Source organism: Callospermophilus lateralis, chromosome 14, assembly GCF_048772815.1.
Source record: "Callospermophilus lateralis isolate mCalLat2 chromosome 14, mCalLat2.hap1, whole genome shotgun sequence".
Taxonomy (NCBI): domain Eukaryota; kingdom Metazoa; phylum Chordata; class Mammalia; order Rodentia; family Sciuridae; genus Callospermophilus; species Callospermophilus lateralis.
The window spans coordinates 104847951-104969846 of record NC_135318.1 but is presented as its reverse complement, the minus strand read 5'-3'; the positions used below and the strand labels follow the sequence as shown (position 1 = coordinate 104969846).

Below are 121896 nucleotides of genomic sequence, written 5' to 3'. Positions count from 1 at the left end.
ATAATTAACACACACACACACACACAAATATTATTATTTAGCCATATGAAAAATGAAATCCTTAATGATTGAGGAGAAGAGAGAGCCTATGGTATGGGAGCAAATTTTTACCACACACATACATCAGATAGAGCACTAATCTCTAGGATATATAAAGAACTCAAAAGACTTAATACAAAACAAACAAACAAACAAAAAAAAAACGCACTCACTAAATGGGCTAACTGAACATACACTTCTCAGAAGATATACAAATGATCAATAAATATATGAAAAAGTGTTCAACATCTTTAGTAATTAGAGAAATGTAAATGAAAACTATTCTAAGATTTCAACTCATCTCAGTCAGAATGGCAGTTATCAAGAATACAAGCAGTAGTAAGTGTTGGAGAGGATGTGGGGAAAAAGGTATACTCACACATTGCTGGTGGGACTGCAAATTGGTGCAACACTTTGAAAAGCAGTGTGGAGATTCTTCAGAAAACTTGGAATGGAACCAACATTTGACTCAGCTACCCCACTCCTCGGTCTATACCCAAAGGATTTAAAATCAGCATACGACAGTGACATAGCCATACCAATGTTTACAGCAGTTGAATTCACAATAGCTAAACTGTGGAACCAACCTACATGCCCATCAACAGATGAATGGATAAAGAAACTGTGGTATATATAACAAAGGAATATTACTCATCATTAAAAGAGAATAAAATTATGGCATTTGCGGGTAAATGAATGGAGTGGGAGAATATTATGCTAAGCAAAGTAAACCAATCCTAAAAAACTAAAGGTCCAATGTTTTCTCTGATAAGTGGATGCTGATCTATGATGGAGGTGGGGGGAGGGAATGGGAAGAATGGAGGAACTTTGGATTGGGCAAATGGGAAGGTAAGGGAGGAGTTATGGGAGTAGGAAAGATGGGGGAATGAGATGGTCATCAATACCCTAGGCACATGTATGACTGCATGAATGGTGTGTCTCTACACCATGTACAACCAGAGAATTGAAATGTTGTGCTCCATTAGTGTACGATGAATTGAAATGCATTCTGCTGTCATGTACAACTAAGTAAAACAAATAATAATAATAATAATAATAGAAATCCTGTCACTTTGCAGCAACATGGATAACTAGAGAAAATTAAGTTCAGTAAAGTCAGGCCCAGAAATATGTGTAGAAACTAAAACCGATGCTCCTCAGGAACAAAATATAGAGTTATCAGAGGTTGAGAAGTACGTGGGGGAAAGATGGAGAGAGAATGGTTAATGGGTAGAGGGGTACAGCTGGATAGGAGGAATAATTTCTATGGCACAGTAGGTAACTATGGTTAAAAGAAAGTACGTAAATATTTTAAAATTTTGAATGTACCCAACATTAAAAAAAAGATTACATATGAGGTAATGAATATATGCTAGTTACTTTGATCTGATCATTACACATTGTATACAAGTAGTGAAATATCACTATCACCCATAAAAATCATAAGCCAGGTGTGGTGGCGCACACCCATAATCCCAACGGCTTTGGTTGCTGAGGACGGAGGATTGCAAGTTCAAAGCCAGCCTCAGCAACAGTGAGGGCTAAGCAACTCAGTAAGACATTGTGACTAAATAAAATACAAAATGTGGCTCAGTAGTTGAGTGCCCCTGAGTTTAATCCCCAGTATGCTCCCCCAAATAAAATAAATAAATAAATAAATAAAGCAAGCAAGCACATTTTTAGCAAATATGTAGATATATATATTTTCAAGAATATTGGTTTTATTTAGAATATTGAAATACAAAAACAAAAATTTACATACTATAACCATTGTGAAAATGTTAGAACCACTAAAATGTGAAAATACTAAGGCACTATTCCTTGAAATAATGTATTTAATATTCAGAAGTTCATAAAGAAATATTTTTAATAAAATTGATTCAATCTTCTTATATTTTGTCCTGAAAGACAACCTTAAACAAGTAGTAAATATCCTAATGAAAATTATATGATATACCCAGGTTCAGGAATATCACTAGGTAAAAGGGTTATACCTGGTTAGCTTTTCAACATATTTTGTTTCATCACAGCAATACATCAACCACAACAAGGCACAAATCAGGCATAAAGTCATTCTGTTACATAATTTGACACAAAAGGTAGAAATATTACCAATGGGATAATGAAAAAAAACCTTTAAAGTTCTAAAAAACTATTGAGAAGTTAGAGTTTGAGCTATGTAATACATTCTGAAACATTCCTCACTTTTGTGTATTTGTTTGTTTAGTATATATGAAAAAAGTTCATCCTGGAATATAAATGTAATCAGCCATAGTATGAAGGAGTTCTGTATTTCTGATGGCGCTGAGTCTTTGCTCTTTGGCATAATATGTGACAAAATAACTTGGCAGCAGGAGACGATATCTACATTCATTGCAAAACAGAAACTTGAGATTTCTACAGTGAATATCTAAGTAATATCATCTACTCTGGCTTATGTATCGACCTTATACTTGAAATATTTTTCCATAAATGTCAGTAACAGTGGACATGTGACAAACACATATAGTGATAAAAGCAAATAAAAACAACAAGAAAATCAAAGCATACTTATAACTTTTTACTTTTGCTTGTGATGACCTTCTGTGCTCTGGAACTCCTGTGTTACATAAAATTGGAACTGGAAAGAGAAAAAAAACTTTTGATTGGTACAACACAAAACAATACAGGAAGTAAAAATTACCAGAGTCATTAGTTTTACAAAGATTTTACAAAGAAAATATATTACAGGATATTTAGCTACAGCGTTTTGAAAAAGAAAACAAAAAACAAACACCAAACCATAATTTCTTGAGGATAAATTCTCAGCTCTATGAATGTAGTTCTGATTTTGCAAACTGCATGGTTCTCAAGTGTAGTAGGGTGACAATTTTTACAATGTAAATGTAAGCAGTCTTTAATTTGAAAGGAAAATTAATTTTAGTAATATCTGAGATACAAGGATAAAGCAAAATATTATTTAGCTTTATAATTTTAAAAAAGTATATTGGAAAGCAGTACTATTATAATATTATAAAATCTACAGTCTATCTTTTGAAATCCAATGCTTGAATCAAATATCACTATTATACTATCACATTCATTATTTCAACAAAAAATTGCAAGAAACACAGGCATTGAGAAAATTTAAGTCTTGTTCTGGGTCTATCATAGGAAGACATGACTTTGCCAGGGCACAGGTGGCTGGAGTAAACTGAGGCAAAGACCACAAAGGAGCATTCTGAACAGAACAAATCATGAATTTCACTGTAGTCAAATAGGTAAACTGATAAGGACATTTTAAGTGGAAGAAATAAAATGAAGGACACAAAGTACAGAAGGAGATCAAAAAGGGGGAAAAAAAAAACTTATTTTCTAAAACTTTGGTAACTTTGATTTTAACACATACCAAAACCTACAAGCTTGAGATTATCATCCAATTGCTACTCATGGCCGCCCCCTTGTACTGTGGCCCTCTCTACCTTCCTCTGCATCTTTACGTCCATCATTGGTTTCACATGTTCTGACATCAAAGCACAGGAGTTCGAATCGATAGCCTGGGTCCCTTATTAAAATAAAAATTCTCACAAAATCAATAATCAAAAGGATTGGTTAAAAGAAAAGTGAGCCTAAGAATTAGGGTTTTTTCCCCCAACAAAGTATAAAATTTCAATTTAGACACAAAACTCAAAATAACTTATGGTAGGTCAGCAGTCATTACCTGTATACTAAGGGTACAGCTGGGCTGTGAAATAGCTAATTTTTTCCCAGCTAATTGACCCTTTTCTACTATGATGTATATTTTTATCTTATTCATTCAGTTGCCAAATATTTACAAAGCCCCTAGTATGTGCCAGGTACTGTTCTAGCTTTGGGAAAAGAGAAGTAAATGAGAGGGATAAGGTCTGTGCTTGGGCTCTTAAGGAGCAGCAATTTGAGTTTCAGGAGGCAGGCAGAGAGTAAGTAAATAGGAACTAGAATTAGGAAGATCAAGTAGAACCAGGAGGATTGTGGGTGTGGCCCAGTATTAGAATGCTTACCTAGCACTGCATAAAGCCCTGGAGGTTTGATCCCCAGTATGGAATTTTGGGGGTGGGCGGGGGGCAGGGAGCAGAGCCAGGAGACAGTAGAGGAGGGAAGGGCTACAGATGCAGAGTAATGGGGGCTCTTACTTCTTACGGTCCTTGTCCTTCTTTATGTTACTACCCGATGCCATATAGGATTGGTTCAGGAATATGTCACAGCTAGATTTCCTTTTAGAAAAATGGATCCTTTCTTCTTCCAAAGCTCTTCTCCTTTCTTCAAGTTTTAGTCTTTCTTCTTGGTGAATTCTTTTAAGGTGCTCAAATTTGGCATGCAGCTGTGAAATAAAAATGTAATTTCCATTACTGACACAGTGTGGCAGCACATGCACAACAATGCTCTCTGGCTCAGCAACTAGATAACCCCAACTTCTTCTTATGGTCATCATTTTCCTAATGCTAAGTTCATGCTTCAAGTAAAAGTTTACATATAGAATTGCTTTGATAATTTTAATAATGATTTCCCATGTAAAAAAAATGCTTGAACCATATGAAATACAAACCATAGCCTCATTAACAAAACTGACCTTTTTCTGGGTTTTTTATTTTATTGCTTTACAAGATTCTCTTCAAAGCCTCTTTAATAAAGTTTCTCAAGTCCATGCTCAAAAAAAATAAGGGCCATGAAAGAGCAGAAGGAAATTATCATAAAGAAAATAGCCACTTATTTTCCTAATAAAGCTAATGTGAAGTTATATTGGCAAACCCTACTAGAAAGCAAATGTTAGCTGTCAGTTTGTCAAGAACCTTACAAATATACTGCATATTTACAGTCATTCAGTAACTCCTTGAAATATAAACAAAGAAATCCTGAATTCGAAAAAGCTTGAAAAAATATTTTAGTAGAATTTACACTATAATGGGAAAAAAATAGATTACATATCCAACAGAGACAGTAAAAAAGAAATAAATTTAGGCTAAATACATTCAATGCAGCTGTGGGAGACCTGAATTTGCCACTCTAAAATATGAATTTGCCTACTTAGCTGAAGACAATTAAGAAACAGATGTACAAGAGATCTCTGTTCTCCTTATAATGCCTAAAAGCAGGGCAGAGATTTACAAAGAGTACCCTGCATCTCCCTCACAAGGAGAACAAAAGTTTTACCAGCAGCCTAGAGAAAGCCTCAGAAGACCTTTTATTCACAAGCCTTACTAACTAGCCTTCATCTGCCTTTTCTTTTCTCTTGTTAATTCTTTAAAAATTCACTGTTCTTTGTTGAAGATTCTATAGTATCTTAAATTCAAAAGCACCTCTCTGAGAATTACTCATTGACTGGATATCTCTCATGTATATGTGAAGTATAGATGTTAGTAAGCTCCAATTTTTCTCGTGTTAATCTGAAAACAAGAAGTCTGTTCTAACTAAGAATCTAAGGGGGTTCTTCTTTCCCTATTCATAAAAAAGCAGAAATGTAGAAAGAAAAATAAAGACCATAAGCCAGTAAACTTTTATTTCCTTGGGGCTGAAAATCACTTTGATAAATCATATGAAGGGAACACTGTCAACTTAAAGGCAGGCCTGTGTTTAACTTTATTCTGCTCCCCAATTTAAGGAATTCCTTATTCGAACAACAGAAGGCATATTTCTCAAATGGCATAAAACTCTGAGAAACAAGTAGCATTTTTATTAAAAAGGAAGCTTTGAAAAAATTGAGGGGCGGTACTTAACATTTTTAAAGTATGATGTATGATGTCTGGCAGAATAAGCACTCAAGAAATACTAGTCATAAACAAAACAAACAAGGAATCGCAGCTCTCTCCACCCTTCTATTACAGCCATCAAAGAAACCTTTAGCACTCCATATTATAATTAATTGTATGAGCAACTTCTTCCTGAGGATTGCTTAGGAGCTCTGCTTTTTTCATCTTTCTACTCCTAGCACCCAGCAAAACATAATGGAAGAACTAGTAATGAAAGGACATACAGATAAAATGTATGGGAAGTGCTGCAAATAAGCTTACTGGAGTACACAAGGAATGAAGGTGTGAAATGGGGGTCAACTTCATGCTTTGAGTATGAACCCAGCTGCTTGGCCTCTGGTAGCTTATTTTAAAACTAACATGTACTGCCCCCAACCCTTCCTCCTCTCCTTCTTCACTCCCCAAAACCTCAAGGATTCAAATTAATGTTTTTTCCCATTTCAGGCCATGCACTTCAGCTCACTGATCAAAAGAAGAAAGGTATCTGTGCCAAGTCTGAGCAGTCGGCTATCTGAAGGCCACTGCTATGATTTGGATAACGGCTGTCCCCCAAAGCTCCAGTGTTAATGCAGGAATATTTGCAGGTCAAGTGAATGGACTGTGAGAGCTATAACATAAGCAGTCCATCCTAGTTTGAATGCACTGACTGAATGGTAACCAGGCTGGCAGGGCATGGCTGGATTAGGTGGGTCACTGGGTGTGTACCCCGCAAGGGTGGTTTTTACCTGAGGCCCCTTCCTTGCTTCCTACTCTGCTTCCTAACCCCTCCATGAGCTAAGCAGCTTTCCTCTGCTGGGCCCTTCCACCATGATGTGTGCTTCAACTTGGGTCCAGAACGAGGAGTGAGCCAGCTATGGACTGAGACTTCTGAAATTGTGAGCCCCAAATAAATCTTTCCCCCTTTACATTGTTCTTTTTGGGTATTTGGCCACAACAACGCAAAGCTGACTAAAATAGCCACCATCTGAATAGGAATCATATCTTCTGATAGGCACATCCTGAGCTTGGTCCCCTGAGCCTGGTCCCTGAATTTCCTCTTAAAACTCCTTTGTTTCCCCCTTGTAAGGGGAACAATAGTTCTTGAGATACTAGTCTACTACTCTTCTCATTTTCAAGCAAATCAATAAATGTCTTTCCCATTTTTTTCAAAACCTTGTCTTCATTATTTGGATCAGCACTGAATATAAGGACAAAGATTTTTGTAACACGTAAAGCTACTTTAATTGTAGTTTAACTTAAAAATAACAATCTGGGGACTTGAGCAGACTCCACATGAATCAGCTATGTGCATGCCTACCAACATCAAAGTGCAAAATTTAAAATCTAAAAGATAAACTTGTTTTTTGTCCTATAGTCTGATTAGATACTGAGATTAATATTGTCAGCTCTGTGTAGCACTTGAGAATTCATGCAAATTAATAAAAAGCAACTTCCTGATAAGCCCTTTTCTGCATCCTGAAGCTCTTTTCTGCATCCTGAACTTCCTCAAGCTGAGATTGAAAACTGAAAAATACCCCCTGTCCCTTTCTGTACCAAGGAAGACAGAAAGTTTTCAACTGACACATTCACTGTCTTACATAGCCAAGTTAAATTTACACATATTTCTATAAATTATAACCATTATCTTAGGAGCTGGGAAAAAACAATCTATCTGCTTTTCCCCAGTTTGATCAAACTGCATAAAATTCATTTTATCTTTTTACATCATTTGCTTATTTCTGATACAGGCAGGCAGATGAATCCAACCAGTCAGGATCCAGGTAGGTACCTGGTTTGGGCGATAGTTGGACTTGGTATTTGGAAAAGATGGTATATAATCATAGTTGGGTTTCAAGATGGAGAAATAGAAGAGGTCACTTTCCTGGCTGCTTCATGATGTGAAACCAAGAAAGCAAATAGGCAGCTTCTCAGCAGGTGGGTGGGAAAAATAAGTGACTTTGCTGGAAATTAATACTGGTCATTCAAAGCCTATGGAGAACTCAGGAAGCTGAATATTATAAAATAAAGAAGAAATCCCAAGCACCACCGTCATGGCAAGCTAAAACACCCCCCTGCACCACCAAGCTTAAGCAAAGTGGATGGATAAAGGAATTAAAGAACCCACATTTTTAGGAGGCCTGTGGTTAAGACAATGATGAACTAACCTGAAAGGCATGCTGCACAAGATCACTGTGCAGGAAAGAAGGTGCATCTCTCCCAGCTGTCCATGGAAGACAGAGGAAGGAGCCATTTTGCACCCAAGCTGCTAGCCCCCAACAGCTGGGTGAGCAGAACCTGGTGAACCCAAGCTGGACCCAAAATATAGGCCTGGCAAACACACACTGCATGACATAGAGTGTGCCTAAGTGACTAGGAGAAAAATCAAACACAGAAAGGGGTTTATACAGGGGAATAGAGGTCATGGATACCCACCTGGCCAAAAGCCCTCCCCCTCCAATCTAGCTGCTTGCAATACCAGCAGGGAGAGGAGACCAGCCAGAAATTCAAAAGGGTCAGGCACCTACCTGAATGAACATGAAACGCGGGGGTCCAGGGGTAATGGAGGGGACTGGCTCTTCTACTGCCCATCTGGTCTAGGGGAGATTCCTAGAGTGTAGTCTCCTAGCGTGGACAGGCAACTACTGGGCCCTGGAGGTGTGCCGATTTAAAATCTTCAAATCAATTGCTATTCAACAAAGAACCCAGAACCTATCTAGGCCTAAACTTCACATCCAGAAGCTCCACCTATAGGATCTACTTTCATACTCTAACAACCACACTCTGAGGGTGGAGCAGACATCACACTTTATCCCACTACACCTAACACTGAGGAGAAGGGAAGTTGAGAATTTTTTGAACTCCAAAGGAAACAATTCTTTAACTTTTCATGGGGAAATTTTTCTTCTTTTTTTTCATTAATTGTGATGTAAATGCATACATAGTTGTCAATTTTTTCTAACTTCAAGCATTTTTTAAAGGCAGTTATTTTTTATGACTAAGTACTGAGGACTGGGATATTTGATTAGTACATTTCAGTTTTGTTTTGTATTCTTTTATTTTTTAAATTTTTTGTTTTACAATTTCTTCTCTCACTTATCTGTTTCCTTTGATTCTTTCTCTCCTCTGCTAACAAACTCTATTTTTCTTTTACTCTTCCTTTAGTTTTTAACTTATATTTCTCTCCTCTCCCTCATAATCATCACATCTTAGATCTCTTCTGTGCTCTTCCTATTCAGCATTTGAAATTGTAAACCTTTTTAACAATTATAACTGATTAGATCATTTCTGTTTATTGTAACAATTAGCATTGTAGATGTCACAGAAAGGTTGTTGTTATTTATTTACCTATCCCTAAATTTTGAGTTACTGGAAATCTCCAGGGACACTATAAGCCAAAAAGTAGAAACTCTACCAATACTGTTACATGGGTAGACACACAAACAATATGCAAAAGCAAGGAAACACAAACAATATGAAAAAGCAAGGAAACAAACTGCCCCAACAAACCAGAATACTTCAATAACAGAATCCATCAACACCACAGTGGAAGAAAATGTCAGTTTAGAAAGTTCATGGTATAGGATGAGGTAAAGAGTAAAATTAGAAAATACAATAAGTAAAAGATCAATAAAGAGATTCTATAAAAAAGCAAGCAGAAATCCTCAAAATAAATGAATCAATAAAACAAATAAAAATTCAATGGAAAGCATTACCAGCAGACTAGACCACTTGGAAGATAGTTTTAACCAACAACAACAACAAAAATAGGATCTTGAAAATAAAGTTGACCATGGAGAAAAGATGAAAAGAGACAATACACAGAACTTCTAAGAAATATGGTTCACCATGAAGGACCAAATGTAAGATTTATTGGGATAGATGAAGACTCAGACATACAAACCAAAGTAATGTACAATCTTTTCAATGAAGTAATATTAGAGAAAAACCAATCATTGAAAGAAAATGGATGCTAACCATGAATACTATACCAGCAAAATTAAGCCTTGACCATGAAATAAAAACCTTCCATGATAAACAAAAGTTAAAAGAATTCACAACTAGAAAGCCTGCACTACAAAATATACTCAAAATATTTTATGAAAAATAAATCTGAAACCAAGAAAGGGAAGAACTACACTAGAATAATAGTCAAAGGAGAAATTAATTCAAATTAAAAATTAGAAATAAATCAAAATGACAGGGATCAAAAATCATTTGTTAATAATAACACTGAATGTAAATGGCCTAAACCCATCAATCAAAAGACAGGAACTAGTAGACTGAATTAAAAACCAAGACCCAACAATGCTGTCTCCAAGAGAATTACCTCATAGGCAAAAATATCAACAGACTAAAGGTAAAAGGATGGGAAAAAACATATTATTCATAAGGATCTCGTAAACAAGCAGAGGTTTCTATCCTCATATCAAACAAAGTGGATTTCAAGCCAAAGTTAATTAGAAGGGACAAAGAAGGCCATTTCATACTGCTTAAGGGAATTATACATCAACAAGATATATCAATCATAAGTATGCCTCAAACAATGCAGCATCTTTGTATATCAAGCAAAGGCTTCTCAATTTCAATAACCAAATAGAACACAATACACCTCTCTTTAACACACCTCTTTCATGACTGGACAGATCTTCCAAAAACTAAATAAAACTAAATAAAGAAGTTACAGAACTAAATACAAAAGGATTAACAGACATACATACAATATTTCATCGATCAATGACTGAATGACTGAATCCACTTTCCTCTCAGCAGCAACCAAATCCTGTTCTAGAACAGACCATTCTTAGGCCACAAAACAAATCTTAGAAAATACAAAAATAAATAATAATAAAAAATTAAGATAATACCTTGCTTGTATTCCATCAGATAATAATGGAATGAAATTAGAAATAAACAATAAAATTTTAAAAAGAAGCTATTTTAACACCTGGAGACTAAATATTACACTATTATATATATGGCCAATGGATGGCAGAATAAATCAGAGGTGAAATAAAAAAATAAAAAAATATGTTGAGAATAACAACAACATATCAAAACCTCTGAGACACTATGGAGGTGGTTCTAAGAGGAAAGTTCATTGTACTGAGCTAATTCACTAAAAGAATAGAAAGTCACCAAATACATAACCTAGCGTTACATCTCAAAACCCTAGATAAAGAAGAACAAGTCAACACCAAAAGCAGAAGACAGAAAGCTGAAATCAATGAAATTGAAGAACCAAATAAAATAAATTTTTAAAAAATCAATGAAACAAAAAGCTCATTCTCTAAAAAAATAAAAAATTGATAAACCCTTAGCCAAGCTAATCAAGAGAAAGAGGGCAAAATCTCAAATTACTAAAATCGATGATTAAAAAAAAAAGGAAATACCACCATGGACACTACTGAAATAAAGACGATAATCAGAAACTATTTTGAAAATTTATACTCCAATATGACAGAAAATCTTGAAGACATCTACAAATTTCTAGGACAACCTACCAAAATTGAATCAAGAGGACATAGAAAAACTTAAACAGATGAATTTCAGGCAATGAAATTAAAAATGCCATCCAAAGCCTACCAACTAAGACATGCCCAAGACCAGATAGAGGCCCAGAATAGCCAAAGTAATCCTTAGTGAGAAAAGCGAAGCAAGAAGCATTACAATACCAGACCTTAAATTATAACAGGGCTCTAGTAACAAAAATGGCATGATATTGACACCAAAACAGGAAGACCAACAGAACAGAAAAGAAGATAAGAGAAAAACTCACATAAATACAGTTATCTAAAAGTGCCATAAACATACACTAGAGAAAAGCCTCTTCAACAAATGGTGCTGGGAAAACTGGGAATCCATATGTAACAAAATAAAATTAAGCCCCCATCTCTCATCCTGCACAAAACTCAACTCAAAGTGGACAGATGCATTAGACCAGAGACCATGCACCTAATAGCAAAAAAATGTAGCCCCGATACTCTATCATGTTGGCTTAGGAACTGACTTCCTCAACAAGACTCCTAAAGCACAAGAAATAAAATCAAGAATCAACAAATGGGAGAGTATCAAATTAAAAAGCTTCTTTTCAAAAAAGGAAACAATCAAGAACGTGAAGAGAGAGCCTACAGAATGGGAGAAAATCTTTGCCACTTGCACCTCAGAACATTAATCTCCAGGATATAAAGAACTCAAAAAACTTAGCACCAAAAAAAAAAAAAAAACAAAAACAACAACAACAAAAAAAACCCAGTCAATAAATGGGCAAAGGAACTGAACAGGCACTTCACAGAAGAAATACAAATGGTCAACAAATATATGAAAAAAATGTTCAACGTCTCTAGCAATTAGAGAAATGCAAATTAAAACTACAGTTAGATTATATCTCACTCTAGTCAATATGGCAATCATCAAAAATACAAGTAACACAATAAACAGTGGCAAAGATGTGGAAGAAAAGGTACGTTCATGGGGCTGTTAATTGGTGCAACCACTGGAAAACAGTATGAAGAGTCCTCCAAAAACTTTGAATGGAACCACCATTGGATCTAGTTATCTCACTCCTGGGTATATACTTAAAATAACTTAAAATGTGATGACTTAAAATCAGCACACAGCCACATCAATGTTTAAAGCAGCTCAATTCACAATAGCTAAGCTATGGAACCAACCTACATGTCCTTCTACCGATGAATGGATAAAGAAAATGAAATATTATTCAGCCATAAGAAACAATGACTTCAAGACTTCTGCTGGTAAATGGATGCATCTAGACATTATCACTAATAAGTGAAATAAGTGAATCTCAAAAAACCAAAGGTAAAATGTTCTGTTATACAGATGCTAACACACGACAGGGGGGATTAGACAAAGGGGAATGAAGGGAAGAGCCGGGTAGAAATAGGAAAGACAGTAGAATGAATTGGACACAACTTTCCTATGTTTATATATGAATACACCACCAGTGAAACTCCACATCATACAACCATTAAGAATGGGATCCTAATTAGAATAAGTCATATTCCATGAATGCGTAATATGTAAAAATATACTCTATGGTCATGTATATCTAAAAAAAGAAATACAATTAAAATTTTTTAAAAAAATCAATCTATGGCTTTGAAATGCCTGCTATAATGCCAACAACAACAATAACAAAACAGTTGGGGAAATAATTCATTAAGTCAGAGAATGAGGGTAGAAACAATAGATGGCTAAATTCTACCTAATAAAAATTTCATGTTCCATACATGGAACAAGTAAATGGTCCTGAGGGCCACTGAGCCCCTGACAGAAGTATTGAAAATGAGACAAGGTTGAAACATGACTAAGTAAGGCCCTTCTAACCTATAATTCCTTCATTCCAGAGGATGCCTTTTCTGAGAAGTATCAGCTCCTTAGTATTTGCTTATTTAAGTAGTTTCTGCTTTTCAAAACAAGAGATGTAGGGGCTGGGGTTGTGGCTCAGAGGTAGAGCACTCGCCCAGCATGCATGAGGCCCTGGGTTCAATCCACATAAAAAAATAAAGATGTTGTGCCCACCTATAACTAAAAAATAAATATTAAAAAAAAAATGTAATAAATAGATCACTTGGATCAGCTCAGAGGTTGAAAACACTTGTCCAGTATGCACAAGGCCCTGGGTTCTGTCTCCAGAACTACAAAATACAAACAAAAAGCAGGTCAATAGTGTAAGAGTCACAACTCTCTGAGCATGGTGCACCCCTATCATATGGGAGGCGAGCAGAGTAGAAGCTCAGGAAGGGAGCCTATACAGGCAGATTGGTTTTATGTAAACAGAGACGAATCTCTGATTACTTAAATCGAAGTGACATACTTTATTTGCATAATAAAATATCTTGAAAGGTTACAGAGTACTTTTAAGTTGCTAAGGCTGGCCTCAAACTTCAGATCCTTTTGCTTCAGCCTCCTGAGTTACTGGGATTACAGGTGTGCACTATCACGCCCAGCTAAAATAGCTACTTTAAAATATAGCCTTTAAAAGTTGAGGGGCAGGATCCATTGGAACAAACTAGAAAGATGGAGCAGAGGAGCAAGATCCATAGGAATAAACTTGTCTCCTGAGCAGACCTGCTGAGAGAGGGAGTTTTGGTTTTAAGCTTTTAAGGCTTTTTATCCCAAAGTATACATCACATGGTTACTACTGACTTCATCAGAAATAACTCATACAGACATAGTTTCCATTTTATTATGGCCCTATTGATTTACCCAAGGCAGCTAAATGTTACCCTTCTTCATCACACACTATCTGCATTCTGGACCTGACCCATTTTGCTGACCCTGGGTCTTCTGGGGAGAAGGAGAGTGGGAAAAACTTGGTCTATGGAAAAAAACTTTGTTAAGACTGAGAGATTGTGGTCCAGGTTCAATCTCAGGTTGGCAATGCCTTGGACCTCTACAACCATCACTTCTCTCTAGCCCTTCAGACAGCAGGAATCAACGAGCTCTCATGAAAGAACTTCCTAGCAAATATCAATGTTTGGCCAACTATTCCCACTGGTTTCCCATGTGTCCGCATCCTAACAACTCATGAGGGAGGCAATATTCTCAATTCAGGGTAGAATGAGGAGCACCAGATATTAGGAGATTCATGTTCTCAACTTTTATGCCACCTCAGAACAACTACTGCCAAAATGTATCAATATCACTATGTGGGAACACATTATAAAAGAAAAATTCAAAAAGTCAAATGGTTTAAAGAGTGTTGCACCCAGAACTAAGACTAACAGGCCCCAGTGTCATCATCCTACTCCTGGCTCCATATTTTATCATAATTTAGTTTTTCCAAGCATGAAAGAAGACCAACAATGTAATTCACAGTAATACTTTTAAAAATTAGGTACAATAAGAAATGGTCATGAACTAAAACTTTCACATAAAAATATTTTTATTATCATCATGCAAGATGATAACTCATATGGCCAAACCTAGGTGAGGTCTGAAATCAGTGTATGAGATTTAGTCATTATCTCACAATACCAGCAGAAATGAGTTGTTTTTAGCCCTACTCATGACACAATAGGATTCTTGTAAACTGGTTACCTGTTGGCATTAAGTACTTTCCTTTTTACTCAATGACAAAAAGAAAGTAGAAACCTAGAAATGTCAACGAAACATGAGTATGTGTTTCCAACACTTGAGCATTCTCACTTATACATCCATTACACAATTTGAGTAAACAAAGCAGCTCAAACAACAGTCTTGGTAAAGCTGTGTACTCCTTTTCCATTGTGATGCATTCTGGACAGCAGCACAGCATTGTGACAGCCCACAACCAATGCTTATTTCCACTTCTGTACCCTAAGCCCTCTGCTAATTCCTGCTTATCAGGCTTTTATTGGTGCAGACTTAATGCCTATGAGAGCTGATAAGATTTCCTTTTCTGGATTGGCTGCAAGGAAGCTCAGAGAAAAATTTGTGTACAAGTTATTGCAGTATTATTACTGTCTAATCCCTGCCTATTTTATGATCCTATCCTGGTTTTTCTTTTTTTTTTCTTTTATCCTAATTTGAATGTATGCTCTCCAAACGGATATTAGGACTTGTTTTTCTTAAAGACAGAATTCATAAAATTTTAAAAAAAGCAAAAAGTGTCTCAACTACATTGTGTCCAAAGAAATAGGACACTGAAAAAAATCACATCAAACTTGCCTCTCTTTCGGCTTCTTTCAAAATGGCTTCTTTCTCCTTTACTCGCTGCACAAACATCTGCTTCATTTCTTCTTCTTTTCTCTGACGCTCACCATGCAATTCATGTCTTTTGGCTTCGTAGGTCTCTTGAACACTAAAAAAAGTTATTTGTGTTATTCTCATGTTCAAAAGATGATGTAATAAATTTGATAAATCTCATATACCTCAAAGTAGACCTCAGATATATAATAGGATGTACCAGATATATAATAGATATATAATAGGATGTCAGCTGCTGACGTACAGAATCTGAAACATGCCATGACCTATAGCATTTGATAAAAGGCCTCCAGTGCTACAGCTAATGTAGCTACTAGAATTAATTAAAAAAAAAAAAAAATGTCCTTCACAAGAAGTACCCTCCCAAACATTTTCCTTTTTTAGTCTCTGTTAACTGGTATAACTCCAGAAACATTGAAGAAATAAAGTCACCTGGGATATATCTCTTATACTCTTCTCTATCTGATATTTAAAGTCTATATTCTTTCCATTTCTACAGATATCCTATTACAGCCCAACTTCATCTTTGCATTTTCTGTCTTTACTATTGAAATAATCTCCTAAATCATCTCTAGACTTCTAGGTCCTCTTTTTTTTCACTTTGTTCCTGCCACTCCTTAGATTTTCCACCAAAACCACAGACCTCCTTAACTTTTCTCCCAATTAGTTATGCTCTCTATAAAATAAGGTCCCACCTCCTTCAATTCTACTTTTCCAGATTCATTTCCCAACAAACAAATCCATTTCCCTTAATGTTCCAGCCACACAAACCTATTTACTGTTCTTAAAATATACCTCACATTTCAAGCTGTATTGTACCTTCTTTGTTTCTGATGCTGCCTACTCCCCACCCTCCTTCTGCCCTCATAGTCTTCTATCCGTCAAGGCCAAATGCAGATGCAACTTTCTCTAGAAGGCTTCTCCACTTTCTTAGTTAGAATCAATTGTTCCTTCCAAGCCACTTCTTGTCATTTATATCTTGGCTGACTCTCTCTCCTAACAGATCACAAATCCTGAGAACAGGAATGGAATCTCCATTTGTCATCTTCACTTGGCTATCTAGAAAAGCTCTTTATAAATGTTTGTTCAGTAACAGAAACTTCTGGTTAGTAGAGGCAGATAAAATCAAGCAGAGCAAAGATTGTCCTGGAATTCTATGGACAACTACCCTTTCTTACTAGTGATATTCCAGAGGCATAATAAACCTACTTATATGTCAGAAATGCTGATCTCTTCCATTTTAGCTCTCTGAGAGAATACCCTGAAGATCTGACAGGTAATATAAATTCACTTTCCTCCTGTGTCGGTTAGAAATTTCTACTACTTATGAAAATACATAAAAACAGATTTCAAAATGTGATGAAATTAAGGAATTTGACTAATCTTAAACATTATAACTAGAAAAAGTTCAAGGAAAAACAGTAAAAAATGTTGTACAATCGCTATTGTGGCTGATAGTTAAATTTATGATATGTGTAGTAGATAATACCAGGAACAGAAGCTAAACATCTGTAAGAACATTCTCATAAGGAACAAAGCTTAAGGGGCTGGGGCTGTAGCTCAGTGCAGAGAGCTTGCCTAGCATTGTGAGGCACTACATTCGATCCTTAGCACCACATAAAAATAGATGAATAAAATAAAGGCATTCTGTCAATCTACAACTACAAACAACAACAACAACAAAGCTTACTCTGGGTATGTAGCTTAGTGGTAGTGTTTTCCTACCATGCATGAGCAAAACTTATAAATGTATAAAATGTCTTAGGTACCACATAAACTGCCTCAGATCCTAAAGAGGCATTTTACTTTGTACTATTTTTTTTTTTTTTGTCTTTCCTGTTTGAGTCTCATTTTTTAAAAGCCCCTACATTTATCAGCTACCTTCACAAATTTAAACCTCACTACGTGTTATTGGTATCACACTGGACTGACACCCTTTAAGAACAAATTCAATTGACATAATATCTTGATGTCATATAAAAAATGTAACTTAAAAAAATGCCTCACTACTTTGTACAAGTACTGGAGTTGCTTAGGAAGAAAATAAATCTACAGGATAAAGAAAACAGACCTAACATTTGTTGAATATCTGCCACAAGCAATGAACACTTTTGAACTCATGTTCAATATTTAATTTCCACAGTAACATACAAAAACAAGCATTGGTATTATATTATGGGTAAGAAAATGAAAAATAATTTGTCCTAAGTAACACACTTTAAAGTAATAAGCTGGGATGTGAACCAGATCATACTTGTTCTAAAGCCCCTATTCCCAAACATCATAAATCAGACTGCTTCAAGCAAGGCATTCTCTGAAGGGAGAGTAAAGTGCTTGCTTCTGAATATTTTCCATCATATCATACCACTTTTCAACTTTGCACAACACACACTTATGAGGGCAATTTTAATTAAAGAAAACTGCACTATCATTCAAAAGGTGGTAAAGAAACTCTTAGGGGATCTGAAGTGACTAGTTTGTAGGGTTAGTTTTGTGAAATGACTGCAACCACTATTTACTATATCATAGACTTATTAAATGAAAAAGCTTTCTTGCTATACTATTTCTTTCCTTAGTATAAAAGTAGCTTTGTTATGAACATTTAATGACCACATGCTATAGCTGCAGATCTTACTGACAAAGTTGAAAACTAAAGAAGAAAAAAACATTCTCAGATGCTCATGCCATCAAGGAAAGTCCCTACCCTCTTCTCTAGGTGACCTGTTTGGGTGTTTCATGTATAGTTTGAATATGACTGATGAACTTTTTTCTAAGTCTACTCTTGACTAAACACAGAAAGTGAGTTATTTATCTCTTGAGGGCTCCAAAGACAAAAAATGTTAATATAATAAGCAACTCTAAAATATTACATAAATCTTCCTTTCAAAACTATAGGTCCTACAACACTTAAATGACAGTGATTTTGTACTGAAATATTAAAGGTGATTAACTGTGAAAAGACTAGTATGCTAATCTGAAATTCTTAAACTTGGGGATTCAAAATTTTATAAAAGCATGTTTCATATAGTTTAAATAACCAATATAAAACATTAAAATCAAGTTTTTAAAACCAGTAAGAGTATAATGCCATGTATCTGGATATACATGATCACTGTGGGCAGCTTAGGATACCAACTATGACTCAGCATAAGTAGAAATGGAAAACCAATGAAGAGGGCTGATAAAGACAAAGAGAAATAAAGGTCATCCTAATAAGTGCATCTAAGTTCTTTTAAAAATTGCTAGATTAATATACATTTTACATGACAACCAAATTATAGAGACTACCAAATTAAATATGAAAGATTCACCTGAAAATAAAATGTAAATTCTTGAAAACTCTAAAAAATGAAAGTTTCCAATATATCAGGCTACAGAAGCCTTATCACATCATTTAGTAACAAATAAGAAAGCACTGGTAGAAATATTTTGCCTCAGCTTAAACCAAAGAAATTTCCCCTGTTAAGGGGAACAAGTAAAAGCTATTCTCACACTGGGATCCAGTTCCCCTCCTAACTGCTCCCACCCTATTTGGACACATTGGAGGTGGGGAGTGGTAGAGCTGAGTACATAGCATGCATGCCCCAGCAACTCAACAACAACAAAAAAGCAGACACTTCAAAACCACTCATGATTTTATCCAGTATCTAGTATTTTTCACTAGTGACTCCCAAATTACTATCTCATCCCTACTTTTTCAAATTCCAAATTTTCAATTTTTTAAATTTATGTAATAATCTACTCAAGCACATTAACTGAATTTTAAAATTATAATTATCATTATTTTTATTGTTATTATTTTTGTACAGCGATTGAATACAGGAGTGCTTTACCACTGAGCTTGCCAAGTTGCTTAGGGCCTAGCTAAGTTGCAGAGGCTGGCCTTGCACTTAAGATCCTCTTGCCTGTCCTGAGTTGCTGGGATTACAGGCATATGCCACCACAGCCAGCTATGAATATTTAATAAGCATCTTAAATTTAATATTTTAAAAACCTCTCAATTAACAATGCCAATGCTAAATTCTCCCTGTCCCACCTTGTTCATGTGGGAATAAACACGACATCTATTCACCCTGTTTTTAAGATAAAAATGGTGACTGAGGGCTCAGGATGTAGCTCAGTAGTAGAGTACTTGCCTAGCATTCATGAGGCCTTGGGATTGATACCAAGTGGTTCAAATAAATAAAAAGAGTCACTGAAGTAATCCTTGATTCTCTTTCCTTTGCATCCCCCATTCAAACCAATCCACCACTGAATTCTTAAAATTATATATCTTAAAAATGCTTCTCATTCCTGTATCACTACCAACCTTTTTTAAGTCTCTACGAACTTGTACCTGGTCTCCTAACTTGGTCTCCCAATTCCAGTACTGACTACCACCCATCCTCTCTTGCTCACACAGGGCAGAGTGTCCTCCTTCCACACCCACCCCAGAATGTCCATCTGACCCACTGTGCATACGTACCCAAAGTCTAGCATGCTGAGCAGACGGTAGACAAATAGTAATTATTGGCTGCAAGACTGAATGAGCATTTTAAAATGTAGATTTCTAGACTCCATCCCTGGAAATTCTGACCCTGTATTTCTTAATCATCTACAGGTGACTATGATGAGTCCACCAGGCAACCTGGATCCCTCTTCTTAGAGAGTACTACTCCAAAGCTGTCCCGCTTGCTCTCTCAGGGTATCTGCCTCCTTAGTGCACACAGAGACCTTTGCACTGACCCTGAGGCTTGGAAGAAACGAGAAGCGAAGCCTCCTTTGGGAAACACTAGGGAAGCCAACTTGAGATGATTAATCTTTAGTAAAGATATAATACAATAAAATAAGAAAATCATTAGTTTATCACAATTATTGGTCCATGACCAGAATACAGCATACCCAAATTTGGTGAGGAAAGATCAAGTACATATAATTCTTAATTTATCATGCTACAATATTATATACTAATAAAATTTAACTTCATCTAAGATTTAATCTTCCACAAGATCAAGGGCAATTACAACACTGATTGGACTTTCCTGTTCTTTACTGTTGTGTTTACTCTGGGGCACATGCTAACAGGCAGGAAAATGGAATATAAATAGTAGAATGAAAAAGGAATCCTCAGTCTCAAAACAGAGTTTAAAACAGTGTTTGCCCTAAGGATCTCATGCTTTATTCTAAGCAAAACTGGACAAAAAATGCTATAATCAGATTTGATATAAAAGGATTAAGATTTCTAGTGTACGTCTCAACCAAAAAAGAAAAAAAGGGCAAGGATATAGTACCATATAAAATTTCCAAAGACACTTATAGAAACATTGAATTCTCTATGCTTTAATCATTGAAGCAAGAAGGTCTTCAGGTTCTAAAAAATTCTTATAACTATGTTGTAATAATGTAAGAAACAACTTAATCTCGAACTCCCTAGAAGTAGTTGCATTCTTTCCTTACAAAATGCTTTGCTAAGTAACAGTCATCATAAAACATTCTTCAGGATAAAAACCGAATGATCAAGTTTTAGGTTACTTAATATGATTTGTAGCCCAACTTTTTGTGTGATAATTATTCAATATATTTTCATCTGTTTCAGATAAATACAAAAATAAAACCAAATAATGAGTGTTTTTCCTTCACTTATTCATTCCAGTGTATTCTGAAATCATGGGCTTTGATTCAGACAAGGAGTTAAAGACCCATCAGAAGCAAGAAGGATTCAAGTGATTCAAAAAGCACACTAAATGTTCATTGTTAAATGATTCAATTTCCTGGGTTTGGAAATTTTTAAAAAACATATTCCCATTATACTGGTATATAAATATATGCATAAAAAGGTATAATCCTTTCTAACTTCCTCTTTTGACTGGCTTCTCAAGAAAGACTCCTTACCTGACTGGCTTGTTCTCTGGGCCCACATCTGTAAAGCCCATTTCCTCCAGTTTGCAACGCCTATAGAGCTCATAGTGCCTAGTATGAGTCTGCTCCTGTAGGTCCTCCATGTTTGTACAAATGAGCATTTCTCGCAACTTTACAAAGTCACAGTGGTTTTCATTTTCCACTAATCATAAAAAAAAAGAAAAAGCAACATTAGCTTTTAATTCCTGGCATACACATTAGTGTTTGTCGAATGAATAAATAACACATGTGAAAAACATCAAAATGATTGATATGGTTAATAGCTACAATTATTTTATACAAGTAATCAAAGTCTTACCTTATACACACTGTATTATAGGCAATGTTAATTAACAGATTGGGAGATTGACTTTAAATTTAATAGCCAACAGAAAATGGTAAAGAAATATATTATCACATGCTCAAGATATTTCACGAATGTTTTTAATATTTACAAATAATATAACATTTCACATAGTACTCTTAAAGTAGAAAACTGTGCAAACTTAAGAATATCATTTATACATAATTATCAAATTCTTTTTCTATAATACATTTATGAAATCAAAATTAGTGAATATACTAATATGGCCTTTGTGTAACTTTATGGTGACCAATGACTATAAATAAACATGCTACTGTGACTAACAATCTTACATTACATATATTTATTTTTGAGACAGAATCTCACTTTGTTGTTCAGGCTGGCCATAAACTCATAATTCTCCTGCTTTAGCCTCCTGTAGCTGGCATTAGAAGCATTCACCACCATGCCTGGTCCTTCTATATTTTTAGTAAATTAAAAGTATTAAAAATAAAAATTTAAAAAGTTGTCAATTTTTAAAAAGCAGTATTTGGAAGGCCAGTAAATGGATAGGGGTATTCTATTCCCCATTAATATCACAAATAAATGAAACAGATAGTACTAAATACTAAATGCCAGATAACCTAAATGTCAAGTGGATTTAACTTTTTCAATTTGGTTCAATGATTTATTTGTTTGATCAGAAAAAAAAGATATAAATTTACAAGATCATAATTTATTGTTCCCTATTTTGATCAGAAAAAAATATATAAATTTATAAGAACATAATTTATTGTTCCCTATTGTTAAGTGGTAATTAGTTTATATATCATGGTTAAATACCACTTTACACATTTAAATTTTGATCAAGAGCTGGTGTATGTAGCTCAGTGAGGCTCTGGGTTCAATCCCAAGCACCCATTAAAAAAAAAAAATCCAAAGTTTGATTAAAATACCCAACCAGTGCTTCTCACCTTCTGCATGCCTTCAGGGGAGATAAAATGGGAGTGGTACAGTGAGAATGAGGTTACTCTGCCTTACCACTACAGACTGGCCAAAAATTTACACAGTTAAGACCTTTGACAACCAATCATAATTCAAAATAAGCATTACCTCAAAAGAATATATTAAATACATCAGATTATGAGGCAACACAGATAATTTATTTTCTTTTTCTTTTATTTTTTTGTTGTTTTATTTTTGTAGTACTGGGGATTGTACCCAGGGGCACTTTACCACTGAGCTACATCTCCAGCCCTTTCTATTATTTATTTTGAGATAGAGTCTCCCCCTAAGTTGTCAATCTCATTTCAAACTTGAAATCCTCTTGCCTCAGTCTCCAGACTTGCCAGGATTACAGTTATGTGCCACCATAATTCGTGCAATATATATATTTTTAAAGTCACTGTTTATCTCATTTACCTTGTACAATACCCCAAGGGTACTGACGAGCTTTGACCATCTTATTTCCAACTTTTACCTCATCCATACTTCCTACAACAGCAAATGGTAAATGCTCCTGTAAAAGAACCATAACATCAATCTCTTCTTCTCATACCAACATGACAACTGATAAGCTATAAAAATTATGAAAATAATAGAGAATAACTTATTAAGCAACAAATCTATAAAAATCTAATGACCAGCTATGCCTCAGATTTAAAACTTGGCTTTGAATATGTACTGACTATACTATATAAAACAATTTGGGGCCCTAAGAAGAAAATTCTTTCCTGAGCATCTCCCAATGCAAGGCATTATGCTGTTGGGAATACAGGAAGAAAAAAAAAAAAAAGAAAGAATTTTTAGTGTGCTTTTTTTTTTTTTTTTTTTGATCAGTATTACCTTATCCCTAAGAGAGTCCTAAAATACAGTGTTGAAGAAATTATACATATATCACTATATAGATAATAAAACTATGTATCTGTATTTAGGGTAGATTCAGAATATACGGCACTAATACAAATTAATATATAAAGTTCCAAATTATGCTAGTATAGTAAATGCTACAGAAATTGAGAGAAGCCAGAGATTACTGGGAGCAGGAAGATACAAACCAAGCTATATTTGGAAGGATGGGATTTAGACAGATCAAGCAGAGTGGCAACAACTAGCAGAAGAAAAGAGATTGTGAACAAAAAACTTGATTCAGGGGCTGAAAGTAAACAAGTTTATCTGAAGTTGAGGATTAATATAGAGGAAAACTCTAATGCAAGAAGTATTGAGTACTATTTAGTTTAATACTAAGGAACTGACATTATTTAGTTTCTTAATTGTTCCTTTCTGAAAAATTATTCTAGACTAGCACAAGAAGTAAAATTAAATATAATCTATATTTAATATATAAATTATAAATAGAAGTTGTAAATATATATTTTTCTGATAAATGAAGATCATTTACATTAGATTTTTATAGAATTAATTTAGATTTCTTAATAAAAATGGTATATAAAAAAGTATGAGGGCTGGGGACATAGCTCAGTTGGTAAGAGTGCTTGCCTTGTATGCCAAAGTCCCTGAGTTCAATCCCCAGCACCACCAAATAAATAAATAAATAAATAGGTCAGAAAATAAAAGGTAAGAAAGAGAATCAACAGTTAAAGATTATCAAAAGCCCAGGACTGGACGGATATACAGCAGAGTTTTACAAAACCTTTAAAGAAGAACTAATACCAATACTCTTCCATCTATTTCAGGAAATAGAAAAAGAGGAAGTACTTCTAAATTTATTCTACGAGGCCAACATCACCCCAATTCCAAAACCAGACAAAGACACTTCAAAGAAAGAAAATTTCAGACCAATATCTCTAATGAATATAGATGCAAAAATCCTCAATAAAATTCTGGCAAATCGGATGCAAAAACATATCAAAAAGATCATGCACCATGATCAAGTGGGATTCATCCCTGGGATGCAAGGCTGGTTCAATATACAGAAATCAATAAATGTAATTCACCACATCAATAGACTTAAAGATAAGAAACATATGATCATCTCGATAGACGCAGAAAAAGCATTCGACAAAATACAGCATCCCTTTATGTTCATAACACTAGAAAAACTAGGGATAACAGGAACTTACCTCAACATTGTAAAAGCTATCTATGCTAAGTTCTCAGGCCAGCATCATTCTAAATGGAAAAAAATTGAAGGCATTCCCTCTAAAACCTGTAACAAGACAGGGATGCCCTCTCTTACCATTTCTATTCAACATAGTTCCAGAAGCACTAGCCAGAGCAATTAGATGAAAGAAATTAAAGGTATAATTTTAGGAAAAGAAGAACTTAAACTAGCACTATTTGCTGATGACATGATCCTATACTAGCAGACCCTAAAGAGAGAAACAGAAGAAGACCTTAGAAGATGGAAAGATATACCTTGCTCATGGAAAGGCAGAATTAATATTATTAAAATGGCCATATTACCAAAAGCACTTTACAGATTCAATGCGATTCCGATCAAAATCCCAATGGCATTCCTCACAGAAATAGAAAAAGCAATCATGAAATTCATCTGGAAAAATAAGAGACCCAGAATAGCTAAAGCAATCCTAAGCAGGAAGAGTGAAACAGGTGGTATCACTCACTATACCAGATCTTAAATTATACTACAGAGCAACAGTAACAAAAACAGCATGGTACTGGCACCAAAACAGAGAAATTACTTTTACAATGTTGAGGTAAGTTCCAACCCACAAAATTACAACTACTTTATATTAGACAAAGATGCTAAAAGCATGTAATAGAGAAAGGATAGCATTTTCAACAAATGGTGCTGGGAGAACTGGAAATCCATATGCAACAAAATGAAACTGAATCCCTATCTCTCACCATGCACAAAAGTTAACTCAAAATGGATCAAGGATCTAGGAATCAAACCAGAGATTCTGCGTCTAATAGAAGAAAAAGTTGACCCTAATCTCCATCACATGGGGTCAGGCCCCAAATTCCTTAATAAGACACCTATAGCACAAGAGTTAAAACCAACAATCAACAAATGGGATGAATTCAAACTAAAAAGTTTTTTCTCAGCAAGAGAAATAATATGAGGTAAATAGGGAGCCTATATCCTGGGAACAAATTTTTACCCCTCACACATCAGATAGAGCTCTAATCTCTAGAGTATACAAAGAACTCAAAAAGTTAAACAATAAAAAAACAAATAACCCAATCAACAAATGGGCCAAGGACCTGAACAGATTCTTCTCAAAAGAGGATATACAATCAATCAACAAATACTCGAAAAAATGCTCACCATCTCTAGAAATCAGAGAAATGAAAATTAAAACTACTCTAAGATACCATCTCACTCCAGTAACAATGGCAGCCATCATGAAGTCAAACAACAACAAATGCTGGCAGGATGGGGTGGGGTGGGGGGGGAAGCACACTTATACATTGCTGCAAATTGGTGCAGCCAATTTGGAAAGCAGTATGGAGATGCCTTGGAAAGCTGGGAATGGAACCGCCATTTGACCCAGCTATTTCCCTTCTTGGACTATATCCAAAAGACCTAAAAACAGCATACTACAGAGACACAGCCACATCAATGTTTATAGCAGCACAATTCACAATAGCTAGACTGTGGAACTAACCTAGATGCCCTTCAATGGGTGAATGGATAAAAAAAATGTGGCATATAAAAACAATGGAATATTACTCAGCACTAAAAAATAACAAGATCATGGCATTTGCAGGGAAATGGATGGCATTAGAGCAGATTATGCTAAGTGAAGTTAGCCAATCCCTAAAAAACAAAGGCCGAATGTCTTCTCTGATATAAGGGGGGGTGACTCAAAATGGGGTAGGGAGGAAGAGTATGAGAAGAAGATTACCACTAAATAGGGAAGAGAAGTGGGAGGGAAAGGGAGGAGAAGGGGAATTGCATGGAAGATGGAAGGAGACCCTCATCGTTATACAGAATACATGTATGACGATGTGAGGGGAAAAAAAAAGGGTGTCACATTAGATTGTGTAGAAAGAAGTGATGGGAGGGGAGGGGAGGGCAAGGGGGGAAAGGAAGTACAGCAGAATAAAATAGACATTATTATTGCTGTGGGTATAATATGTGACTGCATGACCAATGTGATTCTGCAACCTGTATACTCAGAAAAATGAGAAATTAGACCCCATCTGATTCAAGTTGAGATCATTGTACTGTCATGTGTAACTAATTAAAACAAATTAAAAAAAGAAGTACCTGGAACAAGAAACATTTGTTGTTTTAATGAACTAATGAAACACAAACAATATGTGAATGACCCCTAAGGGCCAGAATGGAGTTGGATGTCTCAAGAATCCCATGTGTCATAAAGTGTTTTTGTGTGATAGGTGACTCCTACTCTAAATCAAACTATTATTTTTACTTTGTATAATAAATTTTTACTTTCATTTTCTAAAAAAATAAAACAAAACAAAAAACCAGTTAAAGATTATCACTGTTAGGTACTTAACTAGGAGTGTATCATTTAATCCTTGTGACAACTCTTAAAATAGGTACTATTAACCTAATTTTATAGATTAGTTAACAGTCTTGGGGAGGTCCATGACTCTTATACAGCATATGATTAAATCTGTCTTAGTCCCAATCCCACAATCCTTCAAAATAACACCAGATATTTAAGAAATGTGATAGTTTAAAGAAAGTAAAAAGAATTTAGTCATCCTTGATTAGTCAATGTTTCGGATGTATGTATGGGTACTATAAAGGAGGGTGTACATGAATACCAGCTTGAAGAGATCTCCCTGAAGACTTAGACTCTAAAACATTCCAAGGGAGGTTGTAGAGTATGCTCACATTTGTTTAAAACGGGACAGAAACACAATCTTTCTTAGACAAATTAAATAGAGCTCCACAAATTAAACAGAGCTCACAATTGCATAGCTTTATTCAGATGAAAGCAGGGAGGAAGGAAAAAATGCTTAGAAATATATTCTCATTATCTTTTAACAGTTTTAAAAATGCTTATTTCTTCTTGTGCTTTTTAAAAATTTCACTTTGTTTGAACTATTTTCGGAAAACACAAGGGAAAATACACCACAATGATCCCCACTTATCCAGACAGAATACATTTCAAGATCCTCACTGGATAATTGAAACTGCAGATAGTACCAAACCCTATATTTACTATTTTTTCCCCACACATAAAATATGTATGATAGATTTATTTATAAATTAGGCACATAGAGAAATTAACAATAACTAATAATAAGATAAGAAAACTTTAACAATATATTGCTAATAAAAATTACATGAATGAGGACACTCTCTCTTAAAATACATGATGCTATGCCCATCCTTCCTTTTATAATGTAAGTTGACACAATGCCTGTGATGAGATTTCATCAATCAGAATGGTACACAATGAATTAGAACTTAGAAATTATTTATTTCTAGAATTTGCTAATTAATATTTTCAATATTTTAGTTAATATTGACCATGGGTAACTAAAACTTCAAAAAGCAAAACTTCAGATAAGGGAGACTACTATAGCAATGACATGAATCACAAGTTATTTTCACATGTAAAACAGCCTTGACATTCCTTTAGGAGCTTACATTCATTGCAGCATTGATTTTTGCAATAGTATCATCATCTGTTGGGAACTGGTATATCTGGACACCATTGCAGACCAATTCACTCATGAGCTTGATCTTAAATTTCTGTAATTCAGATTTAGAAATTGTATCTGCTTTGGCAATCACTGGAATAATGTTCACCTATTAGGTAGAAAGAAATACAAAATCATATAATTGAGGATTCATTTTTAATCTTGTAATTATTTGTTCACACAAAACCATTCAGTCTCTGTAAATAAAATTCCTTACCCCAGACCAGAATGATAAACTATGTTCCAGCTTATATAAATAGACTTATTGGAACATCACCATGTTCATTCACCGGCTACTTTCTTATTACAACAGCTGAGACTAGTAGATGCCACAGAAACCATGTGGCCTGGAAGCCTAATTTATTATCTGGCCCTCTACAGAAAAAATAAGTAGACCTCTGACTCAGATAATCATTGGCTTTCACTTTACACACACACACACACACACACACACACATTTTCTGTCTCTCTCAAAAACACAAACATATCCCTTACATAGTCATCCCTATAGATACTGGCCTCATAGTAACTGCTTTTAAAACGCAGACCCAATGAGTTGGGGGTATAGCTCAGTGGTAAAGCACTTACCTAGTATGTGTAGTATATGCAAGGTCCCAACACCATAAACACACACTAACAACAATAACAATAATAATAATAATTCAAAGAAAGCAGAGCTCTTGTTGAGATTAACCTTTCAGGCCAGGCGTGATGGCACATGTGTGTAATTATAGCAGCTCGGGAGGCTGAGACAAGAGGAACAAGAGTTCAAAGCCAGCCTCAGAAATCATGAGGCACTAAGCAACTCAGTGAGATCCTGTCTCTACAGAAAATACAAAATAGGGCTAGGGATGTGGCTCGAGTGGTTCAGTGTCCCTGAGTTCAATCCCGGTTTAGAAATCTCATTTTCTTCTCTCTCCCTTGAAGTATCTTACAATTCCATCACACAGAAAATATGTAAAATACAATAAAGAGTAAACTGAAAATGCCTGCTTAATTCACTAACAACTTTTATTTCTTAATAATCTAAGCACTAAGTAATTAGTGACTGGTCCCTCAGCAAAATGAAAAAACAAGTGACATTTCTCTTTCTGCCTCCCATTTTAGCCCTGATTTTTTCCCTACCAGTGTCCCAGTCATGAAAGACTTCTACCTATATGGTACAGAAAGGAAACTGCACCAATACCAGCTACAAGTCTTCATGACACAAAGAAATAACTTCATTAGCATTATTCAAAGTCCTATCACTGCCAGGGAGAAAGAGATGTGGGATCCTGAAGATCAACTAACACATAAATAAATCTAGTCCTTTAAGAGTTAGATGGCATTGTTAATTTCAAAATAATAAAAGTAAAAATAAAATCACTGAGCTACAGCCCCAGCCCACATTCTTAAACTTTTATCTTCTCCAATTTCACAATGATTCAGTATATATACTTGGATATTTCAGTCTTCTATATGATCCAAGGAGACAGATGTTCTTCCAGCTAAACTCAAATCAATGGTAGAAAACTTTACAATTGTTAGTAAACAGGTTTCATGTTAAACTACCTAAAAAATTGAATACTGCTGGGCACCATGACACACACCTGTAATCCCAGCAACTTTTCAGGAGGTCTGAGGAAGGTCTGAGAAGGTTCCAGGTCAGCCTCAGTAAAGACCTAAGTAATTTAATAAGACCCTGAATCAAACTAAAAAAAGCTGAGAATGTGGATCAGTAGCAAAGCATCTCTGAGTTCCATCCCCAGCACCAAGGGGGGAGGGGGGAGTTGGATAACAAGTTCTTGGTTTCAGTATTCTATACTTACATATTCAATAAATTATGCCAGGTCAATAACTTCTGATTACTTCCACAATAAAATGCAGAAGTGAACTGAATGCTAAACATTAACATTTACATGCCTATCAAAGGGAGAGAAAAAAATACATACTGCCAAAGATGGACACTTTTCACCCTCTACAAAAGATAAAAATAACTTTCTTAAAAAGTAGTCAAGTGTTTGGCTTATAGGAACAATAGAGAATTATGTTAAGAAAGGCTGGAGGGGGCTGGGGACGTGGCTCAAGTGGTAGCACGCTCGCCTGGCATGCGTGCGGCTGGGGTTCGATCCTCAGCACCACATACAAACAAAGATGTTGTGTCCGCTGAAACCTAAAAAATAAATATTAAAAAATTCTCTCTCTCTCTCTCTCACTCTCTCTTTAAAAAAAAAAAGAAAAAAAAAGAAAGGCTGGAGGTCTGAGGAACTAAGATCATTGCTCATTTTTATCTAGTACTCGTGTGTAAATTAGGCTCTAGGCCTGCCAGGTGTCTTGTGGGTAATGGTTGCTACTATAAAAATATTGCATATCCATATATGTTAAGTACCAAGTGACATAATTGAAGCATGCCTCTTCAATTATGTTTTCTCTTTAAACATGTACAAAAATTTAGTTATAACATTCCTGTCTGGTTTATACAATAGAAAACTAAAGGCAGGATTTTGATAAAGAAGACCCAAGTTTAGCATTTTTCTCCCATCAACTGAATAAAGCAGAAGAGAGCAACAACAATCTTCAACAGGGTAATGACAATCTTCAATGAGTGCATGATGAAGATTTTCTTTTATATTACCATAAAATGTTTCATTTTGTTTGAATGAAATACAGTATTATTTAAAAGATAACACTCGGACAAGGATGTAGCTTAGCGGTAGAGTGCTTGCCTAAAATGCTTGAGGCCCTGAGTTCGATCCCTAGCACTGCAAATAACAAAACAAGATTATGATGCTTTCCAAAGTCTTTGGCAGTACATGATATGCATCTAGAGCTAGTTTTCTAAGAGTTTGCAGACTGGACTGCTGAACAAGTAAGTGATCATTATCTTTCCTGTTTATTCCTGAAAATCCACTAAGGGATCATATTAATATAGATTATTCCCTGCTAACTCTTCTCTAAGACTTGAAGGCTAAAGGTGGACATCAGGTTAGTAAGGACCTCTAATACCAAAATATGAATATTCTGAACAAGATTGTGCCTGCTAATTAAAAGTATTTTCAAGTAACAGAATAATAAGTAACATAGGTGTCTCCTATGTGCCAGGCACTGTGATAAATGTTTAAAGTTATCTCGAGTAATTTTTTTGTTTGCATTCTAATTTCAAGACTATTCTTTGCAGCATGTATACAAAACAACTGACCAGAAAGTACAGAGTATTCCCATATACCTCCATCCCTCACGCAGTTTTCCTATTAATAATATCTTCCATTTTTTGATACATTTATTTTTGGGTTTTTGTTTTGATTTGTTTTCTTGAATTTTTTATTTGTTCTTTTTAGTTATACATGACAGTAGAATGTATTTTGACATATTATACATACATGGAGTGTAACTTCCCATTCTTGTGGTTGTATATGATATGGAGTTATACTGGTCGTACATCCATACATGAACACAGGAAATTTATAATTTATTCTACTGTCTTTCCTATTCCCATTCTCCCTTCCTTCCCTCTTCATTCCCCTTTGTCTAATCTAGTGAAATTCTATTCTTCCCTCCTCTCCCACCTTATTGTGTGTTAGCATCTGCATATCATAAAAAAATTCAGATTTTGGTTTTTTGGGATTGGATTATTTCACTTAGCATATTCTCCAGTTCCATCCATTTACCAATAAATGCCACAATTTCACCCTTCTTTATGGCTTAGTAATATTCCATTGTGTATATATACCATATTTTCTTTATCCATTCATCTGCTGAAGGATATCAGGTAATCTTTATAACAAGCATGAGCATGTACTCCTATTTTACAAATGTAAAAGCTAAAGCCTAGCTAGTTTGCCCCAAGAGGCAACAGCTGGTATGTGGTTGGACTGAAGTTGAACCAGTGAGTGGCCTATTTTATATTACTTTATATTTTATATATATTTAACTTCTTGTTTTGTTTTGTATTGCAAGGGATTGAACCAAGGGCCTTGTATGCTAAGCTATAGTCCTATCTTTTTAATGAGATGGGTCTCACTCTGCTGAGGAGGTCAGCCTCAAAATCTTGGTGTAGAGGGATCGTCCTGCCTAAACTTCTGAAGCAGGTGGGACTACAGGTGTGCACTACCATACCCGACTCCTACTATCTATTTTATACTAGTGTATTAAGCCTGTAGACCTCAGCTAACTCTGAAACAGCATTTTTATACAAATAACAGAAGCAGGTGCTTGTTTTTTATAGGTAGTTTATAGTTTATCATAAAAAGTAAAGAACATCTTTAAATCATCAAAGCTGGAGATTATATAATATATATTTATACACTGTACTAAAAAAACTTTATGAAATATAGTCTATATTCTGACCACTGAGAAATGTGAACCAACATATTTGCATGCCTATACATTTTGTATTTCATGTGCACAATATAACAGGGACTTTGTAATACATTATCTCATTTAATTCTCACAAAGTAATGATAGCTGTCTTACTAAGATTGTCTATTTGTTAAACCCTCTATTTACATGGATTAATTTAGTTAATTTTCATACCTGGGCCTTAAGTAGGGCTTCTTGCTGGTTTGTACATAAGTATGAAAACTGAGACTCAGAAGGCTAAAAGCACTTGCCCAAGATCAAATAAGTAATAGGTGACAGATCCAACATTTGAAACCAGACTCCATAGGCACCAAATTATACTACTGTCTTTGGGCAGGAAGATGGGGGTGTGTGGACTGAACCCAGGGGTGCTTAACCACTGTGCTACACCCCCAGCCCTTTTTTGTATTTTATTTAGAAAAGTTGCAAAGTGCCTCCCTAATCTACTGAGGTTGGCTTTGAACCCGTGATCTCCTGCCTCAGCCTCCCAAAATTACAGGCATGTGCCACTGTACTAGTCTTTATTGACACTTTATACTACTGTCACATTTCTTCTCTCCAGCTTATGTTGCATGCTTTTTTTTTTAACCTTTTATTTTTGTTTTATTTATTTATATTTTATGTGGTGCTGAGGATCAAATCCAGGACCTTACATGTGCTAGATGAGCGCTCTACCGCTAAGCCACAACCCCACTCCCATGCTCTTGGTTTTATGTTCCTTTCACAAATATGAATTCCCACATAAGGCTCTACTATGAAGATAACTGGTTAAATGATTAAGTCTATCACATCTCTTCACATGATAAGTCTATTAACCTTCACCAAGTTTTTGCTAAAGCCTAGGGACTATGCCAAAAGTAAATCAACCTATGCACAAAGGTTTCACTAGTAGTCTTCATGCTTTCCACATCAATTATTGTATTACTATACAGAGGAAAGCAGAACAACCAGAATGCCCTTATATTTTTAAACCATACCTTATAAAATTAGTATCCAGGATTCTGAAAGCTGCCTTTCTCACTACTTGGGATTGAATTTTCTTTTGGTATAAGACAGTAAGTAGTTTTAACTTATAAAGTAATATATTTAGTTTTAAATAAAAGTTAAACTTGAGTTGATTTACAGTCTTTTTAAAGCTCCCTAAATTTATATTGGCTCATACCAACTTAGCTTGGTAGGGCTCAAATTAAAACACATTTCACTAAATATGTGATAAAACATTGTACTTTAATCTTTGTCAATGAAGTTCTTCCTCTTGCTTAATAGTGTTGTAACCTAAAACTAGTGTTACATAATTTCTATATTAAAAATAATGACACTGAACTTTTATTTTAATGTTTTGTATTTGCATCTCATCTTCCAAACTGAATTTCTCCAGAAAATAAGCTGACAGAAATGTATTAGATGTTTTAAAGATCCACAGATAAAAGTCACAATACATCACTATCTATCCATAAATATATTTACGCAGTCCACACACATTTAATGTCTAATTTATTGATTACTTTCCTAACCCACCTTGCTGTCCAGATTCTTCATGGTTAAGAGGTCAAGTGTTTTCAGAGAGTGGCCCGTTGGAGCGATGAAGTAGAGGCACACATGGATGCGAGAATCATGGTAGTTGAAGAGAGAGCGCTTGATCTTCAGTTCTTCTTGGAGATAGGCTTCAAACTGAGCATTTATGTAGTCAACTATTGGTAAGTAGCTGAAAATATAATTATTTAAATATTTAATACAACATATCCATGCTACCTTGATAAGACACTTGTAAGACTCTCAAGTTTGAGGTCTGTATTTTTACCAATTAATAAAGAGTTTATACGCTAACCTAAACACATAACTTTACTGAAAAAAAAATGTGTATAACATATACACAAAGGTAATATTCAAACCATCAGAACAAACTGTGTTTGATACAGTAATGAATCACAATGATTCATTTCCATATCCGTTCACATGTTGTGTCCCATTATAATAAAGGTTCCCATACTTATCAGACTGCTCAAGAAAGCTAAGAATCTAGTTTGTAACCATGACATGTTATTTAACTAACTGAAAAAAGGCTTGGGGTATCAACTAAAAATATATTTCAATCAAAGTCCAGGACTTTCTCTAAATCAGATTTGTAAAGGCATGAACATAGTAAAGAGGAAAAGCAAACATAAGCTGAAAGTATCTAGGAATACTGATTGGCATGGTTTTATTTTTCGCTAATTATGAACAAAGAAATGGCCAATCATGTTCTCTGCTCCAAGTTCTTACTCAGATAACTCCCCCTTAGAATGTTGCCTTCCCTCTGGTTGTCTCAGTCTATTCATCCTTTAGGATGCAAATCAAATCACAAGGCACATGCAGGCCAGTGTGCTAACAGCAATTCAAGAGTAGTTTGTGAACATCCTACTTCATTATGATATGTTAAATCACTGTCTATTCAACTTACCTTTCTACCCTTAACTATCTTCCTTAAACAAATCCAAGTGAAAATAAATAGCAAATAATTCCTACCTCAAATTCCCTGGTCACCTTTGCAATCATCTTTGCAGACCAAAAAGAGCAGTACCTTGTGCAGCTAAAGAACTTGATAAATGTGGATAGAACTGAATTCTTCTATAAAGTTGCCTGACAATTCTAGTTCTTGAGGATCATCACCTCTTTTAAACCCACAGAATACCTTTTCTCCCTGTCCAGATGGTAAACAATGTGAAGACAAAGATCATATAATTCTGTTTGCTATAAGAACTAGAATAATAAAGAATTTACTTCATTATCAGAATGATTATTATGAACATCAGTAAGTAATTCTAGGAAACTGGTTTAAATGTAACCTAACAGGATTCCCTTCCCAAAATAATAGTAAAATTGGTTTCAATTACATATTTGATATAAAAATTCCAAAGAAGCTTTTATTCATGACTTAAAATATGACCTACTGTGTGACCTACATGTGAATGTTCCTCTATCAAATGCCTTGCTTATGATTTTTGAAAATGAAATCCATAAATTATTTTTTGCTAAATAAACAGAATATAAGAAATAGAAATAGTGAAATAGGAAAAAAAAAAAAGGATAAAATTGAGAACAAGAAAGTCAAAACTTGGTGTTTGAAGAGACCAAATAAATTGGCAATGCTCTGTTGAGACTCATCAAACAGAAAAAGAAAACAAGATGCTGGGGTTGTGGCTCAGTAGTATTTCCTTGCATGCATGAGGCACTGAGTTTGATCTTCAGCACCACATAAAAATAAATAAAATAAAGATATTGTGTTCATCTATAACTAAAAAAAATATTTAAAAAAAAATGAAAACTAGTACAAATAACCAATATCTGAAAAGTAAAATAGGTATCATTACAGATGATATAGACAATACAAAGATAGTAGGAGTGTATTACCAATATTTTTAGGCTAATAATTTGAAAATTTACACAAAACAGATTCCTGGAAAAGTATAACACCAAAACATTTTCAAAAAATAAAAAAGATCAACTCTAGAATAGTCCTATAAACACTAAGTAAAGTTAAGTAACTCCAAATTAGCTTTCTTGGTTGGTTTTAGCAAACATCTCAGGGAAAACTAATTCTAATCCATAAAAATAGAAAAAGAATTAAAATTCTTCAATCTCATTTCAGAAAGCTAACAATACCTATTTATTTATTTATTTATGCTGGACTATACTAGGGAGGATTTGTGTATTTTGTGGAATAGTAAGGCATGATATAGCTCAGTGGTAGAACACTTTCCTAGTATGTGTAAGGCTCTGGGTTGAATTCCTAGCATAGCAAATAAATAAATAAATGAACAATTACAAAAACACTAAAAGAAAAATACCGAATAGAACACAATATGAAAAAGTGATCCCAAAGTGGTATCCAAGATTATAAGTTTAATTTAAAAAGGGCTGGGTACATAGCTCAGAGATAAAGAGCCCCTGAGTTCAATTCCCCAACATCAAAAAACAAACAAACACCAACATTGTCTATTCACATTTTTAAAAAATTTACTACTAAAATAAACTTTCTTATTCTATCTAAAACAAACTCAAAGTCAACAAACCAAAACTAGAACCAAAACCAAAACAAAACAAAACAAAACAAACCCTAACACATGTAAAAAATACAGCTTTACCTCTAGGATGAGGATAAGGTGAAGATGCCCTCAATCACTCCTTACTGTTCAACAAAATACACAAATCCTCCCTAGTACAGTCCAGAATTTTAAAAATAAATAAAGAAAAGAAAAGAAAAATAAACTGTCTCTACTCATTATGGGAATAACTGGGACTGAATTTACCTTTCCACCTAAAACCTAAAAACTAAGACAACATATATGAGAAAAGGGGTTTTGGATGTTGGACAACAGGCAGTATAAAACTATGATCATTGAAAAAGGAATAAATGAGGGGAACACTAAGATTTTTTCAGCTTCCAGCATGGAAACAGGTTTACTGGGCAGAACACTGAAAGACAGCAAGTAGCCTGATATATTCACCAAGATGCAAAGACTAACACAGAAGTTTAGGGAGACCAAAATGACTGAAATCTGTGGGGCAGAACACTAGACGGAGAAGAGCTGCAGACAAAAAGCTCTGTACATCTGAAGAGCATACTCCTAAAGTCTGTGGCTAAGGACTGAGTGGCAAATGCCAAGCCCAAAGTCATTTCCTATATTAAAGAAATGATGGTGGTTACAAAACTACAAGTTTTGTCAAAACTAATTTTGAATTGTATATTTGATAGCAATGAAATCTATTCTATTTAAATTATGCATCAATAAATCTTTGTTAAAATAAAAGAAACTTAAAAACTGAAAAATATTTGGGAAAACACCTAATTCACAGCAGTAGTTTTTCTGGGGAGAGAAATGGGACAGGGCCTGAGGAGATGACCAAAGCGGGTTCCAACTGATATGTAGTGAAAACGTATCTACATATTATTTTGGTAATTGCCAAAAAACAATCCAACAAATAAATTAATGAAGAAAGGCAAATTAAAACTCAAGGATAAATTTACATAGAAAGTTAAATCTATTGGGAATTTATTTCATCCTACAAAGAAATTTAGTTAGCAGGCTAATTATAATGACACTATGTTTAAGGGGAATTAAAAATACTTTCATTAGTTCTAAGTTGCTATCCATCTTACAAATATTAATAACATTTAAAACAAGGTACCAAAGGCTTTTATACCTGCCACTAATCCACATAAATAATTTCTTCATATTTAAAACACAATGCAGTATCAAAAAGGCTATATGCAAATATATATCAGGTCAATTTGTACAAAATATTTTCCCTCTAAAAAATTGCCTATAATAAAGAAAATATATACATTTCAAAAAACAACAAAAAGTAATTAATTTCACCCAATCTATTTACCCCTTTCTTTCATAGCTTAAAGTTGATATAGAATCTATCATTAATCTTCATAATACTATAGGAAAATATAGAAAATATATACTAAAGTAAAATATAAATTAAAATTTCACTATTAAAACTTTCCTACAATGCTTACTAATATAACTATTTTAGTTGGCATATTGCAAAAATAACTCATGTACCATGTATTTGCCCATTGTATATATTTGCCCTTGTATATATTTTATTTTCAACAATAATCATCCTTGGTCTGAAAACTAATACCAATCACTGAATATACACCAAATATCAGGAAATAATTAAAACTATTTTTGCTGAAATACACATTTTAGTAATTTGATTCAAATTACTCTAAAGAAAATAGAAAAGTTGGCAGAAAAATGTCAATTTCTTAATAAGAACAAAACATTGCATAATTGCTAAAAAAAAAAAATAATAATAATGTATGGGAGGAAAGGTATGGATTGCCATAGAGGAAAATCAAACCAAAGCTCACAAGGCAAAAGGCAAATGTCTTGATCCTGATATAAGAAAACTTGTTTTAATACATAAAGAAAACACATACCTCTCTTCTTTATTTATTTGGTCACCAAATCCCACTGTATTCACAATGGTCAGTTTCAACCGAACATTACTTTCCTGGAGTTCATATGTCTGAGCTTTAAGTCTAACATTTGGGCAAAAATGTGAGGCTTCATGTTCTTCAAAATTAGTATTAAACAATGTGTTAATCAGTGTGGATTTTCCAATGCCAGTTTCCCCTGAAAGAAAGAAAGGTACATCTTCATAGACACATAGAATGGGTGAGAAGAAACAGCTGCGAATTCCCAGAGTAGTTTCAAGGATTGCAAATATTTTAAAGATAGAGTTGTCCATGAAAGACATAACATAATGCTGGTTCTAAGTCATCAGCAGAGAAATTAATGTGTATACTAAGTTACTCAGAATTCCGAAAAGAGCACTAAAATGTTTATGGAACAACAAAAGGTTTAAAGCTAAGAAAAACAAAACTGAAATAATTTAGATAAGTAAGAAAATCCCTGGGCTCATGATCTCAAACTGATAACATGAGCTTCATACTGCTTATACTAACAAGGGAATGAGCACAAGGAACATGAGGAAGAATTCAGAGGAAGAGTTAGTGGCACTCACCAACACAGAGAATATTAAAACAGAAGCCTTGCTGAATGGATCTATTGACTAGCTGATCAGGCAAACTCTCAAACCCAACATGGCCACACATAGTCAAGGATCGGATATTTTCTCTTTTCTGAAGAAAACAAAAACAACAGCCACAGTTAAAATGACCTTGACTGAACAGGAAAAAGGCACACTTGAAAGGATGAATTTATCAAAGAAAGTAAAGATTTTACAATTATTACTATTCACCTAAGACAATGATCAAGTACATTGTGAGGAAAAAAAAAAAAATCAGTGTCCAGATCCTCAAAACACAAATTTCTTATTCCCTTCAATACCAAAAGTCCAGCACAAATTTTAACAGTAAAACATTTCATTTCTAAAAACATTCAAATAAAATATGTCATATTCACTCACAAAATGGAGAATTTAAAGTCCTTGAATGTTTCCGATAAATTTTTAATGACTTGGAAAAATCCTTCATTAAGATATGAAGTGAAAAAAAAGTACAATACAAAATTATAGTTTCAGCTCCAGTAGTGACAGTATAACTCACGTCAAACTTACCTCCCTGGAGAGGGGAAGATGGCGGCGAAGGGAGTGCATCACCCCCGTGTACCGCGTCACTGTGCGGGAGAATGATGAGTTAGCACGGCTAAAAGCTAGCTTGTTAGGAATTTCCAGCAAAATTGGGGTGCTCCAAAACCTAGAGGAAGGATTTCCATCGCCTGAGGATCAGTTACTGGGGCTCAAACGCGAGCGATTTGTCCGCACGGAGCGTCAAGCTGCTTATTCAGCAAATCGCCCCGCTGCTAGAGACTGAGGCACGCACCGGAAAACAACGAGCTAGCAACGCAAAGATAAGGCGCTGCGGATTCTGCGGGCTCCTGCCAGCTGTGCCCTCACTGTGCTCAGTGCTGAATTCTGGGTTTGAGACGGGGAAAGGAAGTGGTCCAGTTCGGTTCTCCACACTGGTCAGACCACCGAGGAAGGCAGCGGCCACCATCTTGGAGAGCTGACGTCACCGTCGCCTGTTTTCGACTGATCGCAACTCATTCAGCTATAGAACAGGTAATTTCAGGCTGCCATTCGCCTGTGTCTCGCAGGCATACTGCTCAGGCTCAGTGCTAAAGAACCCAAGGAAACTGCTTCTCGGAGCCTGCTCCTATCAGAACACACACCGAGCGCGGAGCGGCCGAATTCCGGCTCCCATTCGCCTGCGTCTCGCAGACAAACTGCTCTGGCCCAGGGCTAAAGAACCCATGGAAACTGCTTCTCAGTCCGGGTCCTGCTGAATACTGTGGAGGTAAATACCAACCGAGCCTTCATAGGCAGTGGCAAGAGGATTGAGACGGGGCTTGAGAGGGCCGGTCAGGACCCACCTGTTGCTTTGGTCACCCGGCAAAGGGAACGAAATGAAATGCTGCCATTCGCATGGGATACCAACATGGCAGAGATCTGACATCAACAGAAAGCAGCAGAGGAGATAACTTCATTGATACCAGCGGCGACAGGTGTGTAATCCCCTAGCCACCCCCTCCACACAGCAGGAAATCTCAAGGGCCCCTCCCAGCTCTCCCATGAGAGTGATAGTCAGACAGAGGGATCCAGGTGTGGCGCAGGTCCCACGCCCCGGGCTACCACTCCCACCAGCGCAGACAACTGAGGTCTCTTGCACCAGCTCCTGGGGGCGTGGCTACCAGAGGGCAAGCAAAATACACCGAGGGATCTCAGCCCCAATCTCCACAACCTTAGGGGCTGAGGGATTGGCAAGCAGGGATAGGGTGCCCAGTTGTTCAAGAAGATAGGGCTCCCGTGAGCAGCAGACCTGGCATGTAGCCAGTACTGTGGACACAGAAACGGCCGGAGACACTCAGGAGTGGAGACCCACCCAGTTGGGCAGCAGGAGCTGCTGCACAGTGATTGGTTCCCGCACACTGAGAGGAGAAGCTTGGCCCGGTGGGCACAGCTCCACCTACTGGAAGAGAAGTTAATCGAACTCCAAGACTGCATATTTTAATTTTTTTTAATTTTTAATTTTAATTTTTAAAAATATTTTTTGTATTATGTATTTATTTTTTACTACCACTTTTTTGATTATTTTTTTTAATTTTTTCTTTTTTTATTCTCTATTTTTTTTCTTTTGTCTTTTCATTTCTTATCAATTTCCTTATTCCCCTTTCCTTGAATTCTATCTGTTTACTCTCATTCTCTTTAGTGACTTCTTCCCTTCCCTTCTAACACCTTTCCTCCCAAGCAATACGACACTGTTTATGTGTAATTTACTAAATATGTATAGGTCAATGTTCTGAGGCGTTATATAGTGCTACCAAGACCTTAACTTCCCCCAGATACTCCAGACCGTTCTCCTGCTAATATCCCTCGTCAGTAGAGCAACAGTCCAAGGTTGCCAAAAGATACTAACCTCAATACCATCACATCATTCGACCTAAATATAAGTCCCAAGACCAAACCGCAGACCACTATACTATATGCCATCAGAATCCGTACACAGTTTAGGAAACGAATGACTCTACATTAAAGTGCAACAAAACTCATCATCTCTAGTCATAGTCTCCAATCACAAGAGAGAGACCCCAGAGACACACAAAACCAAATAAATTTATAGGAGTAAACAGTAACTTAGCAGTCAAACAGAGCAAGAAGTAACATAAGCAGCATGAAAAAGCAAGGAAGAAAAGGAGTACAAACAATGCAGGACAGCCTAAATATACAGGAGGACCCAGAGGCATCAGAAAAATGGCCAAATGAAGAACTCAAAGAATACCTTAGACAGATGGAATGGAATCTTAGAGAGGATATGAAACAGCAAATTCAAACAATGAAAGAACTCATTGAAAATGAAATACACAAGCAAATAAAAGAAGCAAATAAGCATCTTTATCAGGAGATAGAGATTATAAAAAAAATCAAACAATAATTTTAGAAATCAAAGAAACTATAACCCAAATTAAAAACTCAATTGACAGTATCACCAACAGAGTGGAGCAATTAGAAGCCAGAACGTCAGATAATGAAGACAAAATATATCATCTTGAAAAGAGTCTAGCCAACTCAGGAAGGCTGGTAAAAAAAATCATGAGAAAAACATCCAAGAGATATGGGATAACATAAAAAAACCAAACCTAAGAGTCATTGGGATAGAGAAAGGCATAGAGGTTCAAACCAAGGGAATGGACAACCTGTTGAATGAAATAATTACAGAAAACTTTCCAGACATAAAAAAGGAAATGGATGTACAAATTGTAGATGCATACAGGACACTGAGCATACAAAATCACAGTAGACCAATGCCAAGACACATTGTTATAAAGATATCCAATATACAGAACAAAGAGAAAATATTAAAAGCTTCAAGAGAAAGGAGGCAGATTACATTCAGGGGTAAACCAATAAGGTTATCATCAGATTTTTCATCACAGATGCTAAAAAGCGAGAAGATCCTGGAACAACATATTTCAAACTCTGAAAGACAATGGATGCCAACCAAGAATTTTGTACCCAGCAAGATTAAGCTTCAGGTATGACAACAAAATAAAAATCTTTCATGATAAACAAAAGTTAAAAGGATTTGCAGCCAGAAAACCAGCACTGCAAAGCATCTTGAGCAAAACACTACATGAGGAAGAAATGAAAAACAATAACCAAAACCAACAGTGGGAAGTACCTCAGTAAGCCAGAGAGCAGGGGGAAAGCTAATCATGGAGAAACAAACCAAATTAAAAAAAAAAAGATAAATATTCAAACATGGCTGGAAATACAAATCATATATCAATAGTAACTCTAAATGTAAATGGCTTAAACTCACAAATAAAGCGACATAGGCTAGTAACATGGATTAAAGAAACAAATCCAACAATATGCTGCCTCCAGGAGACACATTTGATTGGAAAAGACATACACAGGCTGAAGGTGAAAGGTTGGGAAAACACATACCACACACATGGTCCTCGTAAGCAAGCAGGGGTGGCCATCCTCATATCGAATAAAATTGACTTGAAGATTAAGTTAATCAAAAGGGATAAGGAAGGACATTATATACTGTTAAAAGGAACCATTCACCAACAAGACATAACAATTATCAATATTTATGCACCAAATAATGGTGCTGCGACATAAAACAAACTCTCCTCAAGTTCAAGAATCAAATAAACCACAACACAATAATTATGGGTGACTTCAACACTCCTCTCTCACCATTGGACAGATCCTCCAAACAAAAGTTGAATAAAGAAACTATAGAACTCAATATCACAATTAATAACCTAGACTTAACCGACATATATAGAACATATCAACCATCATCAAGTGGATATACTTTTTCTCAGTAGCACATGGATCCTTCTCAAAAATAGACCATATATTATGCCATAGGGCAACCCTCGGTAAATATAAAGGGGTGGAGATAATACCATGCATTCTATCTGATCATAATGGAATGAAACTGGAAATCAACGATAAAAGAAGGAAGGAAAAATCATACATCTCATGGAAAATGAACAATATGTTACTGAATGATCAATGGGTTACAGAAGACATAAAGGAGGAAATCAAAAAATTCTTAGAGACAAATGAAAATACAGACAAAACATATCGGAATCTATGGGACACAATGAAAGCAGTTTTAAGAGGGAAATTCATTGCCTGGAGGTCATTTCTCAAAAAAAGAAAAAACCAACAAATAAATGAGCTCACACTTCATCTCAAAGCCCTAGAAAAGGAAGAACAAAACAACAGCAAATATAGCAGAAGGCAAGAAAAATTAAAATCAGAGTGGAAATCAACGAAATTGAAACAAAAGAAACTATTGAAAAAATTGACAAAACTAAAAGTTGGTTCTTTGAAAAAATAAATAAGATCGACAGACCCTTAGCCATGCTAACAAAGAGAAGAAGAGAGAGAACTCAAATTACTAGCATATGGGATGAAAAAGGCAATATCACAACAGATGCTACAGAAATACAGAAGACAATTAGAAATTATTTTGAAACCCTATACTCCAATAAAATAGAAGATAGTGAAGACATCGATAAATTAAGTCATATGATTTGCCCAGACTGAATCAGAAGGATACACACAATTTGAACAGACCAATTTCAATGGATGAAATGGAAGAAGCAATCAAAGGACTACCAACCAAGAAAAGCCCAAGACCGATGGGTATACAGCGGAGTTTTACAAAACCTTTAAACAAGAATTAAAATCAATACTTTTCAAGTTATTTCAGGAAATAGAAAAAGAGGGAGTCCTTCCAAATTCATTCTATGAGGCCAACATCACCCTGATTCCGAAACCAGACAAAGACACCTCAAAGAAAGAAAACTACAGACCAATATCTCTAATGAACCTAGATGCAAAAATCCTCAATAAAATTCTGGCGAATCAGATACAAAAACACATCAAAAAAATTGTGCACCATGATCAAGTAGGATTCATCCCTGGGATGCAAGGATGGTTCAATATACGGAAATCAATAAATGTTATTCACCACATCAATAGACTCAAAGATAAGAACCATATGATCATCTCAATAGAGGAAGAAAAAGCATTCGACAAAGTTCAGCATCCCTTTATGTTCAAAACACAAGAAAAACTAGGGATAACAGGAACTTACCTCAACATTGTAAAAGCTATCTATGCTAATCCTCAGGCTAGCATCATTCTGAATGGAGAAAAATTGAAGGCATTCCCTCTAAAATCTGGAACAAGACAGGGATGCCCCCTATCACCACTTCTATTCAATATAGTCCTTGAAACACTGGCCAGAGCAATTAGACAGACGAAAGAAATTAAAGGCATAAAAATAGGAAAAGAAGAACTTAAATTATCACTATTTTCAGATGACATGATTCTATACCTAGAAGACCCAAAAGGGTCTACAAAGAAACTACTAGAATTAATAAATGAATTCAGCAAAGTAGCAGGATATAAAATCAGCACGCATAAATCAAAGCATTCCTGTATATCAGCAACAAAACTTCTGAAATGGAAATGAGGAAAAACACCCCATTCACAATATCCTCAAAAAAAATAAAATACTTGGTCAACCTAACAAAAGAGGTGAAAGACTTATACAATGAAAACTACAAAACCCTAAAGAGAGAAATAGAAGAAGATCTTACAAGATGGAAAAATATACCCTGTTCATGGATAGGCAGAACTAACATCATCAAAATGGCGATATTACCAAAAGTTCTCTATAGGTTCAATGCAATGCTAATCAAAATCCCAATGACATTTCTTGTAGAAATAGATAAAGCAATCATGAAATTCATATGGAAAAATAAAAGACCCAGAATAGCAAAAGCAACTCTAAGCAGGAAGTGTGAATCAGGCAGTATGGCGATACTAGATTTCAAATTATACTACAGAGCAATAGTAACAAAAACAGCATGGTACTGGTACCAAAACAGGCGGGTGGACCAATGGTACAGAATAGAAGACACAGAGACTAATCCACAAAGTTACAACTATCTTATATTTGATAAAGGGGCTAAAAGCATGCAATGGAGGAAGGATAGCATCTTCAACAAATGGTGCTGGGAAAACTGGAAATCCATATGCAACAAAATGAAACTGAATCCCTTTCTCTCACCATGCACAAAAGTTAACTCAAAATGGATCAAGGAGATTGATATCAAATCAGAGACTCTGTGTCTGATAGAAGAAAAAGTTGGCTCCGACCTTCAGACTGTGGGATCGGGCTCCAAATTTCTTAATAGGACACCCATAGCACAAGAGTTAATAACAAGAATAAACAAATGGGACTTACTCAAACTAAAAAGTTTTTTCTCAGCAAGAAAACAATAAGAGAGGTATAGGGAGCCTACATCATGGGAACAAATTTTTACTCCTCATACTTCAGATAGAGCCCTAATATCCAGAGTATACAAAGAACTCAAAAAATTAAACAATAAGATAACAAATAACCCAATCAACAAATGGGCCAAGGACCTGAACAGACACTTCTCAGAGGAGGACATACAATTTATCAACAAGTACATGAAAAAATGCTCACCATCTCTAGCAGTCAGAGAAATGCAAATCAAAACCACCCTAAGATACCACCTCACTCCAGTGAGATTGGCAGCCATTATGAAGTCAAACAACAACAAGTGCTGGCGAGGATGTGGGGAAAAGGGTACACTTGTACATTGCTGGTGGGACTGCAAATTGGTGCGGCCAATTTGGAAAGCAGTATGGAGATTCCTTGGAAAGCTGGGAATGGAACCACCATTTGACCCAGCTATTCCCCTTCTTGAACTATTCCCTAAAGACCTTAAAAAAGTGTGCTATAGGGACACTGCTACAACAATGTTCATAGCAGCACAATTCACAATAGCAAGACTGTGGAACCAACCTAGATGCCCTTCAATAGATGAATTGATTAAAAAAAATGTGGCATTTTTACACAATGGATTATTAGTCTGCACTAAAAAAATGACAAAATCATGGAATCTGCAGGGAAATGGATGGCACTAGAGCAGATTATGCTAAGTGAAGCTGGCCAATCCCTAAAAAATAAATGCCAAATATCTTCTTTGATATAAGGAGAGCAACTAAGAACAGAATAGAGAGGAAGAGCATGAGAAGATCACCACTAAACAGGGATGAGAGGGGGGAGGGAAAGAGAGAGAGAAGGGAAATTGCATAGTAAAGGAAGGAGACCCTCATTGTTACACAAAATTACATATAAGAGGAACTGAGGGGAAAGGGGAAAAAAAACAAGAGAGAGAAATGAATCACAGTAGATGGGGTAGGGAAAGAAGATGGGAAGGGAGGGGAGGGGAGGGAAGGGGAGGGGAGTGGGGATAGTAGAGGTTAGGAAAGGCAGCAGAATACAACATACACTAGTATGGCAGTAGGTAAAAAAGTGGATGTGTAACCGATGTGAATCTGCATTATGTATATAGAGTAAAAATGGGAGTTCATAATCCGCTTGAATCAAATGTATGAAATATGATATGTCAAGAACTTTGTAATGTTTTGAACAACTAATAATTAAAAAAAAAAAAAAACTTACCTCCCTGCTGATAACAATTATAAGCAACTCAAGTCAGGGACACAGACTCTGGAAAGAATGAAAACTCTAGAGGGAAGGGAATCTACTCTGTGAGATACACATTCATATAGCAAATCCTTCAGGACACCCCTAACCACTTGTACTCTCCCTTGAGGGTACAAAGATGGAGCTCAGGAAGAACTGAAATAGTCTTACTGGGTTAAGAAGTCATTTGAAAATTGGGGCAGGAACACTGGCTAGAAATTGAGGGGGGGTGGGGGAATTCCGGAATGGAAGAAGTCCAAAATATGCAAACACATTCCCCTCAAATACATGGTTGACTGCCAAACTGCACAAGGACAAAAGGAATACTGAGACTCTGTCATGCAGCTCTAGGAGCTGAGCATTTTTAAAGAGTACCATCCTGGAGAGAAAGGAGGTTCTTAAATTTTAAGTCTGTAAGTTAAAGAGGCCTCAGAAACACCTCAATCTTAGATAGCCCACATTTCAGGATTAAGGACTATTTCCCAAGAATTAGAAAAGTTCCCTAGTATAAAGGCATGACTGAAATAGACTGGCCCTAACCAAGCCGATAACCAAGTCTCAAAGTGATCAATGTGATAAGACAGCAATTTATCAGCCAATTAGAACAAAGTGAAAGAAGAATCTAGCACCTCCATGACACATACTATATAATAAAAAAGAAAAATTATATTATATATACTATGGTATTATTTGAAGGTAAAATGTGATAAATTAAAGCTTAGATCAACATTTTTAAAAAGAAAAAATAGAGTGGAGATAAAATGGAACCAATCATAAAAATACTCATTAATCCAAAAAAGGCATAAGATATCATTGGATGCACATAAAATAACTAAAATTTACAAGACTGATGATGTCAAGTGTTGAAGAGAAGAACAAATGGGATGCTGAGAATGTGCTGGTGCAAATACAAAATAGTACAGTGAATTTGGAAAAATGTTAGATAAAAACAAAAATCCAACCTGGAGGTTAAAACATACATCCAAACAAGGACACACATTCATAGCAGTTTTATTCCTAATAGTCAAACAGTAGAAACAACTCAAATGTATAAATAGATATACAAATTGAAGCATATACTGATACATGCCATGACATGTATGACTCTTTTAAACTAAGTATCCAAACAGTGATTTATTCACTGTGATTTGTGTGAAAATAAACTTTTTTATGTATGTATATATTCTTATATCTATATGAATATGGAAGGAAATATCTCAAAAGGTAGTGACAGACTAACCACTAGGGAGGAGACATAGGTCAGGTGAGAAAGGATTGCTTTTTACCATGTGCAGTGGGCAGAATAATGAAATAGCCTCTGGTATGCATACATCTTCTCTCAGTTATTTAATAAAACTAATCTAGGTTCAGTTGAGAAAACTTGCATATGTGATATAGGTGCCAACTCAGGTAGCTCTAGAAAAAGGACAATCATAGGTATGCCCTGACCTAATGAGGCAAGCCCTTAACAGGGTCTGGGCATTCCTGGCTAAAAAGATCTGGGGGTGGGGGGAATGGATGTGGCTAAAAAAATCTGAAACACAAAGATGATAAGACCTGCCAGAAGTTCTGCCTGGTTGGCTTTTAGAATAGAAGAGGCCATGTGGCAAGGAAAAGAAAATGGTCTCTGGGAGCGAATGGAAGGCCAGTCAGCAAGGAACTGCATTCTGCCAGTAACTTGAAAGAGCTTGAAGGGGAGCTCTGCATAAAAACCCAGCCATCTGAAACCATCTTGAAAACAAGAGGGGACTCTAGCTATGGGAGCCCAGAACTAAAGGAAATTATTTCATCTCATTGAATTACCATGCTTTACTTGCAATTTTCTGTTTTTAACAGCATAGCTCTTTCATCAAGTTAAATTTACCCCTCTTTTTAAATATAACTTCTAATATGCATTACCAAACCATTCCTACTGTACAGGCACACTCAGAAAGACCTTGGAAACATCAGGTCTAATCTTGCAGCAGAAAAGCATCTGGCGAGGCCACCCAGTTGGTCTCCACATTCTGTCACCCAAAGTTGTCTGCCCCTACCATGCTCTGCAATGTGCCCACCCAAAGCAGTGCTAGTCTTTATTTCTTCCCCTCCCAGAATTGTGCTGGAATCCAACCGTGCTAGTCTTTTTATGGAATGTTGTTGTTGAAGCACCTGGAGTTTTAATCTGCTTAAAACCAGAAACAAAAGAACTGAAAAATAAATAACAAGTGAAAAAATAAATAGAAAACAATTTAATAGGAACATTATGCATACTCAACAATTAATTATTCAATCTATTACTGATATTTCACTTGAATCACTGATATTTCACTTGAATTTCACTTGAGTTAATTCATAAATACAAACAAGCCTTTACATAAGAGTCTACAAATTCTATAAGTAGTTATTTTTAAAACATAAAAGTATTTAGGGACAATATATAATATATTAAAAAAAGACTCACTCTCTCTTCAGCTTCACATAATGGGGAAGGCATAGAAGCTGTTCTGAATGCCATGTGAGAATGAAAGAACTGGAAAAGAAAAAAAAAAGACTTTAAAAATAAAACAAACACATTACATTATAAACATTTACCTAAATAATGTATTTACACTAGGAATGGGATCTAATATTGCCATCATCACTGAGTTTTAACTGCAAGTCTATACTATGGACTCATGTTTAAATTTTTTTGGCTTACTAAATAAGCAAAAAATAAATAATATTCACCATATACAAGAATACATACTCAAAAATTATAAGAAACCAGTAAACTCCCACTTACAAAGAGAAGGGCAAAGACTGCTGCTTTTATTTAAAAGACTCTGCAGGATTAAAACAGAAAGTAAGTTATTTCACTTAAAAAATACTCCATGAGGGGCCAGAGCTGTAGTTCAGTGGTAGAGAGCTTGCCTAGCATGGATGAAGCACTGGGTTTCATCCTTAGCACCACATAAAAAGTAAATAAATAAAATAAAGTTATAAAAATATATATAATTAATAAAATACTCTACAAGCCAAGGTGGTACTCAAAACTAGTTATGGTCCACTGCGGCATGCCAGGGAAACAGAAATGTTAAGAATGATCCAAGGGCTGGGAAAGTATGGATTTTAAAATTTGGACAAGTCCCTTAGTCATCCAATTAAAATAAAAATAAATTTTGGGTATAGATCGAGGAGGAAAGGGATAACTGGGTCAAATGGTAATTACATTCCCAGTTTTCCAAGGAATCTCCATACTGCTTTCCATATTGGCTGCACCAATTTGCAGTTCCACCAGCAGTGTATGATTGTACTTTTTTCCCCACATCCTCGCCAACACTCATTGTTGTTTGTTCATAATACCTGTCATTCTGACTGGAATGGGATGATATCTTAGAGTAGTTTTGGTTTGCATTTCTCTAAAATGATTAACATTTTATCATATATTTGTTGATTGATTGTATATCCTCGTCTGAGAATTGTTTGTTCAGGTCCTTGGCCCATTTATTGATTGGGTTATTTGGTTTTCTTTTTGGTGTTTTACTTTTTGAGTTCTTTATATACCTTAGAGATTAGTGCTCTATCTGATGTGTGAGGGGTAAAAACTTGCTCCCAAGATGTAGGCTCTCTATTCACCTCACAGATTGTTTCTTTTGTTGAGAAGAAACTTTGTAGTTTGAATCCATCATCCCATTTATTGATTCTTGGATTTAATTCTTGCGCTGTAGGAAGTCTTAGTAATGATGAAGATTAGGGCCTACTTTTCCTTCTATTTAGATAGTCTCTGGTTTAATTCTTAGGTCCTTGATCCACTTTGAGTTGAGTTTTGTGCATTGCTTATAGCAGCACAATTCACAATAGCAAAACTGTGGAACCAACCTAGATGTACTTCAGTAGATGAATGGATAAAAAAATGTGGCATATAACAATGGAATATTACTCAGCAATAAAAGATAATAAAATCATAGCATTTGCAGGTAAATGGATGGCCCTAGAGAAGATAATACTAAGTGAAATTAGCCAGTACCAAAAAAACAAATGCCAAATGTTTTTCTCTGATATAAGGTGACTGACTCATAGTGGGGTAGGGAGAGGGAGCATGGGAGAAAGAGGGGAAGGGAGGGGGCAGAGAGTTAGCAAGGATGGTAGAATGTGATGAACATCATTATCTAAAGTACATGTATGAAGACACGAGTTGGTGTGAACATACTTTATATACAATCAGAGATATGAAAAATTGTGCTCTATATGTGTAATAAGAATTATAATGCATTCTGCAATTGCTTATTTAAAAAATAAATTAAAATAAAATAAAAACAACTATTATTTACAGAACTCCCGCGCCCATCATTGTGTTAGCTCATAAAGTACAATTTCTTGTCTTTTTTTTGTGTGTGTGTACTAGGGATTAAATCCAGGGCATCACACATGCTAGGCAAGTGCCCTACCAATGAACCACATTACCAGGCCCTCCCCACCCTACCACCCCTTTTGTACCAGGGATTGAACCCAGGGGTGCTTAAACACTCTGCCACATCCCTGGTCCCTTAAATTGCTTAGGGCCTTTATATTGCTGAGGCTGGCTTTGAACTTGTGATCCTCCTGCCTCAGCCTCCGGAGCCACTGGGATTACAGGTGTACACCACTGTGCCCAGTTTCCCAATCCTTTTTATTTTGAAACAGGGTCTCACTAAATTCCCAGGCTGGCCTCAAACCTGTAATCACCCTGCCTCAGCCTCCCAAGTAGCTTGGATTACAGGCATGTGCCATTGTCCCTGACTTAATACAATTTCTTATTTCATCTTTATAACACCCTGAGCTATACTTACTACCATTTTCACAGCTTAGAAGAGAAGATTAGGAATCAGAAAGGCTGGATAATCATACAATCTAGTAGCTGTATACACAGGTCTGATCCAACTGCAAAGTTGGTGCTCCTTCTAAATAGCCCAAGTTGCAAACCAAATACCAAATGTCACTTTTTGCAACAATAGAAAATGATGGATGAGAAGTATTATGATATAGATATGAGGAGTCCCTTAAAACTCATGTGTGAGGCATTGCTTTTAGAGGTGAAATGATTACATTATGACAGCTCTTGCCCAATCCGTGGACTAACACACTGATATGAATTAACTGGGTGGTAACTGAAGGCAGGTAGGGTGTGGATGGAGGAAGTAGGTCACTGGATATACCTTTGGAGGTTATATTTTGACCCTGGTGAGTGGTATATTCTGCTTCCTCATTGCCACGTCCTGAGTTGCCTTCCTCCAGCAACCCTTCTGCCATAACATTACCATAGGCCCAGAGCTACAGAGTTGGCTAACCATGAACTGAATCTCTGAAACTGTGGGCCAAAATAAACTTCTTCTCCTCTAAATTGTTCTTGTCAGATATTTTGGTCACAATGACAAAAAGCCAACTAAGACACGAGGTTTCAGTGAAGCTCTGTTCATTTCAAGGTACTTGCTAACCTAGTGCAGCATAAAATACAATGAAATGCAACATTTTAAAAAGTAATACTAAGCTGGGCCTAGTAGTGCACACCTGTAATCCCAAAGACTCAGGAGGCTGAGACAGGAGGATTGCAAGTTTGAGGGCAACCTCAGCAAGTTGGTGAGACCCTCTTCTCAAAAAAAAAAAAAAAAAAGGCTGAAGATGTAACTCAGTGGTAAAGCACTGCTAGGTTAAAATCCCAGTACCAAAATAAATAAATAAATAATAATAATAAAATGAAAAGGAATATTAAAAGGCCAAGGATATAGCTCAGTGGTAGAGCACTTGCTTAATATGTGCTACAAGACCCTGAGTTCAAGCCCCAGAACTGGAGAAAAAGAATGTACCTGTATATCTTTATATATATATACACACACACACACACACACACACATACATATATACACATATATTTAACTGTATGTGAATGAACGTAGTAAAATAAACTATATAAACAGTACCAATAAGAACAATGCAAAATGAATTCCCTTCTCATCCCTGATTCCCTAGAACTCAGATCTTTTGCTGGGATACTACCAGCCTTTTATGTATCCTTCCAAAGAGACTATACAAATATAAGCACACATGCTGGTACAGGGCTCTTTCCTATATATAATGGTAGCATCTGATACTCTGCACTAGGGTTTTTTGTTTACTCTCCCATTCTATGGTATAGTGTCCTATTCTCCACACCACTATACAGTACACATGGACACTCTCTCTTTACTGTGACTTAACAATACAAAAATGAGCGTTTTTCAAATCTTTATTAACTAGATGAATGCATTCTTCCAATATGAAATGATTCTTACAGGATGAAAATTGCTCCTATATAGAAGTACACAACAAAATTTTTGTTACGAACATACAGATACTCTTGTGTCTTCATGAGTTGAAAAATAACACTAGAAGAGAGGGGGAATTTCATATTTGGAGGAAGTAAACTATGAATATAAGAATTTAGTGGGAGAAAAGGGTTCATTTTCATTAGTCATAAGCTGCAAAGTATGAATGAGGTTGGAAGGGACAAATGAGGGGAAACTGGAAGTGTCCACTTAAGAGTCCATTTGGTGCCAAAGAGAATACCTAGTTAGGGGCCCCGTTATCTAATGATAACTGAGTTAGACAGAACATTCAATGCTTGTGGTCACTTCTTGATACAACTTACCAACTGCTCATACCTTAATGTGTGAATGTGTTTACTGTAAGTGTTGTGCCACACATCTTATTTACCTGTCAACCATACAACTTTAAAAACACGAATGATAAGAAAGTGGCATTACTTTTTGTTAAATATATATGTATATATATATTATATATATATATACATATATATATGTATTTAAATATTTTTTAGTTGTAGAGGGACACAATAGCTTTATTTAGTTTTTATGTGGTACTAAGTTGAGAACTGAACCCAGTGTCTCACACATGGAAGGTGAGAGCACTTTACCACTGAGCCACAACCCCAGTCCCCCTACACACACTGCTTTTAATCTGATAGCATAGGATTAAATTCTGTAAAATGTAGTTTAGTAGGCAATTGGGTTGGTAAATATAATAATTTGCTTAGAAAAGGATGATAGGTTTTATACTCATTCGTTCATTAAACTTTAACAAAATCTAGGCTAAATATCTATTATTATGTAGATAAGGATTCTGTCCCTAGAAGTTCATTGTTTTATCCAAGGAAACGCCATAAGTCATTTGCAGAATGTTTCCCAGTAAGGGAAGGAAAGTTGTTATCAAGATGGTATCAATTTGGTTGGGAAGAACCAAACATTTCCCCACAGCTAGCTGGCAGGAAAAGGCCAGTCTCCCAAGGGCCCTGGGACAAAACATGTGCTTCTGTTTGTATTGCTCTCCCTGTTCCAAACTGAGATTTTAAAGAATGTAGAGAATCTGATCCTTCTCCAATTAGCCCAATGTTCTGGCACTTCTTGCTGTGATTCATTAAATACTACAACTTTTTATAAAAGTATTTGTTAGACTTTGTAGGAGTTAAATTACTGATATCTGGGTTTTTAAAAATATGTATTTGTGTGCTCTATACTTATACACACATAAATACACACACACATATGAAATATAAACTACAAAAAAGGCAAATTGGGGGCTGGGGTTGTAGCTCAGTGATAGAGCACTTGCCTAGCATATGTGAAGCACTGGGTTCGATCCTCAGCACCTCAAATAAATAGATAGATAGATAGGCAGATAGACAGACAGATAGATAGATAGATAGATAGATAGATAAATGTCCACCAACAAGTTAATATATATATATATATATATATATATATATATATATATATATATATATATATTTTTTTTTTTTTTTTTTTTTTAAGTCAAGGGTAGGTTGTGATTTTGTTAGTGCCTTACTTTTGTACTTTGGAAAGAGATTGTCACTGGCTGTTACAAATAGGAAGAAGATCACTGGATCATTGACATTATGAGACTCATAAGGTCAAGGGTCATGTCTTACTCCTTCAGAAACTCCAAGCGGCTAGCACTGTGATTTATTCAAAATAAGTAGAATGGTGAATGGCCTAGCAGATTGGAATTCCATTTGCAGGATTTTTTTTTTTAAATGTAGGGTTTCTTAGGAATATATCAAGCTCTTTGTATGCCAACTGAGGCATTCACTCAATTATCATTCTCTTTGTTATTTTACCTTCAGTGATGTCCTGCTAACTTCTAAAAACTGCTTCTAAAGTAAAACTTGTTTTGGAAATTTGAGTTGTCAAAGTAGTACCAGTGGAAAATATTAAAAACAATTATTCATATTACTTTTATTTTTTAGTTGTAGTTGGACACAATACCTTTGTTTTATTTATTTTTATGTGGCGCTGAGGACTGAACCCCAGGGCCTCACATGTGCTAGGTGAGCACTATACCACTGAGCTACAACCCCAGCTCCTCCTACTACTCTTATATGACTTATTCATGCTTCCTGGTCAGAACATTTACACACTAAGATTTTATGTAGGTTTTGGCAGACGTTCAAAACTACAGAAAATGGGGCCGGGGTTGTGGCTCAGTGGTAAAGCACTTGCCTGGCATGTGTGAGGCACTGGGTTCAATTCTCAGTACCACATATAAGTAGATAAAATAATAAAAAGGTCCATCAACAACTAAAAAATATTTTTAAAAAATACAGTAAATAAGCTGGGTACAGTGGCACACAACTGTAATCCCAACAGCTTGGGAGGCTGAGACAGGAGGATCTCAAGTTCAAAGCCAGCCTCAGCAAAAGTGAGGCACTAAGAAATTCAGTGAGACCTGCCTCCAAATAAAATGCAAAATAGGGCTAGGGATGTGGCTCAGTGATTGAGTGACCACTGTAAATAAATCAACAAAAGCAAATACCTGATATGAACCTAGATAAATTAAACCTAGGTGTTATTAGTCAAAGTTTAATGACGAATGAATATAAAACCTATCTTCTTTTTGTTTGTTTTTCCCTGTTAAAAAAACATGTTTTATTGGTACATTATAATTGTACATAATAGCGGCATTCTAAACCTTTTTTTTAAAGCAACTTTACTTAACAACCCAACTACATTTCACAAAATCCAATCAAACTATCATTAGGTTAAAAACTGAAAGCCACTTTCTTACAGTAATTTTTAAGAACTTAATTGTTACTAAAATTTTATAATTGACCAGTGAATACAATATAGCTTCAGGGACTCAGGTGTGTGGCATATTGCTTACAATAGGCATACACATTCAAGTGTGAACAGATGGTAAATTATGTCAAGAAGTGACACTGAGCATAGAATGTTCTACTGCTTTACTCAGTTTATATAATGCAAAGGTGTGAACAAGTACCCTAACCCGATATTTTCTGTGGCACTAAGTGGAGTCTTTGTGGAGTCCAGATAATTTCTTCACTCAGCCACTCACGAATTACACTAATCAATTCCTCTAACGTCACTCATATCTTCACAGCCTAAGACCGGTGAACCCCTTTCTTCTACCAAATACATTGTTTAATTTCTCCAAATATGAAATTCTGTCTCCCTGCTGGTGCTCAGGAAGAATGCCACACTGGTGTGACTACACTGCTGCTTAACCTTCCAGGGTCTGAGCTTGTGCTCCCCACAAGCAGGCCACTCTCCTCATTAGACAGCTCTTGCCCTCAGTAATTTCCTTTCACTGTGTCAAATTCTGCCTCTCTAGTCCATTAAGGTCCTGGTTTTTCCTTGGGGAGTTTTCTTTCCTCAAGGTAGATCACAGATATTTGAATACACTTTGCTGCCCCTTGATCCTCTGATGGTGCAACAAGCTAATAATGTTGGGGGGAAATCAAGTTTCTTTGACATGCACAGTACTAGAAAGTATTTTCCAGAACTTTAAAAAATTTAGGTGTAATACGTGAAAACATAAAAGAACTTGGACAAAATCTAGAAGCATTTTGGTTACCTCATAGTGTGAAAAGATATTCTGAACTTCACAGAGAACCAAGGGGCAGTCCTGCGCTGAGTAGGAAGCAAAGTTAAAGATCTTCTAAGGTTCCCACCTTAGTGCTCTAACACTGAGCTACACTCCAGCCCCTCCCAGTGAATGAATGAAACTACAGCATGGAGAGTAATGCCTTTTCTGTCTTAACTTACAAAAAAAAAAATGCCTGTAAGTTTTGCATTTTGAGGTATAAAATAAATCTCTGCAATCTCAGCATATGACTTTTCCCCTCCCCTATGAAAACTGGAACAACTCAAGATTGTATGATGTCGCGTTGCATGCGACTAAAACACTCAGGGGTCACGCCAGGGGAACTGGGCTGTGAGAAATAACCACACAAAAGACAGAAATACCTTTTTCTTTGGGAGTGCTGTGACAGCTCCTCTGACCTTAAGGGTCCTCAGAAAGAGAGAGTGAGAGCGTGCTGACCCCTTTTATTAAGGAAAAGCCATTCAAATGAGACAAGGGGTCAGGTTTCAAGGGGCTGAGTCTAGCTTCATGATGTCTGCTGTCAGCAGGCTGACTGACATCTAGGAAGGCCACACCCAAGGGCACAGTAAGAGAAGGGGACACCCAAAGGGCGTTTCCATGGAACATTCTGTCCCAAACAAGGCAAGGGGTTATATCACAAAGGAACAGGTGAGCATAGCTTGATCCTTGGGGATGTAGAAAGGCACGCTCATGCATGAAGACACATTTGGCTGCATTTTACATTACTTAAAAAAGAAGCCAGATCATGGGGTGGGAGGGGATGACCAACAGTGCCTCAAACCAATCAGGAGAGGAAAAACGCTGGTCACACAATGTGACCGCCTCCCACAGTATGACTCACTTTTAACAAGAAATCATAAGAATGTGATATGGTGAAGAATGAAGAATAAGTCATGGAAAATGCATGTATAGACAGGACGGATTAAGGAAAAAGACACAATAAAAGTATATCTCCTTGTGTGTGATAACCTTGAAACTAAATCTGAAGGCTTATTTAAATGAAAAGTAGATGGCTTGAATTTGGGGAGAAGGTGATAGAAAAAAATCAAATTTGAGAAGTAGTAGGCATAGCGGCATATTCAAAATAAAAAAATTAAGAAAGGGTGAGGATGTAGCTCAGTGGTAAAAACGCCCCTGAGTTCAATCTCCAGTACCAAAAAACGGTTGTCAGAGTCATTCTTCTGTTCTTCCCTTATCCTGTCCCTTCTCCCTCAATCCCCTTTAACTACTCCACTGATTTTTCTTGTATTTTGACTGACCTTCCCCTCCTCTTCTTCTTCCTCTTACCCCTCCCTCCTCTCCCCACCCCTGCCATTATGGGCTACATTCCAAATATCAGAGAAAATATCCAATCTTTGACATTATGGGTCTAGCTTGTTTCACTTAGCTATAACAGTCTCCAGTTCCATCCATTTACTGACAAATGCCATTATTCCATTCTTCTTTATGGCTGAGTAATACTCTATTGTGCATATATATCACATTTTCTTTTTCCATTCATCTGTTGAAGGACGCCTAGGTTGGTTCCATAGCCTGGCTATATAAACCATGCTGCTATAATCATTTATGTGGCTGTATCGCTACAGCAAGCTAAATTTGGATAAATACTAACTAAAATATATAAATACTTCCAGATTGATATATAAAAATATAAATACTTCCAGATAAATACTAAGGAGTGGGATAGCTGGGTCATATGGTGGTTCTATTCCTAGTTTTCTGAGGAATCTCCATATAGCTTTCCAGAGTAGTTGCACTAATATACAAGCCCACCAACAATGTATGAGTACACCCCCCCACATCCTCTCCAACACTTAATATTATTTGATTCTTGACAATTGCCATTTTGACTGGAGTGAGATGAAATCTGAATGTACTTTGGAACTGAATTTCCAAACTGCAAGAGATGTTGAACATTTTTTCATATATTTTTTGGCTATTCGTCCTTCTAAACAGAAATATCTGTTTAGTTCTTCTTTGGCCCATTTATTAATTGGACTTTTTTTTTTGAGGGGGTGTTAAGTTTTTTCAATTCTTAATACATTCTGGATATTAATGTTCTATCTGAGGAAAGCTCTTCTCCCATTCTGTAGGCACTTTCTTCATGCTCTTCTTTCCTTTCCTATGGAGAAGCTTTTTAATTTGATGTCATCCCATTTATTATTTTTTGTGCTTTAGGAGACTTGTTAAGGCAAGTTAATCCATGTGCCAATATTTTGGGAGCGTTAGGCCTACATTTTCTTCTAGAAGTTGCAGAATTTCTGGTCTAATGCCTATGTCTTTAATGCACTTTGAGTTGACTTTTGTGCAGGGTGAGAAAGGGGTCAAGTTTCACTCTTCTACATAGGGATACCTAATTTTCCCAGCACCATCTGTTAAAAAGGCTATTTTTTCTTCCAATGTATATTTTTGGCACCTTTGTATAGTATCAGGTAACTATCTACATGGGTTTGTCTGTGTCTTCTGTTCCATTGGTTTTCTTGCCTTTTGGGGGGCCAATACCATTCTGTACGTTATTCTAGATTGGTAGTATAATTTGAGGTCAAGTATTGTGATAGCTCCAGATTTGTTCTTTTTGCTCTGTATTGCTTTGGCTATTCCAATCTTTTATTTTTCAAAATCAATTTTAGAACTACTTTTTCTAGTTCTGTGAAGAATGTCATTGGTATTTTCATGGGAATTGCATTGAATCTGTACAGTGTTTTGGTTTTATTTCCTTGATGTGTCTGGTTTTGGTATTGAGGTAATACTGATTAACATAATATGATTTTTGTCAGTTTCCTCCTTTTCTATTTCCCGGTGTAATTTGAGAACTAAATTTTGGCAGAAATTGGCTGAGAATCCCTCTGATGTGATTCTCTTTGTTGGAAGGATTTTCATAGTTACTTCAATTTTATTACCTGAGATTGATCTATTTAATATTTAAACTGCTTTGATTTCATTACTTGACACTGATTATGTAAGTTTTCTATATCTTCATGGTCATACATCTCTAGGAATCTGTCAATATCCTAATGATTTCCTAGCTCATTGGGAGTATAAATTTTCAAAATAGTTTCTAATGATCTCTGGATTTCAGTAGTGTCTTGGTGATATTTCCCTTTTCATCTCTAATTTTGTTAATCTCAGTCTTCCTTCCTTTTGAGTAGTTGAGCCAGGGTTTATCAATCTTGCTTTACTCTTTCAAAAAACCCAACACTCTGTTTTATTAATCCTTTGCTTTTTAAAAAATTCTTAATTTCATTGATTTTGGCTCTGATTTTAATTATTTCCTGTTTTTACTGATTTTTGTGTTGGTTTGTTCTTTTGCTAAGGCCTTAAGGTATACTGTTAGATTATTTATTTGTTATCTTTCTACTTCTTCACATATAAATTCATTACTATAAACTTTCTCTTAGAACTGCCTTCAAACTCTCCCAGAGATTTTGATACATTGTATCACTATTTTCATTTGTTAATAAATTCTTTTCTTTCTTCTCTGATTTCCTCTGCTATCCATTTGTCATTCAAAAATGTATTTAATCTCTGGGTGTTGAAGTGTGTGCTATATTCTATCTGTGAATGATTTCTAATTTCATTCCATTATGGTCTGATAGGATGCAAGGAATTATTTCTAATTTTTATATTTATTAAGATTTGCTTTATGGCCTAAAATGTTTTAGAAAATGTTGCATGCACTTCTGAGAAGAAAGTTAATTCACTCATCAATGGATCAAATAGTCTATAGATGTCTGTTTGATCCATTTGATTAATAGTATCTTTTAGTTCTTAGGAATCTTAACTTATATCTGGATGACCTATCTAGTGGTGAGAAAGGTACCAGTATTATTGTATTGTGGTCTATTTGATTCTTTATTGAGAAGAGTTTGTTTTATGTGCACAGATGCACCACAGTTTCAGGCATAAATATTTACAATCATTTTATCTTGCTGTTGGATGATTACCTTTCCCAGTATGAAGTGACCTTCTTTGTCTCTTCTGATTAACTTTGCATTGAGGCCCACTGTCTGATTTGAGAATAGCTATCCCTGTGTTTATGGGTAATATTTGCATAGTATCTTTTCCTATCCTTTCACCTTCAGTCTGTGGATGTCTCTGTGAGTTTCTTGCAAACAAAACACTGTTGAGTCTTATTTTTGAATCCCATCTGCCTATCTACTATGTCTTTTTGCCGCAGTCTCTGGCTGGGCACAAATCACGAGTCTCCACACAGCTTGTAGATTCAAACAGCAATTCTTTATTCCCGAACTCACACCGGCAGTCTACAAACACGCTCTGGGGGAATCCACGTTCTCTGCCCAAATCCACTCCGCATGGGCTTCTGTCTCCCAAAATATACTGTCTGACCCTAAGCACTCAAGAGGAACTCAGCAGCAGGATACGCCCTATTCTAAAGGGGGAACACCCTAATCTCCTATTATGCTAAACTGCCCTATTCTAAAGGGGGAACACCCTAAACACGGATCCTGCCCTGGTCCTTGAGCAAGGTCACCTTTCAGAAGTCCTTCCACTAGACAGCATGGGAGTAAGCTGGCAAGGAATTTGTCATACCTACTTGGCTGATGGCTCCCAGCATCTTTTGATTGAAGAGTTTAGATCATTTACATTCAGTATTGTTACAGAAAGGTGATTTTTATTTTCTGCCATTTGATTTAATTTAGACTTGGTTCTCTTTTAATTGAATGTTAATTCTAGTGTAATTCTTCCCTATGGTGCGCTTTTTTTTGAATTTTTTTTTTCATTGCTTCATATTCTTAAATTTGGTCTCTTGATGTTAACCCAGATTTGTTGAAAATCCTGGTCATAGTCTCTTAACATCTTTTCTTTATGGTTAATTTTATATGCAATATTATACACTTTGTCTTCAAGGCCTGAAAATCTTCAAAGTGTTCTAATCTATTCGTGCTACTTTCCACTAAATTTTTAATTTGGCTTATTGAGTCTTTCATTTCCAGGATTTCTGTTTGGTTCTTTTTTCAGAATCTTTCCTCTTTGTTGAAGTGATCTTTCACTTCCCATGTTTTCTTATTTCACTCCATACATCATCTTTTAGCTCAATGAACATTTAAACTATGAACATCATAAATTCTCTGACCTTTCCTCCACTGTGTTGTTAATGGAATCAGTTGCTGAATTGTTATGCGCTATTTGGGGTGGCTTGTTCCCTTACTTTTTCATATTGCTTCTATGTTTACCCATCAATTGGAATGGTTATTATTGCTGCTTTTAAGCAAGGCCCACTTGGTGAGCTTCCTTCTCTTAAAAAGCCCTGGGTTGGGTAAATATCCAGGTATTGATACTTTAATGTGTAATCCCAGTATTAGCATCATTTTGAGAGAAGTCACTGAACTCTATTTACTACAATCACATCAGAGCCAAGTCATATACTATTCAACCTTATCAATAGCAAAGAACGTGTTGATATTGATATCCACAGCTCTTCTAGTCCCAGTATAAACTTGTAGTAAAGCTCTGGAACAGGTTGAAAATTTAGTTATTAAATATAATAAAATTGCTATAACATTATATGAGGACTGAAAGGTGGAAGAAAAGACAAAGCAAAAGAAAGAAAGATAGAAAATAATAATATAAGGTAAGGTAAAAAGAAAAAGATGGGGGTTATTTGAGGTATTAACAAATAATGTAAGGAAAACAAACCAAATGAATGTAATTAATGCTTTAAACCATTAGAAGAAAAACATTGAAATGGGTTGAAGGTACAATGTGGGCTATTTTGGTAACAACTATTAATCAAAGAGTAATACAGATGATCAAAGTTGATGTTAAGAGTTATTTATAGAAAACTATGCCAAGCTGAAGAAAACTCTTGTTGAATCTTGGTTTGGATTTCATTAGAATTTGGGATGTTTAGAAGATGTCCATCATTTTTCGTCTTTGTATCCTTCCAGAAGTGCTGGGGCATAGCAGCCACTCCCAATTGCTATGGACTGCCCACCAGCTGGTTCTGGTTTGTCAGCTGAGGGTCCTGCAGGTGACTGCTCTCAGAGTGTGGTGTTGTGTCTGCTGATTGTTTCTGTAGTGTGCAAGAGTTGCAGATGCAGGGCTCTGCACTGTCTCTGTGACTGCTATGGATCACTATGTACCCTCTTCCCTCTACAGGATCCTTTTCACGGTGGCATAGAGCCTAGTAACTTCTATAAGCACAGGTCCTGTGGTTGTGGGTTCTCTGTAGGTGATCTGTGGTGCAAAAATATTCCTTGTGGCCCATTCAATTCACTGGGGTACTGTCCTTACTACTCAGCTGGTTCACCAGGGTTCTAGCTTCCACTACCCCAGGGTGTGAAGGGCAGGTGCCGATTTCCTCTGGTAACTATAACCGAGGCACAGGCCAGCCAGTATCCAAACAGTAAACACTTGGCATTTGTGGCTGAGGATGAGGCTGAAGGCCAGGTCAGATTGGAAGCCACTGCTCTCTGGTTGTAAACAGAAAACTTTCCTCCTTGGCTGACTTCTCCTGGGCTATGGTAATGATCTGGGCATCTTCCCCTTTAAGCTTCCTGGGGACTCAGGCAACTTCTCATCATGGCTTTCCACCAGATGCTTACATGATTTGGGAACCATCCTTCTACGCCACTGGATATCCAGGTAGCTTTGCAGAAGAGATCAGGCAACAGTTCCTCTAGGCTTTTTAAGACTCAGGCAATTGCCTGCAGTTCCTCTCCCCCATCCCCAGTGTCAGTGAGCAGCAGCAGCAGCAGTACTGTTGGCTTCCCTGTCCCTTTTCCTTTGCATGGATCCAAAACTGTCTTGCTGCTGGGATCTGCACTCTCACTTCTGCGAATACCAGACATCCACTCTGGCACTGCCCGGGTTTCTGCAGAGGCTGTGTGGAGAGCTGAATTGGGTGAGCACTTCCCAGTGGGCCTGTTCCACCCCACTTCCCATGTTCTTGGTGCGGAAGAGGAGGTTTCAACAACTTTTAGCTGTTAAGATCCCTCTACAAGTTCTTTCTAGATTGGTTCTTAGGAGATCCCACTGCAGGGGTACTCCCTCTGTTTAATTTGTTGCTCACTGGAAGTGGGGAGATGCTGTGTTGATTTAAGAGGGTGACTAGTCAGCTCTAGAAACCATCCTAGGCACTGAGGATGTATAACTTAACAAAAGAGGGGGGGAAAATTCCTGCTGTTAAGGAGCTTCTATTCAAGTTAGGAAAGACCTAACAAAAATCAAAGTAAAGAATACAATGCTAGATAATGATAAACACAATAAAGAAAAAGAAGGGAAAAGGAAAGAGGAAATGTGGCAGTGGCTTGGCATGGGGATGGGTGCTATTTTGAACCAGGTGGTCTGATAAGTCCCATCTAAAAAGGTGACAGTTCATCAAAGATCTGAAGAGGTCAAAGGAACAGAGTAGATGAGGAAGATATCTGGAGAGAGAACATTCTAGGTAGAGAAGTGAACAGCTGCAGAGCAGATGTGTGCCTAAGGAGTACAAAAAAACAAAACTCACACACACACACATACACACACACACACACACACACACACACACACACACACACGGATAAAAGCCAGAATACAGGGAGAAGGAAGGGGAGAGAGCAGTTACATAGGAAGAGTACCAGATCAGACAGGGTTCTTATGACTTATTTCAAGGAATTGGCTTTTAAAGGTTTTTAGCATAAAAGGAACATGAACTCTCCTTGTTTTTAAAGGCTCATTAAAGCAATTTACAGTTGAGAGTAAATGGGCATGGTGGCTGTAATCCCAGGAACTTGGAAGCCTCAGGCAGGAGGATCGTTAGTTCTAAGCCTCAGCAACTTGTGAGGCCCCAAGCAAGTCAGTGAGACCCTGTCTCTAAATAAAATACAAAAATAGGTTGGGGATGTGGCTCAGTAGTTAAGTGCCCCTGGGTTAAATTCTCAGTTCAAAAAGAAAAAAGAAAAATGGCACATAGAAACAAGATCAGTTAAGAGATCACTGCATTAGTCTAGAAAAAAGAGATGACGTCAGCAATGTTAGCAGTGGGAGAAATAAGATGCTAGTTGAAATTTGGATCTACTTCAAAGGTAGAAATGATAGCACTTGCTGTAGGCTCAATATGGGATGTGAAAAATAACTAGAAAGGTGGAGCTTCCATTCACTGGAATTAGAAAGACTAGAGAGGAGGACTGGGAAAGACCAGGAGTTCATTCTGGAGCTTGTTACAATGGAGATGCCTATTAGACATTGAAGAAAAGGTACTGAGTAGGTAGTTGAATAGAGTCAAGAGTACAGAGATATCTGAACTCATTGAAAGTAGAAATTCTGAAGTCTGGTATCAATCAGTCAGTACTGCATGCTGTCTGATGAGGTGAAATCACTCAAGGATTGAGTGTATAATTAACAGAGAAGAAATCACAGAAATGAGCCATGGTCCCCAATTTAAAGGCGGGGGATTAAGAAACAACACTCCAAAAGATCAAGAAACAGTCAAAGAAGGTGAAAGAAATTGAGAAGCCTGTGGAATCCTGGGGAGGGGATATGTTCTCTGGTAGGAGATATGTTCTCTGGTAGGAGAATGCCACTTCTATTCATTTACATGTTGTGTTTTCATGCCACAATAAAGGAGTTGAATAGTTTCTGACAGAGACCACAGGGCTCATAAAGTTGACACTATTTCCTATTGGACCCTTTAAAGAAATTGATCTAAAAGAATTGAGATGGTGAATGAACTAAGAAAATACAGTCTTTAGCTACAATGAGAGCCTCTTAAAGAGCTCCTAGAGTTTAGATCTAAAATGTACCCTAAAGGTCCATGTTCTAGAGCCTTGCCCCTCAACTTGGCACCTTTGGGAAGTGGTAGAAACCTTTAAAGGGGTAGAGCCTAGTGAGGGGTAGGGGTGGGGGTGGGGTGGTTCTTAGATCATTGGGATATGAGTCACTTTCTTTTTCTCTTTTGCCTCCTGCTTTCCATGAGAAGAACAGCCATGTTCTATCACTCACCCCTGCCATTATGTGCTGCCCCTTCACTAGCCCACAAACAATGCAGCCAATTATAGACTAAACCTCTAAAAAAACTGTAAGTCAAAATAAACCTTTTCTTTTTATAAGTTGATGATTTCTATTATTTTGTTACAATAACAGAAAGGGGACTAACACAGAGTTTAAGGTCATAAAGTGAGACCATTCAACCTGATTTTCCTCTATCACACTGAGTTGTGAAAGCACAAGAGTGGAGTCAAAGGGACAGTTTAGTTTACTTAAGTGTGGGCTTTGGTCAGGAGAGAATGAGGCAAAAGACAAAGTTCAGCACTTTCAGGATCTGATTATAAATGGTTATTATCATGGACTCAAAGGATGGAAAAAAGTGGAAAGAAGGTATGAAGGACATAAGGGAAACAAAAGATAGTAGATTTACAGATTTAGGTCACAGAATTGAGGAATTAAAGGTATGGTCAGGGGAGAATGACTGAAACACATTGTGATGGATACAGACATTGGTAATGATAACAAGTATGAGGTATTAACTGCAAGGAGTTGCTAAAGTAACAGAGAACATTGACGGAGAGGGAGTCAAATACTAAGAAGGTGGAGGAATTAAAGGATAATCTAAATAGATACTGAAATAACCCAGAATTTTGACAGTTCTAATGCTAGACAAATACAGAGAGTCAGTAACCAAACCTGGGAGATAAGATTTCAGGAATGTCAAGAAACAGAAGCAGTGAGTAGACAGCCATGACAGCTGAGTGAGTGACTGAGAACTGTTACAAGGGAGAATAGAATGATCTGGAAGTGGCAATGAAGGGCATAATGGTTAAATGCCCCTCTTACAGGTTCTGTGCTACAAGGGGAACCCAATAATGACAGTAAGCTTTGAACCCCAGCTCCTCTATATCTCCTTTGGGAAAGTTCAGTCAACGAAAAATTAGGCAAATATTTTTGTATTCTTATTAAAAATCACAGAAACCACACAGGAATGCTTGATCTACCTTAACCCAAGAAAAGTAGTCAACAAAACTTTCTAGGAAGCTGTATAAAGTTAACACAATAACAGATAATTGAAAATTATCATGATTATCCCTCTTTTACCCATTTTGGCAAACACCAACACAATTATGCTAAGGTAATCCTTTGCCCCAGACCACACTCTCCTCTTGTTACCAAGGCCCTATAGGATTCAATTTCATCTACCTCTCTAGCTTCATCTAGTTCCCGACAGCTCCCTAAACATACCAAAACTCCACACCACTACCTCTGCAACTGCCAGACACCTTGCCTGGGTGTTCCGTCTCTCATTTGTCCCATATAAATGTTCCCTTCTCAAGAGGGCTTATGTGAGTGTGTTTTCTAATTTGCCTGCCTCTGCTCAAAGTGTATAAGTGCTGTGAAGGGAAGAGAATGATGGGATGGAGTGCAGAAGATGGAGAAGAAATCTTCAACAACGGTGAAAAGGCATCTCAAAGGAGACAAGATAGCTATTTTCAAAAATGATGCAATATAGCAAGGGAAACAAGATCACAAAAAGAAAACATACAAAATGGGGGAAAAAATCCTCTTCATTTACACTTCTTTTTTTTTGGGGGGGGGGGCAGGATTTAACTCAGGAACACTCAACCACTGACCACATACCCAGCCCTATTTGGTATTTTATTTAGAGACAGGGTCTCACTGAATTGCTTAGTGCCTCCCTGTTGTTGAAGCTGGCTTTGAACTTGATGATTCTTCTGCCTCGGCCTCCCAAATCGCTGGGATAACAGGCATGCACCATCGCACCTGGCTTTCAGTTATGCTTACTAATCAGTGGATTAATATAAAACACTTGTAATTCATTTAGCTCATAAAGGACTTAATAAAATATGTATTTTTAAAAAAACTCACAACTTGATAATAATTAGAAAATAGTCCAAGATTGGAACAGGCATGTTACCAAAGATGTCAAATCAAAACATGACAAAATGTTCAACATCTTCAGTCACTTGTAAAATACAAGCTGAAACCTCAATGAGATATTACCATACATACAAAAAAAGCCTGACAATATCAAGTACTGACAAGGAAATGGAACAAGAACTCTCATTCATTTGGTGGGAATGCAAAATGGTATAACCATTTTAGAAAACAGTTTGGTAGTTTCTTATTAAGTTAAACATACACTAGCTGCTACTTAGGGGTCCCACAACTAGACACTTACTCAAGAAAAATGAAAACATTCACATAAAAATGTACAAGTGAATACATATAGTAGCTTCATTTATAATTGCCCCAAATAGGAAACAGCCCCAAACACTAAGTGGAAAAAGTGAGCTCAACTGTAGTATAGGCACATTCACAGAATGGAATACTACTCAGCAACAAAAAGGAATGTGCAAGAACATGAACTAATCTTAAAAGCATTTCATTTAACAAAGAGGTCAGCTTAAAGGCTGCAATAATACCTACACATGACACAATGAGAGGCAGAGAAACTGGTCAGTGGCTGTCAGAGAACAGTGGCAAGAGAGACTGACTACAAAGGAAACTTCTAGGGTGATGAAACCAGTAGCCTAACTATGGTTACATCAACACATGCACTCATCAAAATTCTGGGCTAGAGATGCAGCTCGGTGGTAGAGTACTTACCTGGCATGTGTCAAGCCCTAGTTGGATCCCTGACATAGCAAAAGAGAGCAAACAAACAAAAACCAAAAACAAACCCTCACTGGACTTTATGTTAAAACAGGTAGATTTTAGTCTATGTACATTATACTTCAATAAAAAAAGTTAACTCATAGAAATGTAATGTTTTATTTGGCCTTTAAGTTGCCGAGACCAGGACATGGGACAAGGCAACTTAGAGCATAAAGATTATTTGGGGTTCACAGTTTCTGAGATCTCAGTCCACAGTTGGCCAATTCTATTTTTCTGGGCCCAAGGTGAAACAGCACCCCAGAGAGCAAGGTCCCAGTGGAGGAAACCTGATCAGGTAATGGCAGAGTTAAAGAGAGTAAGGAAAGGGACCACAGAGAAGATGCATCCTTCAGGATAGACCCCCCCACACCAGTGATCCATCTTTTCCAGCCACACCCCACCTGCCTACAGTTACCACCTGGTCATTCAAAATTAGCATGCACGGATAAGATTATAGCCCTCATAATCTAAGCATTTCACCTTTGAATATTCCTGCATAAACAGAAGCTTGGAGGTGTGGCGGGGGGCACCTTATATCCAAACCATAACAGTAACAGAATCTTTGTATTAAAAGATAAACTAATCAATAAATGGGAAAGCAATAGCTAAAAAAAAATCTGATAAACTAAATAATTAAAATAATGACTAAAGTCCTCTTGATATATGTAATTTTTATAAACAATATAATATACAGGAAATATGCAAATACAAAACAAAATTAAAATACTTTCTTCAACTGTTCAAATTATAAAGTAGTGTTAGGTTCTTTTGGGCCTCAGAGTGATGCAGAAACTAAATTATAATTATTTCTATACAATAGAATCTCTGTTACTATATAAGAAAAAGCCTATCTTCTACCAAACAGAGAGTCCCTAGAAAGAATCTCAATGACTTATGTCACAACAGAGAAGAGCTAACATGACATCAGTATAAATGTATGGTTCTAAAAAGTTGTTAGAATGAACTACGTCTGGTGACAAAAGATGCAAAATGCTGGAGCACTAAGTCACCAGCAACACCATGTGTAAGGGCCTGGGGCAAGGAGGTACAATGACAACAAGAACCAAACAAGAGAGATTTTGTTCAACCAAATTTGAGAAAGTCGACTCTCATCCAGAGAGAGAGAGGAAGAAAGAGAGAAGGAGGGAGATAACAGTACTCAATAGGAATGAAAATTATAAAATGTGATAACACAAGTAAATTACTTGCCACACTGAACTTTAGCATCAGCATCTGGTCACATTCAATTACTAGAGCAGACAGTTAAAGCCATAAAAGTCAACTTCATAAAAAATTGAATAAGAAATAAGAGAATTTCATACATAAAAAAATAGGCTGAATATGTTAACATTTGCAAAGATTATTGGACTACTAAAAAGGTAAAATTAAACTAAAAGAAGACGAAAATAATGACTAAAGTCCTCAATTTTTAAACATACGTTAAAAAATTTTAAAGCCATATTTTTAAGATTTGTAATACAACTGAAAAGCTTCTCATGTTATTTTAAGGTTGACTGTGTGAGCAGAATCTGAAACAGTCTTCCTGCCTAAAATACCTAGCCAGCTACTCTCTACTAATCTATGGCCATCTCTTCCTTTAAAATTACCTCAGTACCAAACTTTTACAAAAAGTCTATATTCATTTAAAGCTAATATGAACTATAATCATACAAATAAGTTGTATTTCCCAAAAATTCATTTTAGTAACCTGCTTAGTTTTAGAATAGTCCTGAGTAGATTCACAAATGCCTTATTTAACCTACAATGTACACAGTATTACGTCTTAGACCATTTCAATTCTAGTAGCAGCCTAAGAAGAAAGCACATTTGTTATCTTATTTCTAGAAAGGCTAAAGCTAGATCATACCACTAAATGAATACATCAGAATAGTAAAAGTCTCAAATAAATAATCTAAGAACCTCAAAAACCTAGAAAAGAAGCAAAATAAACCCCAAGCAAGGAAAGAAAAGAAAAATACTTCGAAAAAAAGAAAAGGTCAGAAATCACTACTTATACTAAAGATAGAAAAATTAAAATAAATAAATAAAACAAGGAGCCAGTTTTTTGAAAAGATCAATAAAATTGACAAACTGGTATCAGAACTGATAAAGAAAAAAGACATAAATTACCAACATTTGAACTCAAACAGGGAATAGCACTACAGACCCTGATGCCAACAAAGGACACTAAGGCAATACTATGTTCAACTCTACTTATGTAAATTTGAAAACTGGAAGGAATGATTCTGTTCTTTAAAAACCACAGACTACCACAACTTTCCCAATAATAGTGAATAGCCTTATAACTATTAAAGAAACTTGAATTTGTAATATTAAAACACTCAAAAAAGAAATCTCCAGGCCCAGACAGTTTCACTGAAGAATCCTACCAAACATTTAAAGAATTAACAACCAACATTTAAAGAATTAACACCCATTCTACACAATCTCTTTCAAGGGAGAGAATACTTTTCAACCCATGTTTATGAAGTTACTATTACCTTGACTGACAGTACATAAACCTATAGACCATTATCCCTCATGAAGTCAGTAAAGGGCATCTACAAAAACTTCATAGCTATCATGAAAAGACTGAATGCTTTCTCCCCAAAAAGAAGGAAAAACAACAACAACAACAAGGAGACTGTTCTGCTTTCACCACTGTTACTGATTTGAATGCTAAAAAAAAAAAAAAAAAAAAAAGTAGTAACAAAGGGCTAGAATCCAGCCAACACAATAAGGCTGGAAGGAAATGGTAAAAAGGAAGAAATAAAGCTGTCTCTATTTGCAAATGGCATGATTATCCACATAGAAAACCTCAAGGAATCCAAACTCCTAGAACAAATGAATTTAGCAAGGTCACAGGATACAAGATAAACATACAAAAAAACAATTATATTTCTTGTTACCAATGAAGATGAAATTTAAAAGCAATTATCATCTACATTTCCTTAAAAAATTAAATACGTAAGCATGAAGGTATAACTCTAACAAAACATGCAGGATCGTATGCTAACTGCATAATGAAAAAAATCAAAGTAATATTAAGAAATGACAAGAAAAACTGTGTTTATAAGGTGGAAGACAACATAGTAAAGATATCAATCCTCAGTAAACTGATATACAGATATAATAATGTAATTCTTGGGGCTGGGGATGTGGCTCAAGCGGTAGCGCAATTGCCTGGCATGCGTGCGGCCCGGGTTCAATTCTCAGCACCACATACAAAAAGATGTTGTGTCAGCCAAACACTAAAGAATAAATATTAAAAAAACTCTATCTCTCAGAAAATTATTAAAAATAAATAAATAAATAATGTAATTCTTAACAAAATCCCAAAAAGATCTTTTTTTTTTTTTAGATATACACAAAATGATTCTAAAACTTACAAAGAAAGGCAAGAATTAAAGAAAGGCAAAGAATTAGCTAAAAATTAAAGAAAGGCAAAGAATTATCTAAAAAAGTTTTGGAAAAAAAGGGAAATATTCCTTCTAAAAAAGTAGGAGGAATGGGTCTACCCTTACTTACAAGGTTACAAGACTTACAACTTTACAAGTAAGTTACAAGACTTACAATGTTCCGAGAATCAGTGGTATATGTGTTGACAGAACCCAGAAATAGGCTAGCATAAATATGTTCAACTGGCTTTTGACAAATGTATAGCCATTCAATAGAGTAATAAGAACTTTTTCAACCAAAGCAATTAGGCATCCCTAAACCAAAAATGAGCTCTTGACTAAGGTCTGACATCTTATAGAAAAATTAACTCAAAATGGTCATGGGAATAAATGTAAATTGTAAACTATGAAACTTTTAAGGAAAAAAAAAGAGAGAGAGAAAATCTTCAGGATCTAGGATTAGGCAAAAAGTTCTAAACTGGCACCAAAAAAGCACAAATCCATAAAAGGAAAACTTAATAAAATGAACCTCATAAAATTTTTAAAATTCTTGTTTTGCAAAAGATCCTATTAAGAGGATGAAAAGACAAAAGTACAGAATGAGAAAGCATTTGCAAACTACATATCTGAAAAAGGACTGGTATCTAATATACATTTTTTTTAAAAAAATCCTTCAACAGCCAAAAAAAAAAAAAAATTCAATTAGAAAATTCAAAAAAAGAGATGAAGAGACATTACACAAAAAAGGAAATACCATCTATGTCCAACATCATTAGACATTAGAGAAATGCACCTGAAAACCACAACATCATACATACCTATTGGAATGGCTAAAAATGAGGACAACGCTAACTGTTGACAAGGATGTGAAGAGAGTAGATCTCTCATACACTGCTGGTAAGAATGGTTCAAACATATTAGGAAATAGTTTGGTAGTTTCTTATTAAACTAAAGACACAATTACCACACAACCCAGCAACTGCATAAATGAGCATGGGAGAACTGAAGCCAATCCCCAAAAAATAAAGGTAGACTGTTCTCTCTGATATCTGATATGCAGATGCTAACATACAACCAAGGGGGAGGGTAGAAATTCAGTGGATTAGACAAAGGAAAATAAAGGGAAGGAAGGAGGGTAGGAATAGGAGAGATGGCAGAATGAATTGGACATAAATCTCCTGATGTTCACATATGAATACACCAGTGAAACTCCACATCAAATACAACCACAAGAATGGGGTCCTAATTAGAATAAATTATACTCTGTGTATGTATGTCAAAATACACTCTACTGTTATGTAAATTGAAAAATAACAAATTAAAAAACCTAATGTTTACATGACATTACATTATAAATTACAGAGATGTTTACAGCGGCTTTATACATAATAGCCCCAAACTGAAAACGAGCTAGATGGCCTTCAAACAAAGTGTGGTACATTCATAACTTCTGATGCTTGCAACAACTTGGATGAATCTCCAGAGAACTTTGCTGAGTGAAAAAAATCCAATCCCAAAAGATTACTGACTCAGTAATCACATAAATTTGAGATGAAAATTTATGGAAATGAGTAACAAATTACTGATTAAGAGGGATTAAAGAGGAGCTGGGACAGGGAACTAAGTGGGTGTGCTTATAAAAGAGCAATCTGAGAGACCTTGTGGAGAGGGAAAGGGCCTCTATCTTCACTTTATCAGTCGATATTCATGTTGTACTACATTTTGCCAAATATCGAGAAAACTGCATAAAGGGTAGAGGGATATTACTATATTCTTTCTTACAACTGGATGAGAATCTACAATGATCTCAAAATAAAAACTTTAATTAGAAAACAGCTTCAGAGCAAGCTTAAGTGCTGGAAATTGACAAGAAATCCAATATTAACTGAGGTGCTGTCTTCTGTTCACGTATGATTTGATACTGAAGATCACTCCACGAATCAGTTTATAACACACCTTCCTCACCACAATCCTTTGATATTTTCTTCAACAACGTGAGCAAAGGGCAATGGTAACAAAGAGAAAATCTGAGACTTTTCCAAATACGAGATAGAGTGGAAAGAGACCTGGGTTGAATCAGAGCAGAACTCTTGTCCAAGCTCCATAAAGCAAACCCACCCATATGCAGAGACAGATCCCACTGGCTTCTGGAGAACTCTCGGTACGCTTCTAAGAGAATGAGAATTACAAAAGGCAAACCACACACGGTGTAATCATGAAAATACCTGTGGCCACTTCGAGAACCAGTGTCTTCACTGGCAAACAAGATAAATGTGCCAAAGTAACCTGAAGCGTCATGTACAAAGTCATCTAAAACGCTGGGCCGGGTTCTTTTAATCAGCCAGGGTGCCACGGCGGGAAACGAGAAGGTCCAAATCCTAATGGACACCTCCTGAAAACCACAGAGGGCTTTGGAGAAGCCGCGCAAGCCGGAGTCGACCCAGCCCGCGATCACCGACGTGTGCACAACTCTCCCACATTACTCGGGCTGTATCCGTCTACACTGCGCGCTCAGAAACCGTTAGGAAAGTGAGGGACCAGCCAACAGTTGTAAATTTCATGTTCCCTTTTGGGCACAGACTGAGAAGTCAAGCAAAAAGATCTTTCCCCCACTCCCCAGAGCTTGGCCCTGCGCCTCAGCGGACAGGGGTCGGCAGCGAGCAGACCCGAATCTCCGCCGGGGACCGGCCGCGCCCCGGGAGGAGCGCGGATCACAGTCCCAGCCCGACCAGGGGCGGCCAGGAGGGCGGAGGCTGAGGAAGTGCCCGAGGGGCGCGCGTCCCCGGAGCCCTCGGCCGAGGGTGGCGAACTCACCGGGCGCTGCGCCTCTTCCATCGATGCAGGTTGGAGGGCCGCGAAGCGGCGGTTTCAGACCTGGCCCGGGAGCGCGTCCCGGCGGCGACGTGGGAAAGGCAGGCCGGGCTGGGCGTGACCCGAGAGGAACCACCCGCGGGGCTCGGGAGGGTCGGGCCGGCGCGCGGCCGGGGCCGCCCAACGGGCGGGGGTGGCCTCCGCGGCTGGGCTCAGGGTGGGGCGTGGCCCAGCCCCTGGGGCCGCGGGGACCGGCCATGGACCGCGCCAAACGTTTCCCGCGCGCCCGGCCAGCCCCTCAAAGGAGTGCCTCTCAACGTTTCAGAGGACTTAAAGTAGGTGCGGGGGGAGGGCGAATGAAGGAAAGTTGAGACATGAAGAAGGAGACGTGAGGAGGGACGTCCCCACGATTCAGGCAGCTGGCGGGAACAGCGTTTCGGGACCCGCACCCGTAAACCGGAAGTGGGCGGGGCCGCCAGCGACCGGCGGGAGCCGAGATTGCAGCCCTCGGCGGAGACAGGAAATGGGCGGGCTTGAGGGAGGGGCGAGCGGGCTGGGCGGGGCTGCCGGGGGCGTGTCTGCCCGGGCGCGGCTGGGGCCAGGCGGCGTCTGAGTCCTCAGACTGCGAACGCCTCAGCCCTGAGCCAGGGAGCTATCCCGGTTCCAGGACCTCCGACCGCGCTGTGATGGGGCCGGGCTGAGCCGCCCGCCGACGGAGAACCGGAGCCGCGGCGGATGGAGGGGCCAGCAGAGCTGGGCCCCGAGGCCGTGTTATCCTTCCTCTCGGAACACGGGGGACGAGCCCGGCATGCCGAACTGGTGGACCACTTTAGGGGCGCCCTGGGCGGGGAGCCCGAGCAGCGCGCCCGTGCCCGTGCCCGTTTTAAGGAGCTGGTCAACGCCGTGGCCACAGTCCGTACGGATCCCGCCGATGGCGCCAAGTATGTTTACCTCAAGAAGAGGTTCTGCTCTGGGTCCGCGCCACCGGAGGCCGCGCCTCCCAGGGACCCGCCTCACATCGAGGTGACCGCGGAGACCGCAGCCCCAGACCACCCGACTGCGTCCGGGGAAAGCGGCCCGCGCCCCAGGGCGGCGGACCCCGAGGCGGCGGACCCCGAGGCGCCCCCCGAGCAGGGCCGTGAGCCGAGCGATCCCGAGCGCCCGACCGCCGCTCGAGGGCCGCCTCCCAACAGCGGGGCCCGGAGGAAGAACTCCCGGCGCGGCGTCCAGGCCCTACCCCAGATGCCTGTCCCGGTCCCCAGCGAGGACCTGGATCCCCCCCCGCACGGCTGCGAGGAGGCGGACCCCAGCAGCTCCCTGGGAGGGCCCACCACCCCGAGATCTGCCCGCCAGAACTTCCGGGACCTGGTGATGGGCAGCTCCCCGCAACTGAAGAGGAGCGTGGGTCCTGGGGGCAGTAGCCCTGGGAGCTCCTCCGGGGGAGGTCGCGGCCGAGGCGGAGGCGACTCGGATAGCGCGTCGGTGGCTTCGTCGTCCGCCGAGGAGGAGAGCAGCGGCGGCGGCTCAGTGACCCTGGACCCTCTGGAGCACGCCTGGATGCTTTCGGCCTCGGACGGCAAGTGGGACAGCCTGGAAGGTCTGCTTACCTGCGAGCCCGGCCTACTGACCAAGCGAGACTTCATCACCGGCTTCACCTGTCTGCACTGGGCCGCCAAGCATGGCAGGCAGGAGCTCCTGGCCATGCTGGTCAACTTCGCCAACAAACACCAGCTGCCGGTGAACATCAACGCCAGGACTAGTGCCGGCTACACCGCCCTGCACTTGGCAGCTATGCACGGACACGTGGAGGTCGTCAAGTTACTTGTGGGGGCCTACGACGCAGACGTGGACATCAGGGACTACAGCGGAAAAAAGGCCTCTCAGTACCTGAGTCAGAGTATCGCGGAGGAGATTAAGAACCTGGTGGGAGCCCTGGAGGAGGATGATGGGGAGAGCGCTGCTGGTAGCGGGGGTGGACGCTGGAGACTTTCAAAGGTGCTCCCGTCGCACCTTATCACCTATAAACTCTCTCACGTCTTGGAGGATGCGGGGGATCATCACCACCATCATCACCATCTCCACTTGGCTGAGGGATGGGCTGGAGGCAAAGCAAAGGATCCCGGTCGCAAAGCCTCTAGCAGCTCTAGTGGGCGGATAAAACCCAGACTCAACAAAATCCGCTTCAGAACCCAGATCATCCACACCACACCCACTTTCAGGGACCCAGAGCAGCCGCTGGAGGAAGGGGAAGAGGAGGAGGAACGATCTCTTAAAGGCCACTCATCCTCATTCAAATTAAGACCGAAGTCCAATGTGTTTGGGTAAAAATAATTTCTTTTAGAAATGCTAAGGTTTGTTTGTCTTCAGAATAGAATACTAGAAGACTGGAGTAAGGAAAGGAGACCAGAAAAAATTGATGCATTCTTTTGTGAGGGATTGTGATGGGCAGAGAGGAATTCCCCTCCAACTAGCTTTCTGGGTGAAGTAGATTTCTTTATTAATTGATTGATTATACATTGACCTCTGCCTCTTCCCATTCCACCCCTCTGACCTGTGGTCCCTTTTTCTGAGGATTAGAAATATATCTAGGGGGACTGAATTGATAACTGAATTCCTTTGTTTTAACGGATACAATGTTGCACTCTTTATGTATCTGTTTTTCTAAGTGGTTACTCTCTCAAGAGCAACAAAAATGCAAATTGTGATGAAACTGGTAGTATTTTTAAGTGTGAACAAAACTAAAAACTACATGCTGCCCTGTAGTTTTAGTAATTGCTTTTAAGGTACTACTGAAGGCAAGGTCAGAGTTGAGATGCAAAAGTACTGAGTAGAGAATAATGTAAGTAAAATGGGAATCCTGTTGGCAATCTATTCGTATTGCAAGTAGCAGGTTATTATTATTTTTTAAAGCAATTTCAGTTTTAATCACTGAACAAAGAATTAAGCAACAGTCACTTTTAAGTTAATCTGTACTCTGGATTTCACCTATCTTAACTCCACTGCACTCAAGTATTACGGTACATTATTTATAACTACACCTTCTTGTTTAAAGAGAACACTCAGCAGCCAATGTATGTTTGAATAAAGTATTGCCTCTCATTCTGATTGACACTTAATTTGTTTTCCTATTCTGAAAGTTTGTTAGGATTTGTATTCTGAGGAATCATACAACCATTGGTTCTCTTTTGTTTGACATAAACCTAATGGTGCTTAAGCATAAACCATTTCTGGTTTAGACAATTGGAATAAGAAGAAAAAAAGGCATAAATATTAGCGAACCAATGCTTCTATGAAGTAATTATTTAATCAACTTACTGCTTAATGATTCTTGAGTAAGAGACTTTTATTTTACTAATACACTCATAGTTTCTTTGCTTTGTGCAACATTTTGCAGTTGTTTAAAATAGTAAGTCAATTTTCCTACCTTTCTTTGAATGTATTCAAAGAGCTATACTGTAGTTACTGAAAAGCTGGGTGTTAAATCTGCCCAGTTAAAAATGGCACTTTATAAAAGGAAAAGAGAAGAGATGGAACTATTTCCATATTTAAATGCTGCTAGCTATTGAATTCCTTTGTATATAAGTGAAAAATACCATTCATTAAAATTAAAGACTTGTTTAAGTATGATTATTAATTACATTTCACTCATTTGTGTGAGAGTAAATGGCTTTATAATTATTACTTCAAGATTTATCTCACAAGCATAGTAAGTCTTTTCATAACAAGTTTAGAAATTTTCATAGGGGATAAATTTGATCAAGGCCTTTTCCCTTAGTCTTTTTATTCTCCTGATATTGAAACTTAAGTTGATACAGCCTACAGGATAGAGGAGTGAGAAAATAGCTTGCAGAGTGAATCCAGGAATGCATTGCACATAACCTCAACATTTAAAGTTCTTAGATCTTTAATTTCCCAAGACATAGAAATTGGTAACAAATTTGTCACATCTGTCTGTAGATGGCAGTTGAATTTGTTTAAAGATGAAGAAAAATATTCACATAAAACTTAAATGATTATCCATTTGTGTGCCCTCACTTTTGTTTTAGGATTTGGGAAATGGACCATGTACATTTGAGAAGTGCTTTCATTCACATTTATGGGTGAAAAAAACAATGTAATTTTCTGTAATTGAAAATAGTTTCCTTGAGAGTGCAAAACAGCCTGATTCTACATATTACCTGTGTCTTATAAAAGAATAAGCTACAACTTCCCATTGAGGAATCTTAAATTTCATAGACATGGAAAGCTATGGCAACTATAGGAGTAGACACTTCAGAACCTTCTGAAGATACTATTGAACAGTCAGTATTAATCTCTTAAAGATATATTAGTAACTATGCACAAAATCTATAATTTGCTAGATCTTCAGAGATTATCAGTACATCATTTAACTTGCTCTTCACACCAAAGATAAATTTTCTGGTAAAATAATATTTTAAATTTTCAAAAAGTCATTCCCAAAAGGGGGAACTACTGGTAACATTCTTTTTCACATGTGATTGTGTGCAGTAAGTGTAGCATTTTCAGCTACTGAACTCTACATTCCTGTTTTTCAGTTTCCTAATCACGATTATAAAAAACAAATCATTTGTGAATTTAATATTCATAGAATTGTGCCTACCATTAAACACTTAGATATGTCAAGCACTTAGATGTTTATTGACATGAGAGTGGTAAAAAAAAAACAACACAGGTATGTTCATGTGTTTCTTATGGGTACACTTGAAACTAGTGAATGTTTGTCACAATTTATTTTTGTGGTATGTAAAATGCAACTAGCTTATATAACTTAAAAATCTGGTACTAGTTTATTCATACCTAAAATGTTGGAGTCTAGGATGCCTTGTCTCTCATTTTTTGAGTAAGTGAAAGTTTGGGAGTTTGAGAATGTAAACTCTGTAAAGTTTGTTTTTGTCAAAATAAAAGGTTCACACTAAAATTTCTCTCTGAATTGTCTTAATTTCAATAGTTGTTTAGCCATTTTACATATACTGTGTTTTATGGTTCAAAAAAATGCTTTTTGAAGATTGTATTTCCCTTTTCCTACCCCTTAAGGTCACCGCCCACATGTTGCTTATTCACAGATAAAAATGAGACTTGATGGCTGTTCAGGGTCACACAGTAAATGGCAGTAAGATCTTCAGAATCTACTTTTCCATATTGTTAACCATTCTGCACTTTGAATTGTCAGATTTTTAGCAAAACTGATGTATTCAGCAGCACTGATGGAGGAATCAACATGAAGACAGGTAGGATGTCTGCCACTACCTTTTTTTTTAAAGTTGTAATTGGACATATCTTTATTTTGTTTATTTATTTTTATGTGGTGCTGAGGAATCCAATGCCTCACATGTTTGAGCCAAGTGCTCTACTGCTGAGCCACAACTCCAGCCCCTGCCACTACCTTTTAAAAAGAAAACAAACTGTGAATTGGACACACACCATCTGCTGTAAACTCTCCCTACCCATATCCAGCCTTAAGGCAGATGTGAAACTGCTTTTTCCCTTTTCTTCAATATCCATTTTTCTTCAAGCATCCAATGTTAATTCATTTCCTCATCAAGGCTGCCTTTGATCTCTAGTTTATAAAATTCATCTGTATCAGATCAAAAAGGAATGTGGGAATCCTTGGTGTAATTGTCCACTATTGTTCTTAGGGAGATCCCACAATGATTGCTGCTGTAGTTTTTAATGTTGTTTTATTAAAATCCATATTATGGTTTTTTTTTACTATATCTATAGGATTAGTAAAATTTTTGTGTTTCTAGACCCAAGTCTTTCTTTTAGCAGTACCTGATTCAAAAGGAGTCATTGATCAATTCAAATAATTGAAGATATCTTTGAAATTTTTATCAAAAAATTATTAACTCTTCTAAATCAATAGCTTTATTTTATTTGAAGTTCTTTTTATGGTTAATGCCAAAATTAAATGCCCTTTTAATTTACTACAAACCAGAGCCCCTTTGATGATGAGTCACATCTTCATAAAATAATTATTAGAAGACTGGGAGGTGATTCTATGTGTTTGTTTCTCAAGATATAGCAGAAGGGTTCTTTATATCACTCTGTGATTCACCATTCCACCCCAAGAACAGCACTCTCACATTACCATACCTTTTTTTTCTTGATCTTTAACTGTTAACTTCATCTCAGTTAAGTGGCTTCACCATTTTGTTAATAAATTGCCTACTTTTTCACACAATTGGTTAGGAATGTATGGCAAATTTCCCCCTCTAGGACAGTACCTGACAGGTTAAAAATACTCCATAAGTGGGTCTTTAAATGGAAAACATTTGATAGTCATAGCCTATTGTAAATAAATCAACAATGTGTATTCATGTTAAATAAAGGCATTTCTCATCCAACCCAGCTCTTAAATGCCAGCCAACTACCTCATCTGCAGCTTAGCCAAAAGAACAGTTATTTATTCTAATCCTGGAAGTAAAATTGGCTTTATTAGGACTTTGATTTGTTAGTAATTTGAGAGGTTTTCAAAACTAAATTTGACTATATGAAAGATCTATCTTACAAGCTGACTTCTAACTGGCCTTAATTATTCTAAGTACTTTAAGGAACATTACAGACTACATATTCTGTGAAACCCTGAGGAGCAAAAGCATAGGGAAATGAAGCTTAGTTGAGCATAGAGAATTTTCTAATAATCATTTTAAATTTATTATGGACAGCCTCATGAAATAGAACACTCAGCCTTTGGCAATGTTGGGTCAGAGCTTAAGGGAACACTTGAAAAGTTAAAAACAGATCATTTTTAAGCACCCTTCTTAGGGATTCTTTCTCAAGAGATACTGTTCTATAGCTATTCTGTCAAAAGCTTTAGCCAAAGGCAGCCTGACTTAGAATGAAGTTAACCAGCTCTTCATCAATTGGGTGAAACAGGATCATGGTAGTTGGTTTTGTTTTGTTTTTAATGTTTTATTCATTGTTGATGGACCTTTATTTATTTATATGTAGTGCTGAGAACTGAACTCGAACCCAGTGCCTCACACATGCCAGGCAAGCACTCTACCATACAGCCACAAACCCAGCCCGGTAGTTGGGTTTTGTAAACCAACTTTTTGTCGTTTTGATCGAAGAACCTAGAATTCCCCTTTAGAATTTTTTTCTGGGGTTTGATGTTGCTTAATAGTAGAGCACTTGCCTAGTGTGCACGAAGCCCTGGCTTCTAACCCTAACACTGCAAAAAGCAAAAACAATAACACTAAGATTTCTCTGGATCTCTAAAATGCTTTGAATTTAACAGTCTAGAAATAGAATTGAACATAAGTGATATTTTTGTGGAAATTTCCAGTATTGCTAAATGTGACCTTAGAGTTTGCAGTGAATAGGCAGTTACTTGATTGTAGTAAGCTATTCAAATATAGGGTTGTATGTTAAGTCTACACTAAGGAGATCCTAAACCTGGTTAGGGATTTTCTTTGACTGTATGAAAAGTATGGTTTATACTTTCAAGAAGCTTACTCTGTGTGACAGGTGTGGTTGTAAGTACTTTATAATAACTAGGCTGTTTAATTCTCAGAATACACCTTATAATAACCTGGCTGTTTAATTCTCACAATACCCCTCTCTTTTTGATTCTATTATCTCTGTTTTATTAATGAGGAATTAAGATTCAAAGACCCTAGCCACTGCTTAATCAAGTTCACATAGCTATTCTTAGCAGACAAAGCTTTGAGCTCAAATCAGCTTCCATCCTAGGTTTGTGATAAAGCACTCGATCCCACCACTTCTCTGGGGACATAAGAGACAGTCAGCTGATCCAAAGCTTACAAGACAACCACCTCTTGATGTGGAAAACTTATACCACTATGTAAGAAAAGAAGAAAACCACAAAGAAGCATCAGTGATGAGATGAGTAATATCTTTAACACTAAAAATATAGCTTCACATTGAGAAGATTAAGACTGGGTTTTTATTTTATTTTATTTATTTTTGTTGGGGACAGGTACCAGGGATTGAACTCGGCACTCAACCACTAAGCCACATCTCCAGCCCTATTTTATATTTTATTTAGAGAGAGGGTTTTACTGAATTGTTTAGCATCTTGTGGTTGCTGAACTCGGGATCCTCCTGCCTCAGCCTGTGTGCCACTGGGATAACAGGCATGCACCACTGCACCTGGCTGGAGTTTTATTTATTTATTTATTTATTTAAAGTAAAATTCACTTGGGTCATGGAAGAATATTTCATTAGCTCAGAAGAGTGGAGTTGCTAAAATGTTTGAGATGTGTTCGTGTGTTTTTCCTTACCTCCCCTCTCTCTGTCCACCAACCACCTTGTCTGAGCACTTAAGCATCAATAGAAGAGCTCAGATCCACTCCCACATAATCAAGAGACCAAAAGCCATTTTGGAAGAAAACAGTAGCATAGCATGTATTTTCTCTACCATAAACTGATACATCTGTAGTCCACAATCTCAGTTTTGATCATTCATTTTAGAAAAAGTGAGAGTTTATCTTTACCACAAAGGCTTCTATATTCATGTTTTTAAGAAAAGAATCTTTAAGTATATTAGCTTCAAAGTTTGCAAAGTGTTCCTAGAAATCAGTCACTTTGATGCCTAGTTAACTATGTGTGGACTTCAAATGAATAAAAGTATTTTGCTTTAGTTTATTAACTATTTTCATGTTAAAATGTAGTATATGGTCATGCATTTACTCAAATGACACTACAGCAGTAAATCATTTATATCAGTTTTTACTACATCCAATGTAGATATTGAGTACGTGTGTACGGGGAAGATAGCATTTAGATTCTCTCCTCTAAAGGACACAACTATGAGGTTTCAAAGATGAGAATTCTACCTGTTATAGTTTGGCCTCCAAGGAGGTTTTGTTTAGGACCTCAATCAATCTCAATGTCTACTGTCTCCATTTCTAGAAGATTTTCAAGTGAACATCTATCTGGTCACGCCATCCCTGTATCTTAAACTACCAAAAAGCCTTCCATTATACAGCCTGGAGCACTTTTGAGCCTCATGGGCCTCACCTGGGTGTTCTCACCCCCCACACACCCAAACTTCAGACACTCAAGCTTCTTGAAGTTCTCAGAATACATTGTGCTCTTTGTAGCCTCTGGTCTGTCTTTCTCGAGCTGCACTGATAGCTGGGACAGGCTTGCCTTGGCAGTATTGCTGTCTGTAAATCCCTAGTGGCTTCTTTTCTGGTCCACGCACTCAGTGGCATTCTCCTCTGTGCCCCTGCGTGGGCCATTGCCTTCTTTGCCAACTCTGACTGTTCTCCACAGCAGATGTCTTTGCTATCTCCAGTCATTCCTGATTTATGCTTGCACTCCAGAGCCACTTGCTTATGGGTTCAAGAAGGGAACAATTCTTCTTACCCACTGGCCTCCTGCAGACTACTTTTGGTGCCACAACTTTGGGATCTCTTGGAGGGGGACATATATGAAGCTTCTTTTAAACAAACTCTAGACTGGTCCCAGTGGTTGGATGTTGGCAAATGACCTTGGTATCTGCACAGCTGGATGTTATTGGACTAAACGTGATCCCACCCTGATTATCTTCCCCGATGTCTTACCCAGGAAACCAACATATTGATGGATGAAGGTGTCCTCCAGTGAAGGGTACTATGGGAGAATTCCATTCAGGAGAGGTAATTCCTTAATCCATAACCAACTACTAGAAAACCATGCTTCCTCATCCAAAAGCTGGGATACCACCTTGGGAGTCAAAAATCAATCTCCCAAAGAAACTTTAAAAACTAGGCTGGTAAATTTGGGGTAGGGGAAGGAAAGGAGGAGAGAGAAGAGACAGGCAAGCCCAGGTGAGTCTGGACAGCCCCAGGACACTCGCATAGGGTTGGGCAGGGTCTACTCCTAGAGTCATCTTGGCGCCAACTGAACTCCACAGGAATGTGATGATTCTGCATACTGCGCAGCTAGTGAAGGGGCAGGGTCTGCCTCAGTCACTAATAGACATACAGCGCACACAGGTGGTTCCTAAATGTTCAAAAGAGGCTGTGGGGCTGGGGTTGTGGCTCAGTGATAGAGCACACGACTAGCAAGTGTGAAGCACTGGGTTCAATCCTCAGCACCACATAAAAATAAATAAAATAAAGGTATTGTGTCTATCTACAACTAAAAAAAAAAATATTAAAAAAAAAAAGAGGCCACGGATAGTGGTCTGAGGCTGAGACAAAAATAAATACCATGGTTCAGCCCATCTTACAAAGTCGTTTTGAGATAAATTTCACTCTGGGGCTGTCCCTCAGACAGTTAGTAGGTACGTTAGACGGTTTTCACTTACTATAACAAATATAGGAGATGATCAACATATAACAAAGAAGATAGGATAACTGGGGAGGGGAGGGGTGGGGTGGGGTGGGGTGGGTCTTTAGGCAGAGGCAGCTCGATGGTGGAAGTGGAGCGGAAGAAGAAGCAGACCTTCGGCAAGTTCACCTACCGCGGAGTGGACTTGCACCAGCTGCTGGACCCAGGCCTGCATCAGAAGCGCACTCCTGCTAAAGCGCCTGCGCAAGGCGCAAACCTTGGAGAAACCAGAGGCGGCGGAGACACACCTGCGGGACACGGTCATTTTGCCCAAGACCGTGGGCTACGTGGTTGGTGTTTCCCGTGGCTAGACCTTCCTCCAGGTGGAGATGATGGACACCACCTGGGCAAGTTTTCTTACCACCCACAGCCTATGAAGCTCGGCCTGCCTGGCACTGGAGCCACTCGCTCGTCCCCCTTCATCCTTCTCAACTAAGTAGTGTTAGGGAAGCTGCTTCAGAAAACCCTCTTAAGTCTGAATTCAAATCAATGGGCGCTTTATTTACCTGGTCAGGGAATGTCACCCACCCATAGAGACTGCAGCTCTGTGGGAGAACAGCAACCTTCTGGCCTGTATCCTGGGAACTTGAAGATGGAAACCACAACTCAGGGGCTTGCCTTAGTGTCATGCAAGTAAGCCAATCAGAGAAATTAAAACAGTAGTAATGGGGTCCTGCAGGCTCTAAGCAGGAGTGGAATTTTCCAGTTAGCAAGCAAGCAAGTACAGAAGCTAGAAAAAAGGCAATCAGCTTTGCAATTCAGTTAATCACATTTCCAGGTTCAAGCAGGTGCTAGACATCAGTATCCCGAGTTTGAGCAGTGGTCGGCAGAGGAGAGAATCTATTTCAAAGTGATATAGACCCACAAGCGCCCTCAAACCCAGGATGTAGCTCACACCGACCACCGCTGCATCCTGAATAGGGTACAATTTGTGGGGAACAAAGTACAGAAAAACAATTTTTATAAGAAAACAACTTTCATTTCAGTTTCTCAGAAACAGCTCTTGTAACAAGTTTTTATTTTTTTTATTTTATTTTTTTAATAGAGGGCAGCAAAATGGAGTTTTAGGCCTATCTATTACAGTTCTTCATAATTGTCTTATCTCACTTATCACATCTATAATCTATATTTTTTACTAATTTATAACCTATCACTTACACTCTTACTGATTTTATTGATTAATTTACACCACAACAGTAGCCTTCCCAGACAATAAAGACACACACAAATCAAAAAAAAAAAAAAAGGAACCGATTGTTTTGACTTGTGGATTTGGATATTTCAGTTCGTGATGGAGAGGCCTGCTGTTTTTGAACCTGTAGTGAGGCAGCATATCAGGGTGAGAGGGCGTGGCAGAGGAAGATGTCATATCAGGTGAAACGGGAAGCAAAAAGAGAAAGAGGAAGGAGTTGTGGTTCACTATCCCTTCAAGGGTGCACATCAATGTCCACAATCTCTTACTAGGCCCCACCTTCAACGTTTCCACCAACCTCCCAATAGCGCCACAGGACAGTGAGCAAGCCTTCAGTACATGAACCTCTGGAGGCCATTCTGAAACCAGAAAGCAGAGAGGGGCCATCTCTTCAGGGGGTTTGAATGCCAAGCTAAAAAGTTTATTAATAAAAAGGTTCTGAGATGCTTTTTGAACAGGAGGGTGATGTAGTACGTGTTACATTTTAAGAAAGTCCTTCTGGCAGAATCGGCTGCTTTTACTATTCTGACCAATATTCTGGACTATGGTACATGCTTCAGCCCTCCTTGCCCACCTCAGACGTGGTTTCATTCTTGAACTCGTCCTTCAGGCTTCTGCTTGAAGCTGTGTTTGGGTTGTCTGGGGAGTGTTGCTTGAGGTCTGCTCTTTTCCTTTCCTCATGGGGAGATAATAAGTACAGTCTAGAGGAATGGAAGCTCATAGTGATGTCCACAGATTCTCTCTCTCCCTGTGTCCTTCCACATACTTCTCACTGTCTCTTGGATACACACAGAAAATCTATTAATTCAGATTTGGGCTCCATTGAAATTAAGCTCTTGGGTAACTGAATAGGTATTTTGGTAAGCAAATAAACACAACAAAGGAGTATTCTATGGAAATGTTGAGAGTCGAATACTTTAAATCTGTGATTTAGATGTTTGCTGCCCCAGAAACCTGACTGCAAATTACTCTTAGCATTCATTAATGGTAGGAGTTTTGTTAAAGGAAAAAATCTATCTCACAGAAATAAATTGCATGGGTAACATCTTATAATTTAGGTTTTCAGCAATTCATGTTGATTTGACTGTCAATCAATATTGAGTATAGTATTTTTAAAAATATTTACTTAGATATAGTTGACTCATGTAAAACAGATTCTTTATTTTCTCCTTCAAAGTGACTTCTATTTTCTTGATTACTCAAAATTTTATCTGCCCTTTATGTGCTGTATAAACTTAGGTAAGCTATTTATTTTGAGGTTTAATAACTCATCTATAAATTGAGGGGGATATATCTAAACCATCATACATAGTTGTTTTGAGATTAGTATGTCAGATCATGCGGATGATGAAAAACATTGTTAAGTCTAAACATGTAACTTGTGGTTTGAAAGAATGCCAGGTCAAAGTTTCTTTTCTCTCATCTCTCACCAAATTTGACTATTTCCTCTTCTAAAATCATGATAATACACTCAAAGCTGCTTCTATATAAAATGAAAAGTTTGTAGATGTTAAAAGAAAAAGAAAGAAAAAAATCTATAATCAGAACAGAGATTTAATATGTCCTTCAGAAACTAGTGGATCCTTCATTCTAAACATGAGGAAAGATGCATTTTTACCTTTAGATGTGATCTCTTCCTACCACATTCCTGCCATTATGATATCATCTGCCATTAAGCCTTCACCAAAATTATGACAAGTGAGGTCACCTAATCTTGAAGTTTCAGTATACAAGACTATGAGCTAAATAAACCGCTTGTCTTTATAAAGTTAACCTGCTTCAGGTATTTCTAAAAACAAATTGTATTTCAGGTACAGCATCAAAAAAAACAACAAACATTATTGTGCCTAAAGTTTAAAAAGATATGTTTTTTCATTTTACTGGGCTTGAAAAACTATAAACCTCTATCTTAAATAAATACTAACTTACAGATATTTAATAAATTGAGAATCTATTTTTAAATTATAATACCATTGTGTATTAATTTGAATAGTAAGATTTATTCTGCTCGTATTTAGAGCTTGGGACAGGAAGATTAGCTCAATGGTTCTCTGGCATGTGCAAGGCCCTGGTTTCAATCCCTAGCTCTGCACAAGAAAAAGAAAAGATAAATAAAAGCACTTCAATAGAACTCATACAAGAGAAGCAGCAGTCTAGTATGCTATAGAGAAAACACTGATGAAGGTGCCCAGGCTCTGCCCTCCAGGAATGCCCAGTCAGAGCAAAGCAGAACACACCCACAAATAGGTAGAGTGCATGAGAGAATAAGAAAAACATTCATGTAGGTTATGAAGACAAGATGCTGCTAAGGTTTAGGGGACAAAAGATTAATACCAGCTAAAGGATTATAAAAATATGTAATCTGTTTTTATCAATCTGTATATTTTATAGTAATGCTGCTATGAACATGAAAATGAGAAGCTTTTGGTGAACATATGTACCATGTTGCTAAGTAAGAGAAGGGATTTTATATGTATGTATACATACATGCATGTAGATATGTATATTTCACTTCTCTATCTGGAATGTACATATATGTATATTAATATATTTTGAACAATAAAAATATATAAATTTATTTTTATGTGTATTATAATGTTTTGACATCTTATAAATTGTTTTCTGGCAGAGAACCATCCAGAGCAAGTCCTCCTCCATCTAGAGGCAATATTCTTCTATCTTAATCTCCTCTGACCAGGTACTGGGTAACTATCCACTCCCCTGCAGTTTAGAGGCCACCAGCAATATTCATACCAGCTAATCCTAAACTGTCCACCCCGCCCTGCCTTGCTTTTTCCTCAGAATTCCCAATGAAATCAGTGTCTGATCCTTTCCCTCATTCTTGTCTTCTGCCTCCTGACCACCTAGTAGACCACCATGTGGTCCTGCATGTCATGGCCGGCCTCCTGTCTCTAGGAATGCTAGTTTTTGATGATTAAACAGATATGATGTCATTGATGCGTGACCTGGAAGTTGACTGTGGCAGTCATAGGACTGTAGATATCATCTCTTTCAGGCTTTGGTGTTCTATGTGAAGCAGCAGAGATAAGGAGTGAGTCACACTGTGGCAGAGCTAGGACTTGGACCTACATCAGCAGCAGATTTTCAGCCCAATACTATTGCTTCCATATAGATTATTTTTTATGAATTAGACAAATCACACTTTCTTACCAGAATGGAATATTTTGAAAAGAAGTCTTATTCATAGTCCCAAATCCTCTTGGAAGGATATAGATTCAATTCATAATCTTAATGACATCTGCTGTTACTTGACAGATCCTTAGTTTGGAAAACTCTAAGTGCAAATAATGCCCAAAGTCAGGTTGTACACTAACGGGTGTACTAATTTCCCACTCTAATAATACGAAGTTTGAAAATCAAGTGATTCTGAGAGAAGCCGCAAATTCATTAAGGCATCTTATGATCATTGCTGAATAATAAAGAATTTGTCTGGTTTTTGTCCTGAGTTCCTGACGTGGAGACTCTAAAGACCCTTAGAATTTCTCAAGTGGAGGGTTTGTCTTTGATATGCCCCTAAGGTGACTGCAGTGTATCTGTAGGCAACTTCACGATGAGAACTAGTCACCAGAAAGAGAAATCAGTTGATTAAAAGGTTGGAAACTTTGAGCCACCTGATCTTTGAAGATGGAAAGGAGGTTGGGGTTGAGATCAATCACATAGTCAATGAGTCAATCAATCATGCTCACATCATCTCAATAAATATATGCTGGACCCTGAAGCTCAGGGGAGATTCCTAGTTGGAATTGGGAGTGGGGTTGTGGCTCAGAGGCAGAAAGGTGAATTGTCCCAATTTCACAAGAAGATGGCATGGAAGTGCTTCACAAAAGAAACTCCCTATGTGTGTGTGCTCTAACAATAAAACTGTATTGTGCTTTCCTGGGCTCTGTTAGTCGTTCTAATGAATCATCAAACCTGAGGGGGTTGTGGAAAACCTCCCAATTTTAGTCCGTTAAAAGTGTGGATGTTGGGCTGGGATTGTGGATAAGTGGTAGAGCACTTGCCTAGCACGTGTGAGGCACTGGGTTCAACCCTCAGCACCACATAAAACTAAAATAAATAAAGGTATTGTGTCCATCTACAACTAAAAAAAATATTTAACAAAAAAAAAAAGAGTGGATGCTTGGGAACCCTTCAGGCTGGCAGATACCTCTAAGGAGGACTTTGCTCTTTACCTAAGGCATCTTTGCCAACTAAGGCAGTGTCAGGATTGAACTGCAGTACAGCCAGTAGCTGTTAGGCCAGTTTGGGTGGAACAGAACATCATATTATGTATTTAGGGCTTGCTGTCCAAAATGGAATACATAATTTTCAATTCAGATCTCCTTCCCTTTGAATTCCAAAATCTCATATAAGTAACTATGAATGTTGTTGCTCCTTTTTTATTATGTTCATGCTCTGTGTAAAATAGCTTGGTTTGGGGAACTTTATTGGCTCAGATCCTGACAGGTAAAAGAAGGCATACTTATTGCAATTTTTAAAAAGAGTTTTGAATTAACATAGAATTTAAAATAGAACAGACAGGATTAAGGGAACCAGCAGGAAGTGTTGTGGCACCTGGGAAGCATTTACCACCCTCAAGCCTGCGGTATTGACAGAGAGCTGTGGCACAGGGCCATCCAAAGGATGTCATAGGACACAGTCACTGCAGAACCATTCCAACAGGCAGAAGCAACCCCAGCTCTCCTCTTACCTCCCAAGACAAAGGCAAAACTAAAAGAAAAACCCAAATGATTTGCCTCACAGAGGATGAATATGGGGCAAATATCTAGCATTGAAAATGAGCATAGAACTCAAAATTAAGAAGATGCTTGATTCCAGGATTATTATAGATGGGGCGATTCTCAAAAAGTCAACATTTGTTTTTCTTGTATAACAGTTGATTCCATTTAATCCTCTTAAAAATCTAGTGTGGGGAAAAGCAGGTATTGCATGCTGTGACTAAGAAGACTGTGGATTAACTGGGTGATTTCATTTACGATTTGTAGCTAGTCATCTTCTCCAGGAAGTCTTTAATGAGTTGGCTGCACTTGTGTGTTCTCTGTTCTTTTTTGCATTTTCCCTCAGTATATTGTAGTTTAGTCTTTCCACCTTGCCTGTTCCCTCTGTGAACTTTTTTAGGGTGTGGATTTTCTTGTACTCCTTTCTGAATATTCAGCACACAAAAAAATCTGAGTAAGAGCCAGACACAATGGTGCATGCCTTTAATCCCGGCAGCTTGAGGAGGCTGAGGCAGGAGGAACAAAAGAAAAAGAAAGGAAAACGGGAATAAAAAACAAGAAAGCTGGGCATGGTGGCGCACACCTGTGATTTCAGAGGCCCTGGAGGCTGAGGCAGGAGGATCCTGAGTTCAAAGCCAGCCTCAGCGGTTTAGTGAGGCCCCCAGAAATTCAGTGAGATTCCATCTCTAAATAAAATATTAAAAAAGAGGGAGTGGGGTTGTGGCTCAGAGGCAGAGCGCTCCCCTAACATGCATGAGGCGCTGGTTCAATCCTCAGCACCACATAAATATAAAATAAAGGTATTGTGTCCATCTATAACTAAAATATAAATATATATATTAAGAGGTGAGGATATGGCTCAGTGGTTAAACACCCCTGGATTCAATCCCTGGTACAAAATAAAGGAAATAAATAAAGAAAAAGACCTATAAATTGATGAAGATTATCTGAAAATAAGTAAACAAAACTATTGTAAGTAAAATATCTGATAGTTAAAATTTAAAAGAAACAGACATAGTGGACAGACTAAACTCTAGATTAGACATCTCAGAAAAGTAAAAAAAAAAAAAAAAGAAAGAAAGAAAGAAAGAAAAAAAAGCAACTGGAAGATAAATCTGAAGAAGTTACCTAGAAGACAATTCAGAAAACCTAAGGGTTTTTTTTTTTTTTGGTCTATTTTTGTCATTCTTGTTTTGTCTTTAATATTTAAAAGAGGTGCTGGGGACACAGCTCAGTAGTAAGTATTTGCTTAGCATGCACGAGGCTCTGGGTTCCATCCCCAAGCCAAACAAAATAATAAACATGAAAAAATGGTTAAGACACATAAATGATACTGATGAAATCAAACTCACATACATTTGAAATTCAAGTAGAAGTGAATAGGGAGAAGGGAAGAGGCAGTATTCAAAGACATAATAGCTGAGGATTTTCCCTAACTGATGAAAAACATCAAACTTTGATCAGGAAGTCCAACAAATTATAATAAACAAATACAAAGCTACATCTGGATACATCGTAATAAAATCAGAACACAAATTACAAAGACATGAAAATAAGCTAAAAGGCAGATTATCTAAAAATAAAAGAATGATCAAATTGAGATTAAGACTAGTATCTTAATAGCTGCAATTAGATACAGAAGGCTAGAAAATGTTAGCTTCAATAAACAAAAATAACCATCAGAGGTCATTAAAGATGAAACTTATAGGTCATTCAAGATAGCAAAATATAGACATACTCTAATAAATTAATGAGAAAGTGTGCTTCTAACAGTTGCTCATTAAGGAACTACAATAAGAAAGTACTAAAATAATCCCAAATGAAAGTTCCAAGATTCAAGTGGCAGTAAGTATATTGATATATGCATTATATATATTCTATATTATATATATATTCTATATTATATGTATATTCTATATTATATATATATATGTATATATATATATTATATATATATATATTATATATATATATTTGTTAACTTAAAAAAAAGGTTATGGATAGGGCTGGGGATGTAACTCAGTGGAAGAATGCTTCCCAACTTGCATGAGGGCCTGGGTTCAATTCCCAGTGCCACACACACCAAAATCACACCACACACTCTATTACATAATAATAACAATAACTTGTAATGCTAAAAATGAAGAGGCAATTGACATAGGAATAGTGTTTTGATCAGCTTGGAAAAAAATGACCAAGGCTTAGGTGTGGCTCAGTGGTGGTAGAGTCTGTACCTGGAATATGCAAGGCCCGGTTTCAATCCCAGTGCTGAAAAAATAAAAAGTGACAACCATAAATGAATATCCATGGATAAAAGAACTAAAAAGAATAAATGATCATCTCTTGATAATTAAATATTCCTTTGCTAAAGAAGTTGCTTATTTTTTCAACTACCAGCACCCACTAATAAATTGGCTTTGGTAAGAGTCTAAGTATTAGCACAAATTTATGAAGAAGTTTGAAAAAAATGATGCACCAATATTTTCTGTAAATTGCAAAATGAACAGTATTTTATCATTAATGATCTTTAGAGATCTTTAATGGTAGATTATAGTGATTTTTTAAAAAAAAGATTGCATCTTTAATCTACCTTAAGAAACGCCAGTGTTTAGCAGAATAACACTTGGAATATTATATTTTAATCACTTACTTATTCAGTAATCACTCATGAACCACTGGACTGACCGGCAGATCCTTGCTAGAAAACATCCTATCCAGTTCTCCAGTGGAGCCAGATGTTGTGTCCTCAGACAGCACCAAGTCCACAGGTTATCTAATCCTGTTTTGTCTCAACTGGGGAAAAGATCCAGAGCAGAAATCAGGAAAGATAGATTATAATGATGAACAAAAGTACTCCTTTTCAAAAATAATTCACTAAGTATCATTGAGTTTCGTTTAGATGTCATGTACTTTGCTGGGCACTAGATTTTAAACACAAAGAAGATAATCTCCCTACTTTTCCTCTACTGAAAAGTGGTACATAAACACAGATTGTAGTACAGTAAGTGCTATGGATTCGATGTTTGTGTCCTCTGGGATATTTACGTTGAGATCCTAATCCCCAGCAAGACAGTATTAGGCAAGGTCTCTAGAATGTGATTTGGGAAGCTTTGTCCTTCCTTTTTTTTTTTTTTTTTTTTTTTTTTTGCAGCAGGGACTGAACCCAGAGGCACTTAAGCACTGAGCCACATCCCCAGCCCTTTTTTATATTTTATTTAGAGACAGGGTCCTGCTAAATTGCTTAGGACCTCACTTAATTACTGAGGCTGGCTTTGAAGTTGCAATCCTCCTGCTTCAGCCTTCTGAACTGCCAGGAGTATAGGCTTGCACCATCCTGGTATGAGTACAAAGCAGAAAGATGGCCGTCTAAGTGCCAGGAAGGAGTCCCCTTATCTGACACTGACACATGCCAGTGCTTTAATCTTGGATTTTCCAGGCTTCAGAACTGTGACAAATAAATTTTTGTTGTTTTGTTGTAGCAGCCCCAAACTAGACGACAACATTAAAAATCTGATGATCTTTTGGAACTCTCACACCAAGACATATTTTTTCTATTAAAAATAATATGCCTCTTGATATTATGTGCTGAAAAGAATACATTACTTCAGTGAAATCTCTGCCAAAAGTACGTAACCTCAATGGGATAATGAGGAATCTTCGACAAAGACAAATGGAGGGACTTTTTCTATTGGCAAAAATGTCACTGTTATAAAAGACAAAGGGAGACTGAGAAGATAGTCCAGACCAAAGAAGATTTAAGAAATATGGCAACCAATTACAGTGTTTGATTCAGACTTTTGCTATAAGGGACATGATTAAAATGATTCAAAAAATCCAAATCAGATCTGTAGATTTTAAGAGTCCTGTGTTGAGGCTGACTTGCTGATTTTGATCATTGTGCTGTGGCAGTGAACAAGATTGTCCTTGCTTCTAGGAAGTGCACCTGAACTACTCGGGCTAAAGAGCATCCTGACTGTGATGACTGTCAAATTATCCAGGAAAAAAGAAGCAGCAAGAGAGAACCAAGAAAATATGGCAAAATGTGAAGATTTGGGGAATCAGAATGAAAGATCTATGAGAATTTTTTGGGCAATTATTGCAACTTAAGGAGGTAAAAGAATCATTATGCAGGAATTAAGAAATAGGCTCTTCCATCCTTCCTAGTGCTCACAGAAGCAAATTAAGTTCATTTAAATGGAGGGTAAACACTAGGTTTGCTCTCTGAAGATAGTTTCAAAATGAAATTTACCTTTTCCTTTAAATTTTTATTTTTATGTTCCATGAAAGCAAATTCCCCTCCAGGTGCACATGTTTGGTGTAGGGTTTGCTTTATCCTGAAGGTCAACTCCAGAGTGGAGCAGAGCCATTTAAAAAAATATAGCAGTGATCTCCTTTCTGGTCTTTTTTTGTTACCTCTTTTCATTGACCAGCTTGAAAATAAGCTGGATTTAGTTTTCAAACATGTTTTAATTAATACAATCAATTCCTGATTCCTTATATAATATATTTCCAAAGAGCAGGTTTGCACAGTGATAATAAAAAATAAATTGAATGGAGCCTCAGCAGCAGTGCTCTTGTTACATAATTCTCTCATATTCTCTCAATGGCTCATTCATGAGGGTTTGACCTTAGTTACCAGAACTGGGGGAAAGCTTCACAGGTTTAGATGAATAGGAAACTGCATTGTTGAAATGATTCTCTTATAAGACCTTCTGATTCTTCTGCCAATCCCTTAGTTTTATTCTTGAAAGAAGTAGAAGTTGGAGACTTTTTCCTACAACCAGTAGAGTTCTGGCAATGCTCCAAATCAAAGCCTGGAACAGCAGATATTGCCACTGGCTAAATCTCTTTATGGAGGAAATGAGGGCAGTCGAAAAGAGGTGTCACCTATATTTTCCATCCAGAATTCTTAGAGAGAAGGGGATAGTTGCGCAGTTCTTATATATATATACTTTTTTTTTGTGCAGTGCAATGTAGTTTGATATGCAGCATCTCCTCACTTGTAGATATTCATTCATATTTTTCAAGTACTTTTCTTCTCTGCCTTCTGAATTGAGAAAATGATAGTAGTTGGTGATTTGGCATTAGGCCAAATGTATGCTAAGAAAATGAAGTAGGTGTTTCTCCAGTTCCACTGAAGACTGTGGTAAAGAGAATTCCTCCCAAATTTTATGTAATTGTTATTGGGTTCCAGAAATCATGGGAAGAATATTAGTTGTAATCATGAGACTTGCACCTGCCTTCTTCAGAAGGTTATTACCAGATCATTCTTGTTTATCCAGCAACACTACATTAAAAGCAAAGGGAAACTCAAAAAGGCGGGGAATTTATCTTTTCTTATTCTGTCTTCTATCACCCCCCCTTCCCCTGCCCCCCCCCCTTCCCCGCAAAAGAGTGCACTGAGCAGAAAGAGAGACTCAGACAAATGCTTGGGAATTACATAACTCCTTTTGTTTTCAAATCCTGAATCTCCATTAGAATTTTTATCTTCCTAATACCTCTGAACAGTCAGTCCTCCAGCGTGGATTGCAGGAAACTTTTTCAAATGCAGGTGAAGGTGAGCTGGGGCAGAGCAGCCTATTCACTGAAGGCCATTCAAACTTACAACAGTGACACTATATTGGCTTCCAACAGCTCTTATGAATCACCACCATGATATGCCCTTTCTAAATGGGAAGCTCAGATTCTTTGGCTCTGTTTTCATCCTGTCCTGCTGCTGTTTACTGAACAGTCATTCCAAATCCCCATGCTTGCAAACTGATCATTGGCTGTTCTAAATCAGGCCCAGGTGCTACAGGAAGGACTGAATCACAGGAGTGAGGCCCATCTGCCCCCTGCCCTCATTTCAAATCAACTGATGATTTTTGACACTTAGAGGCTGTTACTTTTATGTGTAGCTTGCTGAAGAAAAGAAACTGAGAATAAATCTTTAAGAATTACATTACCAAAGGGAGAGGGCAGAGAAAGGGGTGAAAGAAGGGTCATATTTGGATACTCAAGAAGTATAACTACAAATAATGGTTCCAAACATGGATTGGGCTGGGTATATCACCAAAAGAATAAAAAAGCAGGAATTTGAACAGATATGTGCACACCAGTGTTCACAGCAGAACTATTTGCAGTAGGCAAAAAGTGAACACAACCAGCATGTCCGTGGGTGGGCAGGTAAACAAAATGTGGTCTACACATAGAATGAAATATTGTTCAGCCTGAAAAGGAAGGAGATTCTGTCGTAGGCTACAACTGGGATGAATCTTGAAGACACTGTGCTGAGTGACATAAACCAGTCACAGAAGGACAAATGCCATATGATTCCACATATGGCACTGCTCTATGTACGAGCAGTCCAATTCACACAGAAAGTATCATGATGGTTGTTGGGGCCAGGGAGAAGGGCAGTGGGGAGCTCTTTCTTAATGAGTGTACTGTAGTTTCAGTTTGGGAAGATGAGTGTTCTGGAGATGGATGGTAGTGATCATTGCATCACAATGTGAATAAAATAATGTGAATATAATGCCACTGAACTGTGCACTTCAAAATGGTTAAAGTGGTAAATTTTGTTCTATATATTTTACCCAATGCAGAAAACCTTCCTAGGTGGGAACAAATTGATAATATCCTAGTCAATCAAGTGGCAGAGAGAGACTGTTTCTCAAGTAGTCTTTCCTTTTTTTCAAATGGCACTGGCTATTGGAAATGCTTTATTTATTTTTGTGGTACTGGGAATGGAACTCAAGATAGGCAAAGCAAACACTCCACCATCAAGTTACACCCTCAGTCCCTGAAATGCATTTTTTTTTTTTTAGTTGTAGATAATACCTTTATTTATTTATTTTTATGTGGTGCTGAATATTGAACCTAGAACCTTGCACGTGCTAGGTGAGCGCTCTACTGCTGAGCCACACCTCCAGCCCCCTGAAATGCATTTTATTTTTATTTATTTTTGCAGTGTTGGGAATTGAACCCAGGACCTCGTACATGCCAGGCAAGTGCTCTACCTCTGAGCCACATCTTCAGCCCACTGAAAAGCATTTTTAAAAGAAGTTAGGATTAGTAAAGAGATCTGAGTAATGACCAGTGAACGAGTGTTTCAGGGTGTCTTGCCAGACTGTATGTTTTGGTAACTGAACATTGGGGCAGGCCAGAGTGTTATGCTCTAAACAGGAAATAGAAATCCCTTGTGTGTGCACAAAATGACACTTTATTTAGAGTCCAGGGGGAAATCTTCTAACATCCTCTGCAAGGTCACAAAACAAAAATCTTCCCATGATAAGCCCAAAGTGGTCAGAAGACTGTCACCAGGAAATATTTCTCTTCTAGGCAGGTTGCCTCACTTCCAGATTTTCTTTCCCTAATTTTATTTTCAGATATCATCTCCCCCCACCCCAATCTTCCAAAGCTCTATCACTAGGCTTTGATTGATTGCTCTCATTTATATAAACCATATTTATTGATCACATACTATGGACCACGTTGCCATATGTATTAAAAAGAGCAAGCCAAAGTTCTTGATCTCAGGATATACCCTGTGGGTAGGAAAGCCACATGCACACAGAAAGGTAACTAGTATGTAATTGCTGAAGGTGAAAGACATACTCCTGTGTTGGCGTTGGTCAGAGAAGGGCAGAAGGTAAGATGGGAAACATTAGAAGAGACTGAAGTGTGTGAATCGTGTGTGATGTGCAGGAATCATGTAAGTGAAGTGACAACAAAGGGCTTGGCTTCAGCACAGTAGAGTGCAAGGCATGTATTCAAAAATCCCAATTCTGCATCTCATATTGGCAGACAAAGAATAATTTGGCTAGAACAGAAATGTGTACTTTTTGGAAGGGGAAGATAATTTGGAAATAAGAATTTTTGACAAAGGATTTTGGGCCTTGAGAACTAAAGACATTATCTTGCAGAAAGTGTTTAGTATTCCCATTGGTGGTTGTTGTTATTAATTCTTCATTTTGGAAAGTGAGGTATAGAAAAGTATGTATAAACCTCAGTGTACCTATACACCAGCTTCCACATGAATATTCAAATTTCCCTTAGTCTTAGCCTTCCCTCTACCAAATTGCAATCCAAACTAGATTCATACATTGCAATTGGTTTAATATGTCTCTTAAATCTCTTTTTTATCAGTCCATCATCCCATCAACTTATAACTAGCTTTAAAAAAAAAATCTTACATTTGCATGTTGAAGAAACTGGGCATTTTGCCTATTGAATCAAGCTTCTACAGTCTTCATTTTTCTGGGTTCCCATGGTGTCATTCAACAATCTTCTCTCCTGTATGTCCTGCAAATCACTATTCATAGCTAAAGGCTTGATCATATTCAGGTTCCATAACAAGTCTCACATGGCATTGTATATTTTTTACCAGAAGACACATATTATCTGCCATTACTTATGTATGATGTTGGTGGCTATTGAAGATCAGTGTTCATGTGCCTTATTTCATTAGGGATTATAAAACGGTGATCTGATTTTGGGCTTAGATTATCAAATGGAATTTCCACAAGATCTTTAAAATTGGAGCACCATTGTGTTAATTTTGGCCAGAAGGAATTCTAAATTAACTATTTAAAAATAAATACATCACTAGAGTCCATAGACTAACTGTAACTTTACTAAGACAGGGACTATGGATGTGGTGTACCTCTTTGTAGAAAGTTTTTAGCATCACTTATGTAGTATTCTTGCCATTAAAAAAAATATATATATATATACACACACACACACACACACACACACACACATATATATATGTATATATATACATATATATTTATATATGTATATATGTATAAATATACATATATATGTATAAATATACATATATATGTATAAATATACATATATGTGTATATATATTTATATATGTATATATATGTATATATATTTTGATATATATATGTATATGATTTAGGATATATATATACACACACACATATATATGTATGTATGTATGTGTGTATATATATATATATATATATATATATATATATATATTCCTAAATCAAGCTTGTAGAATCAGCTACCTGCTGATAGGAAATAGCAGTGAGAAACTGATGTGACTTCATTTTTTAAAACAGCTTCAACCTCAAGGCCTGTCCAAAGGGAGGGGGAATGACCCTTGTCCTTAGAAAAACCCACAGAGCACTCCTAGGCAGGTAGCCACCCTGCTGAGTTGTTTGTCTGTAAATAACGGGAGAGATCTGCAGCGCCAGGTATCCCTGACTCAGGCTAGGTGAGGACCCATAGCAACTCCTTAGCAACCACCAACCAGAGACAGAGGAAAATACTTGGGATGCCAGATGTCCCCCCAGTAGTTTATGGTGGTTGATAACATGTTGGGAAACCATGTAGTTCAGCATGTACACCCCTTGTGGCTTAAACCAATCAGTTCAAATGAATCTCCCTCTTGTACTAACCAATCACCCCTACCCAACTTGTTCCCACCAGTGAATGTCCTAATCAGTGTTAAGAATGTTGTTTGATTTTCCCGCGGTGTGAAATGATTTGCTGTGTGATGTGGTGATGCATAGAGTATCCCCACCAAAATCTATAAAATCTCACTGAACAATGAACTGGGTCTCACTCCTTGGGACTGCTGCACAGGAAACAGTTTGGAGTCCAGGCTCGAGCTTGTGTGATTGCATCAGATTAGGCTCCTGTAGGTCTATTGGGGTCCCACGGATCTGGCATTACAGCAGGGGAGAATGAAATAATTTCTATGACAACATGAAGATGCCATCAACCATTCCAGAATATGGAAAGCTTTACAGGACAAATGAACAGATGCCCCTAAAGCCAATAGCTTTCAAAGAAATTGGAGGAATGTTTATGAAAGATACTTGAAAGGCAGGTTAACCAAAAGTAATATATAGAATTATTTGAATTGATTCCAATAAAGCACTTATAAAGTAGGTTTTTAAGAGAACATCTATGGCATAAAGAAATTTTGTTAAACAACAGTATGGTGATTATGTTTCTTATAAGTTCATTATAAGTTTCATGTGCACACTGCAGTAATCACGGGTAAAAATAATATGATATAGAAAAATTTGCTTTAAAATATCCCAAAACAAAATACCAGTGTTTGTGGGAGAACACATAAAAAAAAAATATGGGCAAAATACTGATAATTTTAAAGCTGGGTAATGGTATAGGAAGATTTATTATATTATTCTACTTTTTATATTTTAAATTTTTTTTCTGGAGATTGAACCCAGGGACTTTCTACCACTGAGCTTCACCCCATCCCTTTTTTGTTTTACTTCGAGGCAAGGTTTTCCTAAGTTCCCCAGATAGGCTGGTCTTGAACTTGCAATCCTCCTGTCTCAGCCTCCCAAGTCTCTGAGATTACAAATGTGTGCCACTGTGCCTGACTATTAAAGGTTTTGGAAACATGAGAAAAAGTGAAAGTATTAATAAGAGACAAGGAGGGAGGGGAGCTTTGCCATGTGATCTAGGTGAGAGACAAAGGTCTCTTGCACTGCTTCCATCAGTAAGAGGGTGAGAAATGGATGAATTTAGAAGTTATCTGGGAAGCAGAAAATCACTTTCTGGTGATATTAGGAAAGGAAGAAACCATTTATAATTCCTAGATTTGAGGCTTTGATATACTGGGAGGACAGCCTATTGAAAGGAAGTAGAGTGGGGAAAGCAGAACATTGGAAGGTGTAGACAGAACCTAGAAGTTCAATGTCAGTCATGCTGTTTGAGAAGGCAATTAGAAACCAAGCAGAAGAGTCAGTCTACGGTTACACATTCAACCCCTGAGTTCAAGGGCGTACAGGAACTGGGGAGATGCTTTTAGGAGTCCTCGGCCAATAGATGGCATTGAAAACCATGACCTGGTGTCAGGTCATTAGGGGAGAGAATATGGGTTAAAGCAGTTTGTGTTAGAATTGGAATTTCCAGAACCTAAAGATGAATGTTAAGAAATCATCTGGAAAATATCTCCAGATATTTCTCTGCAGGCTTTTGCAGTGACCACATTCAAACTATGTACTGGCTCCTGTGGTCTCTGTCCCCAGGGCAGTCAGCAGTGCTGCCTGCAGTCTGGGGCTGGAATCTCAGACTGTGTATCTCACTCGGCTTTCCTAAAACAGGGAGCTGTCGTCCAAATCTGGACCTTATTTTTCGCCCTGCCTCTCCTGAGCTGCTTGTCAATATTTAATTTTTAGATAACAGGACCCCATCTATTGCCAAGCCCCAAGGCCTCTCACTTAAAACAAAAAAGAAGAGAAAATCAACAAAATCTACTCTGGGTGAAGCAGTCTGCTTTAAGGGACTTTTTCCTGGTTGGTTTGTTCCTGCGGGTTCCCACCCCCAGGAATAGCTCTGTAGCCTCTAACTGAGTAGCTTTTGTTTCCCTCCTAGACTGTGTGGCCCCAAAGACAATGCCGGGATTCAAGAGCCAGTAGAATTCTAAATGTCATATGCATGCCAGAAGCAAGGTTACTCTTCTTCTTCAAGCTGTTGGCAAAATTATTCCAGAGCATTTTTACTTCTAAGGCAACTTCTCAGCCCCTGGTCAGCTTAATTCCTTGGCTGCTGTCTTGGAGACCTGAGACCAAGAGTGGAGTGTTCATGTCATCATGTAAATGAGTTTTTAGAGTGGAGGCAGGGAGTTGGGATGGAGTGCACATGGCAAATCATTACCAATTTGGACTTCAGTACCTAGCCTAGAATAACAAATGGTTTGTCACAGGAAAAGAGGAGTTCCTGGAGAGAAGGGGGGACTTGACTCAGGATCTGTGGGGTTCTTCGTATTTGTGACCGAAGAGAATTTCAGCACATACCAGTCAGACACAAATGGAGGTTTATTTAGGAAAGTAGATATAACACATTCAAGGGAGTGAGAGATGTGTTTGGGGCTTCCCAGTTCTTTTTTAAAATAAAACTTGGCGAGGGGTAGGCACCAGAAGGTATGTGGTGATAACATCTTTATGGTGATCGCAAAACAATTTCTGGTGGTCTGGTCAGTCTCAGGATCCTTTGGCTGAAGTAGTCTTCATTATCTGGTCAGTAGATAGTGCTGGAAAGTCCCCTAAATTATAGGGTACTCAAGATATCACATCTCTCTTTATTTAATCTATTCATTGGATGTTTATGAAGATTTAGAGATTTCCCTGGAATTTGAGAGTAACAGACCTAGAAAAGTATTGTGGAAATTCTGAATTAAAATCTTATTTTCTTGTCCTTCCTTTATGTCTCCTTTCTACCAGATTCTTATTTCTTTTATTCTACCTCAGTTTTAGTGAACTGGCACACAGTGAGCTACTAGCCCCTTCTGACCAATCCTTGATAGGTGATGACTAAAATTCACCCTTTTGGCTTGAGATTTTGTTCTCGGTGTAAAGCAAATTGTTACTACCAATAGCAAGTAAAACCATCCTTTATTAAAATAAATCTGGGTTCTCCCAAGTTTATATGTGAAAGAAGACTTTCCAGGTGGGGATGGGAGCACTTAGCTAATACAGCCTGGCTCTGCTTGCAGGCTGCCACATGGTCTAAGGGATAGATTGCCAATGTCCTGTTTACTGTGCAGTCCCTGTATACTGTGCCTGGAAGAGAGATTTAGCCTGTCTGGATTGAAATCTCAGATCCATGTTTTACCTGTGTGAACCAACTTCTTTCTGCCTCAGTTTCCTTATCAAAGAGGGACACTACCTTGTTGAGCTGTTTGGAGATTAAAATTTGCAAATGTTGAGTAAGATCCTGAGTACTTACCCACAGCAAACTCAGCACAGTGTCAGTTGTAACTATCTGGGGTTGGCTGCTCTCTGCATCCTGGTTCCCAGTTATGCATGTTAAACTCTGCTCAGAGTATGGACAAGATTCTAATTTCCTTTCAGCATAGTCAAGAAAGGCTACAATGCTCACAAGAACTAGTGCAGTGGTGGGAGGGGTGAGGGGGTATATAATTCAGAGGTCAAGCACTAATGTGGAAGCCTGAATTCCACCCCCAGCACCACAAAAAAACTGACAAAAAATCTTTACTAAAGCATAAGAGAAAACCAGAAGTAACTGAAGTCAACGGAAACCCAAGACCTGCTATCAGCCAAGCTGAGTGTAGGCACTCACTGTCCTCTTTGTCCCCTGACCTTCCCTCTTCTGGTGTGTTGGTGATTTTGAGGATGCCACTCCATGCATGTGCTCTCCTGGGGCTATCTTCTATTCTGTTCTGTTGGTTGGTTAGAGTTCCAGGCTCATCTCAGGTGATTGTTATCTGTTAGATGAGACCTGATCCACTTCACCCAGGAAATGGCTCTGGCTTTGGGTAGGAATTAGGGTCAGTAGAGTGAAGCACTCATCTCTGGTGCAAAATGCAAGGCAGGGATAGCAAAACATCAGTTATCCAGATGGGTAAAATTTGACCAATTTTTAAAAATCAAATGAATACATAAAATGAATGGCAAAGAAAATACTACAATTTTAAATGAAGCTGTGATCTGAACCATGTTGGAGCCTGGGGCAAAAGGGGTAGGGCGCTCTCCTATATACATGTTTTCATTCTTTAAGGGGCTAATGATTTGAAAATAAAACATTAAAGTGTTTGCTTCCATTGAAGCCAGGAGTATAAAGTAATAATAAATTCAGTTTGGGATACAAGTGAAACAGTCACCATTAAAATAGTGCCAGGAGGTCTGGGGTTGTGGCTCAGCAGTAAAGTGGTTGCCTCACACCTGTGAGACTCTGGGTTCGATCCTCAGCACCACATAAAAATAAATAAAGTTATTTTTTAAAAAATAGTGCTATGAGTTTTAGTAGACCTCTTTTTCAACTATTTAGTATTTTTTTAAATTAATGATGGAGGGATTAAAAAAGAAACCTGAAAAAAAAATACATAAAAACCTTGAGACAGGATGCAGCTTCTCCCTTGGACCTCATCCACAGGATGCATGGGCCTCCTGGGGGGTGTCCACCCAGCCAGTGGCTCACGTCAGACACCCTTCCTCCATCCCACTGTGGACCCTGAAAGTCTCCTGTGTTCCACGCGACCCTCCCAAGCACATCTGACTGAATATCTGACTAAGGCTTCCCAAACAGAGTAGATCTCTTTTGAGAAATCCTAAAAGTGAGGGGACGGCTGTGACTGGTGACAGAAACAGCCTCAAGGACAGGAAAAATGAGCAGAGTACAGATGAAAGTGAAACCAAGTGGCCATGTGACCCAGGGATTGAGACCTGCAAACAGCTTTCTAAGTCCTCGGCATTTCCTCACGGGGTGAATGCACAGCTGGTGAAAGTGGATTTCTGTCACTTCATATCCAAAAAGGCAAATTTAAGGAATCAAGTAAGATAATGGAGGCCGAGTAACATTGCTACATATCATAAGGCTGTCAGGACCCTGTACATAATATATAAAAGAGTCAGAGATGGAAGATAAAGTCACACAGGGAGTACCATTGTCGCTAATTCAAGCAGCTACAAAAAGACGGATTGGCTGTCTTATTTGATTTTCTGTTGCTGTAAAGAAAGCCCTGTGGGTTAAGGACTAAAATGGTGAAGCTAAATGACGAAGTGTTTATGTGGGGGTCTCTTAGTCAGATGTTCAGTCAGAAAAAACAAAAAATAGCCGAGGCTGAATGATTCATAGAGAATAGAGATTCATCAATTCATGATTCTGGGGGCTGGGGAGTCCAAGACCATGGCACCACATCTGCTATCTTTTTGCTGCATCTCAAAGTGGCAGATGATAGACCCAACCTGATTTTCTCTTAAAATTGGGAGCCACCTCGCCACAAAGCCATGAAAAGCTAATTTCGGCTTTACTATAAATGACTGCGAATTCTGAACCTGCTTGGAATGCCTGCCCGTGCCTCGAACTCACCCATGCCTGGCTCTCTGACCAGAGAGCAGCCCTCTCTGAAACTTTAGTGATGCCTCACAAATCTTGGCCTTCCCTGGCCAGAAAATGACCCTCTCTGAGGCTCTAATGACCTTCATAAATTCTGATGTCGGGGCCAGCAAAAATGTGAACTACCATTAGTGTGATGCTCCTCAGAGTTCTGTTCTCTGTAACCCCCCTTTGTGTAACTTTCTGGGCTATAAAGCTGGGCTGCAGGAAAGACGCTGGGCTGTCTTGTTCCCACGGTCTTGGGTGGGAGAGGCAGCCCGGCCGGTCGAAATAATCAGCTTGCTTTAATTTGATTTTAATTGGAGTCAGTGGTCTTTTCTTGTGTCCTGGTCTAACAGCAGAGGGTATCACATGATGAGAAAGAAGAAGGCTACAAGCTCCAGTTTCCTCTTCCTCCTCTTATAAAGCGACTCATGCTGTCATGGAGGTGCTAGTCTTATGAACCTGTCTCACCCCAATAATTTTTCAATGGACCCACCTTCAAAATACTATAAAATACTTCAAATACTATGAATTTGGGATTTACGTTTGCAAAACCTTTTGGTGGTCAGGTTTGACTGAGACCTTGAGAACCAGTATCCTTCTATGAATGCTCATTGTGAATCTCATTGAATGCCACACCCCAGTCCTATCTGTGAGTTGCCTATAGTCTGTTGGAGGAGGCAGAAAAAAAGTGAATGGGCATATTCATTGTAATCACACACAGGAAGAAAACAGAGGGGTACAGAAACAGGGGCCAAAGCTGGACCCATTGAGAAGATGAGAAGCACTGACCCAGGGAAGGTGGGAAGAAGAGGGGCTCTCTGTGTCAGGGTTGGGGCCTGCCGGGTCCTGAGGGGGAACTTGGAATGGGCTGGAAACTGAAAGGGAATAAGATCACCACTGAACCACAAGCAGAGGGGCTCAGAGGGAGGAAGAGGGTGAGACTGTGCTCCACTGAGCCGTGATCTGTGGGTCAGATTCTCTGTGCACTCAAAGCCTCTGGGAAATTTTTAGTAGCAGGAAGGCACCTTCGGATTTACCTGATTCACGCCTATCAGCTGGGCACGACGACAAATGCCTGTAGTCCCAGCAACTTTAGAGGCTTAGGCAGGAGGATTCCAAGTCCAAGACCAACCTCAACAACTTGGTGAGGCCCTAAAGACTTATTGAGACCCTGTCTTGAAATAAAACATAAAAGGGCTCGAGATATAGTTCAGTGGTTGAGCAACCCTGGGTTCAATCCCTGGTACTAAACAAGGGAGGGGATATCATGGCTGCTCTGTGGAGGATGGCATGCTGGTGGTGGGAGAACAGGAAGTGAAGAGGGATCTGGGTGAGCAGCCACAATCCTAGCAAGAAGCGTCCTGGACCGGGCTGCAGCCCTGCTTTGGAACAAGCATCCTCAGTCCTCACCAAGGGAGTGAATGGAGGAAATTTGCGGACAGAACCATGAACGAAGTCTTCTTACATGGTCCACAAGAGTCCCTATCTTTAGGGACTCAATATTTGGATGAAATGATGGACTGCATGGATGGAGGAGAGTGGGTGGAGGGCTGGATGAACTAGAGATTGTCTTTGTGCTGATAACAACTGAAGCCTGGAGATATTCTGTGGGGGTTCACCATTCTGTTCCTTCTCTTTTAGTACATGAATAAAATTATCCATAAAACTTTTTTTTTTTTTAAAAAAAAGCAAGAATTAAAGCTTATACACTTGATCCTGCCAGACACTTCTCTAAATGTACATTATGGCATTTGAATGCTGTGAAGACCGAAAAGCAGATGAACCCTTGGGCCAGTTTTTCTGACATGAGAGCAGAGTGAGCTACCTGTGCTCCGTGAATGTCACAGTGAACACATGGTGGGACCTGTGCTCAGACCGACCCCGAGACAACCAGCTCCCAGCTCTTGTTGCCTGGTCTCTGCCCCTCCCTCCTGCTCAAAGGGAGCCACTCTCCCCTTCTCACACCACCCCCTTATTTGTCTGATGGTTTGAATTATGGAGTATGTTAAAAAAACCAAATGATCCCAGTTTCTGGCTTGAAAACCTTGGCAGCTTTATCGAGATGAAGAGCCAGTGGAAAGAAAAAGTTTCAGGGGGGAAAGCCAGGAGTTAAGTTTTGGGACAGGCTAAGAGTTCCGGAGAGACTCCGTGTGCAAAGCCACTCAGAGCTGATCCAGGGCACACTGGAAGGAGCAAGGACAGCTGCGTTAGGCTGCAGGACAACCTGCAGAAGACACAGCCACCTCAGGTTCTGAAAGGCCACAGGGGTTGGTGCTCTTTGGGTTGGAGGATGGCGGGAGGAGCCCTTAACTCCACAGGCCACAGCCCCTCTCTGTCCACAGCCTCTACTCCAGATTGCTTGGGGCCCTCGGAGATGGCTGCCACCCTCTGTTCTCTCAGAGCCCGGACTTGCCAGAAACAGCCAGTACCGGAGCCCAGATTCAAACCTTACAGCCTGCTGTTACTTTTGTTTTTGCTGGGGTGATTGAACCTGGGGCCTCACGCTAGCTGAGCATGCCCTGCCCTGAGCACACCTACAGACTCTTCCCTATGTCTGTAGTAAAGCCTCTATCCAAAGGAGTAGTGCTTCCTGAACATGAATGTGAATAACATGATACCTGGCTCAAATGCAGATTCCCAGGGAGCTCCTGGGTGGTGCTGGATCCACATACTGCAAACTGAATGACAAGAACAGGATTCTTTCTGCCAGTGACTCTGACGGACCCTATTTGGAGGAAGTCTGTTTCCATGGCTTCCCCCCAACATGGTGCTCGTTGAACACTTTCACCCCCAGAAAACAAAAAGGATAGAAGCAATAAGCATGAAACATTAAACTTTTATAGTTTCAGTTGGGAACTAGGAAATAAACATCTGGTTACCAAACCATTAAAGAAAAGGAAAAAAAAAAAAAAAGAAAAAAGAAAAAAAAACAACCTCCAAAATTCAAAATCTGTGGTGTTTTTTTTTTTTTTGTGGGGGGGGGATACCAGGGATTGAAACCAGGGGGAGTAGGGGAGCTCAACCACTGAGCCATATCCCCAGCCTTTTTAATATTTTATTTTGACACAGGGCCTCACCAAGTTGCTGAGACTGACTTTGAACTTCTGATCCTCCTGCCTCTGCCTCCTCGGCTGCTGGGATTACAGGCCTGCGCCACCCTGCCCAGCACCCCCAAAACTCTAAAAGGCTGGAAGAGCAAAACAGAAATTACTTACAAAATAAGAACAACTTGATTTCATGACTAGTGTCTTGCAAACTACATGAATGTAAGTTAATTTGAAGATTGTTTTTCCCAAGTGGGAGGCACATGTAACTGAAAATTGTACTTTATTATAGGGATTTAGTATTTGAAGATATTATAAATTCTTTCCTTTTTGTCCTTTCCCCACCCCTCCCCTATGCTGGGCATGGAACCCAGTGATGAACCCAGCCTAATTACACCTTAAGATTGGGAACCATCTTATCACAAAGTCATGACAAGTTAATTTCTGTTTTACTATAAATTACCACCATTTCTAAACTTGCTTGGAGTGCCTGTCCATGCCTTGAACTCACCCATGCCTGGCTCCCCCTGACCAGATAACCACCCTCTTTGAACCTCAGTGATGCCCCATCAATTCTGATGTTGGGGATCTAAATTTATTCCCTACCTAGAAATGTTAATCCATGTTAATCATTATGCTACTATCTGCCTTTGTATTGTGCTTGTCAAAATCCTGTTATCTGTAAGTTGTCAAGACACCCCCCACCCCCTTTGCAACTTTTTATGCTATAAAACTATGCTCCTCGAGAGCTGGGGGTACTGTTCTCTAGCCCAGGGTTTTTGGGAGAGACAGTCCTGGCCAGAATTACAAGCTTGCTTTAATTTGATTTAAAATTGGAGTCGGTGGTCTTTTCCTTGCGTTGGTTTAATACTCAGGGCCTCTGTTCTTACTGGGCATGAGCTCTGCCACTGAAGTACAACCACAGGCCCAATGTTATACATTTTATAGTTTCCTAAAATAAAGGATATTCTTTTAAAGCAGATGATTACTTCCTCATTTTTCTGTTTTGAAAGTTCCAAAATTTATATTCCTTTTTCTTAAGACCTAATTTCTAGAATACAACTTTTCTTTAAGAAAGTTCCCCCTTGATATGTTTAAGGGAAGAGTGTGGCTACTTAGGCAAAAATGAACGTGTGAAAGCTGTCACAACAATTAGTTAGCCCTCTGGAGACCACAGCCCCTCCTGCATCAGCATGTTATACTAGACATGATGAAATGATAATTCTAGGATGTAACCACTCATTGCAAAACAGTTGTGAGTTTATCTTGGGGTAAGGCCATGATGATTCTAAAGTTTCCTGGAACAGTCTCTGGATGCTCCCTGGGGGTCACTCATGTGTAACTTTGGGTGTTTTAAACTGATTCATCTGGATTTTGTAGGAAACAGAAGTCATTATGATGTTGGTAATTCATAAGGCCCATTATAATACACTCTGGTGATATGAAAACACAAGTAACATCAATCAGGTTCCAGAAACACAGAGATTGGAATTAAAGTGGGAAATTAGGAGCTGGCAGAGCAAATGGGGGAAAGTGAGGCATCCCAGAGATTAGTAATTACAGGAAGCCAGTAGTCCCTTAGAGCAGAAAGGACCAAGATATGCGGTGAAGTCATACATAACAAAACCAGGACAACTTTATGCATTGGAGCCAGAACTATGAGGAGGAGCTGCCCAGCCAGAGCAGGAACACAAGAGAAACTGCTGCAGATGCTGTCAGTCTCTCACCAGTGCCTCCCGTGGACCAAATGTCTCTGACCAATGGCTGAGGAATAAGGGAAATGCAATCTACAGGAACAGGCCCCCTGTGGTGTGCATCAGAGCCAGGCTGGGCAGCAGGAATACCTAAGAGTAGTAGCACCTTTGTTGCCCAGCATCCTTTCTCACAGTTCTGCCCACATTCAGCTCCCATCCAATAAGGTCACAAGTTTAATGACTAGGACGGGGACTCCTTAATATGCCTTCTTTCCCTAGACACAAAATCTAAGCAATCCCTGGGGCCTTCTCAAAGTCCAAGTCCCTGTTCTCAGACGTATGGGTGGCTTTTAGTATTCTACTGTTCTGGGAACTGCACTGGGTAATTTCTTTCCTATGAAATAATGAGCGATAGATAAAATGGAAATATTTGTGTCTGTGTAAAATTTTTAAATTAATTTTGTTTATTCCTATATTTCATCTATTTTATTATTTAAAACAAGTTCTAATTTCTGTCACTGTTATGATGTTGATATTATTATTTTCTTTTTCTCATTTTCCATTTTGACTTCCTTTGGTGGTTGAGGGGTGTTTACCTAGTAAGATGACACAGACCTTTATTTCTTTTCTTTTTTGGGGGGGTGGAGGCCATACCAGGGATTGAACTGAGGGGCACTCAGCCACTCAGCCATATCCCCAGCCCTATTTTGTATTTTAGTTTAGAGACAGGTCTCACTGAGTTGTTTAGTGCCTTGCCATTGGTGAGGTTGGCTTTGAACCCTCAGTCCTCCTGTCTCAGCCTCCCAAATTGCTGGGATTACAGGTGTGTGTCACTGCACTTGGCTACAAACCTTTATTTCTGATTAGTAAGTTCTGAATGGTCCTGCCTTGAATGACTAACTATAGTTTCCCATTAGATTTTACTTTTAGACCATGGTAATCTAAAGAAGAGCAAACTAAACCCTCTGAGGACCAGATCTAGTCCTCTCTTGTCCCCACTGTATAGCACCAACATCCTCTTAAGGGAGGACTTGGAGGAAGATTTATAGATTATTACATTTCTGACAATCTGAAGACCCCTTCTGTGTTAGACCTGGTCTCCTCTTTAATTAAGGGGTTGGTGCCACTGGCAAAATTTGGCACAGAAATCACTGTCTTTTGTGGTTACTCAAGCCACATTTCTATTGGCTAGACCTAGAACTTCTCTGCTTATATGGATTAAGTCATGCTTTAGGGAGGGCCCCCATTGGTTGTTTCATTTTAAAGGTGACTGTGACCCGTGGTTCATACTGCTCAGTCTTCACCTTTGTGCATTACAGTAATGATGCTCCCTTTGTCTGTGGGATGAGCTCTGCTGGCCAGGTCCCATGGCTCTCGGATCCCGTCTTCTGACTGGGTCAGAGAGTCTGCTTCGCGGACAGTGTCCCATTGGCATCCTCACAGGGTTTTTCAAGGTTGCTGGCCCTCCTCTCACCAAAGCATTTTACAGAGTAAGGGAGGTCTTAGGATCCTCCTGGGAGACGTGGGTAGGTGGGTCACATAAAACAATTTCATTTTGGGGGAGGCAGGAGATATAGTTCAGATGGTAGAGTGCTGGTTAATCATGAACAAGTCCCTGGGTTCAATCTAATAATAATAATAATAATAATAATAATAATAATAATAATAATAATATAATAATTTCCTTTCAACTTTCTCATAGTCCTGAATCTTTGAATTCCTTCTTTGAGGTTGTGTCAAGGAGATTCTGACATCCTACTTTGTTAAACATAGTCCATTGCTAGGCTCAGATTTCAGTCAACCAACCAGATGTTAGAATCACTTGCAGCTCTTCAAAGTAGCCTGTTATATGCAGAATCTGGGATACTAGATTTCATATCAATAAGTGCAGTGTAGCCCAATATTTTATTCTATTTCAGTTTATTGTGGATATATAATAAAGAAAATCTTGCAATTATTTTGGTATAAAACCATCTCCTCTAAGAACAGACCTAGATGCAGGGATTTGACTCTTGTGAGTCAAAAGTGATGAGTGGAAGGGATGAGAAATTGAGAAATCTTGGGTATTACCTTGGAGGGTAATTCTTTAGGTAAGGGTCTTGAGGGATAAATAGTGTGTGGCCTCAGACTGTGTGGAAGAAGACATTTCTGCTGGTAAGGAAGTCTTGGTGAACATTGGGGTTCAAGGTACTCAGATTATTACAAATCCATGCAATGACCCCATCTCAGTCTCAAGTTCTCACTTCCTTTGCTTTACTTCTTTACTTTTTACTTATTTTTTTTCAGTACTGGAGATTGAATCCAAGGATGTTCTATCCCTAACCCTTTTTATTTTTTATTTTGAGACAGGGTCTCCTAAATTGAAGAGCCTGGCCTTAAACTTGTGATACTCCTCCTTCTGCCTCCTGAGTTGCTAGGATCACAAGCATGCACCACAATGCCAGCAGCCTACTCCCTTTACTAACAATGCCCTAACCTGAACACAGAGACCTGACAAGGCCTAGGGTTGAACTTGTAATTCAGAAAGAAGCCTGTATTACTATGTTTTGGAATTAGTCCTTTGACTGTGATATAGAAATAAGAAATTCTGTTATGGACACCATGGAAGTTTTAGTGTTTCTCTTTGTATGAACTTGAGAGTCTAAACTTAGTTTTATTTTCGGTCTTTGTTTCTTTTTCTTTTTTTCTTTCTAGTGCCAGGGATTGAATCTGGGGGCCTCACACATAGTAGGCCAGTGCTATGCCACTGAGCCATATCCCCAGACTTTGTTTTTTTTTGTTTGTGAGCTGGTACAACATGAGGAAAACAGTTCTTTATTACTACTGTGCCTATCATTCCTATCATCATCACCACCATACCCATCATTACCAAAATCATCGACTGTCATACCCACCATTACTACTAGACCCATCATTACTGCCGTCATCGTCACTACCATAACCATCAAGTGCAGTGGCCACTTCACATCCCAAAGCTTGGATTTCCACTAGCCTTCACCTCAAGCAAGGATGACAATTTAAGTCATTGTGATGTTGTAGAATTGCTGGAGCTCATTATCGCTTTCAAGCTCAATAGGTAAACAATCCCAGGATTTCTAGGACTACTTTTGGGATCCAGAATTAGATCATGCAGGCACCACTGATGGAAGAAAATGTCTCTGAGACCGAACAGACGAATTTCTGCTATGGAAGTGATTTGTACATTTGTACCAGATGACCTCCCAGCAGCGGGATCCTCAGAGTACTGCATGAGCTCTCTGGGAGTGCTTTCATTTGCAAAGTGAGGTGATCTTATTTCTCTGTACCACTCAATTCTTCCAAGTGGCCGTGAACCATCTAGCTCTGCTCCATAGGTTCCGGCTGTGGTTCTTTGGGACCAAGAGGACATCAGACCACAGCTTAAAAATGGCAGCGAGGGGCTCTTCTCAGATAAGAGAAGTAGTTAAATCAAGTGTCCCATTTGAAAGTCAAGATGGGCTGGGAATGGTCATCCACACCTGTTGTCCCAGCTGCCGGAGAGGGGGAAGAAGGGGGATCCCTCGGGTCCAGGAGTTTGAGGCCATCTTGGACAACAGAGCAAGACACTGTGTTTTTTTTTTTTTTTTTTTAATTAAAATTTAAATAAAGCAAAATGAGTAAGATTAGAAGCTCCTTGGATCTAGGAAAGTTTGGGCCCAATAAGCTGATCAAGAAGCTGAGGTGACAAATTCACAGGAAAGGAACGCAGAATAGAAGAAAGAACAACTGGGAAGGCTGAGGAGCCGCGAAGGCCTCATCGGATGTCAGCGCCCACCTGTGGCACGCGGTCTGCCTTCTTTCCTCACTTGGGTTCCCTGAGAGCCCCTTTATTTTAGAGGAGAAACATCAGAAACAACAAAACCCTTATGGTCTCTGTTCCTTTAAGGAAAAGACCTTGGCCTGGGGACAAAAGGAACATCTCACACATATCCTTGTATTACATGAAGCAGGTTGTGTGAAGCCTGGTGTACCGGTGGGGGGACTCTCTTTTTGGAAATCAGATAACTTAGATTCCAGATAACTAGTCAACGACTTATCTGGCCTTGAGTGGCATCGCTTCCCTGAACCTCAATTTCCTCAACTGTAAAATGAAAGTACTTCCACATGGAATGCGCTCATCTCTGCTACCAAGCCATGAGCATCCTTCAGCCAGGGACCCTGTCCCATCACCCTTTATCCAGTGTGGCATCACAGAGAATCTCTTAGAGAAGAGGGGCAAAATAAATGTTTCTTAAGTAAAGCAAGGATAGAACTACATTCTTTCTTTTAATTCTAACCCTCTTTCTTTATTTTATTTTATTATTTTTTATAAAAATTGTATTTATTCTAGTTTATTATGTATGACAGCCTAATGCAAATCAATCCATATTATGCATATAGAGCACAATTTTCATGTCTCTTGTTGTACGCAACGAAGAGTCACACCCCTTGTGTCTTCATACATGCATTTAGGGTGATGATGTCCACCTCATTCCACAGTCTTTCCTACCTCTGTGCCCTCTTGCCTCCCCTCCCTTCCCTTTGCCCTATGTAAACTTCATCTGTTCCTCTCACGTTTCCCCCTGCCCATCCCTATTATGAATCAGCCTCCTTATATCAGAGAAAACATTCGGCCTTTGGTTTGGGGGATTGCCTTACTTCATTTAGCATTATCTTCTCCAACTCCATCCATCTGCCTGCAAATGCCACGATTTTATTCTCTTTTAATGCTGAGTAATATTCCATTGTATATATATATGTATACACCCCTTTTCTTAAAAATGAAATTCCAAAGGAAGAACAGATTATTTATTCAGGTGTTTATCATATACAACCATTTCTGAAATATCCCATGTGATAATTAGAAATTATGAAATTAATTTGCCTTTTGGCATTAAGTAATGTCATGCAAGTAATCTGAGTTTTCTTAAACTAAAATTTTAGTGAATGCAAATCTTGGACAACATAGCAAGACTCTGTTTTTAAAAAATTAAAACTTAGAGAATTGAGAATGGAAAGAGATAAAGCCTGGTCTACTATCATTCTGTTAAGATAATTTTTAAAATTTAGGAAAAAATAGGACAATTTTATAGGAGAAAGCACAATTCTTCCAATGAAAAAGAAAAAAATGCAGATGGTAAAAAATTAACTATAGTATGAGTACCATGTTTTGACCTGCTATTTAAATAATGCAGCCAAGAAAATCCATGATATGATTTGAAAAATGAAGTCATTCCACGTAAACTAGAAACAACCTTGGGAGGGCTATGGATATCATTCAGTGGTAGAGCACTTGCCTAGCATGTGTAAGGACTTGGGTTCAATTCCCAGCACTGAAACAGACAAAGAACAAAACAATTAAACAAACAAAAAACCCAGAAAACCAAACCAAACAAACAAACAAACAGAGAACCTACCTCTGAATTCCCTGCTTTCCTGAATGAGCCATCCTATATATCACCCAGCTGCTAAATGGTTAATGATGATCTATCTGGGGGCACAGACACCATGCATTCCAACATGCCAAACAGCTGCTTGTTACCAGAACTAGTGTCCCAACAGTGTTCTTTATATTCCCATGGAAAGAAAATGGTAAAGGTGTGCCAAGTAAAGTCCACCTTGAAAAAAATACTTAAATTGGTTATACATTCCTATTCAGCTGTGTTTAAATATTAATAAAATTGGTGCACTTATTAATGGGAAGGAAGAAGCAATACATTTCCACAAGGGAATCAAGTTGACAGAATGCTCCAAAGGAATTAGCTGAGTTTGTCATTACTCATTGATGTGGAAATCTTTCCCCGAGTTTATAACATTGAAATTAGCCCACATCACAGTTCATGTATTATAAACTGATTTTTACTCAACAAAACGATTCTATTCCTCATAAATCAGAATCACAATATTCTCTCCTTATTCAAACAGACTACCAAGAAGTCTTCAGATAAGATCCTTTAAGCCTCGTATTAAAGCTATTTGAATATTGACAAATGACATCAGTGATATCCCAAGAAGGAAATAGACAACAAAATCAAATAAGCCACATAACAGCACCCCAGTGGCCCTGGCTCCCTTTCATCTTATTTGGAGTCCTGTCTTGGGTGCTATGGTTTATGGGGAAACGCAATGACTGTAGTCAAGGACTTGTAGGTTGAATGGACGGTGAGAGGGGCTGAGCTGGACAGATGGCAGGCTGGAGTGGGGAGGGGTAGGAGGGCTCCTGTAGCAGGTGCTGAGCAGAAAGAAGGTTTTTGTCTGTCAGACAGAGTGCGAAAGCCACAGGGCCAGAGCAGAAAGGGATCTGGTGTTAGAAAAGAAATCAGCAGGGGGCTCCAGATGAGGTGGTGGGCTCCAGTATGAGGGAAAGCGGAAGGGCCAGGAAACCCAACTGAGGGGTCTGTCTGCAGGAGTCCAGTCCATCCCGTCTGGGAGGAGAACAATGACAAAAATGCTGCAGTTCGGGAGGAGCCTGGTATTCTAAGCAGATTAGGTGAGCGGAGCCCCTGGGGCCAGACTACATCTTGTTATGAGAACTGGGGCTCCAGGTGGGGCTGAGTCTCAGGCACAAGTGGATGCCAGGTGGCTAGACTGGGACATGAAACGGGGGCACAGAGTAAGCAGCAGGAGTTTGGCTCTCGTCTCGGGTCAGCAGTGGTGTCAGGAAACGACAAGGAGGGACAATTGAGCCTTCAGGGAAGGATCAAGTAGTCCCCATGCCAGGAAGCAGAGTGGGACTTGAAGGGTGGTCAGGCTGCACTGTCAGGCCCCGGGAAGGCTGTTGAGAGGCTATCGGGAGTCTGAGCAGCAGAGTGCTAGTTGTGGTTCTGCCGCCAAATGACATGTCTCTTGGAATCCTTTTCAGTCTTCTGAAAAACAGCACACCACCACCAGTCTCCCCTAACAGTCTGGGTAAGCTTTCAATTTCCGTCTATGCCATCTGGTCTTTGGGAATACAGAATAACTCTGTTCTCTCGTCTTATGCTCTCTCCTTGGATTCCCTTCTCTACTCCCGCAGTTATGGCTCCAGCATTGACCTCTGTCTCTGACCTTGGTGTACTAGCTAGAGCTTGTTGGGTTAGTTAACTGCTTTATCTGCTGTAACAGATATATGACAAATAGGTACACACAACAGAAATGTGATTTTTTCCCCAGGTAAACAGCCAGGTTGATAGAAGCTCTGCCAACTTTAATAGGTAGCCTCATGGTTGCCCTGTCAGTTCTGGCTAGAACAAAGGGATGGGGCATAAGGGAGCATGAGTAGACATTTTATGGGCCAGGAATGGAAGTGACATATGCTTTTGCTCGTAATCTACTGCCTTGAACTCGATCACACAGCCACACCTAACTTCAAGAAGGCTGGGCCAGGTGGATAGATGGTGAACCCAGGAAGTGGAGGACACAGGGCCTAGTGAGCAGCCGAAAGTCTCTGCTGTCTTCATCCTTAAATCACAACTATCTTCAAGCTGTATCCTTTGGGTACCATGCAGGAACTTCAAACCAACTCTATTCAAAGTAAAATTCATTAACGTCCCCAGTAAAACCTAATTTTTCACTCTATTCCTTCCTCTGTCCATGTCCACCCTTTCAAACGTCCAACTACAAAGCTTTGAGGAAGCTTGACTTCTCCCTCTCCCCATGTTCAACTTTCCGCATGTTTTGGTTGTGGTCTGTAAGAAGCATACGTCATGTTTCCTGCTCTGGGACCCTAACTGATGGCCACTGCCCCACGGTGTCTGTCTGTGAAGCTCTGAGAACACCCCTCCCTCACAGTCTTCCCCCAGCCCATCACTGCAAGGTGCAGGCTCCTTCTGGGGGACACTCTGGCTGGGGGACTCCCCATCAGCTTGGTAGAGCTTAGGTCTCCACTGATTCTGACACTTTCCTATTCAGCCCTCCCTCCCTGAGGTCAGACCTGCCTTGCAGTCTGTAAGTTTTCCCCATCTTCTCTGTCTCCTCCTTTATCTTTCACAACCCTTCATAAATTTCTTGCCAGGTTGGGAGTATAACTCAGCGACAGTACACTTCCTAGCATGCGCAAGGCCCTGGGTTTGGTCTCCAGCCCTGCAACAATAATTTTAAAACCTAAAGAAAATCTCTTGCAAATAAATCAAATCCTGTATTGCCTTCTGCTTCTCAGATGACCCCAAAATAAAGTTTTTTTTCAAAGTTTTCCTCTCTTTTCTATTCCCATTGCTGCAGCCTTCGCCTTTGCCAGGCTTCCTAATGGTCTCCCAGGCTTCAATCTGGTTCTTTCCATAGGTACTTCCAAAACACAGGTATGAACCTGCCCCCTCTCCTGGTCAAAAGCCTTCTGTCACTCCTACCTGTCATCTATGGAATCCACTTATGTTTCTTGGACCATCATTCAAAATCCTTCATAGTCTCTTCCAAACCTTGCTTCCTGCATCATCTTTCCCTCTTCCACACCTAGATGACTTGCTTTCTGCTGATTATACAGTACTCCCACTTTGGGCTCTCTGTACCTGCTTCTACCCACTTCTCATTCTGTCAAAATCCTATTTATATATGTTCATTACAATCCAGCTCCAAACTCCCCTTAATACTAAAAGACTTGTTTCTTTCCTCTTCTGGACTCGTCTCACAGCACTTGGTCCATGTTCTTTACTATGCAGATCTCCTTTTAAACACCTGTCTTTCTCCTGCACCTGAAGGAGAACTAGGAACTCAGAATGAATAAGTAAATGAAGTTATTTATTTACTTATTCATTTACTTATTTATTCTGAGTTCCTAGTTCCTGCACTTGCTGTAGGAGGTAATCTAAAAGAGATCATTATTCCTGCCCCAACAGCTATTTTTTCTAGTATATCTCCAGTATTAAGTAGTGCTTTTTATAACAAGTGCCTCAGTTTGTTGAATAATTATAAAAATGATCATTATTTTATATTCCCTACCAATCAAACAGTTCATGGAGATGCTGAGACAAGTATACTAGGAAGACAAAATGAAATTGTGGTTGGAACATCTGCAGAAAAACTTCGCAGATATAAGTGAATTCAGCCAGAAACACTTGAGGCAAAAGGAGGGAAGAGTGTTGGAACACCCAAATTAAAGGGCACAGCCTCTGTGTTTGAAGCTAACAAGAACCCACATGTCGGCAAAGACACCACACATGTCTCAGAGTCATTTCCAGAAATAACCCCTCCTCCAGTTAGCTTTTGGGGAAAGGCACTGATGAGATGAGATGCCTCCGAAATGTCCCTGGGCAGCAGCCAACCAAAGCATAGTCATGGGCTCAGACGCTTGGACTCGTAGCTGAAGGCACTTGGGGTGAGAAACTCCAAAGACAATCCTTCATCATCTTCTGTTCTGTTCATTTTCAAATGAGTGGGTCATCTTTTGTAAGCACAGTGCTCCGTCTAGAGCTGGACAGTCCTAAGTATTTATTCCTTTTCTAATTCACTGGTTTTTACTCATCCTTCCAATTGAATTAGATTTTTTTTTTTTTTGTATTTTGGCAAAATGCCAACACTGGATTTCTGTAGAAATGAAGTATGCAATCTAGAAATTTAAGCAACGCTATGAAAACAATTTAAAATCTCCCTGAATCTTACCACCCAGAAGAAACTGTCATGAATATTTAATGACTAGAAATCTCTCCATGCATACCTAAATACAGAGAAAAAAATGATATTAAAATGAGATAATTTAATCTTAGTTTTAAATTCTTATTTAAAGTTTTATCTCCAAGTGCAATATGTATATAGAAAAGGGAAGAAGTGAAGATTATAAATGCAATAATTATCACAAAATAAATACATATGGAAAGGCATAAATACAATGAAAAGGCAAAACTATTTTATGCTATTAGAAATCAGGATAGTGGTACTTAGAGGAAAAAGGGAGGGAAAGGTAATGACTTTGGTGGGTGGTGAAGGGAGTTTTGGGGATGTTAGTGATGGTCTTGAGGGTGGGATCTGCTGTGGAAGAAAATAATCTTAGGCTGGTCTAGTGACACATTCCCATTTCCCAAACCTGAGGGGGAGTCTGACAGGACTACAGAGAACCTACCAGAGGTTTTGCTTCAAAATGGACTATTTGGTTCCTATAGAAATAGAGTTATGGGGATCAGTGGAATTACAATGGTAATTGAGGAGAACTGGATTTGCATATCCAAGTCATCCTTCCATTTATTCCTTAGACAATCATTTATGTGCACAGTGGCTCCTCATGTGTTATATCCGTTCCATCTTGCTTTGGAAGGTATTCTTCTCCAACAAGCTGACAGAATCGGGGCCACCTGGTGCTGCTTTGTCCTTCCTGTTCCCTTCTTGTACTTGGAGATAAAGCTTTAAATAAAACTGGAACCATCAATGAACACCGTCTGACTTCCTGTCTTTACCCACATGGCTGTTCCTGCAGTGTGGGGGATAAAATAGAAGGCAAGCTCTTCAATTGGCATCTTCATCTCTGTTTAAAAGTCAGCCTTTCTGAGCACCATCCTCTACCACCATCATGGACACCCCTTGGGCCTTTTCTCAGCATTTTCTGTGTAAGTAACATTGCTGAGAACAGTGTAATTGCCTCAGAGCCACAGAAGGGAATCCCGCTGAATAGACTTGTACAGACACTTTGAACCCACCCACCCTGGGGCCAGGCTGTTCAATACTGTCAAAAGCAAACTTTCCACCTATAGAAGGAGCCATGTCGACAGGTTGCCAGGGGAAGAGACTTTTGGAAGGAGGGGGTCTTGGTCTTCCTAAGAAAATGCCTGTTTTAAATGCCGAAGGTCTTCTCTGATGTAAGGGAGGTGACTCAAAATGGGGTAGGGAGGAAGAGCAGGAGAAGAAAATTACCTCTAGATAGGGAAGAGAGGTGGGGGGGAAAGGGAGGGAGAAGGGGAATTGCATGGAAGAGGGAAGGAGACCCCTTTCGTTATACAGAATACAGGTATGACGATGTGAGGGAAAAAAAAGAAGTGGGTCACATTAGTTTGGGTAAGAGAAGTGATGGGAGGGGAGGAGAGGGGAGGGGGGAATGAAAGGACAGCAGAATAAACATTATTATTGTTATAAATAATAACATTATTATTGCTGTGGGTATATAGGTGACTGCATGACCAATGTAATTCTGCAACCTGTACACTCAGAAAAATGAGAAATTATACCCCATCTGATTCAAATGT

General features: G+C 38.2%; 2 protein-coding genes and 1 pseudogene across 3 annotated transcripts; 2 read left to right on the top strand and 1 right to left on the bottom strand.

The window, feature by feature from the left end:
• Positions 1-2560: 2560 nt before the first annotated feature.
• Septin10 (septin 10) lies at positions 2561-75133 on the bottom strand. 2 transcript variants are annotated; one of them, XM_076833993.1, is made up of 11 exons: positions 74944-75042; positions 49647-49715; positions 39151-39268; positions 38564-38759; positions 34144-34330; positions 28235-28396; positions 23098-23194; positions 21366-21534; positions 15456-15588; positions 4191-4378; positions 2561-2659 (listed from the first exon to the last, which is right to left on the bottom strand). In XM_076833993.1, the coding sequence occupies exons 1-11, from the start codon at positions 74962-74964 to the stop codon at positions 2644-2646; spliced, it is 1356 nt and encodes a 451-aa protein (XP_076690108.1). In that variant the 5' UTR covers positions 74965-75042; the 3' UTR covers positions 2561-2643. The 2 variants fall into 2 exon arrangements, with proteins under 2 accessions (XP_076690108.1, XP_076690109.1); XM_076833994.1 differs by lacking the exons at positions 38564-38759; positions 39151-39268 and having other exon boundaries at positions 74944-75133.
• Positions 75134-75593: 460 nt separating this feature from the next.
• Positions 75594-79879, top strand: Sowahc (sosondowah ankyrin repeat domain family member C). Its single transcript, XM_076832997.1, has one exon. The coding sequence runs from the start codon at positions 75676-75678 to the stop codon at positions 77263-77265; it is 1590 nt and encodes a 529-aa protein (XP_076689112.1). The 5' UTR covers positions 75594-75675; the 3' UTR covers positions 77266-79879.
• Positions 79880-85327: 5448 nt separating this feature from the next.
• Positions 85328-85681, top strand: LOC143380083 (small ribosomal subunit protein uS19 pseudogene; annotated as a pseudogene).
• The last annotated feature ends 36215 nt before the right edge of the window (positions 85682-121896 follow it).

Coding starts and splice junctions, on each gene's coding strand:
- Sowahc (XM_076832997.1), top strand. CDS start 75,676: ATGGAGGGGCCAGCAGAGCTGGGCCCCGAGGCCGTGTTATCCTTCCTC.
- Septin10 (XM_076833993.1), bottom strand. CDS start 74,964: ATGGAAGAGGCGCAGCGCCCG. Junction 38,760..39,150: donor TTTTAATATTCTCTGTGTTG/GTGAGTGCCACT, acceptor TCTTTCTTTCAG/GGGAAACTGGCATTGGAAAA. Junction 15,589..21,365: donor CCAGAGAACAAGCCAGTCAG/GTAAGGAGTCTT, acceptor AACTTTTTTTAG/TGTTCAAGAGACCTACGAAG.